General features: G+C 46.0%; 3 protein-coding genes across 10 annotated transcripts in view; 2 read left to right on the plus strand and 1 right to left on the minus strand.

Annotated features, from left to right (window-relative positions):
* Positions 1–49,760: 49,760 nt before the first annotated feature.
* On the plus strand, positions 49,761–119,218 carry LOC121556232 (GDNF family receptor alpha-4-like). Its single transcript, XM_045207417.1, has 10 exons — positions 49,761–50,241; positions 53,837–54,100; positions 56,003–56,284; positions 57,865–57,951; positions 89,714–89,938; positions 91,244–91,361; positions 102,090–102,199; positions 108,679–108,813; positions 116,786–116,973; positions 119,051–119,218. The coding sequence occupies exons 1-10, from the start codon at positions 49,761–49,763 to the stop codon at positions 119,216–119,218; spliced, it is 2,058 nt and encodes a 685-aa protein (XP_045063352.1).
* A 10,396-nt stretch (positions 119,219–129,614) lies between these two features.
* On the plus strand, positions 129,615–135,554 carry LOC123481887 (extensin-2-like). Of its 6 annotated transcripts, none has more exons than XR_006657426.1 (2): positions 129,615–133,582; positions 133,626–135,554. XR_006657426.1 is itself a non-coding variant. In XM_045207511.1 (2 exons), exon 2 carries the CDS (start codon positions 131,842–131,844, stop codon positions 133,072–133,074), a length of 1,233 nt encoding a protein of 410 aa, XP_045063446.1. In that variant the 5' UTR covers positions 129,615–131,573; positions 131,611–131,841; the 3' UTR covers positions 133,075–135,554. The 6 variants fall into 6 exon arrangements, 3 of the variants coding, with proteins under 3 accessions (XP_045063446.1, XP_045063447.1, XP_045063448.1); XR_006657427.1 differs by having other exon boundaries at positions 129,615–133,295; positions 133,329–135,554; XR_006657428.1 differs by having other exon boundaries at positions 129,615–133,157; positions 133,191–135,554.
* Positions 135,555–139,118: 3,564 nt separating this feature from the next.
* LOC121556227 (attractin-like) overlaps positions 139,119–144,179 on the minus strand; it is a 198,781-nt gene continuing 193,720 nt past the window's right edge. For all 3 annotated transcript variants that reach the window (XM_041870125.1, XM_041870126.1, XM_041870124.1), the window contains exons 28-29: positions 143,811–143,925; positions 139,119–139,318 (exon numbers count right to left, since the gene is read on the minus strand). In XM_041870125.1, the coding sequence (XP_041726059.1) occupies positions 139,194–139,318; positions 143,811–143,925 (240 nt within the window). In that variant the 3' untranslated portion in view covers positions 139,119–139,193. The remainder of the gene's footprint in view (positions 139,319–143,810; positions 143,926–144,179) is intronic.

The following is a 144,179-nucleotide window of genomic DNA, read 5'->3' on the forward strand; positions in this document are numbered from 1 at the left end:
CCTCCCTCTAACCCCATCCCTGTATCCCCATCCCTGTAACCCCTCCCCTCTAACCCCTCCCCTGGTAAACCCCTCCCCTGTAACCCCTCCCCTGTAACCCCGTCCCTGTAACCCCATACAAACTCTATTTACTGGGTTGTATCGAGTAGAGTTTACTTGGTTATATCGAGTAGAGTTTACTGGGTTATATCGAGTAGAGTTTACTGGGTTGTATCGAGTAGATACTGGGCTATATCGAGTACAGTTTACTTGGTTATATCGGGTAGATTTTACTGGGTTATATCGAGTAGAGTTTAGGCTTGGGCGGTGTACCGTATACTGGTGTATTTGGAAATAGCCACGGGATGGTTTTTCAATACCGTCAAAACTATTTCTTAGAAGTATTACAATACATTTGCATAATTTATCTCATTCACTTTTGCTTGTAAATCTCCACACTAATCGAAAATTGCATTTGGTAGCTACTAGCTATGCTTGTATAACTTTATGAGCTGGATTTTCCTGTCTTTGCAATTAGTTTATGTCAGTTTTCGCTCATTAGCATTTAGCTTACAGTGTCTGTGTGATTTCGCTATTACTTGTGCAATTTTCTTTTGCATTTCAGTAATAGATGCCCAATGGGCTTTTTTTGTGTGCGTTTTTAGCGCCCCCTTGTGAGCTATTCCGTTAATACCGGAAATCCCGGAATGGTAGAAGATGATGGTATGAAAATCTGGATAACGCCAAAGCCTAGTAGAGTTTACTGGGTTCTATTGAGTAGAGTTTACTGGGTTCTATTGAATATACTTTACTGGGTTCTATTGAATAGAGTTTACTGGGTTCTATTGAAAAGAGTTTACTGGGTTCTATTGAGTAAAGTTTACTGGGTTCTATTGAGTAGAGTTTACTGGGTTATATTGAGTATAGTTTACTGGGTTCTATTGAATAGAGTTTACTGGGTTCTATTGAGTATAGTTTACTGGGTTCTATTGAATAGAGTTTACTGGGTTCTATTGAATAGAGTTTACTGGGTTCTATTGAGTAGAGTTTACTGGGTTCTATTGAGTAGAGTTTACTGGGTTCTATTGAGTAGACAGTAACCCCTGCATCATCAGCCTCTGTCATGACCATAACCTGTCTCAGCAGTGACTTTGTATGAGAAAGGAGAGGAGAGAGAGTTTGGGAGTGGGACGGAGGTCAAATGAGAGCCAGGCGGTCGATTTAAAAGAGAGGAGAGGGTGATTGACAGGAGGATGAGGAGAGAGAAGGAGAAGAGATGAGAGAGGAGAGAGGAAAGAAAGGAGATGAGAGCAGGAGAGCAGGAAGAGGAGAGAGGAGAGGAGAAGAGAGGAGAGGAGAGCAGGAAGAGGAGAGAAGAGAGAGGAGAGGAGAGAGCAGAGAGGAGAGCAGGAAGAGGAGAGAAGAGAGAGGAGAGGAGAGAGCAGAGAGGAGAGCAGGAAGAGGAGAGAAGAGAGAGGAGAGGAGAGAGGAGAGGAGGATAGAGGAGAGGAGAGCAGAGAGGAGAGCAGGAAGAGGAGAGAGGAGAGGAGAGAGGAGAGGAGAGAGGAGGAGAGAGGAGAGGAGAAGAGAGGAGAGGAGAGCAGGAAGAGGAGAGAAGAGAGAGGAGAGGAGAAGAGAGAGCAGAGAGGAGAGCAGGAAGAGGAGAGAAGAGAGAGGAGAGGGGAGAGGAGGATAGAGGAGAGGAGAGGAGAGGAGAGGAGAGGAGAGGAGAGGAGAGGAGAGGAGAGGAGAGGAGAGGAGAGGAGAGGAGAGGAGAGAGGAGAGGAGAGCAGGGAGAGGAGAGAGGAGAGGAGAAGAGAGAGCAGAGAGGAGAGCAGGAAGAGGAGAGAAGAGAGAGGAGAGGGGAGAGGAGGAGAGAGGAGAGGAGAGCAGGGAGAGGAGAGAGGAGAGCAGGAAGAGGAGAGAGGAGAGGAGAAGAGAGAGCAGAGAGGAGAGCAGGAAGAGGAGAGAAGAGAGGGGAGAGGAGGAGAGAGGAGAGGAGAGCAGGGAGAGGAGAGAGGAGAGCAGGAAGAGGAGAGAGGAGAGTGGAGAGAGGAGAGGAGAGGAGAGGAGAGGAGAAGGGAGAGGGAGAGGAGGGGCAGAGCAGGGAGGAGAGAGAGGAGAGCAGAGAGTAGGAGAGAGGAGGGAGAGGAGGAGAGGAGAGAGGAGAGGAGGAGAAGAGAGAGGAGAGGAGAGGGGAGAGGAGCGAGGAGAGGAGAGGAGAGGAGGACAGGACAGAGGAGAGGAGAGGAGGACAGGAGAGGAGAGAGGAGAGGAGGACAGGAGAGGAGAGAGGAGAGGAGGACAGGAGAGAAGGAAGAGGAGAGGGAGAGGAGAGGAGAGGAGAGGAGAGGAGAGGAGAGGAGAGAGGAGAGGAGAGGTGTGACACTCTGGCTCTATGGACTTTTATTTTGAGCCAGGGTTGTTATTTTTCTGTTGGGTGTATTTCTATGTTTGCTTTTCTGTTGGGTTGGTTTCTATGTTTGGTCATTGACTCCCAATCGGAGGTAACGAGTGTCAGCTGTCGGCTCGTTATCTCTGATTGGGAGCCATATTTAAACTGTTGTGTTTCACTGTGTGTTGGTGGGTTTTTGTTCCGTGTTCAGTCGTGTACTGTTGGACTTCACGTTTCGTCAGTGTTTATTGTTTTGGTTAGTGTACTTTATCTTAATAAAGTCATGTTCACTCAACGCGCTGCGCTTTGGTCTACTCATTCGTCAGACGACCGTGACAGAAAAACCCACCATAAAAGGACCAAGCAGCGTGTCCAGGAGCAAAGAGACTGGACATGGGAGGAGGCGCCTGGTAAGGAGATCGAGAGGCTGGCGATGGCCCAGGTGGGCAAATCGTGGTCCTGGGAGGACATGCTCGGGGGCAAGGGACCTTGGGGGAAGATCAAGGCCCTGGCGAGAGAGGAGCAATGGCGTCAGCAGGGTCATCGTTGGAAGGACGAGAGGCAACCCCAAAAAGTTTTTTGGGGGGCACATGGCTAGCGGCTGGGCAGCAGGAGGCTGCCACAGGGAGACGTGGAGAGAAGGCTATCGGATTACGGGAGCCATTGGCGAGTAGAGGAAGGGAAGTTGTTGCTGCACGGCGTGAGAGACTGATGTGTGTTACCAGTCCGGTCCGGCCCGTTCCTGATCCCCAGTTAAAGCCAGTGGTGTGTGTTCCCAGTACGGACCGGCCTGTTCCTACTCCACGCATCAAGCCCACGGTGTGCGTCGCCAGTCCAGCCCGGCCTGTTCCTGCTCCACGCACAGAACCTACGGTGTGCGTCGCCAGCCCAGCCCGGCCTGTTCCTGCTCCACGCACAGAACCTACGGTGTGCGTCGCCAGCCCAGCCCGGCCTGTTCCTGCTCCACGCACAGAACCTAAGGTGTGCGTCGCCAGCCCAGCCCGGCCTGTTCCTGCTCCACGCACAGAACCTACGGTGTGCGTCGCCAGCCCAGCCCGGCCTGTTCCTGCTCCACGCACAGAACCTACGGTGTGCGTCGCCAGCCCAGCCCGGCCGGTTCCTGCTCCACGCACCAGGGATATGGTGCGCTTCGCCAGCCCGGCCCGGCCTGTTCCGGCCACTCGCACCAGGGATACGGTGCGCGTCGCCAGCCCAGCCCGGCCTGTTCCTGCTCCACGCACCAGGGATATGGTGCGCTTCGCCAGCCCGGCCCGGCCTGTTCCGGCCACTCGCACCAGGGATACGGTGCGCGTCGCCAGCCCAGCCCGGCCTGTTCCTGCTCCACGCACCAGGGATACGGTGCGCTTCGCCAGCCCGGCCCGGCCTGTTCCGGCCACTCGCACCAGGGATACGGTGCGCGTCGCCAGCCCAGCCCGGCCTGTTCCTGCTCCACGCACCATAAAAAGCCCTGAGATGCGTGTCCTCAGCCTGGGAACACCAGTTCCGGCACCACGCATCAGGCCTACGGTGCGTCCCCAGGGCCCAGCATGCCCTGTTCCTTCTCCCCGCACTAGCCCTGAGATGCGTGTCCTCAGCCCGGTACCTCCAGTTCCGGCACTACGCGCCAGGCCTAAGGTGCGCCTCAGACGGCCAGAGTCTGCCGTCTGCCCAACGGCGCCTGAACTGCCCGTCTGCCCAACGGCGCCTGAACTGCCCGTCTGCCCAACGGCGCCTGAACTGCCCGTCTGCCCAACGGCGCCTGAACTGCCCGTCTGCCCGACGGCACCTGGACTGCCCGTCTGCCCAACGGCGCCTGAACTGCCCGTCTGCCCAACGGCGCTTGAACTGCCCGTCTGCCCAACGGCACTAAAGCCGCCCGTCTGTACTGAACCTGCAAAGCCGCCCGTCTGCCATGAGCCTTCAGAGCCGTCCGCCAGACCCGGAGCCGCTAGAGCCTTCCGCCAGACAGGAGCCGCTAGAGCCTTCCGCCAGACAGGATCAGCCAGAGCCTTCCGCCAGACAGGATCAGCCAGAGCCTTCCGCCAGACAGGATCAGCCAGAGCCTTCCGCCAGACAGGATCAGCCAGAGCCTTCCGCCAGACAGGATCAGCCAGAGCCTTCCGCCAGACAGGATCAGCCAGATCCGTCAGCCAGCCATGAGCAGCCAGATCCGTCAGCCAGCCATGAGCAGCCAGATCCGTCAGCCAGCCATGAGCCGTCCAGCCAGGATCCGCCAGAGCCGTCCAGCCAGGATCCGCCAGAGCCGTTCAGCCAGGATCCGCCAGGGCCGTCCAGCCCGGATCCGCCAGAGCCGTCCAGCCCGGATCCGCCAGCCAGCCAGGATCCGCCAGAGCCAGCCAGCCAGGATCCGCCATTCAGTCCGGAGCTGCCCCGTAGCCCGGTGCTGCCCCTTAGCCCGGTGCTGCCCCTTATCCTGGTGCTGCCCCTTATCCTGGTGCTGTCCCTTATCCTGGTGCTGCCCCTTAGTCCGGTGCTGCCCCTTAGTCCGGTGCTGCCCCTGAGTCCGGTGATGCCTCTTAGTCCAGTGCTGCCCCTTAATCCTGTGGGGTTTAGTTGGGGGGTGGTCATGTGGAGGAGGTTACACAAGCGGGTAGTGACTATGGTGGGGTGGGGACCACGACCAGTGCCTGAGCCGCCACCATAGACAGACGCCCACCCAGACCCTCCCCTAGACTGTTTGCTGGTGCGCCCGGAGTTCGCACCTTTAGGGGGGTACTGTGACACTCTGGCTCTATGGACTTTTATTTTGAGCCAGGGTTGTTATTTTTCTGTTGGGTGTATTTCTATGTTTGCTTTTCTGTTGGGTTGGTTTCTATGTTTGGTCATTGACTCCCAATCGGAGGTAACGAGTGTCAGCTGTCGGCTCGTTATCTCTGATTGGGAGCCATATTTAAACTGTTGTGTTTCACTGTGTGTTGGTGGGTTTTTGTTCCGTGTTCAGTCGTGTACTGTTGGACTTCACGTTTCGTCAGTGTTTATTGTTTTGGTTAGTGTACTTTATCTTAATAAAGTCATGTTCACTCAACGCGCTGCGCTTTGGTCTACTCATTCGTCAGACGACCGTGACAAGAGGAGAGATGAGAGAGGAGAGGAGAGGAGAGGAGAGGAGAGGAGTGAGGAGAGCAGGAAGAGGAGAGGAGAGGAGAGGAGAGCATGAAGAGGAGAGAGGAGAGGAGAGGAGAGATGAGAGAGGAGAGGAGAGGAGAGGAGAGGAGAGGAGAGGAGGAACAGGAGAGCAGGAAGAGGAGAGAGGGAAGAGGAGAGAGGAAAGAGGAGAGAGGAGAGGAGGGAGAGGAGAGGAGAGAGGATTAACACGGGCTCTGTAAAAATCTGGGAAACAATGCTTGGTATTCATAGCTGACTTTGAAAAGGCTTTTGATAATAATAATAATAATAATAATATGCCATTTAGCAGACGCTTTTATCCAAAGCGACTTACAGTCATGCGTGCATACATTTTTTTTGTGTATGGGTGGTCCCGGGGATCGAACCCACTACCTTGGCGTTACAAGCGCCGTGCTCTACCAGCTGAGCTACAGAGGACCACGCTAAAGTGCGAATGGAATTCATATATAAATGTCTGGAATATTTCAATTTTGGAGAATCTCTTAAAGAAATGTATAGTAACCCTACAGTGCCTTGCAAAGGTATTCATCCCCCTTGGCGTTTTTCCTTTTTTGTTGCATTACAACCTGTCATTTAAATTGATTTTTATTTGGATTTCATGTAATGAACATACACAAAATAGTCCAAATTGGTGAAGTGAAATGAAAAAAATAACTTGTTTAAAAAAACTATAAAAAATTAATAACTGAAAAGTGGTGCGTGCATATGTATTCACCCCCTTCGCTATGAAGCCCCTAAATATGATCTGGTGCAACCAATTACCTTCAGAAGTCACATAATTAGTTAAATAAAGTCCACCTGTGTGCAATCTAAGTGTCACATGATCTGTCACATGATCTCAGTATATTACACCTGTTCTGAAAGGCCCCAGAGTCTGCAACACCACTAAGCAAGGCGCACCACCAAGCAAAAGGCACCATGAAGACCAAGGAGCTCTCCAAACAGGTCAAGGACAAATATGTGGAGAAGTAGAGATCAGGGTTGGGTTATTAAAAAATATCTGAAACTTTGAACATCCCACGGAGCCCCATTATATCCATTATTAAAAAATTGAAAGAATATGGCACCACAACAAACCTGCCAAGAGAGGGACGCCCAACAAAACTCACGGACCAGGCAAGGAGGGCATTAATCAGAGAGGCAACAAAGAGACCAAAGATAACCCTGAAGGAGCTGCAAAGCTCCACAGCGGAGATTGGAGTATCTGTCCATAGGACCACTTTAAGCCGTACACTCCACAGAGCTGGGCTTTAAGGAAGAGTGGCCAGAAAAAAGCCATTGCTTCAAGAAAAAAATAAGCAAACACGTTTGGTGTTCGCCAAAAGGCATGTGGGAGACTCCCCAAACATATGGAAGAAGGAACTCTGGTCAGATGATACTAAAATTGAGCTTTTTGGCCATCAAGGAAAACGCTATGTCTGGCGCAAACCCAACACCTCTCATCACCCCGAGAACACCATCCCCACAGTGAAGCATGGTGGTGGCAGCATCATGCTGTGGGGATGTTTTTCATCGGCAGGGACTGGGAAGCTGGTCAGAATTGAAGGAATGATGGATGGCGCTAAATACAGGGAAATTCTTGAGGGAAACCTGTTTCAGTCAAAGCCCAGAACTCAATCCAATTGAGAATCTGTGGTATGACATAAAGATTGCTGTACACCAGCGGAACCCATCCAACTTGAAGGAGCTGGAGCAGTTTTGCCTTGTGGCTAGATTTGCCAAGCTTATAGAGACATACCCCAAAATACTTGCAGCTGTAATTGCTGCAAAAGGTGGCTCTACAAAGTATTGACTATATAATGCATCCAGCTGTAACTGGTGACTATATAATATATCCAGCTGTAACTAGTGACTATATAATACATCCAGCTGTAACTAGTGACTATATAATACATCCAGCTGTAACTAAAGACTATATAATACATCCAGCTGTAACTAGTGACTATATAATACATCCAGCTGTAACTAGTGACTATATAATACATCCAGCTGTAACTAGTGACTATATAATACATCCAGCTGTAACTGGTGACTATATAATACATCCAGCTGTAACTAAAGACTATATAATACATCCAGCTGTAACTAGTGACTATATAATACATCCAGCTGTAACTAGTGACTATATAATACATCCAGCTGTAACTAGTGACTATATAATACATCCAGCTGTAATTAGTGACTATATAATATATCCAGCTGTAACTAGTGACTATATAATACATCCAGCTGTAACTGGTGACTATATAATACATCCAGCTGTAACTGGTGACTATATAATACATCCAGCTGTAACTAGTGACTATATAATACATCCACAGCTGTAACTAGTGACTATATAATACATCCAGCTGTAACTAGTGACTATATAATACATCCAGCTGTAACTAGTGACTATATAATACATCCACAGCTGTAACTAGTGGGTATAGAATATGTCCAGCTGTAACTAGTTACTATATAGTACATCCAGCTGTAACTAGTGACTATATAATACATCCAGCTGTAACTAGTGACTATATAATACATACAGCTGTAACTGGTGACTATATAATACATCCAGCTGTAACTGGTGACTATATAATACATCCAGCTTTAACTGGTGACTATATAATACATCCAGCTGTAACTAGTGACTATATAATACATCCAGCTTTAACTGGTGACTATATAATACATCCAGCTGTAACTAGTGACTATATAATACATCCAGCTGTAACTAGTGACTATATAATACGTCCAGCTGTAACTGGTGACTATATAATACATCCAGCTGTAACTAGTGACTATATAATACATCCAGCTGTAACTAGTGACTATATAATACATCCAGCTGTAACTGGTGACTCGATAATACATCCAGCTGTAACTAGTGACTATATAATACATCCAGCTGTAAGTAGTGACTATATAATACATCCAGCTGTAACTAGTGACTATATAATACATCCAGCTGTGACTAGTGACTATATAATACATCCAGCTGTAAGTAGTGACTATATAATACATCCAGCTGTAACTGGTGACTATATAATACATCCAGCTGTAACTAGTGACTATATAATATATCCAGCTGTAACTAGTGACTATATATACATCCAGCTGTAACTGGTGACTATATAATACATCCAGCTGTAACTGGTGACTATATAATACATCCAGCTGTAACTAGTGACTATATAATACATCCACAGCTGTAACTAGTGACTATATAATACATCCAGCTGTAACTAGTGACTATATAATACATCCAGCTGTAACTAGTGACTATATAATACATCCACAGCTGTAACTAGTGGGTATAGAATATGTCCAGCTGTAACTAGTTACTATATAGTACATCCAGCTGTAACTAGTGACTATATAATACATCCAGCTGTAACTAGTGACTATATAATACATACAGCTGTAACTGGTGACTATATAATACATCCAGCTGTAACTGGTGACTATATAATACATCCAGCTTTAACTGGTGACTATATAATACATCCAGCTGTAACTAGTGACTATATAATACATCCAGCTGTAAGTAGTGACTATATAATACATCCAGCTGTAACTTGTGACTATATAATACATCCACAGCTGTAACTAGTGACTATATAATACATCCACAACTGTAACTAGTGACTATATAATACATCCAGCTTTAACTGGTGACTATATAATACATCCAGCTGTAACTAGTGACTATATAATACATCCAGCTGTAACTAGTGACTATATAATACGTCCAGCTGTAACTGGTGACTATATAATACATCCAGCTGTAACTAGTGACTATATAATACATCCAGCTGTAACTAGTGACTATATAATACATCCAGCTGTAACTGGTGACTCGATAATACATCCAGCTGTAACTAGTGACTATATAATACATCCAGCTGTAACTGTTGACTATATAATACATCCAGCTGTAACTAGTGACTATATAATACATCCAGCTGTAACTAGGGAGTATATAATACATCCACCTGTAACTGGTGACTATATAATACGTCCAGCTGTAACTAGTGACTATATAATACATCCACAGCTGTAACTGGTGACTATATAATACATCCACAGCTGTAACTAGTGACTATAATACATCCAGCTGTAACTAGTGACTATATAATACATCCAGCTGTAACTAGTGACTATATAATACATCCAGCTGTAATTAGTGACTATATAATACATCCAGCTGTAACTAGTGACTATATAATACATCCAGCTGTAACTAGTGACTATATAATACATCCAGCTGTAACTGGTGACTATATAATACATCCAGCTGTAACTGGTGACTATATAATACATCCAGCTGTAACTGGTGACTATATAATACATCCAGCTGTAACTGGTGACTATATAATACATTCAGCTGTAACTAGTGACTATATAATACATCCACAGCTGTAACTAGTGACTATATACAGTGGGGAAAAAAAGTATTTAGTCAGCCACCAATTGTGCAGGTTCTCCCACTTAAAAAGATGAGAGAGGCCTGTAATTTTCATCATAGGTACACGTCAACTATGACAGACAAAATGAGCATTTTTTTTCCAGAAAATCACATTGTAGGATTTTTTATGAATTTATTTGCAAATTATGGTGGAAAATAAGTATTTGGTCAATAACAAAAGTTTCTCAATACTTTGTTATATACCCTTTGTTGGCAATGACACAGGTCAAACGTTTTCTGTAAGTCTTCACAAGGTTTTCACACACTGTTGCTGGTATTTTGGCCCATTCCTCCATGCAGATCTCCTCTAGAGCAGTGATGTTTTGGGGCTGTCGCTGGGCAACACAGACTTTCAACTCCCTCCAAAGATTTTCTATGGGGTTGAGATCTGGAGACTCCAGGACCTTGAAATGCTTCTTACGAAGCCACTCCTTCATTGCCCGGGCGGTGTGTTTGGGATCATTGTCATGCTGAAAGACCCAGCCACGTTTCATCTTCAATGCCCTTGCTGATGGAAGGAGGTTTTCACTCAAAATCTCACGATACATGGCCCCATTCATTCTTTCCTTTACACGGATCAGTCGTCCTGGTCCCTTTGCAGAAAAACAGCCCCAAAGTATGATGTTTTCACTCCCATGCTTCACAGTAGGTATGGTGTTCTTTGGATGCAACTCAGCATTCTTTGTCCTCCAAACACGACGAGTTGAGTTTTTACCAAAAAGTTATATTTTGGTTTCATCTGACCATATGACATTCTCCAAATCCTCTTCTGGATCATCCAAATGCACTGTAGCAAACTTCAGACGGGCCTGGACATGTACTGTCTTAAGCAGGGGGACACGTCTGGCACTGCAGGATTTGAGTCCCTGGCGGCGTAGTGTGTTACTGATGGTAGGCTTTGTTACTTTGGTCCCAGCTCTCTGCAGGTCATTCACTAGGTCCCCCCGTGTGGTTCTGGGATTTTTGCTCACCGTTCTTGTGATCATTTTGACCCCACGGGGTGAGATCTTGCGTGGAGCCCCAGATCGAGGGAGATTATCAGTGGTCTTGTATGTCTTCCATTTCCTAATAATTGCTCCCACAGTTGATTTCTTCAAACCAAGCTGCTTACCTATTGCAGATTCAGTCTTCCCATCCTGGTGCAGGTCTACAATTTTGTTTCTGGTGTCCTTTGACAGCTCTTTGGTCTTGGCCATAGTGGAGTTTGGAGTGTGACTGTTTGAGGTTGTGGACAGGTGTCTTTTATACTGATAACAAGTTCAAACAGGTGCCATTAATACAGGTAACAAGTGGAGGACAGAGGAGCCTTTAAAGAAGAAGTTACAGGTCTGTGAGAGCCAGAAATCTTGCTTGTTTGTAGGTGACCAAATACTTATTTTCCACCATAATTTGCAAATAAATTCATAAAAAATCCTACAATGTGATTTTCTGGATTTTCTTTTCTCAATTTGTCTGTCATAGTTGACGTGTACCTATGATGAAAATTACAGGCCTCTCTCATCTTTTTAAGTGGGAGAACTTGCACAATTGGTGGCTGACTAAATACTTTTTTTCCCCACTGTAATACATCCAGCTGTAACTAGTGACTATATAATACATCCAGCTGTAACTAGTGACTATATAATACATCCACAGCTGTAACTAGTGGGTATAGAATACGTCCAGCTGTAACTAGTTACTATATAGTACATCCAGCTGTAACTAGTGACTATATAATACATCCAGCTGTAACTAGTGACTATATAATACATCCAGCTGTAACTGGTGACTATATAATACATCCAGCTGTAACTGGTGACTATATAATACATCCAGCTGTAACTAGTGACTATATAATACATCCAGCTGTAAGTAGTGACTATATAATACATCCAGCTGTAACTGGTGACTATATAATACATCCAGCTTTAACTGGTGACTATATAATACATCCAGCTGTAACTAGTGACTATATAATACATCCAGCTGTAACTAGTGACTATATAATACATCCAGCTGTAAGTAGTGACTATATAATACATCCAGCTGTAACTTGTGACTATATAATACATCCACAGCTGTAACTAGTGACTATATAATACATCCACAACTGTAACTAGTGACTATATAATACATCCAGCTTTAACTGGTGACTATATAATACATCCAGCTGTAACTAGTGACTATATAATACATCCAGCTGTAACTAGTGACTATATAATACGTCCAGCTGTAACTGGTGACTATATAATACATCCAGCTGTAACTAGTGACTATATAATACATCCAGCTGTAACTAGTGACTATATAATACATCCAGCTGTAACTGGTGACTCGATAATACATCCAGCTGTAACTAGTGACTATATAATACATCCAGCTGTAACTGTTGACTATATAATACATCCAGCTGTAACTAGTGACTATATAATACATCCAGCTGTAACTAGTGACTATATAATACATCCAGCTGTAACTGGTGACTATATAATACATCCAGCTGTAACTAAAGACTATATAATACATCCACAGCTGTAACTGGTGACTATATAATACATCCAGCTGTAACTGGTGACTATATAATACATCCAGCTGTAACTAGTGACTATATAATACATCCACAGCTGTAACTAGTGACTATATAATACATCCAGCTGTAACTAGTGACTATATAATACATCCAGCTGTAACTAGTGACTATATAATACATCCACAGCTGTAACTAGTGGGTATAGAATATGTCCAGCTGTAACTAGTTAATATATAGTACATCCAGCTGTAACTAGTGACTATATAATACATCCAGCTGTAACTAGTGACTATATAATACATATAGCTGTAACTGGTGACTATATAATACATCCAGCTGTAACTGGTGACTATATAATACATCCAGCTTTAACTGGTGACTATATAATACATCCAGCTGTAACTAGTGACTATATAATACATCCAGCTGTAAGTAGTGACTATATAATACATCCAGCTGTAACTTGTGACTATATAATACATCCACAGCTGTAACTAGTGACTATATAATACATCCACAACTGTAACTAGTGACTATATAATACATCCAGCTTTAACTGGTGACTATATAATACATCCAGCTGTAACTAGTGACTATATAATACATCCAGCTGTAACTAGTGACTATATAATACGTCCAGCTGTAACTGGTGACTATATAATACATCCAGCTGTAACTAGTGACTATATAATACATCCAGCTGTAACTAGTGACTATATAATACATCCAGCTGTAACTGGTGACTCGATAATACATCCAGCTGTAACTAGTGACTATATAATACATCCAGCTGTAACTGTTGACTATATAATACATCCAGCTGTAACTAGTGACTATATAATACATCCAGCTGTAACTAGGGAGTATATAATACATCCACCTGTAACTGGTGACTATATAATACGTCCAGCTGTAACTAGTGACTATATAATACATCCACAGCTGTAACTGGTGACTATATAATACATCCACAGCTGTAACTAGTGACTATAATACATCCAGCTGTAACTAGTGACTATATAATACATCCAGCTGTAACTAGTGACTATATAATACATCCAGCTGTAACTAGTGACTATATAATACATCCAGCTGTAACTAGTGACTATATAATACATCCAGCTGTAACTAGTGACTATATAATACATCCTGCTGTAACTAGTGACTATATAATACATCCAGCTGTAACTGGTGACTATATAATACATCCAGCTGTAACTGGTGACTATATAATACATCCAGCTGTAACTAGTGACTATATAATACATCCACAGCTGTAACTAGTGACTATATAATACATCCAGCTGTAACTAGTGACTATATAATAAATCCAGCTGTAATTAGTGACTATATAATACATCCACAGCTGTAACTAGTGGGTATAGAATACGTCCAGCTGTAACTAGTTACTATATAGTACATCCAGCTGTAACTAGTGACTATATAATACATCCAGCTGTGACTAGTGACTATATAATACATCCAGCTGTAAGTAGTGACTATATAATACATCCAGCTGTAACTGGTGACTATATAATACATCCAGCTGTGACTGGTGACTATATAATACATCCAGCTGTAACTAGTGACTATATAATACATCCAGCTGTAAGTAGTGACTATATAATACATCCAGCTGTAACTGGTGACTATATAATACATCCAGCTTTAACTGGTGACTATATAATACATCCAGCTGTAACTAGTGACTATATAATACATCCAGCTGTAACTAGTGACTATATAATACATCCAGCTGTAAGTAGTGACTATATAATACATCCAGCTGTAACTTGTGACTATATAATACATCCACAGCTGTAACTAGTGACTATATAATACATCCACAACTGTAACTAGTGACTATATAATACATCCAGCTTTAACTGGTGACTATATAATACATCCAGCTGTAACTAGTGACTATATAATACATCCAGCTGTAACTAGTGACTATATAATACGTCCAGCTGTAACTGGTGACTATATAATACATCCAGCTGTAACTAGTGACTATATAATACATCCAGCTGTAACTAGTGACTATATAATACATCCAGCTGTAACTGGTGACTCGATAATACATCCAGCTGTAACTAGTGACTATATAATACATCCAGCTGTAACTAGTGACTATATAATACATCCAGCTGTAACTAGTGACTATATAATACATCCAGCTGTGACTAGTGACTATATAATACATCCAGCTGTAAGTAGTGACTATATAATACATCCAGCTGTAACTGGTGACTATATAATACATCCAGCTGTAACTAGTGACTATATAATATATCCAGCTGTAACTAGTGACTATATAATACATCCAGCTGTAACTGGTGACTATATAATACATCCAGCTGTAACTGGTGACTATATAATACATCCAGCTGTAACTAGTGACTATATAATACATCCACAGCTGTAACTAGTGACTATATAATACATCCAGCTGTAACTAGTGACTATATAATACATCCAGCTGTAACTAGTGACTATATAATACATCCACAGCTGTAACTAGTGGGTATAGAATATGCTGAAGACATCCAGCTGTAACTAGTGACTATATAATACATCCAGCTGTAACTAGTGACTATATAATACATACAGCTGTAACTGGTGACTATATAATACATCCAGCTGTAAGTAGTGACTATATAATACATCCAGCTTTAACTGGTGACTATATAATACATCCAGCTGTAACTAGTGACTATATAATACATCCAGCTGTAAGTAGTGACTATATAATACATCCAGCTGTAACTTGTGACTATATAATACATCCACAGCTGTAACTAGTGACTATATAATACATCCACAACTGTAACTAGTGACTATATAATACATCCAGCTTTAACTGGTGACTATATAATACATCCAGCTGTAACTAGTGACTATATAATACATCCAGCTGTAACTAGTGACTATATAATACATCCACAGCTGTAACTAGTGGGTATAGAATACGTCCAGCTGTAACTAGTTACTATATAGTACATCCAGCTGTAACTAGTGACTATATAATACATCCAGCTGTGACTAGTGACTATATAATACATCCAGCTGTAAGTAGTGACTATATAATACATCCAGCTGTAACTGGTGACTATATAATACATCCAGCTGTGACTGGTGACTATATAATACATCCAGCTGTAACTAGTGACTATATAATACATCCAGCTGTAAGTAGTGACTATATAATACATCCAGCTGTAACTGGTGACTATATAATACATCCAGCTTTAACTGGTGACTATATAATACATCCAGCTGTAACTAGTGACTATATAATACATCCAGCTGTAACTAGTGACTATATAATACATCCAGCTGTAAGTAGTGACTATATAATACATCCAGCTGTAACTTGTGACTATATAATACATCCACAGCTGTAACTAGTGACTATATAATACATCCACAACTGTAACTAGTGACTATATAATACATCCAGCTTTAACTGGTGACTATATAATACATCCAGCTGTAACTAGTGACTATATAATACATCCAGCTGTAACTAGTGACTATATAATACGTCCAGCTGTAACTGGTGACTATATAATACATCCAGCTGTAACTAGTGACTATATAATACATCCAGCTGTAACTAGTGACTATATAATACATCCAGCTGTAACTGGTGACTCGATAATACATCCAGCTGTAACTAGTGACTATATAATACATCCAGCTGTAAGTAGTGACTATATAATACATCCAGCTGTAACTAGTGACTATATAATACATCCAGCTGTGACTAGTGACTATATAATACATCCAGCTGTAAGTAGTGACTATATAATACATCCAGCTGTAACTGGTGACTATATAATACATCCAGCTGTAACTAGTGACTATATAATATATCCAGCTGTAACTAGTGACTATATAATACATCCAGCTGTAACTGGTGACTATATAATACATCCAGCTGTAACTGGTGACTATATAATACATCCAGCTGTAACTAGTGACTATATAATACATCCACAGCTGTAACTAGTGACTATATAATACATCCAGCTGTAACTAGTGACTATATAATACATCCAGCTGTAACTAGTGACTATATAATACATCCACAGCTGTAACTAGTGGGTATAGAATATGTCCAGCTGTAACTAGTTACTATATAGTACATCCAGCTGTAACTAGTGACTATATAATACATCCAGCTGTAACTAGTGACTATATAATACATACAGCTGTAACTGGTGACTATAGTAATACATCCAGCTGTAACTGGTGACTATATAATACATCCAGCTTTAACTGGTGACTATATAATACATCCAGCTGTAACTAGTGACTATATAATACATCCAGCTGTAAGTAGTGACTATATAATACATCCAGCTGTAACTTGTGACTATATAATACATCCACAGCTGTAACTAGTGACTATATAATACATCCACAACTGTAACTAGTGACTATATAATACATCCAGCTTTAACTGGTGACTATATAATACATCCAGCTGTAACTAGTGACTATATAATACATCCAGCTGTAACTAGTGACTATATAATACGTCCAGCTGTAACTGGTGACTATATAATACATCCAGCTGTAACTAGTGACTATATAATACATCCAGCTGTAACTAGTGACTATATAATACATCCAGCTGTAACTGGTGACTCGATAATACATCCAGCTGTAACTAGTGACTATATAATACATCCAGCTGTAACTGTTGACTATATAATACATCCAGCTGTAACTAGTGACTATATAATACATCCAGCTGTAACTAGGGAGTATATAATACATCCACCTGTAACTGGTGACTATATAATACGTCCAGCTGTAACTAGTGACTATATAATACATCCACAGCTGTAACTGGTGACTATATAATACATCCACAGCTGTAACTAGTGACTATAATACATCCAGCTGTAACTAGTGACTATATAATACATCCAGCTGTAACTAGTGACTATATAATACATCCAGCTGTAACTAGTGACTATATAATACATCCAGCTGTAACTAGTGACTATATAATACATCCAGCTGTAACTGGTGACTATATAATACATCCAGCTGTAACTGGTGACTATATAATACATCCAGCTGTAACTGGTGACTATATAATACATCCAGCTGTAACTGGTGACTATATAATACATACAGCTGTAACTAGTGACTATATAATACATCCACAGCTGTAACTAGTGACTATATACAGTGGGGAAAAAAAGTATTTAGTCAGCCACCAATTGTGCAGGTTCTCCCACTTAAAAAGATGAGAGGCCTGTAATTTTCATCATAGGTACACGTCAACTATGACAGACAAAATGAGCATTTTTTTCCAGAAAATCACATTGTAGGATTTTTTATGAATTTATTTGCAAATTATGGTGGAAAATAAGTATTTGGTCAATAACAAAGTTTCTCAATACTTTGTTATATACCCTTTGTTGGCAATGACACAGGTCAAACGTTTTCTGTAAGTCTTCACAAGGTTTTCACACACTGTTGCTGGTATTTTGGCCCATTCCTCCATGCAGATCTCCTCTAGAGCAGTGATGTTTTGGGGCTGTCGCTGGGCAAACACAGACTTTCAACTCCCTCCAAAGATTTTCTATGGGGTTGAGATCTGGAGACTCCAGGACCTTGAAATGCTTCTTACGAAGCCACTCCTTCATTGCCCGGGCGGTGTGTTTGGGATCATTGTCATGCTGAAAGACCCAGCCACGTTTCATCTTCAATGCCCTTGCTGATGGAAGGAGGTTTTCACTCAAAATCTCACGATACATGGCCCCATTCATTCTTTCCTTTACACGGATCAGTCGTCCTGGTCCCTTTGCAGAAAAACAGCCCCAAAGTATGATGTTTTCACTCCCATGCTTCACAGTAGGTATGGTGTTCTTTGGATGCAACTCAGCATTCTTTGTCCTCCAAACACGACGAGTTGAGTTTTTACCAAAAAGTTATATTTTGGTTTCATCTGACCATATGACATTCTCCCAATCCTCTTCTGGATCATCCAAATGCACTGTAGCAAACTTCAGACGGGCCTGGACATGTACTGTCTTAAGCAGGGGGACACGTCTGGCACTGCAGGATTTGAGTCCCTGGCGGCGTAGTGTGTTACTGATGGTAGGCTTTGTTACTTTAGTCCCAGCTCTCTGCAGGTCATTCACTAGGTCCCCCCCGTGTGGTTCTGGGATTTTTGCTCACCGTTCTTGTGATCATTTTGACCCCACGGGGTGAGATCTTGCGTGGAGCCCCAGATCGAGGGAGATTATCAGTGGTCTTGTATGTCTTCCATTTCCTAATAATTGCTCCCACAGTTGATTTCTTCAAACCAAGCTGCTTACCTATTGCAGATTCAGTCTTCCCATCCTGGTGCAGGTCTACAATTTTGTTTCTGGTGTCCTTTGACAGCTCTTTGGTCTTGGCCATAGTGGAGTTTGGAGTGTGACTGTTTGAGGTTGTGGACAGGTGTCTTTTATACTGATAACAAGTTCAAACAGGTGCCATTAATACAGGTAACAAGTGGAGGACAGAGGAGCCTATTAAAGAAGAAGTTACAGGTCTGTGAGAGCCAGAAATCTTGCTTGTTTGTAGGTGACCAAATACTTATTTTCCACCATAATTTGCAAATAAATTCATAAAAAATCCTACAATGTGATTTTCTGGATTTTCTTTTCTCAATTTGTCTGTCATAGTTGACGTGTACCTATGATGAAAATTACAGGCCTCTCTCATCTTTTTTAAGTGGGAGAACTTGCACAATTGGTGGCTGACTAAATACTTTTTTTCCCCACTGTAATACATCCAGCTGTAACTAGTGACTATATAATACATCCAGCTGTAACTAGTGACTATATAATACATCCACAGCTGTAACTAGTGGGTATAGAATACGTCCAGCTGTAACTAGTTACTATATAGTACATCCAGCTGTAACTAGTGACTATATAATACATCCAGCTGTAACTGGTGACTATATAATACATCCAGCTGTAACTGGTGACTATATAATACATCCAGCTGTAACTAGTGACTATATAATACATCCAGCTGTAAGTAGTGACTATATAATACATCCAGCTGTAACTGGTGACTATATAATACATCCAGCTTTAACTGGTGACTATATAATACATCCAGCTGTAACTAGTGACTATATAATACATCCAGCTGTAACTAGTGACTATATAATACATCCAGCTGTAAGTAGTGACTATATAATACATCCAGCTGTAACTTGTGACTATATAATACATCCACAGCTGTAACTAGTGACTATATAATACATCCACAACTGTAACTAGTGACTATATAATACATCCAGCTTTAACTGGTGACTATATAATACATCCAGCTGTAACTAGTGACTATATAATACATCCAGCTGTAACTAGTGACTATATAATACGTCCAGCTGTAACTGGTGACTATATAATACATCCAGCTGTAACTAGTGACTATATAATACATCCAGCTGTAACTAGTGACTATATAATACATCCAGCTGTAACTGGTGACTCGATAATACATCCAGCTGTAACTAGTGACTATATAATACATCCAGCTGTAACCTTTGACTATATAATACATCCAGCTGTAACTAGTGACTATATAATACATCCAGCTGTAACTAGTGACTATATAATGCATCCAGCTGTAACTGGTGACTATATAATACATCCAGCTGTAACTAAAGACTATATAATACATCCACAGCTGTAACTGGTGACTATATAATACATCCAGCTGTAACTAGGGAGTATATAATACATCCAGCTGTAACTAGGGAGTATATAATACATCCAGCTGTAACTAGTGACTATATAATACATCCAGCTGTAACTAGTGACTATATAATACATCCAGCTGTAACTAGTGACTATATAATACATCCACCTGTAACTGGTGACTATATAATACATCCACAGCTGTAACTAGTGACTATATAATACATCCAGCTGTAACTGGTGACTATATAATACATCCAGCTGTAACTAGTGACTATATAATACATCCACCTGTAACTGGTGACTATATAATACATCCAGCTGTAACTAGTGACTATATAATACATCCAGCTGTAACTAGTGACTATATAATACATCCAGCTGTAACTAGTGACTATATAATACATCCAGCTGTAACTAGTGACTATATAATACATCCAGCTGTAACTTGTGACTATATAATACATCCAGCTGTAACTAGTGACTATATAATACATCCAGCTGTAACTGGTGACTATATAATACATCCAGCTGTAACTAGTGACTATATAATACATCCAGCTGTAACTAGTGACTATATAATACATCCAGCTGTAACTAGTGACTATATAATACATCCAGCTGTAACTGGTGACTATATAATACGTCCAGCTGTAACTAGGGAGTATATAATACATCCAGCTGTAACTAGTGACTATATAATACATCCAGCTGTAACTGGTGACTATATAATACGTCCAGCTGTAACTAGGGAGTATATAATACATCCAGCTGTAACTAGTGACTATATAATACATCCAGCTGTAACTAGTGACTATATAATACATCCAGCTGTAACTAGTGACTATATAATACATCCAGCTGTAACTAGTGACTATATAATACATCCACAGCTGTAACTAGTGACTATATAATACATCCAGCTGTAACTAGTGACTATATAATACATCCAGCTGTAACTAGTGACTATATAATACATCCAGCTGTAACTAGTGACTATATAATACATCCAGCTGTAACTAGTGACTATATAATACATCCAGCTGTAACTAGTGACTATATAATACATCCACAGCTGTAACTAGTGACTATATAATACATCCAGCTGTAACTAGTGACTATATAATACATCCAGCTGTAACTAGTGACTATATAATACATCCAGCTGTAACTAGTGACTATATAATACATCCAGCTGTAACTAGTGACTATATAATACATCCAGCTGTAACTAGTGACTATATAATACATCCAGCTGTAACTAGTGACTATATAATACATCCAGCTGTAACTAGTGACTATATAATACATCCAGCTGTAACTAGTGACTATATAATACATCCACAGCTGTAACTAGTGACTATATAATACATACAGCTGTAACTAGTGACTATATAATACGTCCAGCTGTAACTAGGGAGTATATAATACATCCAGCTGTAACTAGTGACTATATAATACATCCAGCTGTAACTGGTGACTATATAATACGTCCAGCTGTAACTAGGGAGTATATAATACATCCAGCTGTAACTGGTGACTATATAATACATCCAGCTGTAACTAGGGAGTATATAATACATCCAGCTGTAACTAGTGACTATATAATACATCCAGCTGTAACTGGTGACTATATAATACGTCCAGCTGTAACTAGGGAGTATATAATACATCCAGCTGTAACTAGGGAGTATATAGTACATCCAGCTGTAACTGGTGACTATATAATACATCCAGCTGTAACTGGTGACTATATAATACATCCAGCTGTAACTGGTGACTATATAATACATCCAGCTGTAACTAGGGAGTATATAATACATCCACCTGTAACTGGTGACTATATAATACGTCCAGCTGTAACTAGTGACTATATAATACATCCACAGCTGTAACTAGTGACTATATAATACATCCAGCTGTAACTGGTGACTATATAATACATCCAGCTGTAACTAGGGAGTATATAATACATCCACAGCTGTAACTAGTGACTATATAATACATCCAGCTGTAACTGGTGACTATATAATACATCCAGCTGTAACTAGGGAGTATATAATACATCCACCTGTAACTAGTGACTATATAATACATCCAGCTGTAACTAGTGACTATATAATACATCCACAGCTGTAACTGGTGACTCGATAATACGTCCAGCTGTAACTGGTGACTATATAATACATCCAGCTGTAACTGGTGACTATATAATACATCCACAGCTGTAACTAGTGACTATATAATACATCCAGCTGTAACTGGTGACTCGATAATACGTCCAGCTGTAACTGGTGACTATATAATACATCCAGCTGTAACTAGTGACTATATAATACATCCAGCTGTAACTAGGGAGTATATAATACATCCACCTGTAACTGGTGACTATATAATACATCCAGCTGTAACTAGTGACTATATAATACATCCACCTGTAACTGGTGACTATATAATACGTCCAGCTGTAACTAGTGACTATATAATACATCCACAGCTGTAACTAGTGACTATATAATACATCCAGCTGTAACTAGTGACTATATAATACATCCAGCTGTAACTGGTGACTATATAATACATCCAGCTGTAACTGGTGACTATATAATACATCCAGCTGTAACTAGTGACTATATAATACATCCACAGCTGTAACTAGTGACTATATAATACATCCACAGCTGTAACTGGTGACTATATAATACATCCACAGCTGTAACTAGTGACTATAATACATCCAGCTGTAACTAGTGACTATATAATACATCCAGCTGTAACTGGTGACTATATAATACATCCACAGCTGTAACTAGTGACTATAATACATCCAGCTGTAACTAGTGACTATAATACATCCAGCTGTAACTAGGGACTATATAATACATCCAGCTGTAACTGGTGACTATATAATACATCCAGCTGTAACTAGTGACTATATAATACATCCAGCTGTAATCAGTGACTATATAATACATCCAGCTTTAACTGGTGACTATATAATACATCCAGCTGTAACTGGTGACTATATAATACATCCAACTTTAACTGGTGACTATATAATACATCCAGCTGTAACTAGTGACTATATAATACATCCAGCTGTAACTAGTGACTATATAATACATCCAGCTGTAACTGGTGACTATATAATATATCCAGCTGTAACTAGTGAGTATATAATACATCCAGCTGTAACTGGTGACTATATAATATATCCAGCTGTAACTAGTGAGTATATAATACATCCAGCTGTAACTGGTGACTATATAATACGTCCAGCTGTAACTAGTGACTATATAATACATCCAGCTGTAACTGGTGACTATATAATATATCCAGCTGTAACTAGTGACTATATAATACATCCAGCTGTAACTGGTGACTATATAATACATCCAGCTGTAACTAGTGACTATATAATACATCCAGCTGTAACTAGTGACTATATAATACATCCAGCTGTAACTGGTGACTATATAATATATCCAGCTGTAACTAGTGAGTATATAATACATCCAGCTGTAACTGGTGACTATATAATACGTCCAGCTGTAACTAGTGACTATATAATACATCCAGCTTTAACTGGTGACTATATAATATATCCAGCTGTAACTAGTGACTATATAATATATCCAGCTGTAACTAGTGAGTATATAATACATCCAGCTGTAACTGGTGACTATATAATACGTCCAGCTGTAACTAGTGACTATATAATACATCCAGCTTTAACTGGTGACTATATAATATATCCAGCTGTAACTAGTGAGTATATAATACATCCAGCTGTAACTAGGGAGTATATAATACATCCAGCTGTAACTAGTGGGTATATAATACATCCAGCTGTAACTAGTGACTATATAATACATCCAGCTGTAACTGGTGACTATATAATACATCCAGCTGTAACTGGTGACTATATAATACATCCAGCTGTAACTGGTGACTATATAATACATCCAGCTGTAACTAGGGAGTATATAATACATCCAGCTGTAACTGGTGACTATATAATACATCCAGCTGTAACTAGTGACTATATAATACATCCAGCTGTAACTAGGGAGTATATAATACATCCAGCTGTAACTAGTGACTATATAATACATCCAGCTGTAACTAGTGACTATATAATACATCCAGCTGTAACTGTTGACTATATAATACATCCAGCTGTAACTAGTGACTATATAATACATCCAGCTGTAACTAGTGACTATATAATACATCCAGCTGTAACTAGTGACTATATAATACATCCAGCTGTAACTAGTGACTATATAATACATCCAGCTGTAACTGGTGACTATATAATACATCCAGCTGTAACTAGGGAGTATATAATACATCCAGCTGTAACTAGTGACTATATAATACATCCAGCTGTAACTAGTGACTATATAATACATCCAGCTGTAACTGGTGACTATATAATACATCCAGCTGTAACTAGTGACTATATAATACATCCAGCTGTAACTAGTGACTATATAATACATCCAGCTGTAACTAGTGACATATAATACATCCAGCTGTAACTGGTGACTATATAATACATCCAGCTGTAACTAGTGACTATATAATACATCCAGCTGTAACTGTTGACTATATAATACATCCAGCTGTAACTAGTGACTATATAATACATCCAGCTGTAACTGGTGACTATATAATACATCCAGCTGTAACTAGTGACTATATAATACATCCAGCTGTAACTAGTGACTATATAATACATCCAGCTGTAACTAGTGACTATATAATACATCCAGCTGTAACTAGTGACTATATAATACATCCAGCTGTAACTAGTGACTATATAATACATCCAGCTGTAACTGGTGACTATATAATACATCCAGCTGTAACTAGGGAGTATATAATACATCCACCTGTAACTGGTGACTCAATAATACATCCAGCTGTAACTAGTGACTATATAATACATCCAGCTGTAACTGTTGACTATATAATACATCCAGCTGTAACTAGTGACTATATAATACATCCAGCTGTAACTAGTGACTATATAATACATCCAGCTGTAACTAGTGACTATATAATACATCCAGCTGTAACTGGTGACTATATAATACATCCAGCTGTAACTAGGGAGTATATAATACATCCAGCTGTAACTAGTGACTATATAATACATCCAGCTGTAACTAGTGACTATATAATACATCCAGCTGTAACTAGTGACTATATAATACATCCAGCTGTAACTGGTGACTATATAATACATCCAGCTGTAACTAGGAGTATATAATACATCCAGCTGTAACTAGTGACCATATAATACATCCAGCTGTAACTAGTGACTATATAATACATCCAGCTGTAACTAGTGACTATATAATACATCCAGCTGTAATCTGGTGACTATATAATACATCCAGCTGTAACTAGGAGTATATAATACATCCAGCTGTAACTGAGTGACTATATAATACATCCAGCTGTAACTAGTGACTATATAATACGTCCAGCTGTAACTAGTGACTATATAATACATCCAGCTGTAACTAGGAGTATATAATACATCCAGCTGTAACTAGTGACTATATAATACATCCAGCTGTAACTGGTGACTATATAATACGTCCAGCTGTAACTAGGAGTATATAATACATCCAGCTGTAACTAGAGGAGGTATATAATACATCCAGCTGTAACTAGTGACTATATAATACATCCAGCTGTAACTAGTGACTATATAATACATCCAGCTGTAACTAGTGGGTATATAATACATCCAGCTGTAACTAGTGACTATATAATACATCCAGCTGTAACTAGTGACTATATAATACATCCAGCTGTAACTGGTGACTATATAATACATCCAGCTGTAACTAGTGACTATATAATACATCCAGCTGTAACTGGTGACTATATAATACATCCAGCTGTAATTAGTGACTATATAATACATCCAGCTGTAAGTAGTGACTATATAATACATCCAGCTGTAACTAGTGACTATATAATACATCCAGCTGTAACTAGGGAGTATATAATACATCCAGCTGTAACTAGTGACTATATAATACATCCAGCTGTAACTAGTGACTATATAATACATCCAGCTGTAACTAGTGACTATATAGTACATCCAGCTGTAACTAGTGACTATATAATACATCCAGCTGTAACTAGTGACTATATAATACATCCAGCTGTAACTAGTGACTATAATACATCCAGCTGTAACTGGTGACTATATAATACATCCAGCTGTAACTAGGGAGTATATAATACATCCAGCTGTAACTAGTGACTATATAATACATCCAGCTGTAACTAGTGACTATATAATACATCCAGCTGTAACTGGTGACTATATAATACATCCACAGCTGTAACTAGTGACTATATAATACATCCAGCTGTAACTGGTGACTATATAATACATCCAGCTGTAACTAGTGACTATATAATACATCCACAGCTGTAACTAGTGACTATATAATACATCCACAGCTGTAACTAGTGACTATATAATACATCCAGCTGTAACTGGTGACTATATAATACATCCAGCTTTAACTGGTGACTATATAATACATCCACAGCTGTAACTAGTGACTATATAATACATCCACAGCTGTAACTAGTGACTATATAATACATCCAGCTGTAACTAGTGACTATATAGTACATCCAGCTGTAACTAGTGACTATATAATACATCCAGCTGTAACTAGTGACTATATAATACATCCAGCTGTAACTAGTGACTATAATACATCCAGCTGTAACTGGTGACTATATAATACATCCAGCTGTAACTAGGGAGTATATAATACATCCACAGCTGTAACTAGTGACTATATAATACATCCAGCTGTAACTGGTGACTATATAATACATCCACAGCTGTAACTAGTGACTATATAATACATCCACAGCTGTAACTAGTGACTATATAATACATCCAGCTGTAACTGGTGACTATATAATACATCCAGCTTTAACTGGTGACTATATAATACATCCACAGCTGTAACTAGTGACTATATAATACATCCACAGCTGTAACTAGTGACTATATAATACATCCAGCTGTAACTGGTGACTATATAATACATCCAGCTGTAACTAGGGAGTATATAATACATCCACCTGTAACTGGTGACTATATAATACGTCCAGCTGTAACTAGTGACTATATAATACATCCACAGCTGTAACTGGTGACTATATAATACATCCACAGCTGTAACTAGTGACTATAATACATCCAGCTGTAACTAGTGACTATATAATACATCCAGCTGTAACTGGTGACTATATAATACATCCACAGCTGTAACTAGTGACTATAATACATCCAGCTGTAACTAGTGACTATAATACATCCAGCTGTAACTAGGGACTATATAATACATCCAGCTGTAACTAGTGACTATATAATACATCCAGCTGTAACTAGTGACTATATAATACATCCAGCTGTAACTGGTGACTATAATACATCCAGCTGTAACTGGTGACTATATAATACATCCAGCTGTAACTGGTGACTCGATAATACATCCAGCTGTAACTGGTGACTATATAATACATCCAGCTGTAACTAGTGACTATATAATACATCCAGCTGTAATCAGTGACTATATAATACATCCAGCTTTAACTGGTGACTATATAATACATCCAGCTGTAACTGGTGACTATATAATATATCCAGCTGTAACTAGTGAGTATATAATACATCCAGCTGTAACTAGTGACTATATAATACATACAGCTGTATTCAGTGACTATATAATACATCCAGCTTTAACTGGTGACTATATAATACATCCAGCTGTAACTGGTGACTATATAATATATCCAGCTGTAACTAGTGAGTATATAATACATCCAGCTGTAACTAGTGACTATATAATACATACAGCTGTAATCAGTGACTATATAATACATCCAGCTTTAACTGGTGACTATATAATACATCCAGCTGTAACTGGTGACTATATAATATATCCAGCTGTAACTGGTGACTATATAATACATCCAGCTGTAACTAGTGACTATATAATACATCCAGCTGTAACTAGTGACTATATAATACATCCACCTGTAACTGGTGACTATATAATACGTCCAGCTGTAACTAGTGACTATATAATACATCCACCTGTAACTAGGGAGTATATAATACATCCACCTGTAACTAGTGACTATAATACATTCAGCTGTAACTAGGGAGTATATAATACATCCACCTGTAACTAGTGACTATATAATACATCCACCTGTAACTGGTGACTATATAATACGTCCAGCTGTAACTAGTGACTATATAATACATCCACAGCTGTAACTGGTGACTATATAATACATCCACAGCTGTAACTAGTGACTATAATACATCCAGCTGTAACTAGTGACTATATAATACATCCAGCTGTAACTGGTGACTATATAATACATCCACAGCTGTAACTAGTGACTATAATACATCCAGCTGTAACTAGTGACTATAATACATCCAGCTGTAACTAGGGACTATAATACATCCAGCTGTAACTGGTGACTATATAATACATCCAGCTGTAACTGGTGACTATATAATACATCCAGCTGTAACTGGTGACTATATAATACATCCAGCTGTAACTGGTGACTATATAATACATCCAGCTGTAACTGGTGACTCGATAATACATCCAGCTGTAACTGGTGACTATAATACATCCAGCTGTAACTGGTGACTATATAATACATCCAGCTGTAACTGGTGACTCGATAATATATCCAGCTGTAACTGGTGACTATATAATACATCCAGCTGTAACTAGTGACTATATAATACATCCAGCTGTAATCAGTGACTATATAATACATCCAGCTTTAACTGGTGACTATATAATACATCCAGCTGTAACTGGTGACTATATAATATATCCAGCTGTAACTAGTGACTATATAATACATCCAGCTGTAACTAGTGACTATATAATACATCCAGCTGTAACTAGTGACTATATAATACATCCAGCTGTAATCAGTGACTATATAATACATCCAGCTTCAACTGGTGACTATATAATACATCCAGCTGTAACTGGTGACTATATAATATATCCAGCTGTAACTAGTGACTATATAATACATCCAGCTGTAACTAGTGACTATATAATACATCCAGCTGTAATCAGTGATTATATACTACATCCAACTAGTTACTATACTGGTCCTCTGGTAGAGCATGGCGCTTGTAACGCCAAGGTAGTGAGTTCGATCCCCGGGACCACCTTTACGTAAAAATGTATGCACGCATGACTGTAAGTCGCTTTGGATGAAAGCGTCTGCTAAATGGCATATTATTATTATTATATTATTATACTGAGCAACAATATACAGTGGGGAAAAAAAGTATTTAGTCAGCCACCAATTGTGCAAGTTCTCCCACTTAAAAAGATGAGAGAGGCCTGTAATTTTCATCATAGGTACACGTCAACTATGACAGACAAATTGAGAAAAAAATTCCAGAAAATCACATTGTAGGATTTTTAATGAATTTATTTGCAAATTATGGTGGAAAATAAGTATTTGGTCACCTACAAACAAGCAAGATTTCTGGCTCACACAGACCTGTAACTTCTTCTTTAAGAGGCTCCTCTGTCCTCCACTCGTTACCTGTATTAATGGCACCTGTTTGAACTTGTTATCAGTATAAAAGACACCTGTCCACAACCTCAAACAGTCTCACTCCAAACTCCACTATGGCCAAGACCAAAGAGCTGTCAAAGGACACCAGAAACAAAATTGTAGACCTGCATCAGGCTGGGAAGACTGAATCTGCAATAGGTAAGCAGCTTGGTTTGAAGAAATCAACTGTGGGAGCAATTATTAGGAAACGGAAGACATACAAGACCACAGATAATCTCCCTCGATCTGGGGCTCCACGCAAGATCTCACCCCGTGGGGTCAAAATGATCACAAGAACGGTGAGCAAAAATCCCAGAACCACACGGGGGACCTAGTGGAATGACCTGCAGAGAGCTGGGACCAAAGTAACAAAGCCTACCATCAGTAACACACTACGCCGCCAGGGACTCAAATCCTTCAGTGCCAGACGTGTCCCCCTGCTTAAGCCAGTACATGTCCAGGCCCGTCTGAAGTTTGCTAGAGTGCATTTGGATGATCCAGAAGAGGATTGGGAGAATGTCAGATGGTCAGATGAAACCAAAATATAACTTTTTGGTAAAAACTCAACTCGTCGTGTTTGGAGGACAAAGAATGCTGAGTTGCATCCAAAGAACACCATACCTACTGTAAAGCATGGGGGTGGAAACATCATGCTTTGGGGCTGTTTTTCTGCAAAGGGACCAGGACGACTGATCCGTGTAAAGGAAAGAATGTATGGGGCCATGTATCGTGAGATTTTGAGTGAAAACCTCCTTCCATCAGCAAGGGCATTGAAGATGAAACGTGGCTGGGTCTTTCAGCATGACAATGATCCCAAACACACCGCCCGGGCAACGAAGGAGTGGCTTCGTAAGAAGCATTTCAAGGTCTTGGAGTGGCCTAGCCAGTCTCCAGATCTCAACCCCATAGAAAATCTTTGGAGGGAGTTGAAAGTCCGTGTTGCCCAGCGACAGCCCCAAAACATCACTGCTCTAGAGGAGATCTGCATGGAGGAATGGGCCAAAATACCAGCAACAGTGTGTGAAAACCTTGTGAAGACTTACAGAAAACGTTTGACCTGTGTCATTGCCAACAAAGGGTATATAACAAAGTATTGAGAAACTTTGTTTTTGACCAAATACTTATTTTCCACCATAATTTGCAAATAAATTCATAAAAAATCCTACAATGTGATTTTCTGGATTTTTTTCTCATTTTGTCTGTCATAGTTGACGTGTACCTATGATGAAAATTACAGGCCTCTCTCATCTTTTTAAGTGGGAGAACTTGCACAATTGGTGGCTGACTAAATACTTTTTTCCCCACTGTATATGCAACATGTAAAGTGTTGTTCCCATGTTTCATGAGCTATATATGAATAAAAGATCCCAGAAATGTTCCATACACATAAAAATATTATTTATCTCAAATTTTGTGCACAAATTTGTTTACATCCCTCTTAGTGAGCATTTCTCCTAAAATGTGCAGTTTTGTCACACAATCTAATGACAAGATGTCTCAAGTTTTGAGGGAGCATGCAGTTGTCCACCAGAGCTGTTGCCAGAGAATGTAATGTTCATTTCTCTACCATAGTCCGCCTCCAACGTTGTTTTAGAGAATTTGGCAGTACGTGCAACCGGCCTCACAACCCCAGACCACGTGTAACCACGGTAACCACGCCAACCCAGGACCTCCACATCACAACCCCAGACCACGTGTAACCACGGTAACCACGCCAACCCAGGACCTCCACATCACAACCCCAGACCACGTGTAACCACGCCAGCCCAGGGCCTCCACATCCGGCTTCACAACCCCAGACCACGTGTAACCACGCCAGCCCAGGACCTCCCCAGACCACGTGTAACCACGCCAACCCAGGACCTCCACATCACAACCCCAGACCACGTGTAACCACGCCAACCCAGGACCTCCACATCCGGCTTCTTCACGTGTATGGCGTCATGTGGTTGAGCGGTTTTCTGATGTCAACGTTGTGAACAGACTGCCCCATGGTGGTGGTGGGGTTATGGTATGGGCAGGCATTTTAATGTAGGGCTGGAATGGAACCACGCCAACCCAGGACCTCCACATCCGGCTTCTTCACGTGTATGGTGTCATGTGGTTGAGCGGTTTTCTGATGTCAACGTTGTGAACAGACTGCCCCGTGGTGGTGGTGGGGTTAGGGTATGGGCAGGCATTTTAATGTAGTCAGCTGGGTGGGGCAAAAGGTTTGATAGTTCCATTCCAGCCTATCTGTGGTTTGTTTTGGAGTCCTTTGGTTTTGGTAAAGGATTTATCTCCCCAAGCAGTTGTGCAGACGGGAAATATTCTGTCCAAGCCTCTCTGTTTCCATTGTTCCTCAGAACAAGGATGTCCGTTATCACCAACGTTTATTCCCTGTCTTTGGAGTCCCTTGCTCAAACGATCAGATTGGACCAACTTATTTCACTAATCAACATTAAAGATACGATGACACTTTATTGTATTTCTCAGACATCTTCATTTCACTTCCACAGATTCTGAAATGATTTACTATTTTCGGTTCATTTGCTGGATATAAAATAATCTGGGAAAAATCTATACTGGTGCCCTAAATAGCCCTGCTAAACTGCTGACTCTGCCTGCTGACAGACTTTATTTTAATTGGGCATATGCATACCCACCACATTTTCACAAGTTTGTAGAAAGAACTATGACAAACTAGAAGAGGAGATCACCATTGATTTGCAGAGATCTCTTAAAAGCTCATTACAAGGTAGGATTGGCTATAGTAAAAAGGTATGTACTCCCATACCTCCTCTGCCAAAATACTTTGAGGAATTAAAATTCGATATGATACCCTTACGCGATTAAAGGGAACAGGAGGTTTGTCTGATGTATGGTCCGATCCTATTGTAGCTTCATAGAGAGGTATAGAGGAAGCACGTGTTGCTCCACATAGACTCACAGATCTAGTTTTTGTCCGGCATCAAGTTAAAAACAACATTTAAAAAAATGTGGTTCAATTATTTCCAACTCACTACAAGTATGGTACTACGCTGAGAAACATATACGGCAGTGACAAACAATCTCAATTTAATCCATTTTAAATTCAGGCTGTAACACACGAAATGTGGAAAAACTCAAGGGTTGTGAATACTTTCTGAGGCACTGTAGTTCCAGTCTTACCAAATGTACTAGTCATGGGGACTGGATTATTTTTCTCAACTCATCAACACCCAACTAAACTGATTTTCACGATGCATTCAACAGAATCAGATGAATAATCTCTCCTGTAGAATGATGTTGATGTTAATAACATGTGAGAAACGGACTAGTCAATAAATCAATACTGTGTACGTAAATATTATGTCCAAAATGACACCCTATTCCCCTCACAGGAGGTTGGTGGTGCCTTAATTGGGGAGGACGAGCACGTGGTAATGGATGGAGGGGTTTCCATGGTGATGCCGTTCCATTTGCGCCGTTCCAGCCATTATTATGAGCCGTCCTCCCCTCAGCAGCCTCCACTGGACTCCCTTAATAGTGCGCTACTTTTAACCAGAACCCAGTGGGTCCATTTGGGTCTGATGCCATGGTGATGCTCCATGTGTTCTAATCTCCTGTTCATTCTGATATTGAGAATATCTCTTCTAATAAACCAATCTATAATATAATCCACATCTATAATGACAGATAAAGCCTGCTCCTCTCCTCCTATCACTCCCCATGAGAATAGACCATGGAGATGACCATGATAACAGACATTTGACATTTTAGTCATTTAGCAGACGCTCTTATCCAGAGCGACTTACAGTTAGTGAGTGCATACATTTTTCATACTGGCCCCCTGTGGGAATCGAACCCACAACCCTGGCGTTGCAAGCGCCATGCTCTACCAACTGAGCTACAGGAGGCCACACAGACCATGGAGATGACCATGATAACAGACCATGGTGATGACCATCAGAACAGACCATGGTGATGACTATCAGAACAGACCATGGTGATGACTATCAGAACAGACCATGGAGATGACTATCAGAACAGACCATGGTGATGACCATCAGAACAGACCATGGTGATGACCATCAGAACAGACCATGGAGATGACTATCAGAACAGACCATGGTGATGACCATCAGAACAGACCATGGAGATGACTATCAGAACAGACCATGGTGATGACCATCAGAACAGACCATGGTGATGACCATCAGAACAGACCATGGTGATGACTATCAGAACAGACCATGGTGATGACCATCAGAACAGACCATGGTGATGACTATCAGAACAGACCATGGTGATGACCATCAGAACAGACCATGGTGATGACTATCAGAACAGACCATGGAGATGACTATCAGAACAGACCATGGTGATGACCATCAGAACAGACCATGGTGATGACTATCAGAACAGACCATGGTGATGACCATCAGAACAGACCATGGTGATGACTATCAGAACAGACCATGGTGATGACCATCAGAACAGACCATGGTGATGACTATCAGAACAGACCATGGTGATGACCATGATAACAGACCATGGTGATGACTATCAGAACAGACCATGGTGATGACTATCAGAACAGACCATGGTGATGACCATCAGAACAGACCATGGTGATGACCATCAGAACAGACCATGGTGATGACCATCAGAACAGACCATGGTGATGACTATCAGAACAGACCATGGTGATGACCATCAGAACAGACCATGGTGATGACCATCAGAACAGACCATGGTGATGACCATCAGAACAGACCATGGTGATGACCATCAGAACAGACCATGGTGATGACTATCAGAACAGACCATGGTGATGACCATCAGAACAGACCATGGTGATGACCATCAGAACAGACCATGGAGAAAGCTCAGTGTGACAACATCAAAACTCTAGATCTATTTATATCATTAAAACAATGCCACTAATTAGTGATGTGTACACAATCAGTCATTTAGTATTTTATGTATTGAAGAGAAGCAGCAGCTACTCTTCCTGAAGTCCACACGTAGAGAACGATAGAGGTCTCTAGTAGCAGAAAGGCAGCATTACCATGGGCAGCGGCGTTAAGGGCTTCCACCATTTCAATGTAGTCAACTGGGTGGGACTTCCAACTTCATTGGCTGATCGCTCCTGGTGACCCTGTTGGAGTCATGTCCAACCGGGTCATCGGGAGGGATCAGCCAATCGTGAAGAATAAAATGGACTACTATTTTTATAATATTTAATATATAATTTTATAATAATATTTATAATTTTATAATAATATTTATAATTTGAAGTATTCACTTAAAAATGGAGATTGCCTCAATGGCGCTGCCCGTGCGTTTACAGATGCCATAATGGGAACTATGTAAACTATATAGGAATGCTTTCTCAATCATTCTTTATGTTTCACACAAAACATAAAACATGACATAATGCAGAACATCAACAGACAATTACAGCTCCAGGACAGAACTACACACATATAGAATAAGAACACTAGAACCATAAAGGTTCTACTGACACAACACTGAGAGAAACAGAGACCCATTACTCCTACATCCAAATACATTCATATATTCCATTTCCATTCAGTAGCATCTATCAGTTACATTTTAGTCATTTAGCAGACGTTCTTATCCAGAGCGACTTACAGTTAGTGAATGCATACATGTATTTTTATTTATTAAATTTTTTCATACTGGCCCCCCGTGGGAAATGAACCCACATCCCTGCCGGCCATACCATCCCCTACCCTGGACGAAGCTGGACCAATTGTGCGTCGCCCATGGGTCTCCCGGTCGTGGCCGGCTGCGACAGAGCCTGGACTCGAACCAGGATCTCTAGTGGCACAGCTAGCACTGCGATGCATTGCCTTAGACCACTGCGCCACTCGGGAGTCAATCATCAGTACATATACAAGTTATTTATGTCAGATAGGGGAGAGGTGTTGTGTTGTGAGGTGGTGTTTTATTAGTTTTTAAAGCTCATTTTGCTGTTTGAGATGGAAGGGAGTTCCATGTGATCATAATAATACTGTGTGTTGCCTTGAATTCGTTCTGAATTTGGAGACTGTGAAAAGTCCCCTGGTCTAAGTATGTCTGTCAGAGCTATATGTAAGTTGATTATACAGAATTTGGAATTTAACACATTCATATTTTTCACAAAAACAAGAACTGATGCAGTCAATCTCTCCTCTACTTTGAGCCAGGAGAGACTGACATGCATACTGTTTACATTAGTCCTCTGTGTACATTGAAGGGCAAGACGTGCTCCTCTGTTCTGGGCCAGCTGCAGCACTTCTTTTCAGCACCATATCACAACCTTATAGTGTGGAATTATATATTTCACTGCACTGCCCCTTTAATAATGTACGCCAGAGGTCATATAACATTTTGAAAGGTCTCTGAAAAGTTAGCATACGCTCTTTTTTTTCACTTGTCATATGTCACGTGTCTGCAGAGAGCAGAGAGCTGTCTTTCTCCTGTGAATTGGCCTCCCCCATCTCCACCCACCCACCCTCCCTCCATCCCTCCTATCTGAGCTATTCTCCACCCTCCCTCCTATATGAGCTATTCTCCACCCTCCCTCCCTCCTATCTGAGCTATTCTCCACCCTCCCTCCCTCCTATCTGAGCTATTCTCCACCCTCCTCCCTCCTATCTGAGCTATTCTCCACCCTCCCTCCCTCCTATCTGAGCTATTCTCCACCCTCCCTCCTATCTGAGCTACTCTCCACCCTCCCTCCCTCCTATCTGAGCTATTCTCCACCCTCCCTCCCTCCTATCTGAGCTATTCTCCACCCTCCCTCCTATCTGAGCTATTCTCCACCCTCCCTCCTATCTGAGCTACTCTCCACCCTCCCTCCCTCCTATCTGAGCTATTCTCCACCTCCCTCCCTCCTATCTGAGCTATTTCTCCACCCTCCCTCCCTCCTATCTGAGCTATTCTCCACCCTCCTCCCTCCTATCTGAGCTATTCTCCACCCTCCTCCCTCCTATCTGAGCTATTCTCCACCCTCCTCCCTCCTATCTGAGCTATTCTCCACCCTCCCTCCCTCCTATCTGAGCTATTCTCCACCCTCCCTCCTATCTGAGCTACTCTCCACCCTCCCTCCCTCCTATCTGAGCTATTCTCCACCCTCCCTCCCTCCTATCTGAGCTATTCTCCACCCTCCCTCCTATCTGAGCTATTCTCACCCTCCTCTCCTATCTGAGCTATTCTCCACCCTCCCTCCCTCCTATCTGAGCTATTCTCCACCCTCCCTCCTATCTGAGCTATTCTCCACCCTCCCTCCCTCCTATCTGAGCTACTCTCCACCCTCCCTCCTATCTGAGCTATTCTCCACCCTCCCTCCCTCCTATCTGAGCTACTCTCCACCCTCCTCCCTCCTATCTGAGCTATTCTCCACCCTCCCTCCCTCCTATCTGAGCTATTCTCCACCCTCCCTCCCTCCTATCTGAGCTACTCTCCACCCTCCCTCCTCCTATCTGAGCTATTCTCCACCCTCCCTCCCTCCTATCTGAGCTATTCTCCACCCTCCCTCCCTCCTATCTGAGCTATTCTCCACTCCCTCCCTCCTATCTGAGCTATTCTCCACCCTCCCTCCCTCCTATCTGAGCTATTCTCCACCCTCCCTCCTATCTGAGCTACTCTCCACCCTCCCTCCCTCCTATCTGAGCTATTCTCCACCCTCCCTCCTATCTGAGCTATTCTCCACCCTCCCTCCCTCCTATCTGAGCTATTCTCCACCCCTCCCTCCTATCTGAGCTATTCTCCACCCTCCCTCCTATCTGAGCTACTCTCCACCCTCCCTCCCTCCTATCTGAGCTATTCTCCACCCTCCCTCCTATCTGAGCTATTCTCCACCCTCCCTCCTATCTGAGCTACTTCTCCACCCTCCCTCTCCTATCTGAGCTATTCTCCACCCTCCTCCCTCCTATCTGAGCTATTCTCCACCCTCCCTCCCTCCTATCTGAGCTATTCTCCACCCCCCTCCCTCCTATCTGAGCTATTCTCCACCCTCCCTCCTATCTGAGCTATTCTCCACCCTCCCTCCCTCCTATCTGAGCTACTCTCCACCCCTCCCTCCTATCTGAGCTATTCTCCACCCTCCCTCCTATCTGAGCTATTCTCCACCCTCCCTCCCTCCTATCTGAGCTATTCTCCACCCTCCCTCCCTCCTATCTGAGCTACTCTCCACCCTCCCTCCCTCCTATCTGAGCTATTCTCCACCCTCCCTCCTATCTGAGCTATTCTCCACCTCCCTCCCTCCTATCTGAGCTACTCTCCACCCTCCCTCCCTCCTATCTGAGCTATTCTCCACCCTCCTCCCTCCTATCTGAGCTATTCTCCACCCTCCCTCCCTCCTATCTGAGCTATTCTCCACCCTCCCTCCTATCTGAGCTACTCTCCACCCTCCCTCCCTCCTATCTGAGCTATTCTCCACCCTCCCTCCCTCCTATCTGAGCTATTCTCCACCCTCCCTCCTATCTGAGCTATTCTCCACCTCCTCCTCCTATCTGAGCTATTCTCCACCCTCCCTCCTATCTGAGCTATTCTCCACCCTCCCTCCCTCCTATCTGAGCTACTCTCCACCCTCCCTCCTATCTGAGCTATTCTCCACCCTCCCTCCCTCCTATCTGAGCTATTCTCCACCCTCCCTCCCTCCTATCTGAGCTATTCTCCACCCTCCCTCCTATCTGAGCTATTCTCCACCCTCCCTCCTATCTGAGCTATTCTCCACCCTCCCTCCTCCTATCTGAGCTATTCTCCACCCTCCCTCCCTCCTATCTGAGCTATTCTCCACCCTCCTCCCTCCTATCTGAGCTATTCTCCACCCTCCTCCCTCCTATCTGAGCTATTCTCCACCCTCCCTCCCTCCTATCTGAGCTATTCTCCACCCTCCCTCCCTCCTATCTGAGCTATTCTCCACCCTCCCTCCTATCTGAGCTATTCTCCACCCTCCCTCCTATCTGAGCTATTCTCCACCCTCCCTCCCTCCTATCTGAGCTATTCTCCACCCTCCCTCCCTCCTATCTGAGCTATTCTCCACCCTCCCTCCTATCTGAGCTATTCTCCACCCTCCCTCCTATCTGAGCTATTCTCCACCCTCCTCCCTCCTATCTGAGCTATTCTCCACCCTCCCTCCCTCCTATCTGAGCTATTCTCCACCCTCCCTCCCTCCTATCTGAGCTATTCTCCACCCTCCCTCCCTCCTATCTGAGCTATTCTCCACCTCCCTCCCTCCTATCTGAGCTATTCTCCACCCTCCCTCCCTCCTATCTGAGCTATTCTCCACCCTCCTCTCCTATCTGAGCTACTCTCCACCCTCCCTCCCTCCTATCTGAGCTATTCTCCACCCTCCCTCCCTCCTATCTGAGCTATTCTCCACCCTCCTCCCTCCTATCTGAGGCTATTCTCCACCCTCCCTCCCTCTATCTGAGCTATTCTCCACCTCCCTCCCTCCTATCTGAGCTTTCTCCACCCCCCTCCCTCCTATCTGAGCTATTCTCCACCCTCCCTCCCTCCTATCTGAGCTATTCTCCACCCTCCTCCCTCCTATCTGAGCTATTCTCCACCCCTCCCTCCTATCTGAGCTATTCTCCACCCCTCCCTCCTATCTGAGCTATTCTCCACCCTCCCTCCTCCTATCTGAGCTATTCTCCACCCTCCCTCCTATCTGAGCTATTCTCCACCCTCCCTCCCTTCCTATCTGGCTACTCTCACCCTCCCTCCCTCCTATCTGAGCTACTCTCCACCCTCTCCTCCTATCTGAGCTATTCTCCACCCTCCTCCTCCTATCTGAGCTATTCTCCACTCCTCCCTCCTATCTGAGCTACTTCTCCACCCTCCCTCTCTATCTGAGCTATTCTCCACCCTCCCTCCTATCTGAGCTATTCTCCACCCTCCTCCCTCCTATCTGAGCTATTCTCCACCCTCCCTCCCTATCTGAGCTATTCTCACCCTCCCTCCCTCCTATCTGAGCTATTCTCCACCTCCCTCCTATCTGAGCTATTCTCCACCCTCCCTCCCTCCTATCTGAGCTTATTCTCCACCCTCCTCCCTCCTATCTGAGCTATTCTCCACCCTCCCTCCCTCCTATCTGAGCTATTCTCCACCCTCCTCCTATCTGAGCTACTCTCCACCCTCCCTCCCTCCTATCTGAGCTATTCTCCACCCTCCCTCCCTCCTATCTGAGCTATTCTCCACCCTCCCTCTCCTATCTGAGCTATTCTCCACCCTCCCTCTCTATCTGAGCTATTCTCCACCCTCCCTCCTATCTGAGCTATTCTCCACCCCTCCCTCCTATCTGAGCTTCTCTCCACCCTCCCCCTCCTATCTGAGCGATTCTCCACCCTCCCTCCTATCTGAGCTACTTCTCCACCCCCTCCCTCCTATCTGAGCTATTCTCCACCCTCCCTCCTATCCAGGCTATCTCTCCACCCTCCTCCCTCCTATCTGAGCTATTCTCCACCCTCCCTCCTATCTGAGCTATTCTCCACCTCCTCCCTCCTATCTGAGCTATTCTCCACCCTCCCTCCTATCTGAGCTATTCTCCACCTCCCTCCCTCCTATCTGAGCTACTCTCACCTCCCTCCTATCTGAGCTATTTCTCCACCCTCCCTCCTATCTGAGCTATTCTCCACCCTCCCTCCTATCTGAGCTATTCTCCACCCTCCCTCCTATCTGAGCTATTCTCCTCCCTCCCTCCTATCTGAGCTATTCTCCACCCTCCCTCCTATCTGAGCTATTCTCCACTCCCTCCCTCCTATCTGAGCTACTCTCCACCCTCCCTCCCTCTATCTGAGCTACTCTCACCCTCCCTCCTATCTGAGCTACTTCTCCACCCTCCTCCCTCCTATCTGAACTATTCTCCACCCCCCCTCCCTCCTATCTGAGCTATTCTCCACCCTCCCTCCCTCCTATCTGAGCTATTCTCCACCTCCCTCCCTCCTATCTGAGCTACTCTCCACCCTCCCTCCCTCCTATCTGAGCTACTCTCCCACCCTCCTCCTATCTGAGCTATTCTCACCCTCCTCTATCTGAGCTACTCTCACCTCCCTCCTATCTGAGCTATTCTCCACCCTCCTCCTCCTATCTGAGCTATTCTCCACCCTCCCTCCTATCTGAGGCTATTCTCCCACCCTCCCTCCTATCTGAGCTATTCTCCTCCCTCCCTCCTATCTGAGCTATTCTCCACCCCTCCCTCCTATCTGAGCTATTCTCCACCCTCCCTCCCTCCTATCTGAGCTACTCTCCACCCTCCCTCCCTCCTATCTGAGCTACTCTCCACCCTCCCTCCCTCCTATCTGAGCTATTCTCCACCCTCCCTCCCTCCTATCTGAGCTACTCTCACCCTCCTCCTATCTGAGCTATTCTCCACCTCCCTCCTATCTGAGCTACTCTCCACCCTCCCTCCTATCTGAGCTATTCTCCACCTCCCTCCTATCTGGCTATTCTCCACCTCCTCCCTCCTATCTGAGCTATTCTCCACCCTCCTCCCTCCTATCTGAGCTATTCCTCCACCCTCCTCCTCCTATCTGAGCTATTCTCCACCCCTCCCTCTCCTATCTGAGCTACTCTCCACCCTCCCTCCTATCTGAGTCTATTCTCCACCCTCCTCCTATCTGAGCTATTCTCCACCCTCCCTCCTTCTATCTGAGCTATTCTCCACCTCCCCTCCTATCTGAGCTACTCCTCCACCCTCCTCCTCCTATCTGAGCTATTCTCACCCTCCCTCCCTCCTATCTGAGCTATTCTCCACCCTCCTCCCTCCTATCTGAGCTATTCTCCACCCTCCCTCCTATCTGAGCTATTCTCCACCCTCCCTCCTATCTGAGCTATTTCTCCACCCTCCCTCCCTCCTATCTGAGCTACTCTCCACCCTCCCTCCCTCCTATCTGAGCTACTCTCACCCCCTCCTCCTATCTGAGCTACTCCTCCTTCTGCTCACCCTCCCCCCTCCTATCTGAGCTATTCTCACCCTCCCTCCTATCTGAGTATTCTCCACCCTCCCTCCTATCTGAGCTATTCTCCACCCTCCCTCCCTCCTATCTGAGCTATTCTCCACCCTCCCTCCTATCTGAGCTACTTCTCCACCCTCCTCCTCCTATCTGAGCTATTCTCCACCCTCCTTCCTCCTATCTGAGCTATTCTCACCCTCTCCCTCCTATCTGAGCTATTCTCACCTCCTCCCTCCTATCTGAGCTACTCTCCACCCTCCCTCCTATCTGAGCTATTCTCCACCCTCCCTCCTATCTGAGCTATTCTCCACCCTCCCCTCCTATCTGAGCTATTCTCCACCCTCCTCCTATCTGAGCTCTCTCCCTCCCTCTATCTGGCACTATCTCATTTCACCCTCCCTCCTATCTGAGCTATTCTCCACCCTCCCTCCTATCTGAGCTATTCTCCACCCCTCCCTCCTATCTGAGCTACTCTCCACCCTCCCTCCTCCTATCTGAGCTACTCTCCACCCTCCCTCCCTCCTATCTGAGCTATTCTCCACCTCCCTCCCTCCTATCTGAGCTATTCTCCACCTCCCCCTCCTATCTGAGCTATTCTCCACCCTCCCTCCCTCCTATCTGAGCTATTCTCCACCCTCCCTCTCTATCTGAGCTATTCTCCACCTCCTCCCTCCTATCTGAGCTATTCTCCACCCTCCCTCCCTCCTATCTGAGCTATTCTCCACCCTCCCTCCTATCTGAGCTACTCTCCACCCTCCTCCCTCCTATCAGAGCTACTCTCACCCTCCCTCCTATCTGAGCTATCTCTCACCTCCCTCCCTCCTATCTGAGCTACTCTCCACCCTCCCTCCCTCCTATCTGAGCTATTCTCCACCCTCCCTCCTATCTGAGCTTTCTCCACCTCCCTCCTCCTATCTGAGCTACTCTCCACCTCCCTCCCTCCTATCTGAGTCTTATTCCTCCACCCTCTCCTCCCTCCTATCTGAGCTATTCTCCACCCTCCCTCCTATCTGAGCTTCTCTCACCTCCCTCCCTCCTATCTGAGCTGTTCTCCACCCTCCTCCTATCTGAGCTATTCTCTCACCCTCCCTCCCTCCTATCTGAGCTATTCTCCACCCTCCCTCCTATCTGAGCTATTCTCACCTCCTCCCTCCTATCTGAGCTACTTCTCCCACCCTCCCTCCTATCTGAGCTTGTTCTCCACCCTCCTCCTCCTATCTGAGCTACTCTCACCTCCCTCCCTCCTATCTGAGCTACTTCTCCACTCCCTCCTCCTATCTGAGCTATTCTCCACCCTCCCTCCTATCTGACTCACCCTCCCTCCTATCTGAGCTGTTCTCACCCTCCCTCCTATCTGAGCTATTCTCACCCTCCCTCCTATCTGAGGCTATTCTCCACCCTCCCTCCTATCTGAGCTATTCTCACCCTCCCTCCTATCTGAGCTATTCTCCACCCTCCCTCCTATCTGAGCTATTCTCCACCCTCCCTCCCTCCTATCTGAGCTACTCTCCACCTCCTCCTCCTATCTGAGCTACTCTCACCCCTCCCTCCTATCTGAGCTATTCTCCACCCTCCTCCTATCTGAGCTATTCTCCACCCCTCCCTCCTATCTGAGCTTTTCTCCACCCTCCCTCCTATCTGAGCTATTCTCCACCCTCCCTTCTCCATCCTCCTATCTGAGCTATTCTCCACCCTCCTCCTCCTATCTGAGCTATTCTCCACCCTCCCTCCTATCTGAGCTATTCTCCACCCCTCCCTCCTATCTGAGCTATCTCTCCACCCTCCCTCCTATCTGAGCTATTCTCACCCTCCCTCCTATCTGAGCTATTCTCCACCTCCCTCCTATCTGAGCTATTCTCCACCCTCCCTCCTATCTGAGCTACTCTCCACCCTCCCTCCCTCCTATCTGAGCTATTCTCCACCCTCCTCCCTCCTATCTGGCTATTCTCCCCTCCCTCCTATCTGAGCTATTCTCCACCCTCCCTCCTATCTGAGCTATTCTCACTCCTCCCTCCTATCTGAGCTATTCTCCACCCTCCCTCCTATCTGAGCTATTCTCCACCCTCCCTCCTATCTGAGCTATCTCTCCACCTCCCTCCTATCTGAGCTATTCTCACCCTCCTCCTATCTGAGCTATTCTCACCCTCCCTCCCTCCTATCTGAGCTATTCTCACCCTCCTCTCCTATCTGAGCTATTCTCCACTCTCCTCCTATCTGAGCTATTCTCCACCCTCCCTCCCTCCTATCTGAGCTATTCTCCACCCTCCCTCCTCCTATCTGAGCTATTCTCCACCCTCCCTCCCTCCTATCTGAGCTATTCTCCACTCCCTCCCTCCTATCTGAGCTATTCTCCACCCCTCCCTCCTATCTGAGCTACTCTCCACCCTCCTCCCTCCTATCTGAGCTATTCTTCCCTCCCTCCCTCCTATCTGAGCTACTCTCCACCCTCCCTCCCTCCTATCTGAGCTATTCTCCACCCTCCCTCCTATCTGAGCTATTCTCACCACTCCTCCTCCTATCTGAGCTATTCTCACTCCCCTCCTATCTGAGCTATTCTCCACCCTCCTCCCTCCTATCTGAGCTATTCTCCACCCTCCCTCCTATCTGAGCTATTCTCCACCCTCCCTCCTATCTGAGCTAGTCTCACCCTCCCTCCTATCTGAGCCTACTCTCCACCCTCCCTCCCTCCTATCTGAGCTACTCTCCACCCTCCCTCCCTCCTATCTGAGCTATTCTCACCTCCCTCCCTCCTATCTGAGCTATTCTCCACCCTCCCTCCTATCTGAGCTATTCTACTCTCTCCCTCCCTCCTCCTATCTGAGCTATTCTCACCCTCCCTCCTATCTGAGCTATTCTCCACCTCCTCCCTCCTATCTGAGCTATTCTCCACCCTCCCTCCTATCTGAGCTATTCTCCACTCCTCCCTCCTATCTGAGCTATTCTCCACCTCCCTCCTATCTGAGCTACTCTCCACCCTCCTCCCTCCTATCTGAGCTATTCTCCACCTCCTCCCTCCTATCTGAGCTATTCTCCTCCCTCCCTCCTATCTGAGCTTTCTCACCTCCCTCCTATCTGAGCTACTCTCCACCCTCCCTCCCTCCTATCTGAGGCTATTCTCCACCCTCCCTCCTATCTGAGCTATTCTCACCCTCCCTCTATCGACCCTCCTCCCTCCCTCCTATCTCGAGCTATTCTCTCACCCTCCCTCCTATCTGAGCTATTCTCACCCTCCTCCTATCTGAGCTATTCTCTCCACCTCCCTCCCTCCTATCTGGTATTCTCACCTCCCTCCTATCTGAGCTATTCTCCACCCTCCCTCCCTCCTATCTGAGCTATTCTCACCCTCCCTCCTTCAGCTCCTCACCTTCCCTCCTATCTGAGCTATTCTCCACCCTCCCTCCTATCTGAGCTACTCTCACCCCTCCCTCCTATCTGAGCTATTCTCACCCCCTCCCTCCTATCTGAGCTACTCTCCACCCTCCCTCCTATCTGGGCTACTCTCCACCCTCCCTCCCTCCTATCTGAGCTTTTCTCTCACCCTCCCTCCTATCTGAGCTATTCTCCACCCTCCCTCCCTCCTATCTGAGCTACTCTCCACCCTCCCTCCCTCCTATCTGAGCTACTCTCCACCCTCCCTCCCTCCTATCTGAGCTATTCTCCACCCTCCTCCCTCCTATCTGAGCTTTCTCCACCCTCCCTCCCTCCTATCTGAGCTATTCTCCACCCTCCCTCCTATCTGGGCTACTCTCCACCCTCCCCTCCTATCTGAGCTATTCTCACCCTCCCTCCTATCTGTCTCTCCACCCTCCCTCCTATCTGAGCTATTCTCCACCCTCCCTCCTATCTGAGCTATTCTCCACCCTCCCCTCCTATCTGAGCTACTCTCCACCTCTCCTCCTATCTGAGCTATTCTCCACCCTCCCTCCTATCTGAGCTATTCTCCACCCTCCCTCCCTCTATCTGAGCTATTCTCCACCCCTCCCTCCTATCTGAGCTATTCTCCACCCTCCCTCCCTCCTATCTGAGCTACTCTCCACCCCCTCCCTCCTATCTGAGCTACTCTCCACCCTCCCTCCTATCTGAGCTATTCTCCACCCTCCCTCCCTCCTATCTGAGCTACTCTCCACCCTCCCTCCTATCTGAGCTATTCTCCACCCTCCCTCCTATCTGAGGCTATTCTCCACCCTCCCTCCTATCTGAGCTATTCTCCACCCTCCCTCCTATCTGAGCTACTCTCCACCTCCCTCCCTCCTATCTGAGCTACTCTCCACCCTCCCTCCCCCTATCTGAGCTATTCTCCACCCTCCCTCCTATCTGAGCTATTCTCCACCCTCCCTCCCTCCTATAGGCTACTCTCCACCCCTCCTATCTGAGCTATTCTCCACCCTCCCTCCTCCTATCTGAGCTACTCTCACCCTCCTCCCTCCTATCTGAGCTATTCTCCACCCTCCCTCCCTCCTATCTGAGCTATTCTCCACCCTCCCTCCTATCTGAGCTACTCTCACCTCCCTCCCTCCTATCTGAGCTGCTCTCACCCTCCCTCCTATCTGAGCTATTCTCCACCCTCCCTCCTATCTGAGCTATTCTCCACCCCTCCCTCCTATCTGAGCTATTCTCCACCCTCCTCCCTCCTATCTGAGCTACTCTCCACCCTCCCTCCCTCCTATCTGAGCTATTCTCCACCCTCCCTCCTATCTGAGCTACTCTCCACCCTCCCTCCCTCCTATCTGAGCTATTCTCCACCCTCCCTCCTATCTGAGCTATTCTCCACCCTCCCTCCCTCCTATCTGAGCTATTCTCCACCCTCCCTCCTATCTGAGCTATTCTCCACCCTCCCTCCTATCTGAGCTACTCTCCACCCTCCCTCCCTCCTATCTGAGCTATTCTCCACCCTCCCTCCTATCTGAGCTATTCTCCACCCTCCCTCCCTCTATCTGAGCTATTCTCCACCCTCCCTCCTCCTATCTGAGCTATTCTTCACTCCCTCCCTCCTATCTGAGCTATTCTCCACCCTCCCTCCTATCTGAGCTACTCTCCACCCTCCCTCCTATCTGAGCTATTCTCCACCCTCCCTCCCTCCTATCTGAGCTATTCTCCACCCTCCTCCCTCCTATCTGAGCTACTCTCCCCCCTCCTCCCTCCTATCTGAGCTACTCTCCACCCTCCCTCCTATCTGAGCTATTCTCCACCCTCCCTCCCTCCTATCTGAGCTACTCTCCACCCTCCCTCCCTCCTATCTGAGCTACTCTCCACCCTCCCTCCCTCCTATCTGAGCTATTCTCCACCCTCCCTCCTATCTGAGCTATTCTCCACCCTCCCCCTCCTATCTGAGCTATTCTCCACCCTCCCTCCCTCCTATCTGAGCTACTCTCCACCCTCCCTCCCTCCTATCTGAGCTATTCTCCACCCTCCCTCCCTCCTATCTGAGCTATTCTCCACCCTCCCTCCCTCCTATCTGAGCTATTCTCCACCCTCCCTCCTCCTATCTGAGCTATTCTCACCTCCCTCCCTCCTATCTGAGCTATTCTCCACCCCCTCCCTCCTATCTGAGCTACTCTCCACCCTCCCTCCTATCTGAGCTATTCTCCACCTCCTCCCTCCTATCTGAGCTATTCTCCACCCTCCCTCCCTCCTATCTGAGCTATTCTCCACCCTCCCTCCTATCTGAGCTACTCTCCACCCTCCCTCCCTCTATCTGAGCTACTCTCCACCCTCCCTCCTATCTGAGCTATTCTCCACCCTCCCTCCCTCCTATCTGAGCTACTCTCCACCCTCCCTCCCTCCTATCTGAGCTACTCTCCACCCTCCCTCCTATCTGAGCTATTCTCCACCCTCCCTCCTATCTGAGCTACTCTCCACCCTCCCTCCTATCTGAGCTATTCTCCACCCTCCTCCCTCCTATCTGAGCTTATTCACCCTCCCTCCTATCTGAGCTATTCTCCACCCTCCCCTCCTATCTGAGCTACTCTCCACCCTCCTCCCTCCTATCTGAGCTATTCTCCACCCTCCCTCCTATCTGAGCTATTCTCCACCCTCCCTCCTATCTGAGCTATTCTCCACCCTCCCTCCCTCCTATCTGAGCTATTCTCCACCCTCCCTCCTATCTGAGCTACTCTCCACCCTCCCTCCTATCTGAGCTACTCTCCACCCTCCCTCCCTCCTATCTGAGCTACTCTCCACCCTCCCTCCCTCCTATCTGAGCTACTCTCCACCCTCCTCCTATCTGAGCTATTCTCCACCCTCCTCCTCCTATCTGAGCTACTCTCCACCCTCCTCTCCTATCTGAGCTATTTCTCCACCCTCCCTATCCCTCCCTCCTATCTGAGCTATTCTCACCTCCCTCCCTCCTATCTGAGCTATTCTCCACCCCTCCCTCCTATCTGAGCTATTCTCCACCCTCCCTCCCTCCTATCTGAGCTATTCTCCACCCTCCCTCCTCCTATCTGAGCTTTTCTCACCCTCCCTCCCTCCTATCTGAGCTATTCTCCACCTCCCTCCTATCTGAGCTACTCTCACCCTCCCTCCTATCTGAGCTATTCTCCACCCTCCTCCCTCCTATCTGAGCTACTCTCCACCCTCCCTCCTATCTGAGCTATTCTCCACCCTCCCTCCTATCTGAGCTATTCTCCACCCTCCCTCCTATCTGAGCTATTCTCCACCCTCCCTCCTATCTGAGCTATTCTCCACCCTCCCTCCCTCCTATCTGAGCTATTCTCACCCTCCTCCTCCTATCTGAGCTACTCCACCCTCCTCCCTCCTATCTGAGCTATTCTCCACCCTCCCTCCCTCCTATCTGAGCTATTCTCCACCCTCCCTCCTCCTATCTGAGCTATTCTCCACCCTCCTCCTATCTGAGCTATTCTCCACCCTCCCTCCCTCCTATCTGAGCTATTCTCCACCCTCCCTCCTATCTGAGTTATTCTCCACCCTCCCTCCCTCCTATCTGAGCTATTCTCCTCCCTCCCTCCTATCTGAGATATTCTCCACCCTCCCTCCTATCTGAGCTATTCTCCACCCTCCCTCCTATCTGAGCTATTCTCCACCCTCCCTCCCTCCTATCTGAGCTACTCTCCACCCTCCCTCCCTCCTATCTGAGCTATTCTCCACCCTCCCTCCCTCCTATCTGAGCTATTCTCCACCCTCCCTCCCTCCTATCTGAGCTATTCTCCACCCTCCCTCCCTCCTATCTGAGCTATTCTCCACCCTCCCTCCCTCCTATCTTTCTATTCTCCACCCTCCCTCCTATCTGAGCTACTCTCCACCCTCCCTCCCTCCTATCTGAGCTATTCTCCACCCTCCCTCCTATCGGAGCTATTCTCCACCCTCCCTCCTATCTGAGCTATTCTCCACCCTCCCTCCTATCTGAGCTATTCTCCACCCTCCCTCCCTCCTATCTGAGCTATTCTCCACCCTCCCTCCCTCCTATCTGAGCTATTCTCCACCCTCCCTCCTATCTGAGCTATTCTCCACCCTCCCTCCCTCCTATCTGAGCTATTCTCCACCCTCCCTCCTATCTGAGATATTCTCCACCCTCCCTCCTATCTGAGCTATTCTCCACCCTCCCTCCTATCTGAGCTATTCTCCTCCCTCCCTCCTATCTGAGCTATTCTCCACCCTCCCTCCCTCCTATCTGAGCTACTCTCCACCCTATTCTCCAATCTGAGCTACTCTCCACCTGCCTGCCCTGCAGGTTAGCTGCTCTGGGGAGGAGGAGAGATGTCACACAGGTGAAACGCTAGGCTGCTGCTGCCTGGCTGACTTTAGCCTCTATCTGGGGATGCGTCCCAATTGGCACCCTATACCCTATATAGAGCCCTATGGGCCCTGGTCAACAGTAGTGTACTATATAGGGACTAGGGTGCCATTTGGGATTCAATAGGCTCTATCTGTCTCTCTGCTGCCGGGCTCTGCCTAATACATCTCTATAAAAGAGGGGAGTCAATGGGGAGTCATGGGGGAGTCAGGGGGGAGTCAGGGGGGAGTCGGGGGAGACAGGGGAGTCAGGGAGGAGTCAGGGGGGAGTCAGGAGGAGTCAGGGGAGAGTCAGGAGGAGTCGGGGGGAGTGGGGGAGTCGGGGAGTCGGGAGGAGTCAGGGAGGAGTCGGGGGGAGTCAGGAGGAGTCAGGGGGAGTCAGGGGGAGTCGGGGAGACAGGAGGAGTCGGGAGGTCGGGGGGAGTCAGGAGGAGTCAGGGGGAGTCAGGAGGGAGTCAGGAGGAGTCAGGGGGGAGTCAGGAGGAGTCAGGGGGGAGTCGGGAGGGTCGGGGGAGTCGGGGGAGTCAGGGGGAGTCAGGGGAGTCGGGGAGTCGGGGAGACAGGAGGAGTCAGGGGGAGTCGGGAGGAGTCGGGGGAGTCTGGAGGAGTCGGGGGGAGTCGGGAGGAGTCGGGGGAGTCAGGGAGGAGTCAGGGGGAGTCAGGGGAGTCGGGGGAGTCGGGTGGGAAGTCAATGGGGGAAGTCAATGGGGAATCAGGGGGGAGTCGGGAGGAGTCAGGACAGCAGAGGCTATGTTCTGGGCTATTGCTCCTCTGGATCGGGGGGTGTAGGGTTTGTTTGTGTGTCTGTTTATGTGTGGACACGGGAAGAGAGAGAGAGAGAGAGAGAGAGAGAGAGAGAGAGGAGAGAGGGAGAGAGAGAGAGGAAGAGAGAGAGAGAGAGGAAGAGAGAGAGAGAGAGAGAGGGAGAGAGAGAGAGAGGAAGAGAGAGAGAGAGAGAGAGGAAGAGAGAGAGAGAGAGAGAGGGAGAGAGAGAGAGAGAGAGAGAGAATGACTCCCCTAAACTCTCCTGAGGTCATGTGGCGTGCACCAGAGGGAGGGAGGGGGAGAGAGAGGGAGTATACTGAAATGTTTTTGACAGAAGGTGTTGTTTATGCCAGAGCTTAGTGATTCTCCACAGAGACAGAGAGACAAGGCTCAGAACAACATCATGATGGAGAAATCCTTTAGGACAGCTCTGTGTTGTATTGTGAAGGAAAAGACTGTGGTAGTATAGAAATACACTTCACACGTCACGTATTACGTTATTGGGATTCGCAAATCCACAGCCATAACCAGTTGGGTCATGCTGTATCACTGTATTGGACTGGGGGTAAGGTAGTTGACAGAGGAACAGAACACCAGAACACTTGTCTTTTCACATTAATGTGAACTCCATCTCCATCCTCTCACAGAACCTCTTACTCTTCAGTCGTGGTCAAAAGTTTTGAGAATGACACAAATATTAATTTTCACAAAGTCTGCTGCCTCAGTTTTTATGATGGCAATTTGCATATACTCCAGAATGTCATGAAGAGTGTTCAGATGAATTGCAATTAATTGCAAAGTCCCCCAAAAACATTTCCACTGCATTTCAGCCCTGCCACAAAAGGACCAGCTGACATCATGTCAGTGATTCTCTCGTTAACACAGGTGAGAGTGTTGACGAGGACAAGGCTGGAGATCACTCTGTCATGCTGATTGAGTTAGAATAACAGACTGGAAGCTTTAAAAGGAAGGTGGTGCTTGAAATCATTGTTCTTCCTCTGTTAACCATGGTTACATGCAAGGAAACACGTGCCGTCATCATTGCTTTGCACAAAAAGGGCTTCACAGGCAAGGATATTGCTGCTAGTAAGATAGCACCTAAATCAACCATTTATCAGATCATCAAGAACTTCAAGGAGAGAGGTTCAATTGTTGTGAAGAAGGCTTCAGGGCGTCCAGCAAGCGACAGGACCGTCTCCTAAAGTTGATTCAGCTGCGGGATCGGGGCACCACCAGTGCAGAGCTTGCTCAGGAATGGCAGCAGGCAGGTGTGATTGCATCTGCACGCACAGTGAGGTGAAGACTTTTGGAGGATGGCCTGGTGTCAAGAAGGGCAGCGAGGAAGCAAGCCACTTCTCTCCAGGAAAAACATCAGGGACAGACTGATATTCTGCAAAAGGTACAGGGATTGGACTGCTGAGGACTGGGGTAAAGTCATTTTCTCTGATGAATCCCCTTTCCGATTGTTTGGGGCATCCGGAAAAAAGCTTGTCCGGAGAAGACAAGGTGAGCGCTACCATCAGTCCTGTGTCATGCCAACAGTAAAGCATCCTGAGACCATTCATGTGTGGGGTTGCTTCTCAGCCAAGGGAGTGGGCTCACTCACAATTTTGCCTAAGAACACAGCCATGAATAAAGAATGGTACAAACACATCCTCCGAGACCAACTTCTTGGTGACAAACAATGCCTTTTCCAGCATGGTGGAGCACCTTGCCATAAGGCAAAAGTGATAACTAAGTGGCTCGGGGAACAAAACATCGACATTTTGGGTCCATGGCCAGGAAACTCCCCAGACCTTAATCCCATTGAGAACTTGTGGTCAATCCTCAAGAGGCGGGTGGACAAACAAAACCCCACAAATTCTGACAAACTCCAAGCATTGATTATGCAAGAATGGGCTGCCATCAGTCAGGATGTGGCCCAGAAGTTAATTGACAGCATGCCAGGGCGGATTGCAGAGGTCTTGGAAAAGAAGGGTCAACACTGCAAATATTGACTCTTTGCATAAACTTAATGTAATTGTCAATAAAAACCTTTGACACTTATGGAATGCTTGTAATTATACTTCAGTATACCATAGTAAAACATCTGACAAAAATATCTAAAAACACTGAAGCAGCAAACTTTGTGAAGGCCAATACTTGTGTCATTCTCAACTTTTGACCACGACTGTACATACACTCAGTACTCAGTTTTTAGTTTAGCTTTTAATTTGGAAAATACAAATTAAATATTATTATTAAATGTTATTTTATTTGGGTTCCTATTTATTGAAATATTGGGACGAGTTAAAACACTATGTTTTGTTGGCAGGAAAGTCAACAATTCTAATAGGTAAGTAATATGTAATACTATGTTAATTTCATAATAATTTTTTTCATTGATCCACAGCAGTGTTCATTAACATTCAACAATAACTATGACGGAAAATAGTTGTCAACAAACAATTTTTCCTGAGTAAAATTATGACGATAACGAGACGAGATGCCCTGGAGAGAAAAAAAATGTTCGACGCAAATGTGGAGACAAGAATTCCACGTGAGACTAATGCATGCAATCCTCTTATTGGCAGAATTGACATCTCTCAGTTGCGCGGTCTGATTGAGCTGATCTGCCCAGCTCTCCCAGATAGCTCCCAGGCAGTCTCTTCAGTCACTCGTCAATCTTCTGAACTGATGTGAAACCAGGAGTGGAGACACTGGTCCTCACCGACCATTGGAACCTGGAGTACATACGGACAGTGAGGAGGCTGAATCCGCACCAAGCAAGGTCGACCCTTTTCTTCACAAGGTTCGACTTCACGCTGACCTATCGCCCCAGGTTAAAAGAACACCAAGGCCGATGCTCTGTCCCGCCTTTACGATTCGGGAGAGGGTCCTGTTCAGAATGCACCTATAATCCCATCCTCCCGAGTCGTAGCTCCTGTGGTCTGGGACGTAGATGTGGACATTCGCCAGGCTCTGGAGAGGGAGCCCGCACCCACTAACTGTCCTCCCGAGCGCATCTACGTTCCCATGGGGATAAGGGATCGGCTGCTGACCTGGGCACACACATCCAGGTATTACTCACACTACCCAATCCATCTTTGAGAAGTACTGGTGGCCCACCTTGGCACAGGACGTCACTCCTCTGACGGTTTCACCACCATTTTGGTGGTTGTGGATAGATTTTCAAAATCCTGTCGTTTAATCTGGTCTCCCTACTGCTCTCCAGGTCGTTGAGGCACTGGTCCAGCAGGTCTTCCGGCATTATGGCCTTCCGGGGCTCTGACCGTGGCCCCCAATTCACATCACGGGTATGGAGAGCCTTTATGGAGAAGCTCGGGGTCACGGTCAGCCTCACTTCCGGGTATAGGCCTCAGTCCAACGGGCAGGTGGAGAGGATGAACCAGGAGCTGGGGAGGTTCCTGAGGAGTCACTGCCAGGACCGGCAGGGGTAGTGGGTTCGATTCCTTCCATGGGCGGAGTACACCCAGAACTCGCTCCTCCACTGGGTTGACCCCCTTCCAGGGGGTCCTGCGATTGATGAATGGTTCAGGCGCGCAGAAGAAGTGTGGAGCGATGCTCACGTGAGACTCCATCGCGCCGCCCACCGTCAAAAGGAGCAGGCAGAGACCCCTGTGTACCACCCTGGGGATCGTGTCTGGCTTTCTACCACGAACCTCCCACTCCGCCTGCCCTGCCAGAAGCTGAGCCCCCGGTTTATGGGACCGTTCAAGGTTCTCCGGAGGGTCAACGAGGTGACGTATAGTTTACAGCTTCCCATTGACTACCGTATCTCACCTTCTTTTCATGTCTCCCTTCTCATGCCGGTGGTTCCTGGTCCCCTGGCTGATACTGTCCCCCACGACACCCCTCCATCCCCCCTGGACATCGAGGGGGGCCCGGCCTATGCCGTCAGATCTCTACTGGACTCCCGACGGCTTGGCTCTCTCATCCCTTCCAGGCTTCTGGCAGGGAGGGTGGACAATGAGCCTGTCATAGCGGATGTAAGCAATGTCCCCACGCGCTCTGGCAGCTTTCTGGAATAAGTTATTTCCTCTTCTGGTGCACAGCTTCAGGATAGTCCTCGTTGAGGAAGATATACGTTCCTCTCAAGTTCTTAGCTCTTTCCAGAACAGCTACCTTGTCCTTGAACCACTATCGGCCTGGGCCTGTCACCTGGGCCGGTGGGTTTTCCAGTCCTGTGGGCGCACTCCACCTGAACCTTCCTGTGGTCCATCTTCAATTTCTCAGAGATCATTTCCCTCACTTTGTCCTCAGACTCCGTCCAGGTCTCAGGTGGAGAGTCTGCAATTCCGTCCACAACCATGTTGTTCCAGCTTGATTGTCCATCGAGACTGATTTATTAATTATGTCACTTGTTAAATCCACTTTAATCAGTGTGGAGGAGACAATTGAGAAGGATTGTGTGTGTGTGTGCCAATAAAGAGGCTGAATGGGCAAGACATAAAATGTAAGTGCCTTTGAACGGGGTATGGTAGTAGGTGCCAGGTGCACTGGTTGGTGTCAAGAACTGTAACGCTGCTGGGTTTTTCATGTTCAACAGTTTCCCGTGTATCAAGAATGGTCCACCACCTAAAGGACATCCAGCCAACTTGACACAACTGTGGGAAGCAATGAAGTAAACATGGCCATCATAGAGCTGTCTATACAGAGTACTACTGGAAACAAACATATACACAACTGGTTGTTGGACATTCACCACTATCTACAGACTGTCTGTCTGTCAGAGACATGCAGGACGATTATTCACCTCCGCTAGATAAACAGAGAGAGAGCACTGAAGGGTGGAACTAATGTGATTGACAAGGCAAATTATTTCTCATAATTTATTTTAACTGTGTTTCTTTGAACTGTCTGTCTGTGCTCTGTGTAAGGGGTGTTTTACTCTGCTCTGCTCTGTGTTTAACTGACCTGTTCCTGACCCCTGCTGTTACACTGACCTGTTCCTGACCTGTTCCTGACCTGTTCCTGACCCCTGCTTTAATACTGACCTGTTCCTGACCTGTTCCTGACCTGTTCCTGACCCCTGCTGTTACACTGACCTGTTCCTGACCTGTTCCTGACCCCTACTGTTACACTGACCTGTTCCTGACCTGTTCCTGACCTGTTCCTGACCTGTTCCTGACCTGTTCCTGACCCCTGCTTTAATACTGACCTGTTCCTGACCCCTGCTTTTATACTGACCTGTTCCTGACCTGTTCCTGACCCCTGCTCTTATACTGTAATCTAAAAGATGACATATCATCAACTAGTCCTAACCCTAACCCCTGACCCTAACCCTAACCCCTGACCTCTAATCATAACCCCTGACCTCTAATCATAACCCCTGACCTCTAACCCTAACCCCTGACCTCTAACCCTAACCCCTGACCTCTAACCCTAACCCCTGACCTCTAATCATAACCCCTGACCTCTAATCATAACCCCTGACCTCTAACCCTAACCCCTGACCTCTAACCCTAACCCCTGACCTCTAATCATAACCCCTGACCTCTAATCATAACCCCTGACCTCTGACCTCTAACCCCTGACCTCTAACCCTAACCCCTGACCTCTAACCCTAACCCCTGACCTCTGACCTCTAACCCTAACCCCTGACCTCTAACCCTAACCCCTGACCTCTAACCCTAACCCCTGACCTCTAACCCCTACTGTTTCTCTTTTCCCCAGGGCTCCCCCTCTCTGTGTCTGCAGGGAGGGACAGAGACTGTCTACAGGCTGGTGACACCTGCTCCAGTGATGATGCGTGCAGCCCTCGTCTGCGGACGCTGAGACAGTGTGTGGCGGGGGACGGCAGTGTGAAGCTGGGACCTGGGGCCAGGAACCAGTGTGAGAATGCAGTCACGGCACTGCTCTCCTCCCCGCTCCACGGCTGCCAGTGTAAACGAGGCATGAAGAGAGAGAAGAACTGCCTCAGTATCTATTGGAGCCTGCACCAGTCTGTCCTGCATGGTGAGACTATAACACCCAGCCCTAATCTATAGCACCAGTCTGTCCTGCATGGTGAGACTATAACACCCAGCCCTAATCTATAGTACCAGTCTGTCCTGCATGGTGAGACTATAACACCCAGCCCTAATCTATAGTACCAGTCTGTAACCCTAACCCTAATCTATAGTACCAGTCTGTCCTGCATGGTGAGACCATAACACCCAGCCCTAATCTATAGTACCAGTCTGTCCTGCATGGTGAGACTATAACACCCAGCCCTAATCTATAGTACCAGTCTGTCCTGCATGGTGAGACTATAACACCCAGCCCTAATCTATAGCACCAGTCTGTCCTGCATGGTGAGACTATAACACCCAGCCCTAATCTATAGTACCAGTCTGTCCTGCATGGTGAGACTATAACACCCAGCCCTAATCTATAGCACCAGTCTGTCCTGCATGGTGAGACTATAACACCCAGCCCTAATCTATAGTACCAGTCTGTCCTGCATGGTGAGACTATAACACCCAGCCCTAATCTATAGTACCAGTCTGTCCTGCATGGTGAGACTATAACACCCAGCCCTAATCTATAGCACCAGTCTGTCCTGCATGGTGAGACTATAACACCCAGCCCTAATCTATAGTACCAGTCTGTCCTGCATGGTGAGACTATAACACCCAGCCCTAATCTATAGTACCAGTCTGTCCTGCATGGTGAGGATGGGGGGGCTAGAAGGCTAGAAGAGGGACATATAGAGGTTAGGGTTAGGGGCAGTGGATAGAGTGGGACAGAGAGAGGTTAGGGACAGTGAATAGAGAGAGGGACAGAGAGAGGTTAGGGACAGTGAATAGAGAGAGGGACAGAGAGAGGTTAGGGTTAGAGACAGGGTCATCTTTGGTCTCTTTGTTGCCTCTCTGATTAATGCCCTCCTTGCCTGGTCCATGAGTTTTGGTGGGCGTCCCTCTCTTGACAGGTTTGTTGTGGTGCCATATTCTTTCCATTTTTTTTAAATGATGGATATAATGGTGCTCCGTGGGATGTTCAAAGTTTTGGATATTTTTTTATAACCCAACCCTGATCTGTACTTCTCCACAACTTTGTCCCTGACCTGTTTGGAGAGCTCCTTGGTCTTCATGGTGCCGCTTGCTTGGTGGTGCTCCTTGCTTAGTGGTGTTGCAGACTCTGGGGCCTTTCAGAACAGGTGTAATATACTGAGATCATGTGATACTTAGATTGCACACAGGTGGACTTTATTTAACTAATTATGTGACTTCTGAAGGTAATTGGTTGCACCAGATCTTATTTAGGGGCTTCATAGCGAAGGGGGTGAATACATATGCACGCACCACTTTTCAGTTATTTATTTTTTTGAATTTTTTGAAACAAGTTATTTTTTTCATTTCACTTCACCAATTTGGACTATTTTGTGTATGTCCATTACATGAAATCCAAATAAAAATCAATTTAAATGACAGGTTGTAATGCAACAATATAGGGAAAACGCCAAGGGGGATGAATACTTTTGCAAGGTACTTTACTTCAATTACTAAACATTTATTGGGTGATTCCTGAAAACGTTCACGTGTGTCTGTCTGCAGGGCAAAGTCTGGTGGAGAGTTACCCATACGAACCAGAGGAGAGGGGCTTCGACTACGTACACCTGGCCTACATGGCTGCAGGTGAGTGTCTACCCTGAGATACCTGCCCCCTAGAGGGGGGGCTGTCTATTAAAACAACATGTATCTGGGTTTTAGAGGGGGGGCTGTCTATTAAAACAACCTGTATCTGGGTTTTAGAGGGGGGCTGTCTATTAAAACAACCTGTATCTGGGTTTTAGAGGGGGGCTGTCTATTAAAACAACCTGTATCTGGGTTTTAGAGGGGGGCTGTCTATTAAAACAATCTGTATCTGGGTTTTAGAGGGGGCTGTCTATTAAAACAACCTGTATCTGGGTTTTAGAGGGGGGCTGTCTATTAAAACAACATGTATCTGGGTTTTAGAGGGGGGCTGTCTATTAAAACAACCTGTATCTGGGTTTTAGAGGGGGGCTGTCTATTAAAACAACCTGTATCTGGGTTTTAGAGGGGGGGCTGTCTATTAAAACAACATGTATCTGGGTTTTAGAGGGGGGCTGTCTATTAAAACAACCTGTATCTGGGTTTTAGGGGGGCTGTCTATTAAAACAACCTGTATCTGGGTTTTAGAGGGGGGGCTGTCTATTAAAACAACCTGTATCTGGGTTTTAGAGGGGGGGCTGTCTATTAAAACAACCTGTATCTGGGTTTTAGAGGGGGGGCTGTCTATTAAAACAACCTGTATCTGGGTTTTAGAGGGTGGGGGCTGTCTATTAAAACAACCTGTATCTGGGTTTTAGAGGGGGCTGTCTATTAAAACAACCTGTATCTGGGTTTTAGAGGGGGCTGTCTATTAAAACAACCTGTATCTGGGTTTTAGAGGGGGGCTGTCTATTAAAACAACCTGTATCTGGGTTTTAGAGGGGGGCTGTCTATTAAAACAACCTGTATCTGGGTTTTAGAGGGGGGCTGTCTATTAAAACAACCTGTATCTGGGTTTTAGAGGGGGGCTGTCTATTAAAACAACCTGTATCTGGGTTTTAGAGGGGGCTGTCTATTAAAACAACCTGTATCTGGGTTTTAGAGGGGGCTGTCTATTAAAACAACCTGTATCTGGGTTTTAGAGGGGGGCTGTCTATTAAAACAACCTGTATCTGGGTTTTAGAGGGGGCTGTCTATTAAAACAACCTGTATCTGGGTTTTAGAGGGGGGCTGTCTATTAAAACAACCTGTATCTGGGTTTTAGAGGGGGGCTGTCTATTAAAACAACCTGTATCTGGGTTTTAGAGGGGGCTGTCTATTAAAACAACCTGTATCTGGGTTTTTAGAGGGGGGCTGTCTATTAAAACAACCTGTATCTGGGTTTTAGAGGGGGGCTGTCTATTAAAACAACCTGTATCTGGGTTTTAGAGGGGGGCTGTCTATTAAAACAACCTGTATCTGGGTTTTAGAGGGGGGCTGTCTATTAAAACAACCTGTATCTGGGTTTTAGAGGGGGCTGTCTATTAAAACAACCTGTATCTGGGTTTTAGAGGGGGGCTGTCTATTAAAACAACCTGTATCTGGGTTTTAGAGGGGGGCTGTCTATTAAAACAACCTGTATCTGGGTTTTAGAGGGGGGCTGTCTATTAAAACAACCTGTATCTGGGTTTTAGAGGGGGGCTGTCTATTAAAACAACCTGTATCTGGGTTTTAGAGGGGGGGCTGTCTATTAAAACAACCTGTATCTGGGTTTTAGAGGGGGGCTGTCTATTAAAACAACCTGTATCTGGGTTTTAGAGGGGGGGCTGTCTATTAAAACAACCTGTATCTGGGTTTTAGAGGGGGGCTGTCTATTAAAACAACCTGTATCTGGGTTTTAGAGGGGGGCTGTCTATTAAAACAACCTGTATCTGGGTTTTAGAGGGGGCTGTCTATTAAAACAACCTGTATCTGGGTTTTAGAGGGGGGGCTGTCTATTAAAACAACCTGTATCTGGGTTTTAGAGGGGGGGCTGTCTATTAAAACAACATGTATCTGGGTTTTAGAGGGGGGCTGTCTATTAAAACAACTGTATCTGGGTTTTAGAGGGGGGCTGTCTATTAAAACAACCTGTATCTGGGTTTTAGATGGGGGGCTGTCTATTAAAACAACCTGTATCTGGGTTTTAGAGGGGGGCTGTCTATTAAAACAACCTGTATCTGGGTTTTAGAGGGGGGCTGTCTATTAAAACAACCTGTATCTGGGTTTTTAGAGGGGGGCTGTCTATTAAAACAACCTGTATCTGGGTTTTTAGAGGGGGGGCTGTCTATTAAAACAACCTGTATCTGGGTTTTAGAGGGGGGCTGTCTATTAAAACAACCTGTATCTGGGTTTTAGAGGGGGGGCTGTCTATTAAAACAACCTGTATCTGGGTGAGGGGGCTGTCTATTAAAACAACATGTATCTGGGTTTTAGAGGGGGGCTGTCTATTAAAAACAACCTGTATCTGGGTTTTAGAGGGGGGCTGTCTATTAAAACAACCTGTATCTGGGTTTTAGAGGGGGGGGGGCTGTCTATTAAAACAACATGTATCTGGGTTTTAGAGGGGGGGCTGTCTATTAAAACAACATGTATCTGGGTTTTAGAGGGGGGGCTGTCTATTAAAACAACCTGTATCTGGGTTTTAGAGGGGGCTGTCTATTAAAACAACATGTATCTGGGTTTTAGAGGGGGGGCTGTCTATTAAAACAACCTGTATCTGGGTTTTAGAGGGGGGGCTGTCTATTAAAACAACCTGTATCTGGGTTTTAGAGGGGGGGTCTGTCTATTAAAACAACATGTATCTGGGTTTTAGAGGGGGGGGCTGTCTATTAAAACAACCTGTATCTGGGTTTTAGAGGGGGCTGTCTATTAAAACAACCTGTATCTGGGTTTTAGAGGGGGGCTGTCTATTAAAACAACCTGTATCTGGGTTTTAGAGGGGGGCTGTCTATTAAAACAACCTGTATCTGGGTTTTAGAGGGGGCTGTCTATTAAAACAACCTGTATCTGGGTTTTAGAGGGGGGGCTGTCTATTAAAACAACCTGTATCTGGGTTTTAGAGGGGGGCTGTCTATTAAAACAACCTGTATCTGGGTTTTAGAGGGGGGGCTGTCTATTAAAACAACCTGTATCTGGGTTTTAGAGGGGGGCTGTCTATTAAAACAACCTGTATCTGGGTTTTAGAGGGGGGCTGTCTATTAAAACAACCTGTATCTGGGTTTTAGAGGGGGGCTGTCTATTAAAACAACCTGTATCTGGGTTTTAGAGGGGGGCTGTCTATTAAAACAACCTGTATCTGGGTTTTAGAGGGGGGCTGTCTATTAAAACAACCTGTATCTGGGTTTTAGAGGGGGGCTGTCTATTAAAACAACCTGTATCTGGGTTTTAGAGGGGGGCTGTCTATTAAAACAACCTGTATCTGGGTTTTAGAGGGGGGGCTGTCTATTAAAACAACCTGTATCTGGGTTTTAGAGGGGGGGCTGTCTATTAAAACAACCTGTATCTGGGTTTTAGAGGGGGGGCTGTCTATTAAAACAACATGTATCTGGGTTTTAGAGGGGGGCTGTCTATTAAAACAACCTGTATCTGGGTTTTAGAGGGGGGGGCTGTCTATTAAAACAACCTGTATCTGGGTTTTAGAGGGGGGGCTGTCTATTAAAACAACATGTATCTGGGTTTTAGAGGGGGGGGCTGTCTATTAAAACAACATGTATCTGGGTTTTAGAGGGGGCTGTCTATTAAAACAACATGTATCTGGGTTTTAGAGGGGGGCTGTCTATTAAAACAACCTGTATCTGGGTTTTAGAGGGGGGCTGTCTATTAAAACAACCTGTATCTGGGTTTTAGAGGGGGGGCTGTCTATTAAAACAACCTGTATCTGGGTTTTAGAGGGGGGCTGTCTATTAAAACAACCTGTATCTGGGTTTTAGAGGGGGGCTGTCTATTAAAACAACCTGTATCTGGGTTTTAGAGGGGGGCTGTCTATTAAAACAACCTGTATCTGGGTTTTAGAGGGGGCTGTCTATTAAAACAACCTGTATCTGGGTTTTAGAGGGGGCTGTCTATTAAAACAACCTGTATCTGGGTTTTAGAGGGGGGGTCTGTCTATTAAAACAACATGTATCTGGGTTTTAGAGGGGGGGGCTGTCTATTAAAACAACCTGTATCTGGGTTTTAGAGGGGGGCTGTCTATTAAAACAACCTGTATCTGGGTTTTAGAGGGGGCTGTCTATTAAAACAACCTGTATCTGGGTTTTAGAGGGGGGGCTGTCTATTAAAACAACCTGTATCTGGGTTTTAGAGGGGGGCTGTCTATTAAAACAACATGTATCTGGGTTTTAGAGGGGGGCTGTCTATTAAAACAACCTGTATCTGGGTTTTAGAGGGGGGGGCTGTCTATTAAAACAACCTGTATCTGGGTTTTAGAGGGGGGCTGTCTATTAAAACAACATGTATCTGGGTTTTAGAGGGGGGCTGTCTATTAAAACAACCTGTATCTGGGTTTTAGAGGGGGCTGTCTATTAAAACAACCTGTATCTGGGTTTTAGAGGGGGGCTGTCTATTAAAACAACCTGTATCTGGGTTTTAGAGGGGGGCTGTCTATTAAAACAACCTGTATCTAGGTGTTGGGGGCTGTCTATTAAAACAACCTGTATCTGGGTTTTAGAGGGGGGGCTGTCTATTAAAACAACCTGTATCTGGGTTTTAGAGGGGGGGGGCTGTCTATTAAAACAACCTGTATCTGGGTTTTAGAGGGGGGCTGTCTATTAAAACAACCTGTATCTGGGTTTTAGAGGGGGTCTGTCTATTAAAACAACATGTATCTGGGTTTTAGAGGGGGGGCTGTCTATTAAAACAACCTGTATCTGGGTTTTAGAAGGGGGGGGGCTGTCTATTAAATCATCATGTATCTGGGTTTTAGAGGGGGGCTGTCTATTAAAACAACCTGTATCTGGGTTTTAGAGGGGGCTGTCTATTAAAACAACATGTATCTGGGTTTTAGAGGGGGCTGTCTATTAAAACAACCTGTATCTGGGTTTTAGAGGGGGGCTGTCTATTAAAACAACCTGTATCTGGGTTTTAGAGGGGGGGCTGTCTATCAAAACAACCTGTATCTGGGTTTTAGAGGGGGGGCTGTCTATTAAAACAACATGTATCTGGGTTTTAGAGGGGGGGCTGTCTATTAAAACAACCTGTATCTGGGTTTTAGAGGGGGCTGTCTATTAAAACAACCTGTATCTGGGTTTTAGAGGGGGCTGTCTATCAAAACAACCTGTATCTGGGTTTTTAGAGGGGGGCTGTCTATTAAAACAACCTGTATCTGGGTTTTAGAGGGGGGCTGTCTATCAAAACAACCTGTATCTGGGTTTTAGAGGGGGGCTGTCTATTAAAACAACCTGTATCTGGGTTTTAGAGGGGGGGCTGTCTATTAAAACAACCTGTATCTGGGTTTTAGAGGGGGGCTGTCTATTAAAACAACCTGTATCTGGGTTTTAGAGGGGGCTGTCTATTAAAACAACCTGTATCTGGGTTTTAGAGGGGGGGCTGTCTATCAAAACAACATGTATCTGGGTTTTAGAGGGGGGGCTGTCTATTAAAACAACATGTATCTGGGTTTTAGAGGGGGGGGCTGTCTATTAAAACAACCTGTATCTGGGTTTTAGAGGGGGGGGCTGTCTATTAAAACAACCTGTATCTGGGTTTTAGAGGGGGGGCTGTCTATTAAAACAACCTGTATCTGGGTTTTAGAGGGGGGCTGTCTATTAAAACAACCTGTATCTGGGTTTTAGAGGGGGGGTCTGTCTATTAAAACAACATGTATCTGGGTTTTAGAGGGGGGGGCTGTCTATTAAAACTACCTGTATCTGGGTTTTAGAAGGGGGGGGGCTGTCTATTAAATCATCATGTATCTGGGTTTTAGAGGGGGGGCTGTCTATTAAAACAACCTGTATCTGGGTTTTAGAGGGGGGCTGTCTATTAAAACAACATGTATCTGGGTTTTAGAGGGGGGCTGTCTATTAAAACAACCTGTATCTGGGTTTTAGAGGGGGGCTGTCTATTAAAACAACCTGTATCTGGGTTTTAGAGGGGGGGCTGTCTATTAAAACAACCTGTATCTGGGTTTTAGAGGGGGGGCTGTCTATTAAAACAACCTGTATCTGGGTTTTAGAGGGGGGCTGTCTATTAAAACAACCTGTATCTGGGTTTTAGAGGGGGGGGCTGTCTATTAAAACAACCTGTATCTGGGTTTTAGAGGGGGGGCTGTCTATCAAAACAACATGTATCTGGGTTTTAGAGGGGGGGGCTGTCTATTAAAACAACATGTATCTGGGTTTTAGAGGGGGGGCTGTCTATTAAAACAACCTGTATCTGGGTTTTAGAGGGGGGGACTGTCTATTAAAACAACCTGTATCTGGGTTTTAGAGGGGGGGCTGTCTATTAAAACAACCTGTATCTGGGTTTTAGAGGGGGCTGTCTATTAAAACAACCTGTATCTGGGTTTTAGAGGGGGGGCTGTCTATCAAAACAACATGTATCTGGGTTTTAGAGGGGGGCTGTCTATTAAAACAACCTGTATCTGGGTTTTAGAGGGGGGCTGTCTATCAAAACAACCTGTATCTGGGTTTTAGAGGGGGGCTGTCTATTAAAACAACCTGTATCTGGGTTTTAGAGGGGGGGCTGTCTATTAAAACAACCTGTATCTGGGTTTTAGAGGGGGGCTGTCTATTAAAACAACCTGTATCTGGGTTTTAGAGGGGGGCTGTCTATTAAAACAACCTGTATCTGGGTTTTAGAGGGGGCTGTCTATCAAAACAACATGTATCTGGGTTTTAGAGGGGGGCTGTCTATTAAAACAACATGTATCTGGGTTTTAGAGGGGGGCTGTCTATTAAAACAACCTGTATCTGGGTTTTAGAGGGGGACTGTCTATTAAAACAACCTGTATCTGGGTTTTAGAGGGGGGCTGTCTATTAAAACAACCTGTATCTGGGTTTTAGAGGGGGGCTGTCTATTAAAACAACCTGTATCTGGGTTTTAGAGGGGGGCTGTCTATTAAAACAACCTGTATCTGGGTTTTAGAGGGGGGCTGTCTATTAAAACAACCTGTATCGGGGTTTTAGAGGGGGGCTGTCTATTAAAACAACCTGTATCTGGGTTTTAGAGGGGGGCTGTCTATTAAAACAACCTGTATCTGGGTTTTAGAGGGGGGGCTGTCTATTAAAACAACCTGTATCTGGGTTTTAGAGGGGGGCTGTCTATTAAAACAGCCTGTATCTGGGTTTTAGAGGGGGGCTGTCTATTAAAACAACCTGTATCTGGGTTTTAGAGGGGGCTGTCTATTAAAACAACCTGTATCTGGGTTTTAGAGGGGCTGTCTATTAAAACAACCTGTATCTGGGTTTTAGAGGGGGCTGTCTATTAAAACAACCTGTATCTGGGTTTTAGAGGGGGGCTGTCTATTAAAACAACCTGTATCTGGGTTTTAGAGGGGGGCTGTCTATTAAAACAACCTGTATCTGGGTTTTAGAGGGGGGCTGTCTATTAAAACAACCTGTATCTGGGTTTTAGAGGGGGGCTGTCTATTAAAACAACCTGTATCTGGGTTTTAGAGGGGGGCTGTCTATTAAAACAACATGTATCTGGGTTTTAGAGGGGGGCTGTCTATTAAAACAACCTGTATCTGGGTTTTAGAGGGGGGCTGTCTATTAAAACAACCTGTATCTGGGTTTTAGAGGGGGGCTGTCTATTAAAACAACCTGTATCTGGGTTTTAGAGGGGGCTGTCTATTAAAACAACCTGTATCTGGGTTTTAGAGGGGGGGCTGTCTATTAAAACAACCTGTATCTGGGTTTTAGAGGGGGGGCTGTCTATTAAAACAACCTGTATCTGGGTTTTAGAGGGGGGCTGTCTATTAAAACAACCTGTATCTGGGTTTTAGAGGGGGGCTGTCTATTAAAACAACCTGTATCTGGGTTTTAGAGGGGGGCTGTCTATTAAAACAACCTGTATCTGGGTTTTAGAGGGGGGCTGTCTATTAAAACAACCTGTATCTGGGTTTTAGAGGGGGCTGTCTATTAAAACAACCTGTATCTGGGTTTTAGAGGGGGGCTGTCTATTAAAACAACCTGTATCTGGGTTTTAGAGGGGGGCTGTCTATTAAAACAACCTGTATCTGGGTTTTAGAGGGGGGCTGTCTATTAAAACAACCTGTATCTGGGTTTTAGAGGGGGGCTGTCTATTAAAACAACCTGTATCTGGGTTTTAGAGGGGGGCTGTCTATTAAAACAACCTGTATCTGGGTTTTTAGAGGGGGCTAGGGGGTTGTCTATTAAAACAACCTGTATCTGGGTTTTAGAAGGGGGGGCTGTCTATTAAAACAACATGTATCTGGGTTTTAGAGGGGGGGCTGTCTATTAAAACAACATGTATCTGGGTTTTAGAGGGGGCTGTCTATTAAAACAACCTGTATCTGGGTTTTAGAGGGGGCTGTCTATTAAAACAACATGTATCTGGGTTTTAGAGGGGGGCTGTCTATTAAAACAACCTGTATCTGGGTTTTAGAGGGGGGGCTGTCTATTAAAACAACCTGTATCTGGGTTTTAGAGGGGGGCTGTCTATTAAAACAACCTGTATCTGGGTTTTAGAGGGGGGGCTGTCTATTAAAACAACCTGTATCTGGGTTTTAGAGGGGGGGGCTGTCTATTAAAACAACCTGTATCTGGGTTTTAGAGGGGGGGCTGTCTATTAAAACAACCTGTATCTGGGTTTTAGAGGGGGCTGTCTATTAAAACAACCTGTATCTGGGTTTTAGAGGGGGGGCTGTCTATTAAAACAACCTGTATCTGGGTTTTAGAGGGGGCTGTCTATTAAAACAACCTGTATCTGGGTTTTAGAGGGGGCTGTCTATTAAAACAACCTGTATCTGGGTTTTAGAGGGGGGCTGTCTATTAAAACAACCTGTATCTGGGTTTTAGAGGGGGCTGTCTGTTAAAACAACCTGTATCTGGGTTTTAGAGGGGGGGGCTGTCTATTAAAACAACCTGTATCTGGGTTTTAGAGGGGGGCTGTCTATTAAAACAACCTGTATCTGGGTTTTAGAGGGGGGGCTGTCTATTAAAACAACCTGTATCTGGGTTTTTAGAGGGGGGGCTGTCTATTAAAACAACCTGTATCTGGGTTTTAGAGGGGGCTGTCTATTAAAACAACCTGTATCTGGGTTTTAGAGGGGGGCTGTCTATTAAAACAACATGTATCTGGGTTTTAGAGGGGGGCTGTCTATTAAAACAACCTGTATCTGGGTTTTAGAGGGGGGCTGTCTATTAAAACAACATGTATCTGGGTTTTAGAGGGGGGGCTGTCTATTAAAACAACCTGTATCTGGGTTTTAGAGGGGGGCTGTCTATTAAAACAACCTGTATCTGGGTTTTAGAGGGGGGCTGTCTATTAAAACAACCTGTATCTGGGTTTTAGAGGGGGGCTGTCTATTAAAACAACCTGTATCTGGGTTTTAGAGGGGGCTGTCTATTAAAACAACCTGTATCTGGGTTTTAGAGGGGGGCTGTCTATTAAAACAACCTGTATCTGGGTTTTAGAGGGGGGCTGTCTATTAAAACAACATGTATCTGGGTTTTAGAGGGGGGCTGTCTATTAAAACAACCTGTATCTGGGTTTTAGAGGGGGGCTGTCTATTAAAACAACCTGTATCTGGGTTTTAGAGGGGGGCTGTCTATTAAAACAACCTGTATCTGGGTTTTAGAGGGGGGCTGTCTATTAAAACAACCTGTATCTGGGTTTTAGAGGGGGGCTGTCTATTAAAACAACCTGTATCTGGGTTTTAGAGGGGGGCTGTCTATTAAAACAACCTGTATCTGGGTTTTAGAGGGGGGGCTGTCTATCAAAACAACCTGTATCTGGGTTTTAGAGGGGGGGCTGTCTATTAAAACAACCTGTATCTGGGTTTTAGAGGGGGCTGTCTATCAAAACAACCTGTATCTGGGTTTTAGAGGGGGCTGTCTATTAAAACAACCTGTATCTGGGTTTTAGAGGGGGGGCTGTCTATTAAAACAACCTGTATCTGGGTTTTAGAGGGGGGCTGTCTATTAAAACAACCTGTATCTGGGTTTTAGAGGGGGGCTGTCTATTAAAACAACCTGTATCTGGGTTTTAGAGGGGGGGCTGTCTATCAAAACAACATGTATCTGGGTTTTAGAGGGGGGCTGTCTATTAAAACAACATGTATCTGGGTTTTAGAGGGGGGCTGTCTATTAAAACAACCTGTATCTGGGTTTTAGAGGGGGGCTGTCTATTAAAACAACCTGTATCTGGGTTTTAGAGGGGGGCTGTCTATTAAAACAACCTGTATCTGGGTTTTAGAGGGGGGCTGTCTATTAAAACAACCTGTATCTGGGTTTTAGAGGGGGGCTGTCTATTAAAACAACCTGTATCTGGGTTTTAGAGGGGGGCTGTCTATTAAAACAACCTGTATCTGGGTTTTAGAGGGGGGCTGTCTATTAAAACAACCTGTATCTGGGTTTTAGAGGGGGGCTGTCTATTAAAACAACCTGTATCTGGGTTTTAGAGGGGGGCTGTCTATTAAAACAACCTGTATCTGGGTTTTAGAGGGGGGCTGTCTATTAAAACAACCTGTATCTGGGTTTTAGAGGGGGGCTGTCTATTAAAACAACCTGTATCTGGGTTTTAGAGGGGAGAGGGGGCTGTCTATTAAAACAACCTGTATCTGGGTTTTAGAGGGGGGCTGTCTATTAAAACAACCTGTATCTGGGTTTTAGAGGGGGGCTGTCTATTAAAACAACCTGTATCTGGGTTTTAGAGGGGGGCTGTCTATTAAAACAACCTGTATCTGGGTTTTAGAGGGGGGGCTGTCTATTAAAACAACCTGTATCTGGGTTTTAGAGGGGGGGCTGTCTATTAAAACAACCTGTATCTGGGTTTTAGAGGGGGGCTGTCTATTAAAACAACATGTATCTGGGTTTTAGAGGGGGGCTGTCTATTAAAACAACCTGTATCTGGGTTTTAGAGGGGGGCTGTCTATTAAAACAACCTGTATCTGGGTTTTAGAGGGGGGCTGTCTATTAAAACAACCTGTATCTGGGTTTTAGAGGGGGGCTGTCTATTAAAACAACCTGTATCTGGGTTTTAGAGGGGGCTGTCTATTAAAACAACCTGTATCTGGGTTTTAGAGGGGGGCTGTCTATTAAAACAACCTGTATCTGGGTTTTAGAGGGGGGCTGTCTATTAAAACAACCTGTATCTGGGTTTTAGAGGGGGGCTGTCTATTAAAACAACCTGTATCTGGGTTTTAGAGGGGGGCTGTCTATTAAAACAACATGTATCTGTGTTTTAAAGGGGGGGCTGTCTATTAAAACAACCTGTATCTGGGTTTTAGAGGGGGGCTGTCTATTAAAACAACCTGTATCTGGGTTTTAGAGGGGGGCTGTCTATTAAAACAACATGTATCTGGGTTTTAGAGTGGGGGCTGTCTATTAAAACAACCTGTATCTGGGTTTTAGAGGGGGGGCTGTCTATTAAAACAACCTGTATCTGGGTTTTAGAGGGGGGCTGTCTATTAAAACAACCTGTATCTGGGTTTTAGAGGGGGGCTGTCTATTAAAACAACCTGTATCTGGGTTTTTAGAGGGGGGGCTGTCTATTAAAACAACCTGTATCTGGGTTTTAGAGGGGGCTGTCTATTAAAACAACCTGTATCTGGGTTTTAGAGGGGGGCTGTCTATTAAAACAACCTGTATCTGGGTTTTAGAGGGGGGCTGTCTATTAAAACAACCTGTATCTGTGTTTTAGAGGGGGGCTGTCTATTAAAACAACCTGTATCTGGGTTTTAGAGGGGGCTGTCTATTAAAACAACCTGTATCTGGGTTTTAGAGGGGGGCTGTCTATTAAAACAACCTGTATCTGGGTTTTAGAGGGGGTCTGTCTATTAAAACAACATGTATCTGGGTTTTAGAGGGGGGGCTGTCTATTAAAACAACCTGTATCTGGGTTTTAGAAGGGGGGCTGTCTATTAAAACAACATGTATCTGGGTTTTAGAGGGGGGCTGTCTATTAAAACAACCTGTATCTGGGTTTTAGAGGGGGGCTGTCTATTAAAACAACCTGTATCTGGGTTTTAGAGGGCTGTCTATTAAAACAACCTGTATCTGGGTTTTAGAGGGGGGCTGTCTATTAAAACAACATGTATCTGGGTTTTAGAGGGGGCTGTCTATTAAAACAACCTGTATCTGGGTTTTAGAGGGGGGCTGTCTATTAAAACAACCTGTATCTGGGTTTTAGAGGGGGGCTGTCTATTAAAACAACCTGTATCTGGGTTTTAGAGGGGGGCTGTCTATTAAAACAACCTGTATCTGGGTTTTAGAGGGGGGCTGTCTATTAAAACAACCTGTATCTGGGTTTTAGAGGGGGGCTGTCTATTAAAACAACCTGTATCTGGGTTTTAGAGGGGGGCTGTCTATTAAAACAACCTGTATCTGGGTTTTAGGGGGGGGGGGCTGTCTATTAAAACAACCTGTATCTGGGTTTTAGAGGGGGGGCTGTCTGTTAAAACAACCTGTATCTGGGTTTTAGAGGGGGGGCTGTCTGTTAAAACAACCTGTATCTGGGTTTTAGAGGGGGCTGTCTATTAAAACAACCTGTATCTGGGTTTTAGAGGGGGGCTGTCTATTAAAACAACCTGTATCTGGGTTTTAGAGGGGGGCTGTCTATTAAAACAACCTGTATCTGGGTTTTAGAGGGGGCTGTCTATTAAAACAACCTGTATCTGGGTTTTAGAGGGGGGCTGTCTATTAAAACAACCTGTATCTGGGTTTTAGAGGGGGGCTGTCTATTAAAACAACCTGTATCTGGGTTTTAGAGGGGGGGGCTGTCTATTAAAACAACATGTATCTGGGTTTTAGAGGGGGGCTGTCTATTAAAACAACCTGTATCTGGGTTTTAGAGGGGGCTGTCTATTAAAACAACCTGTATCTGGGTTTTAGAGGGGGAGGCTGTCTATTAAAACAACCTGTATCTGGGTTTTAGAGGGGGGGCTGTCTATTAAAACAACATGTATCTGGGTTTTAGAGGGGGGCTGTCTATTAAAACAACCTGTATCTGGGTTTTAGAGGGGGGCTGTCTATTAAAACAACCTGTATCTGGGTTTTAGAGGGGGGCTGTCTATTAAAACAACCTGTATCTGGGTTTTTAGAGGGGGGCTGTCTATTAAAACAACCTGTATCTGGGTTTTAGAGGGGGGCTGTCTATTAAAACAACATGTATCTGGGTTTTAGAGGGGGGCTGTCTATTAAAACAACCTGTATCTGGGTTTTAGAGGGGGGCTGTCTATTAAAACAACCTGTATCTGGGTTTTAGAGGGGGGCTGTCTATTAAAACAACCTGTATCTGGGTTTTAGAGGGGGGCTGTCTATTAAAACAACCTGTATCTGGGTTTTTAGAGGGGGGCTGTCTATTAAAACAACCTGTATCTGGGTTTTAGAGGGGGGCTGTCTATTAAAACAACCTGTATCTGGGTTTTAGAGGGGGCTGTCTATTAAAACAACCTGTATCTGGGTTTTAGAGGGGGGCTGTCTATTAAAACAACCTGTATCTGGGTTTTAGAGGGGGCTGTCTATTAAAACAACCTGTATCTGGGTTTTAGAGGGGGGCTGTCTATTAAAACAACATGTATCTGGGTTTTAGAGGGGGGCTGTCTATTAAAACAACCTGTATCTGGGTTTTAGAGGGGGGGCTGTCTATTAAAACAACATGTATCTGGGTTTTAGAGGGGGGCTGTCTATTAAAACAACCTGTATCTGGGTTTTAGAGGGGGGCTGTCTATTAAAACAACCTGTATCTGGGTTTTAGAGGGGGCTGTCTATTAAAACAACCTGTATCTGGGTTTTAGAGGGGGGGCTGTCTATTAAAACAACCTGTATCTGGGTTTTAGAGGGGGGGCTGTCTATTAAAACAACATGTATCTGGGTTTTAGAGGGGGGGCTGTCTATTAAAACAACCTGTATCTGGGTTTTAGAGGGGGGGCTGTCTATTAAAACAACCTGTATCTGGGTTTTAGAGGGGGGCTGTCTATTAAAACAACCTGTATCTGGGTTTTAGAGGGGGGCTGTCTATTAAAACAACCTGTATCTGGGTTTTAGAGGGGGGCTGTCTATTAAAACAACATGTATCTGGGTTTTAGAGGGGGGCTGTCTATTAAAACAACCTGTATCTGGGTTTTAGAGGGGGGCTGTCTATTAAAACAACCTGTATCTGGGTTTTAGAGGGGGGCTGTCTATTAAAACAACCTGTATCTGGGTTTTAGAGGGGGCTGTCTATTAAAACAACATGTATCTGGGTTTTAGAGGGGGGGCTGTCTATTAAAACAACCTGTATCTGGGTTTTAGAGGGGGGCTGTCTATTAAAACAACCTGTATCTGGGTTTTGGAAGGGGGCTGTCTATTAAAACAACCTGTATCTGGGTTTTAGAGGGGGCTGTCTATTAAAACAACCTGTATCTGGGTTTTAGAGGGGGCTGTCTATTAAAACAACATGTATCTGGGTTTTAGAGGGGGGCTGTCTATTAAAACAACCTGTATCTGGGTTTTAGAGGGGGGCTGTCTATTAAAACAACCTGTATCTGGGTTTTAGAGGGGGGGCTGTCTATTAAAACAACTTGTATCTAGGTGTTGGGGGGGGGGGGCTGTCTATCAACAACAATTTCTCTGGGTGTTGGAGGGGGCTGTCTATTTATTTATTTTGTATATTAAAAACATACAATCTACTTGTAGTGAAGCCGCTCAACATTTACATCACATTAGTCATCCAACAGACTCCCATCACATTAGTCATCTAACAGACTCCCATCACATTAGTCATCCAACAGACTCCCATCACATTAGTCATCCAACAGACTCCCATCACATTAGTCATCTAACAGACTCCCATCACATTAGTCATCTAACAGACTCCCATCACATTATTCATCCAACAGACTCACATCACATTAGTCATCCAACAGACTCCCATCACATTAGTCATCCAACAGACTCCCATCACATTAGTCATCTAACAGACTCCCATCACATTAGTCATCCAACAGACTCCCATCACATTAGTCATCCAACAGACTCCCATCACATTAGTCATCTAACAGACTCCCATCACATTAGTCATCTAACAGACTCCCATCACATTAGTCATCCAACAGACTCCCATCACATTAGTCATCTAACAGACTCCCATCACATTAGTCATCTAACAGACTCCCATCACATTAGTCATCTAACAGACTCCCATCACATTAGTCATCTAACAGAATCCCATCACATTAGTCATCTAACAGACTCCCATCACATTAGTCATCCAACAGACTCCCATCACATTAGTCATCCAACAGACTCCCATCACATTAGTCATCTAACAGACCCCCATTACATTAGTCATCCAACAGACTCTCATCACATTAGTCATCCAACAGACTCCCATCACATTAGTCATCCAACAGACTCCCATCACATTAGTCATCCAACAGGCTCCCATCACATTAGTCATCCAACAGACTCCCATCACATTAGTCATCCAACAGACTCCAATCACATTAGTCATCCAACAGACTCCCACCACATTAGTCATCTAACAGACTCCCATCTCATTAGTCATCTAACAGACTCCCATCACATTAGTCATCCAACAGACTCCCACCACATTAGTCATCCAACAGACTCCCATCACATTAGTCATCTAACAGACTCCCATCACATTAGTCATCCAACAGACTCCCATCACATTAGTCATCTAACAGACTCCCATCACATTAGTCATCTAACAGACTCCCATCACATTAGTCATCCAACAGACTCCCATCACATTAGTCATCCAACAGACTCCCATCACATTAGTCATCCAACAGACTCCCATCACATTAGTCATCCAACAGACTCCCATCACATTAGTCATCTAACAGACTCCCATCACATTAGTCATTCAACAGACTCCCATCACATTAGTCATCCAACAGACTCTCATCACATTAGTCATCTAACAGACTCCCATCACATTAGTCATCTAACAGACTCCCATCACATTAGTCATCCAACAGACTCCCATCACATTAGTCATCCAACAGACTCCCATCACATTAGTCATCCAACAGACTCCCATCACATTAGTCATCCAACAGACTCCCATCACATTAGTCATCCAACAGACTCCCATCACATTAGTCATCTAACAGACTCCCATCACATTAGTCATCTAACAGACTCCCATCACATTAGTCATCCAACAGACTCCCATCACATTAGTCATCTAACAGACTCCCATCACATTAGTCATCTAACAGACTCCCATCACATTAGTCATCCAATAGACTCCCATCACATTAGTCATCCAACAGACTCCCATCACATTAGTCATCCAACAGACTCCCATCACATTAGTCATCTAACAGATTCCCATCACATTAGTCATCTAACAGACTCCCATCACATTAGTCATCCAACAGACTCCCATCACATTAGTCATCTAACAGACTCCCATCACATTAGTCATCCAACAGACTCCCATCACAATAGTCATCCAACAGACTCCCATCACATTAGTCATCCAACAGACTCCCATCACATTAGTCATCTAACAGACTCCCATCACATTAGTCATCCAACAGACTCCCATCACATTAGTCATCCAACAGACTCCCATCACATTAGTCATCCAACAGACTCCCATCACATTAGTCATCCAACAGACTCCCATCACATTAGTCATCCAACAGACTCCCATCACATTAGTCATCCAACAGACTCCCATCACTTTAGTCATCTAACATCACATTAGTCATCTAACAGACTCCCATCACATTAGTCATCTAACAGACTCCCATCACATGAGTCATCTAACAGACTCCCATCACATTAGTCATCTAACAGACTCCCTTCACATTAGTCATCTAACAGACTCCCATCACATTAGTCATCTAACAGACTCCCATCACATTAGTCATCTAACAGACTCCCATCACATTAGTCATCTAACAGACTCCCATCACATTAGTCATCCAACAGACTCCCATCACATTAGTCATCTAACATACTCCCATCACATTAGTCATCTAACATACTCCCATCACATTAGTCATCCAACAGACTCCCATCACATTAGTCATCCAACAGACCCCCATCACATTAGTCATTCAACAGACTCCCATCACATTAGTCATCCAACAGACTCCCATCACATTAGTCATCCAACAGACTCCCATCACATTAGTCATCCAACAGACTCCCATCACATTAGTCATCTAACAGACTCCCATCACATTAGTCATCTAACAGACTCCCATCACATTAGTCATCTAACAGACTCCCATCACATTAGTCATCTAACAGACTCCAATCACATTAGTCATCTAACAGACTCCCATCACATTAGTCATCCAACAGACTCCCATCACATTAGTCATCCAACAGACTCCCATCACATTAGTCATCCAACAGACTCCCATCACATTAGTCATCTAACAGACTCCAATCACATTAGTCATCTAACAGACTCCCATCACATTAGTCATCTAACAGACTCCCATCACATTAGTCATCCAACAGACTCCCATCACATTAGTCATCCAACAGACTCCCATCACATTAGTCATCCAACAGACTCCCATCACATTAGTCATCCAACAGACTCCCATCACATTAGTCATCTAACAGACTCCCATCACATTAGTCATCCAACAGACTCCCATCACATTAGTCATCTAACAGACTCCCATCACATTAGTCATCTAACAGACTCCCATCACATTAGTCATCCAACAGACTCCCATCACATTAGTCATCTAACAGACTCCCATCACATTAGTCATCCAACAGACTCCCATCAAATTAGTCATCCAACAGACTCCCATCACATTAGTCATCTAACAGACTCCCATCACATTAGTCATCTAACAGACTCCCATCACATTAGTCATCTAACAGACTCCCATCACATTAGTCATCTAACAGACTCCCATCACATTAGTCATCTAACAGACTCCCATCACATTAGTCATCCAACAGACTATCATCACATTAGTCATCTAAGAGACTCCCATCACATTAGTCATCCAACAGACTCCCATCACATTAGTCATCTAACAGACTCCAATCACATTAGTCATCTAACAGACTCCCATCACATTAGTCATCTAACAGACTCCCATCACATTAGTCATCTAACAGACTCCCATCACATTAGTCATCTAACAGACTCCCATCACATTAGTCATCTAACAGACTCCCATCACATTAGTCATCTAACAGACTCCCATCACATTAGTCATCTAACAGACTCCCATCACATTAGTCATCCAACAGACTCCCATCACATTAGTCATCTAACAGACTCCCATCACATTAGTCATCCAACAGACTCCCATCACATTAGTCATCCAACAGACTCCCATCACATTAGTCATCTAACAGACTCCAATCACATTAGTCATCTAACAGACTCCCATCATATTAGTCATCCAACAGACTCCCATCACATTAGTCATCCAACAGACTCCCATCACATTAGTCATCCAACAGACTCCCATCACATTAGTCATCTAACAGACTCCCATCACATTAGTCATCCAACAGACTCCCATCACATTAGTCATCTAACAGACTCCCATCACATTAGTCATCTAACATACTCCCATCACATTAGTCATCTAACAGACTCCCATCACATTAGTCATCTAACAGACTCCCATCACATTAGTCATCTAACAGACTCCCATCACATTAGTCATCTAACAGACTCCCATCACATTAGTCATCCAACAGACTCCCATCACATTAGTCATCTAACAGACTCCCATCACATTAGTCATCCAACAGACTCCCATCACATTAGTCATGTAACAGACTCCCATCACATTAGTCATCTAACAGACTCCCATCACATTAGTCATCCAACAGACTCCCATCACATTAGTCATCTAACAGACTCCCATCACATTAGTCATCTAACATACTCCCATCACATTAGTCATCTAACAGACTCCCATCACATTAGTCATCTAACAGACTCTCATCACATTAGTCATCCAACAGACTCCCATCACATTAGTCATCTAACAGACTCCCATCACATTAGTCATCCAACAGACTCCCATCACATTAGTCATCCAACAGACTCCCATCACATTAGTCATCTAACAGACTCCCATCACATTAGTCATCCAACAGACTCCCATCACATTAGTCATGTAACAGACTCCCATCACATTAGTCATCTAACAGACTCCCATCACATTAGTCATCTAACAGACTCCCATCACATTAGTCATCTAACAGACTCCCATCACATTAGTCATCCAACAGACTCCCATCACATTAGTCATGTAACAGACTCCCATCACATTAGTCATCCAACAGACTCCCATCACATTAGTCATGTAACAGACTCCCATCACATTAGTCATCTAACAGACTCCCATCACATTAGTCATCTAACAGACTCCCATCACATTAGTCATCTAACAGACTCCCATCACATTAGTCATCTAACAGACTCCCATCACATTAGTCATCTAACAGACTCCCATCACATTAGTCATCCAACAGACTCCCACCACATTAGTCATCCAACAGACTCCCATCACATTAGTCATGTAACATACTCCCATCACATTAGTCATGTAACAGACTCCCATCACATTAGTCATCCAACAGACTCCCATCACATTAGTCATCCAACAGACTCCCATCACATTAGTCATGTAACAGACTCCCATCATATTAGTCATCCAACAGACTCCCATCACATTAGTCATCCAACAGACTCCCATCACATTAGTCATCCAACAGACTCCCATCACATTAGTCATCCAACAGACTCCCATCACATTAGTCATCTAACAGAATCCCATCACATTAGTCATCTAACAGACTCCCATCACATTAGTCATCCAACAGACTCCCATCACATTAGTCATCTAACAGACTCCCATCACATTAGTCATCCAACAGACTCCCATCACATTAGTCATCCAACAGACTACCATCACATTAGTCATCTAACAGACTCCCATCACATTAGTCATCTAACAGACTCCCATCACATTAGTCATCCAACAGACTCCCATCACATTAGTCATCTAACAGACTCCCATCACATTAGTCATCTAACAGACTCCCATCACATTAGTCATCCAACAGACTCCCATCACATTAGTCATCTAACAGACTCCCATCACATTAGTCATCCAACAGACTCCCATCACATTAGTCATCCAACAGACTCCCATCACATTAGTCATCCAACAGACTCCCATCACATTAGTCATCTAACAGACTCCCATCACATTAGTCATCCAACAGACTCCCATCACATTAGTCATGTAACAGACTCCCATCACATTAGTCATCTAACAGACTCCCATCACATTAGTCATCCAACAGACTCCCATCACATTAGTCATCTAACAGACTCCCATCACATTAGTCATCTAACAGACTCCCATCACATTAGTCATCTAACATACTCCCATCACATTAGTCATCTAACAGACTCCCATCACATTAGTCATCTAACAGACTCCCATCACATTAGTCATCCAACAGACTCCCATCACATTAGTCATCTAACAGACTCCCATCACATTAGTCATCCAACAGACTCCCATCACATTAGTCATCTAACAGACTCCCATCACATTAGTCATCCAACAGACTCCCATCACATTAGTCATCTAACAGACTCCCATCACATTAGTCATCTAACAGACTCCCATCACATTAGTCATCTAACAGACTCCCATCACATTAGTCATCTAACAGACTCCCATCACATTAGTCATCTAACAGACTCCCATCACATTAGTCATCTAACAGACTCCCATCACATTAGTCATCCAACAGACTCCCATCACATTAGTCATCCAACAGACTCCCATCACATTAGTCATCCAACAGACTCCCATCACATTAGTCATCCAACAGACTCCCACCACATTAGTCATCCAACATACTCCCCATCACATTAGTCATCCAACAGACTCCCATCACATTAGTCATGTAACAGACTCCCATCACATTAGTCATGTAACAGACTCCCATCACATTAGTCATCCAACAGACTCCCATCACATTAGTCATCCAACAGACTCCCATCACATTAGTCATGTAACAGACTCCCATCACATTAGTCATCCAACAGACTCCCATCACATTAGTCATCCAACAGACTCCCATCACATTAGTCATCCAACAGACTCCCATCACATTAGTCATCCAACAGACTCCCATCACATTAGTCATCTAACAGACTCCCATCACATTAGTCATCCAACAGACTCCCATCACATTAGTCATCTAACAGACTCCCATCACATTAGTCATCTAACAGACTCCCATCACATTAGTCATCCAACAGACTCCCATCACATTAGTCATCCAACAGACTCCCATCACATTAGTCATCCAACAGACTCCCATCACATTAGTCATCTAACAGACTCCCATCACATTAGTCATCCAACAGACTCCCATCACATTAGTCATGTAACAGACTCCCATCACATTAGTCATCTAACAGACTCCCATCACATTAGTCATCCAACAGACTCCCATCACATTAGTCATCTAACAGACTCCCATCACATTAGTCATCTAACAGACTCCCATCACATTAGTCATCTAACATACTCCCATCACATTAGTCATCTAACAGACTCCCATCACATTAGTCATCTAACAGACTCCCATCACATTAGTCATCCAACAGACTCCCATCACATTAGTCATCTAACAGACTCCCATCACATTAGTCATCCAACAGACTCCCATCACATTAGTCATCTAACAGACTCCCATCACATTAGTCATCCAACAGACTCCCATCACATTAGTCATCTAACAGACTCCCATCACATTAGTCATCTAACAGACTCCCATCACATTAGTCATCTAACAGACTCCCATCACATTAGTCATCTAACAGACTCCCATCACATTAGTCATCTAACAGACTCCCATCACATTAGTCATCTAACAGACTCCCATCACATTAGTCATCCAACAGACTCCCATCACATTAGTCATCCAACAGACTCCCATCACATTAGTCATCCAACAGACTCCCATCACATTAGTCATCCAACAGACTCCCACCACATTAGTCATCCAACATACTCCCATCACATTAGTCATCCAACAGACTCCCATCACATTAGTCATGTAACAGACTCCCATCACATTAGTCATGTAACAGACTCCCATCACATTAGTCATCCAACAGACTCCCATCACATTAGTCATCCAACAGACTCCCATCACATTAGTCATGTAACAGACTCCCATCACATTAGTCATCCAACAGACTCCCATCACATTAGTCATCCAACAGACTCCCATCACATTAGTCATCCAACAGACTCCCATCACATTAGTCATCCAACAGACTCCCATCACATTAGTCATCTAACAGACTCCCATCACATTAGTCATCCAACAGACTCCCATCACATTAGTCATCTAACAGACTCCCATCACATTAGTCATCTAACAGACTCCCATCACATTAGTCATCCAACAGACTCCCATCACATTAGTCATCTAACAGACTCCCATCACATTAGTCATCTAACAGACTCCCATCCAGAGAGACACACAGAAGTAACCAGGGTCAACGCCCCGCTCGAGGGCACGCCGACAGATCTCCCATAAGTTCAGAAATGGGGACCCGAACCAGCGATCCATCAGCCACCGGCCCAAGCTCCCAACCGCCAGGCCACCAGCCCTCCAAGATCCCCCCAACAGTTCCCCAAGAGCTGCTCCTCAACCATCCGAGAACCCCCCACCCACCCACAGTCCCTGGCGAGAAAAATAAAATAATTCCATCCCCCGTCCCCAAGCCCCCCGTCCCCAAGCCCCCCATCCCCCATCCCCAAGCCCCCCATCCCCAAGCCCCCGTCCCCAAGCCCCCATCCCCCATCCCCAAGCCCTCCATCCCCAAGCCCCCTTCCCCAAGCCCCCCATCCCCAAGCCCCCTTCCCCAAGCCCCCGTCCCCCATCCCCAAGCCCCCGTCCCCAAGCCCCCCATCCCCAAGCCCCCATCCCCAAGCCCCTTCCCCAAGCCCCCATCCCCCATCCCCAAGCCCCCGTCCCCAAGCCCCCCATCCCCCATCCCCCATCCCCAAGCCCCCATCCCCAAGCCCCCTTCCCCAAGCCCCAAGCCCCCCGTCCCCAAGCCCCCCATCCCCAAGCCCCCGTCTCCAAGCCCCCGTCCCCAATGCACCAACAACCAACAAAATGAACAAAAGACAAAAAAAGAGAAAGACGAATGAAAACAGAAAACAAAAGACATCAAGGACAACAAACATCATAACAGCAAGGCCAACTGAATCTGTTTGAGTGCATGTATGGCTCTATTTACATGAGTGTATGTGTGTGTGTGTCCGTGAATGTGCGTGTGTTTGCATTTGAATGAGAGTGTGTGTATATCCATGTGTACAAACACCTGCGCTGCATCAGCTTCAGGCAAACCGGCATTAGCTGTAACAACACTGCCCCTCACTGTCATTCAAACTTACTTTTTGTTATGTTTTATTTTGACTTTATTTTTGACTTTTATCTTTGACTGTCATTCTATACCCTGCCCAGTAACTCCACTCCCACTTGTCTCCAATTCCACATCCCAACCCTCAGCCTCCCTCAGCCCATCCCACCTATCTCTGCATCCCAACCCTCAGCCTCCCTCAGCCCATCCCACCTATCTCTACTGGCCTCCCTCAGCCCATCCCACCTATCTCTGCTGACCACCCTCAGCCCATCCCACCTATCTCTGCTGACCACCCTCAGCCCATCCCACCTATCTCTGCATCCCAACCCTCAGCCTCCCTCAGCCCATCCCACCTATCTCTACTGGCCTCCCTCAGCCCATCCCACCTATCTCTACTGGCCTCCCTCAGCCCATCCCAACCCTCAGCCTCCCTCAGCCCATCCCACCTATCTCTGCTGACCACCCTCAGCCCATCCCACCTATCTCTGCTGACCACCCTCAGCCCATCCCACCTATCTCTGCTGACCACCCTCAGCCCATCCCACCTATCTCTGCTGGCCACCCTCAGCCCATCCCACCTATCTCTGCATCCCAACCCTCTGCCTCCCTCAGCCCATCCCACCTATCTCTGCTGGCCTCCCTCAGCCCATCCCAACCCTCAGCCTCCCTCAGCCCATCCCACCTATCTCTGCTGGCCTCCCTCAGCCCATCCCAACCCTCAGCTTCCCTCAGCCCATCCCACCTATCTCTGCTGGCCTCCCTCAGCCCATCCCAACCCTCAGCTTCCCTCAGCCCATCCCACCTATCTCTGCTGACCACCCTCAGCCCATCCCACCTATCTCTGCTGACCACCCTCAGCCCATCCCACCTATATCTGCTGACCACCCTCAGCCCATCCCACCTATCTCTGCTGGCCACCCTCAGCCCATCCCACCTATCTCTGCATCCCAACCCTCAGCTTCCCTCAGCCCATCCCACCTATCTCTGCTGGCCTCCCTCAGCCCATCCCAACCCTCAGCTTCCCTCAGCCCATCCCACCTATCTCTGCTGACCACCCTCAGCCCATCCCACCTATCTCTGCTGACCACCCTCAGCCCATCCCACCTATATCTGCTGACCACCCTCAGCCCATCCCACCTATCTCTGCTGGCCACCCTCAGCCCATCCCACCTATCTCTGCATCCCAACCCTCAGCCTCCCTCAGCCCATCCCACCTATCTCTGCATCCCAACCCTCAGCCTCCCTCAGCCCATCCCACCTATCTCTGCATCCCAACCCTCAGCCTCCCTCAGCCCATCCCACCTATCTCTGCATCCCAACCCTCAGCCTCCCTCAGCCCATCCCACCTATCTCTGCTGGCCTCCCTCAGCCCATCCCACCTATCTCTGCTGACCACCCTCAGCCCATCCCACCTATCTCTGCTGGCCTCCCTCAGCCCATCCCACCTGTCTCTGCTGGCCTCCCTCAGCCCATCCCACCTATCTCTGCATCCCAACCCTCAGCCTCCCTCAGCCCATCCCACCTATCTCTGCATCCCAACCCTCAGCCTCCCTCAGCCCATCCCACCTATCTCTGCATCCCAACCCTCAGCCTCCCTCAGCCCATCCCACCTATCTCTGCTGGCCTCCCTCAGCCCATCCCAACTCTCAGCTTCCCTCAGCCCATCCCACCTATCTCTGCTGACCACCCTCAGCCCATCCCACCTACAGTGGGGAAAAAAAGTATTTAGTCAGCCACCAATTGTGCAAGTTCTCCCACTTAAAAATATGAGAGAGGCCTGTAATTTTCATCATAGGTACACGTCAACTATGACAGACAAAATGAGAAAAAAAAATCCAGAAAATCACATTGTAGGATTTTTAATGAATTTATTTGCAAATTATGGTGGAAAATAAGTATTTGGTCAATAAACTCAATACTTTGTTATATATCCTTTGTTGGCAATGACACAGGTCAAACGTTTTCTGTAAGTCTTCACAAGGTTTTCACACACTGTTGCTGGTATTTTGGCCCATTCCTCCATGCAGATCTCCTCTAGAGCAGTGATGTTTTGGGGCTGTCGCTGGGCAACACGGACTTTCAACTCTCTCCAAAGATTTTCTATGGGGTTGAGATCTGAAGACTGGCTAGGCCACTCCAGGACCTTGAAATGCTTCTTACGAAGCCACTCCTTCGTTGCCCGGGCGGTGTGTTTGGGATCATTGTCATGCTGAAAGACCCAGCCACGTTTCATCTTCAATGCCCTTGCTGATGGAAGGAGGTTTTCACTCAAAATTTCACGATACATGGCCCCATTCATTCTTTCCTTTACACGGATCAGTCGTCCTGGTCCCTTTGCAGAAAAACAGCCCCAAAGCATGATGTTTCCACCCCCATGCTTCACAGTAGGTATGGTGTTCTTTGGATGCAACTCATCATTCTTTGTCCTCCAAACACGACGAGTTGAGTTTTTACCAAAAAGTTCTATTTTCGTTTCATCTGACCATATGACATTCTCCCAATCCTCTTCTGGATCATCCAAATGCACTCTAGCAAACTTCAGACCGGCCTGGACATGTACTGGCTTAAGCAGGGGGACACGTCTGCACTGCAGGATTTGAGTCCCTGGCGGCGTAGTGTGTTACTGATGGTAGGCTTTGTTACTTTGGTCCCAGCTCTCTGCAGGTCATTCACTAGGTCCCCCCGTGTGGTTCTGGGATTTTTGCTCACCGTTCTTGTGATCATTTTGACCCCACGGGGTGAGATCTTGCGTGGAGCCCCAGATCGAGGGAGATTATCAGTGGTCTTGTATGTCTTCCATTTCCTAATAATTGCTCCCACAGTTGATTTCTTCAAACCAAGCTGCTTATCTATTGCAGATTCAGTCTTCCCAGCCTGGTGCAGGTCTACAATTTTGTTTCTGGTGTCCTTTGACAGCTCTTTGGTCTTGGCCATAGTGGAGTTTGGAGTGTGACTGTTTGAGGTTATGGACAGGTGTCTTTTATACTGATAACATGTTCAAACAGGTGCCATTAATACAGGTAACGAGTGGAGGACAGAGGAGCCTCTTAAAGAAGAAGTTACAGGTCTGTGAGAGCCAGAAATTTTGCTTGTTTGTAGGTGACCAAATACTTATTTTCCACCATAATTTGCAAATAAATTCGTAAAAAATCCTACAATGTGATTTTCTGGAAAAAAAATTCTCAATTTGTCTGTCATAGTTGACGTGTACCTATGATGAAAATTACAGGCCTCTCTCATCTTTTTAAGTGGGAGAACTTGCACAATTGGTGGCTGACTAGATACTTTTTTTCCCCACTGTATCTCTGCTGACCACCCTCAGCCCATCCCACCTATCTCTACTGGCCTCCCTCAGCCCATCCCACCTATCTCTGCTGGCCTCCCTCAGCCCATCCCACCTATCTCTGCATCCCAACCCTCTGCCTCCCTCAGCCCATCCCACCTATCTCTGCTGACCACCCTCAGCCCATCCCACCTATCTCTGCATCCCAACCCTCTGCCTCCCTCAGCCCATCCCACCTATCTCTGCTGACCACCCTCAGCCCATCCCACCTATCTCTGCTGACCACCCTCAGCCCATCCCACCTATCTCTGCTGACCACCCTCAGCCCATCCCACCTATCTCTACTGGCCTCCCTCAGCCCATCCCACCTATCTCTACTGGCCTCCCTCAGCCCATCCCACCTATCTCTGCTGGCCTCCCTCAGCCCATCCCAACCCTCAGCCTCCCTCAGCCCATCCCACCTATCTCTACTGGCCTCCCTCAGCCCATCCCACCTATCTCTGCTGGCCTCCCTCAGCCCATCCCAACCCTCAGCCTCCCTCAGCCCATCCCACCTATCTCTGCTGACCACCCTCAGCCCATCCCACCTATCTCTGCTGACCACCCTCAGCCCATCCCACCTATCTCTGCTGACCACCCTCAGCCCATCCCACCTATCTCTGCTGACCACCCTCAGCCCATCCCACCTATCTCTGCTGGCCACCCTCAGCCCATCCCACCTATCTCTGCATCCCAACCCTCAGCCTCCCTCAGCCCATCCCACCTATCTCTGCATCCCAACCCTCAGCCTCCCTCAGCCCATCCCACCTGTCTCTGCTGGCCTCCCTCAGCCCATCCCAACCCTCAGCCTCCCTCAGCCCATCCCACCCCTCTCTGCTGGCCACCCCTCTTCGGATTTCTACACACCATATATCTTCCAACTATGCTGTGATGTTTAACATACAATTTCAATCTATCTAATCGAATAGAATCCACAGATTACGAGTTTAAGATAAATACTTTTACTAAGAGTATTAGTATATTAGTAATTGGCTGACCCGGTCTCTCCAGATCTCCCAACTATGCTATTTCTACGGTCAATTTTAGATTAATGTTATGCTTTTTCAGCCATTCCTGAACCTGAGACCAGAACCAGGCTACCTGAGGGCGATACCAGAACAAATGGTCTATTGATTCTGTATCATCACAACAAAATCTGCATAGCTGCAATGATTGTATGCCCCAAATATTCAACATTTTGTTGGTGGCAAGAATTCTGTACAATAATTTTAGCTGAAAAGCACGAAGTCTTGAATCTTGCGTCGTTTTATATATCAACTCATACACCCTGTACCATGGAATCGGTACATCAGAAATCTCTTCCCAACTATGTTGCAATCTGTATGGCACAGCTGTCAACATCCTGGTCCTCATATGAAACCGTTATACTTTCCTATTTATGCTATTTTTATTCCTCCGCCAGTTTTGATCCTTTATATTGGGCAGACAGACCAGTTCCCTGCCTCCTCCCTTGATCCTTTATATTGGGCAGACAGACCAGTTCCCTGCCTCCTCCCTTGATCCTTTATATTGGACAGACAGACCAGTTCCCTGCCTCCTCCCTTGATCCTTTATATTGGGCAGACAGACCAGTTCCCTACCTCCTCCCTTGATCCTTTATATTGGGCAGACAGACCAGTTCCCTACCTCCTCCCTTGATCCTTTATACTGGGCAGACAGACCAGTCCCCTACCTCCTCCCTTGATCCTTTATATTGGGCAGACAGACCAGTTCCCTGCCTCCTCCCTTGATCCTTTATATTGGGCAGACAGACCAGTTCCCTACCTCCTCCCTTGATCCTTTATATTGGGCAGACAGACCAGTTCCCTACCTCCTCCCTTGATCCTTTATATTGGGCAGACAGACCAGTTCCCTACCTCCTCCCGCTGCCACCTGCCTCCTCCATTTTGGGGGTAATGCTGTAATCAATTGGTTGGAATCTTGGATTGAGCAGACCTTCCCATACAAATCTGATAACTCCATGAAAGGCATAACTCTACCATTCCAATTTACAATATCATTTAAAAACAAAATACCCTTTTCCAACATCTTTCCCATAAATACAGGTATTTTATCAACCAGCACATTTGAGTTCAGCCATAATATTTGTTGTAATATTTGTTCTATCTTTTCAGGGAGATGACATTGAAATTGTAGCCAGCTCTGCAATGCTTGTTTGAAAAAGAGAGATACTTTTTTAAAAGTTTCATTTTCAATTAATGGAAAATGAGACATGGCAATCAGCACGAAGACAAAACAATGGATGAGCTTTTCTTAGTAATCTACTTGAGAACCATTTAGGGTTTAAGTAAAATTTTGGGATAAGTGAAGCTTTTAGAGAGAGGTTTAGTGCTTTTATATTTAATAATCTCAGCCTACAGTGAGGGAAAAAAGCATTTGATCCCCTGCTGATTTTGTACGTTTGCCCACTGACAAAGACATGATCAGTCTATAATTTTAATGGTAGGTTCATTTGAACAGTGAGAGACAGAATAACAACAACAAAATCCAGAAAAACGCATGTCAATAATATTATAAATTGATTTGCTTTTTAATGAGGGAAATAAGTATTTGACCCCTCTGCAAAACATGACTTAGTACTTGGTGGCAAAACCCTTGTTGGCAATCACAGAGGTCAGACGTTTCTTGTAGTTGGCCACCAGGTTTGCACAAATCTCAGGAGGGATTTTGTCCCACTCCTCTTTGCAGATCTTCTCCAAGTCATTAAGGTTTCGAGGCTGACGATTGGCAACTCGAACATTCAGCTCCCTCCACATATTTTCTATGGGATTAAGGTCTGGAGGCTGGCTAGGCCACTCCAGGACCTTAATGTGCTTCTTCTTGAGCCACTCCTTTGTTGCCTTGGCTGTGTGTTTTGGGTCATTGTCATGCTGGAATACCCATCCACAACCCATTTTCAATGCCCTGGCTGAGGGAAGGAGGTTCTCACCCAAGATTTGACAGTACATGACCCCGTCCATTGTCCCTTTGATGCGGTGAAGTTGTCCTGTCCCCTTAGCAGAAAAACACCCCCAAAGCATAATGTTTCCACCTCCATGTTTGACGGTGGGGATGGTGTTCTTGGGGTCATAGGCAGCATTCCTCCTCCTCCAAACACGGCGAGTTGAGTTGATGCCAAAGAGCTCAATTTTGGTCTCATCTGACCACAACACTTTCACCCAGTTCTCCTCTGAATCATTCAGATGTTCATTGGCAAACTTCAGACGGGCATGTATATGTACTTTCTTGAGCAGGGGGACCTTGCGAGCGCTGCAGGATTTCAGTCCTTCACAGCGTAGTGTGTTACCAATTGTTTTCTTGGTGACTATGGTCCCAGCTGCCTTGAGATCATTGACAAGATCCTCCCGTGTAGTTCTGGGCTGATTCCTCACTGTTCTCATGATCATTGCAACTCCACGAGATGAGATCTTGCATGGAGCCCCAGGCTGAGGGAGATTGACAGTTATTTTGTGTTTCTTCCATTTGCGAATAATCGCACCAACTGTTGTCACCTTCTCACCAAGCTGCTTGGCGATGGTCTTGTAGCCCATTCCAGCCTTGTGTAGGTCTACAATCTTGTCCCTGACATCCTTGGAGAGCTCTTTGGTCTTGGCCATGGTGGAGTGTTTGGAATCGGATTGATTGATTGCTTCTGTGGACAGGTGTCTTTTATACAGGTAACAAACTGAGATTAGGAGCACTCCCTTTAAGTGTGTGCTCCTAATCTCAGCTCGTTACCTGTATAAAAGACACCTGGGAGCCAGAAATCTTTTTGATTGAGAGAGGGTCAAATACTTATTTCCCTCATTAAAATGCAAATCAATTTATAACATTTTTGACATGCGTTTTTCTGGATTTTTTTGTTGTTATTCTGTATCTCACTGTTCAAATAAACCTACCATTAAAATTATAGACTGATCATTTCTTTGTCAGTGGGCAAACGTACAAAATCAGCAGGGGATCAAATACTTTTTTCCCTCACTGTAGCCAAGTTACCGTTTCTCATTGTGTATTTATTATTACTTTTATTATTACATGTTTTACTTTTCTATTATTTCTCTATTGTCTTTCTCTCTGCGTTGTTGATAAGAGCCCGTCAGTCAGCATTTCACTGTTAGCCTGCACCTGTTGTTTACACAGCATTAGATGGGTTAGTCAGGAATCACAGATGGGTTAGTCAGGAATCACAGATGGGTTAGTCAGGAATCACAGATGGGTTAGTCAGGAATCACAGATGGGTTAGTCAGGAATCACAGATGGGTTAGTCAGGAATCACAGATGGGTTAGTCAGGAATCACAGATGGGTTAGTCAGGAATCACAGATGGGTTAGTCAGGAATCACAGATGGGTTAGTCAGGAAGCACAGATGGGTTAGTCAGGAAGCACAGATGGGTTAGTCAGGAATCACAGATGGGTTAGTCAGGAATCACAGATGGGTTAGTCAGGAATCACAGATGGGTTAGTCAGGAATCACAGATGGGTTAGTCAGGAATCACAGATGGGTTAGTCAGGAAGCACAGATGGGTTAGTCAGGAATCACAGATGGGTTAGTCAGGAAGCTAAGACTTCATTTGGAATTAAGAGTGGTGTTGTGAAGGGGCAGAAAGGTGGAGCTGTCTCTCTGTTCGTCATTCACCCTCAATAAACACACACACACACACACACACACACTCAGCTCTGCATTAACCCTCCAAAATGTGATTTTAAACGATGAGGGCTAATTAAACCCAGACAGTGTCCCGACGGAACAGACACATCCAACACCTGATTCATGTTATATTCAATACATACCTACTGCAGATAAGACACATTTTAGATTACTTTTAATTGTACATAGAATTAATCATTTTAATTTCATTTGCAGACGCAGGAGGCTTGTCACGACAGACTCCAATTAGTCTTATTAATCATTGGGTGAAATTGAATATGCCTCAAATTACTGAGAGGATTAAGCACAGAGGTTCCGTTCCAAATTACATCTGCTCCTTGTTTTGTTTCCAATAGATGAGGTCGGCAAAACGACGTTGAACCGTTGCCTAGATGCAGCGAAGGCGTGTAACGTGGACGAGACGTGTCAGAAGCTCCGTACAGAGTATGTTTCCGCCTGCATCCAGCCGTCGGCCCGCTCAGGCCCCTGTAACAGGCCCAGGTGTAACAGGGCTCTCAGGAAGTTCTTCGACCGGGTCCCTCCTGACTACACCCACGAGCTGCTGTTCTGCCCCTGTACAGGTAGTGGGGGCTGCTGTTCTGCCCCTGCATAGGTAGGGGGGGCTGCTGTTCTGCCCCTGTACAGGTAGGGGGGCTGCTGTTCTGCCCCTGTACAGGTAGGGGGGGCTGCTGTTCTGCCCCTGCACAGGTAGGGGGGAGAGAGGGGGGTGGGGGGTACTGTTCTGCCCCTGTACAGGTAGGGAGGAGGGGGGGCTGCTGTTCTGCCCCTGCACAGGTAGGAGGAGGGGGAGAGAGGGGGTGGGGGGTACTGTTCTGCCCCTGTACAGGTAGGAGGAGGGGGGAGAGAGGGGGTGGGGGGTACTGTTCTGCCCCTGTACAGGTAGGAGGAGGGGGGGAGAGGGGGTGGGGGGTACTGTTCTGCCCCTGTACAGGTAGGAGGAGGGGGGAGGGGGGCTACTGTGTGGGTGAGTGTACTGTGTGTGTGTGTAGTGTGTAGTGTGTGGGTGTAGTGTGTGTAGTGTGTGTGTGTGTGGGTGTAGTGTGTGGGTGTGTGGGTGTGTGTGAGTGTGTGTGTGTGGGTGTAGTGTGTGTGTGTGTGAGTGTGTGTGGGTGTAGTGTGTGTAGTGTGTGGGTGTGTGGGTGTAGTGTGAGTGTGTGTGGGTGTGTGTGAGTGTGTGTGGGTGTAGTGTGTGTAGTGTGTGGGTGTAGTGTGTGTGTGTAGTGTGTGTAGTGTGTGGGTGTGTGGGTGTGTGTGAGTGTGTGTGTGTGTGTGTGAGTGTGTGTGGGTGTAGTGTATGGGTGTGTGTGGGTTTAGTGTGTGGGTGTAGTGTGTGTAGTGTGTGGGTGTGTGGGTGTAGTGTGTGTGAGTGTGTGTGGGTGTAGTGTGTGTAGTGTGTGTGTGTGTGGGTGTAGTGTGTGTAGTGTGTGGGTGTAGTGTGTGTAGTGTGTGTGTGTGTGTGTGTAGTGTGTGTGTGTGTGTGGGTGTAGTGTGTGTAGTGTGTGGGTGTAGTGTGAGTGTGTGTGTGTGTGTGTGAGTGTGTGTAGTGTGTGGGTGTGTGGGTGTAGTGTGTGTGTGGGTGTAGTGTGGGTGTAGTGTGTGGGTGTAGTGTGTGTGTGGGTGGGTGTAGTGTGTGTGTAGTGTGTGGGTGTAGTGTGTGTGTGTGTGTGTGTGGGTGTAGTGTGTGTGTAGTGTGTGTGTAGTGTGTGTGTGGGTGTAGTGTGTGTGTGTGTGTGTGTGTGTGGGTGTAGTGTGTGTGTGGGTGTAGTGTGTGTGTGGGTGTAGTGTGGGTGTAGTGTGTGTGTAGTGTGTGTGTAGTGTGTAGTGTGTGAGTGTGTGTAACCCTAACCCAGTCTAACCCTGTCCAGACATGGCGTGTGCTGAGAGACGGAGACAGACCATCATACCAGCCTGCTCCTACGAAGACCAAGACAAACCCAACTGTCTGGCTGCACTGAGCATCTGTATGGCCGACTACGTATGCAGGTAGGGGTGGGGTGGGGGGGTGGCGGGGGTGGCGGGTGGGGCCGACTACGTATGGGGGTGGGGGGGCCGACTACGTATGGGGGGTGGGTGGGGTGGGTGGGTGTATGTGGGGAAGGGGGGTCTGTGGGTGGGTGGGGGAGGGGGGGTCTGTGTGTGGGTGTTGAGGTCAATAGGAGCTTACCTTAGCAGTCCAGAGCTATATACTGTTGGATGGTCCAGTTCAACATATTACTATGGTATACTGTTGGATGGTCCAGTTCAACATATTACTATGGTATACTGTTGGATGGTCCAGTTCAACATATTACTATGGTATACTGTTGGATGGTCCAGTTCAACATATTACTATGGTATACTGTTGGATGGTCCAGTTCAACATATTACTATGGTATACTGTTAGATGGTCCAGTTCAACATATTACTATGGTATACTGTTGGATGGTCCAGTTCAACATATTACTATGGTATACTGTTGGATGTTCAACATATTACTATGGTATACTGTTGGATGGTCCAGTTCAACATATTACTATGGTATACTGTTGGATGGTCCAGTTCAACATATTACTATGGTATACTATTGGATGGTCCAGTTCAACATATTACTATGGTATACTGTTGGATGGTCCAGTTCAACATATTACTATGGTATACTGTTGGATGGTCCAGTTCAACATATTACTATGGTATACTGTTGGATGGTCCAGTTCAACATATTACTATGGTATACTGTTGGATGGTCCAGTTCAACATATTACTATGGTATACTGTTGGATGGTCGAGTTCAACATATTACTATGGTATACTGTTGGATGGTCCAGTTCAACATATTACTATGGTATACTGTTGGATGGTCCAGTTCAACATATTACTATGGTATACTGTTGGATGGTCCAGTTCAACATATTACTATGGTATACTGTTGGATGGTCCAGTTCAACATATTACTATGGTATACTGTTGGATGGTCCAGTTCAACATATTACTATGGTATACTGTTGGATGGTCCAGTTCAACATATTACTATGGTATACTGTTGGATGGTCCAGTTCAACATATTACTATGGTATACTGTTGGATGGTCCAGTTCAACATATTACTATGGTATACTGTTGGATGGTCCAGTTCAACATATTACTATGGTATACTGTTGGATGGTCCAGTTCAACATATTACTATGGTATACTGTTGGATGGTCCAGTTCAACATATTACTATGGTATACTGTTGGATGGTCCAGTTCAACATATTACTATGGTATACTGTTGGATGGTCCAGTTCAACATATTACTATGGTATACTGTTGGATGGTCCAGTTCAACATATTACTATGGTATACTGTTGGATGGTCCAGTTCAACATATTACTATGGTATACTGTTGGATGGTCCAGTTCAACATATTACTATGGTATACTGTTGGATGGTCCAGTTCAACATATTACTATGGTATACTGTTGGATGGTCCAGTTCAACATATTACTATGGTATACTGTTGGATGGTCCAGTTCAACATATTACTATGGTATACTGTTGGATGGTCCAGTTCAACATATTACTATGGTATACTGTTGGATGGTCCAGTTCAACATATTACTATGGTATACTGTTAGATGGTCCAGTTCAACATATTACTATGGTATACTGTTGGATGGTCCAGTTCAACATATTACTATGGTATACTGTTGGATGGTCCAGTTCAACATATTACTATGGTATACTGTTGGATGGTCCAGTTCAACATATTACTATGGTATACTGTTAGATGGTCCAGTTCAACATATTACTATGGTATACTGTTGGATGGTCCAGTTCAACATATTACTATGGTATACTGTTGGATGTTCAACATATTACTATGGTATACTGTTGGATGGTCCAGTTCAACATATTACTATGGTATACTGTTGGATGGTCCAGTTCAACATATTACTATGGTATACTATTGGATGGTCCAGTTCAACATATTACTATGGTATACTGTTGGATGGTCCAGTTCAACATATTACTATGGTATACTGTTGGATGGTCCAGTTCAACATATTACTATGGTATACTGTTGGATGGTCCAGTTCAACATATTACTATGGTATACTGTTGGATGGTCCAGTTCAACATATTACTATGGTATACTGTTGGATGGTCCAGTTCAACATATTACTATGGTATACTGTTGGATGGTCCAGTTCAACATATTACTATGGTATACTGTTGGATGGTCCAGTTCAACATATTACTATGGTATACTGTTGGATGGTCCAGTTCAACATATTACTATGGTATACTGTTGGATGGTCCAGTTCAACATATTACTATGGTATACTGTTGGATGGTCCAGTTCAACATATTACTATGGTATACTGTTGGATGGTCCAGTTCAACATATTACTATGGTATACTGTTGGATGGTCCAGTTCAACATATTACTATGGTATACTGTTGGATGGTCCAGTTCAACATATTACTATGGTATACTGTTGGATGGTCCAGTTCAACATATTACTATGGTATACTGTTGGATGGTCCAGTTCAACATATTACTATGGTATACTGTTGGATGGTCCAGTTCAACATATTACTATGGTATACTGTTGGATGGTCCAGTTCAACATATTACTATGGTATACTGTTGGATGGTCCAGTTCAACATATTACTATGGTATACTGTTGGATGGTCCAGTTCAACATATTACTATGGTATACTGTTGGATGGTCCATTTCAACATATTACTATGGTATACTGTTGGATGGTCCAGTTCAACATATTACTATGGTATACTGTTGGATGGTCCAGTTCAACATATTACTATGGTATACTGTTGGATGGTCCAGTTCAACATATTACTATGGTATACTGTTGGATGGTCCAGTTCAACATATTACTATGGTATACTGTTGGATGGTCCAGTTCAACATATTACTATGGTATACTGTTGGATGGTCCAGTTCAACATATTACTATGGTATACTGTTGGATGGTCCAGTTCAACATATTACTATGGTATACTGTTGGATGGTCCAGTTCAACATATTACTATGGTATACTGTTGGATGGTCCAGTCAACATATTACTATGGTATACTGTTGGATGGTCCAGTTCAACATATTACTATGGTATACTGTTGGATGGTCCAGTTCAACATATTACTATGGTATACTGTTGGATGGTCCAGTTCAACATATTACTATGGTATACTGTTGGATGGTCCAGTTCAACATATTACTATGGTATACTGTTGGATGGTCCAGTTCAACATATTACTATGGTATACTGTTGGATGGTCCAGTTCAACATATTACTATGGTATACTGTTGGATGGTCCAGTTCAACATATTACTATGGTATACTGTTGGATGGTCCAGTTCAACATATTACTATGGTATACTGTTGGATGGTCCAGTTCAACATATTACTATGGTATACTGTTGGATGGTCCAGTTCAACATATTACTATGGTATACTGTTGGATGGTCCAGTTCAACATATTACTATGGTATACTGTTGGATGGTCCAGTTCAACATATTACTATGGTATACTGTTGGATGGTCCAGTTCAACATATTACTATGGTATACTGTTGGATGGTCCAGTTCAACATATTACTATGGTATACTGTTGGATGGTCCAGTTCAACATATTACTATGGTATACTGTTGGATGGTCCAGTTCAACATATTACTATGGTATACTGTTGGATGGTCCAGTTCAACATATTACTATGGTATACTGTTGGATGGTCCAGTTCAACATATTACTATGGTATACTGTTGGATGGTCCAGTTCAACATATTACTATGGTATACTGTTGGATGGTCCAGTTCAACATATTACTATGGTATACTGTTGGATGGTCCAGTTCAACATATTACTATGGTATACTGTTGGATGGTCCAGTTCAACATATTACTATGGTATACTGTTGGATGGTCCAGTTCAACATATTACTATGGTATACTGTTGGATGGTCCAGTTCAACATATTACTATGGTATACTGTTGGATGGTCCAGTTCAACATATTACTATGGTATACTGTTGGATGGTCCAGTTCAACATATTACTATGGTATACTGTTGGATGGTCCAGTTCAACATATTACTATGGTATACTGTTGGATGGTCCAGTTCAACATATTACTATGGTATACTGTTGGATGGTCCAGTTCAACATATTACTATGGTATACTGTTGGATGGTCCAGTTCAACATATTACTATGGTATACTGTTGGATGGTCCAGTTCAACATATTACTATGGTATACTGTTAGATGGTCCAGTTCAACATATTACTATGGTATACTGTTGGATGTTCAACATATTACTATGGTATACTGTTAGATGGTCCAGTTCAACATATTACTATGGTATACTGTTGGATGGTCCAGTTCAACATATTACTATGGTATACTGTTGGATGGTCCAGTTCAACATATTACTATGGTATACTGTTGGATGGTCCAGTTCAACATATTACTATGGTATACTGTTGGATGGTCCAGTTCAACATATTACTATGGTATACTGTTAGATGGTCCAGTTCAACATATTACTATGGTATACTGTTGGATGGTCCAGTTCAACATATTACTATGGTATACTGTTGGATGGTCCAGTTCAACATATTACTATGGTATACTGTTGGATGGTCCAGTTCAACATATTACTATGGTATACTGTTGGATGGTCCAGTTCAACATATTACTATGGTATACTGTTGGATGGTCCAGTTCAACATATTACTATGGTATACTGTTGGATGGTCCAGTTCAACATATTACTATGGTATACTGTTGGATGGTCCAGTTCAACATATTACTATGGTATACTGTTGGATGGTCCAGTTCAACATATTACTATGGTATACTGTTGGATGGTCCAGTTCAACATATTACTATGGTATACTGTTAGATGGTCCAGTTCAACATATTACTATGGTATACTGTTGGATGGTCCAGTTCAACATATTACTATGGTATACTGTTGGATGGTCCAGTTCAACATATTACTATGGTATACTGTTGGATGGTCCAGTTCAACATATTACTATGGTATACTGTTGGATGGTCCAGTTCAACATATTACTATGGTATACTGTTGGATGGTCCAGTTCAACATATTACTATGGTATACTGTTGGATGGTCCAGTTCAACATATTACTATGGTATACTGTTAGATGGTCCAGTTCAACATATTACTATGGTATACTGTTAGATGGTCCAGTTCAACATATTACTATGGTATACTGTTGGATGGTCCAGTTCAACATATTACTATGGTATACTGTTGGATGGTCCAGTTCAACATATTACTATGGTATACTGTTGGATGGTCCAGTTCAACATATTACTATGGTATACTGTTGGATGGTCCAGTTCAACATATTACTATGGTATACTGTTGGATGGTCCAGTTCAACATATTACTATGGTATACTGTTAGATGGTCCAGTTCAACATATTACTATGGTATACTGTTAGATGGTCTAGGGCTGGGCGATATGGCCTAAAAATCATATCTCCATTTTTACTCTCTCTCTCTCTCTCTCTCTCTCTGTCACGATCGTCGTACGGAATAGACCAAGGCGCAGCGTGATGAACGAACATGTTTATTTATCTATAGTGATAAATACTGACAATGAACAAAACAACAAACGACTCGTAACGTCCTAGGTAACATAGACCAACACGGAACAAGAACCCACAAACACAGGGGAGGGCTGGGTGGGCATTCCTCCTCGGCGGCGGTTCTGGCTCCGGGCTTGCCCACCACCCTCCAATAATCCCCCCATAGCGCCCCTGGTCCGGTCTGGCCCCGCTGGCTGGAGCTGAACTGGACGTAGTAGGAGCGGATAGCTTCAGCTCCGTTGTGGAGCAGTTGACCGGTACCTGATTAGGCACCGGTGACCCAGGCACGGGTTGTGCCGGACTGACGATGCGCACCCCTGGCTTGGTGCGTGAGGCAGGAACGGACGGACCGGGCTGACGATGCGCACCCCTGGCGGGTGCGTGGAGCAGCAACGGGCCGGACCGGGCTGACGATACGCACCCCTGGCTTGGTGCGTGGAGCAGGAACGGACCGGACCGGGCTGACGATGCGCACCCCAGGCTTGGTGCGTGGAGCCGGAACGGGCCTCACCGGACTGACGACTCGCACCCCTGGCTTGGTGCGTGGAGCAGCAACGGGCCGGACCGGGCTGACGATGCGCACCCCTGGCTTGGGTGCGTGTAGCCGAACGGGCTTTACCGGGCTGACGACTCGCACCCCTGGCTTGGTGCGTGGAGCAGCAACGGGCTTTACCAGGCTGACGACTCGCACCCCTGGCTTGGTGCGAGTAGCAGGAACGGGCTGGACCAGGCTGACGACTCGCACCCCTGGCTTGGTGCGAGTGGCAGGAACCGGCTGGGCCGGACTGGCGACGCACACCTTAGGCTTGGTGCGAGGGGCAGGAACAGGCCGGGCCGGGCTGGCGACGCACACCGTAGGCTTGGTGCGAGTGGCAGGAACAGGCCGGGCCAGGCTGGCGACGCACACCGTAGGCTTGGTGCGAGGGGCAGGAACAGGCCGGGCCGGGCTGGCGACGCGCACTGTAGATTTGGTGCGAGTGGCAGGAACAGGCCGGACCGGGCTGGCGACGCGCACCGTAGACTTGGTGCGAGTGGCAGGAACAGGCCGGGCCGGGCTGGCGACGCGCACCGTAGACTTGGTGCGAGTGGCAGGAACAGGCCGGGCCGGGCTGGCGACGCACACCGTAGGCTTGGTGCGAGGGGCAGGAACAGGCCGGACCGGGCTGGCGACGCACACCGTAGGCTTGGTGCGAGAGGCAGGAACAGGCCGGGCCGGGCTGGCGACGCGCACCGTAGGCTTGGTGCGAGTAGCAGGTACAGGCCGGGCCGGGCTGGCGACGCGCACCGTACATTTGGTGCGAGGGGCCGTAACAGGCCGGACCGGACTGGTAACACACCCCAGTACCTCTCGCCGTGCCTCTAAACCTTCTTTCCCTACTTTGACCAGTGGCCCCCGTAACCTGGTGGCCTTCTGAATACGCCCCTTTTCTGCCTCCGTCAGCCCCGTCGTCCATGCCCTGTGCCCCCCCCTAAAAAATTTTGGGGGTTGCCTCTCGACCGTCCGACGACGACACTGATCACGCCGTTGCTCCTCTCTCCGTCGCCTCTCTACTGTCTCACTCCATGGCCGGCGATCCATCCCGGCCAGGATTTCCTCCCAGGTCCAGGACCCCTGCCCGTCTAAGATCTGCTCCCACGTCCAGGCCGCCTGCTCCTGGACACGCTGCTTGGTCCTGTGATGGTGGGTTCTTCTGTCACGATCGTCGTACGGAATAGACCAAGGCGCAGCGTGATGAACGAACATGTTTATTTATCTATAGTGATAAATACTGACAATGAACAAAACAACAAACGACTCGTAACGTCCTAGGTAACATAGACCAACACGGAACAAGAACCCACAAACACAAAGGGAAAAACAGACAGTTTAAATATGGCTCCCAATCAGAGACAACCAGCCACAGCTGACACTCGTTGCCTCTGATTGGGAGTCACTCAGGCCAACATAGAAATAAACAAACTAGAACTCCCAACATAGAAATACAACACATAGAATGGACACACCCTGGCTCAACATATAGAGTCCCAGAGCCAGTGTGTGACAGTAAGTCAATAATATAATCCGTTCCACATTGAGTGAGGCGGGTTGCAGGAAAGTATATTTTGTAGAAGGATGACAAGTGTAATAGGGAAATATGTACGAAAAATACAAACAAAATACAAAAAACTGGCTATTTACACGAACACACAACAAAGAACACGACCGCACTGCTACGCCATAAGTATATAGGTTATAGGTTGAGAGCTTTTGTGAAAGAGCACAGTTAGAAAAATATGGAATATAGAAGCAAACCAGATGGACATCATGAAAATGATCGGAGGAAGTTCAGGAGTAAAAACAAACAAAATATAATTATTGTAGAATTTGACTGTGTCCATAAAATGTATATAGTATGTATGGGCTGGAAGTAGAGGCCTGAGCGTTGTTGTTCACTAGTTTACTCCAATTGGGGAAGGGGTGGTGGGGTTGGAAAGTAATGAAGGGAAATATAATTTGACATTATGATGACATTATTAACTGACTGCTAATCTCACTCCAGAGTTAGGGTCTGATAATATTAACTGACTGCTAATCTTACTCCAGGGTTAGGGTCTGATAATATTAACTGACTGCTAATCTCACTCCAGGGTTAGGGTCTGATAATATTAACTGACTGCCAATCTCACTCCAGTCAAACATTATTAACTGACTGGCAATCTTGGATGCCTTCACTAACCACATACATGTACACAAACTCATACACACACACAAACACAGAGAGCTGCTGCTTCACACACATTTACTATGACATGATGGATGGGACAGGGAGACAGGGAGACATCATTAATATGACATGATGGATGGGACAGGGACAGACAGGGAGACATCATTACTATGACATGAAGGATGGGACAGGGAGAGAAGAGGAGGTAGAGAGGAGAAGAGAAGAGGAAGTCTAAATGATGATGATGATGATGATGATGGATGGAAAGAGACAGGAGGTGTAGTGGGGATGAGGTATGGTACTGTATATCATAGCAGATCCATGTTAGTCTAATACCCTTGGTCTAACAGTCATTAGTCTAATACCCTTGGTCTAGCAGTCATTAGTCTAATACCCTTGGTCTAGCAGTCATTAGTCTAATACCCTTGGTCTAGCAGTCATTAGTCTAATACCCTTGGTCTAACAGTCATTAGTCTAATACCCTTGGTCTAGCAGTCATTAGTCTAATACCCTTGGTCTAGCAGTCATTAGTCTAATACCCTTGGTCTAACAGTCATTAGTCTAATACCCTTGGTCTAGCAGTCATTAGTCTAATACCCTTGGTCTAACAGTCATCAGTCTAATACCCTTGGTCTAGCAGTCATTAGTCTAATACCCTTGGTCTAGCAGTCATTAGTCTAATACCCTTGGTCTAACAGTCATTAGTCTAATACCCTTGGTCTAACAGTCATTAGTCTAATACCCTTGGTCTAGCAGTCATTAGTCTAATACCCTTGGTCTAACAGTCATTAGTCTAATACCCTTGGTCTAACAGTCAGTCTAATACCCTTGGTCTAACAGTCATTAGTCTAATACCCTTGGTCTAACAGTCATTAGTCTAATACCCTTGGTCTAGCAGTCATTAGTCTAATACCCTTGGTCTAACAGTCATTAGTCTAATACCCTTGGTCTAGCAGTCATTAGTCTAATACCCTTGGTCTAGCAGTCATTAGTATAATACCCTTGGTCTAGCAGTCATTAGTCTAATACCCTTGGTCTAACAGTCATTAGTCTAATACCCTTGGTCTAGCAGTCATTAGTCTAATACCCTTGGTCTAACAGTCATTAGTCTAATACCCTTGGTCTAGCAGTCAGTCTAATACCCTTGGTCTAGCAGTCATTAGTCTAATACCCTTGGTCTAGCAGTCATTAGTCTAATACCCTTGGTCTAGCAGTCAGTCTAATACCCTTGGTCTAGCAGTCATTAGTCTAATACCCTTGGTCTAGCAGTCATTAGTCTAATACCCTTGGTCTAACAGTCATTAGTCTAATACTCTTGGTCTAGCAGTCATTAGTCTAATACCCTTGGTCTAACAGTCATTAGTCTAATACCCTTGGTCTAACAGTCATTAGTCTAATACCCTTGGTATCCATATTAGTCTAATACCCTTGGTCTAGCAGTCATTAGTCTAATACCCTTGGTCTAGCAGTCATTAGTCTAATACCCTTGGTCTAACAGTCATTAGTCTAATACCCTTGGTCTAGCAGTCATTAGTCTAATACCCTTGGTCTAGCAGTCATTAGTCTAATACCCTTGGTCTAACAGTCATTAGTCTAATACCCTTGGTCTAACAGTCATTAGTCTAATACCCTTGGTCTAACAGTCATTAGTCTAATACCCTTGGTCTAGCAGTCATTAGTCTAATACCCTTGGCCTAGCAGTCATTAGTCTAATACCCTTGGTCTAACAGTCATTAGTCTAATACCCTTGGTCTAGCAGTCATTAGTCTAATACCCTTGGTCTAACAGTCATTAGTCTAATACCCTTGGTCTAGCAGTCATTAGTCTAATACCCTTGGTCTAGCAGTCATTAGTCTAATACCCTTGGTCTAGCAGTCATTAGTCTAATACCCTTGGTCTAGCAGTCATTAGTCTAATACCCTTGGTCTAGCAGTCATTAGTCTAATACCCTTGGTCTAACAGTCATTAGTCTAATACCCTTGGTCTAACAGTCATTAGTCTAATACCCTTGGTCTAGCAGTCATTAGTCTAATACCCTTGGTCTAACAGTCATTAGTCTAATACCCTAGGTCTAACAGTCATTAGTCTAATACCCTTGGTCTAGCAGTCATTAGTATAATACCCTTGGTCTAGCAGTCATTAGTCTAATACCCTTGGTCTAACAGTCATTAGTCTAATACCCTTGGTCTAACAGTCATTAGTCTAATACCCTTGGTCTAGCAGTCATTAGTCTAATACCCTTGGTCTAACAGTCATTAGTCTAATACCCTTGGTCTAACAGTCATTAGTCTAATACCCTTGGTCTAGCAGTCATTAGTCTAATACCCTTGGTCTAGCAGTCATTAGTCTAATACCCTTGGTCTAACAGTCATTAGTCTAATACCCGTGGTCTCTCCCCCCCAGGTCCCGTTGGGCCCAGTTTCAGTATGACTGCCAGCCCTCAGAGCACGTTGCCAGCGGTTGTAAGCAGGACAACTACGCAGTCTGTCTCCTTGCCTACACCGGCCTCATGGGTAAGAACTAACACTTGTATATAGTATGTAATGTATATAGTATGTCATGTATATAGTATGTCATGTATATAGTATGTCATGTATATAGTATGTCATGTATATAGTGGGGAGAACAAATATTTGATACACTGCCGATTTTGCAGGTTTTCCTACTTACAAAGCATGTAGAGGTCTGTAATTTTTATCATAGGTACACTTCATCTGTGAGAGACGGAATCTAAAACAAAAATCCAGAAAATCACATTGTATGATTTTTAAGTAATTCATTTGCATTTTATTGCATGTCATAAGTATTTGATCACCTACCAACCAGTAAGAATTCCGGCTCTCACAGACCTGTTCGTTTTTCTTTAAGAAGCCCTCCTGTTCTCCACTCATTACCTGTATTAACTGCACCTGTTTGAACTCGTTACCTGTATAAAAGAAACCTGTCCACACACTCAATCAAACAGACTCCAACCTCTCCACAATGGCCAAGACCAGAGAGCTGTGTAAGGACATCAGGGATAAAATTGTAGACCTGCACAAGGCTGGGATGGGCTACAGGACAATAGGCAAGCAGCTTGGTGAGAAGGCAACAACTGTTGGCGCAATTATTAGAAAATGGAAGAAGTTCAAGATGACGGTCAATCACCCTCGGTCTGGGTCTCCATGCAAGATCTCACCTCGTGGGGCATCAATGATCATGAGGAAGGTGAGGGATCAGCCCAGAACTACACGGCAGGACCTGGTCAATGACCTGAAGAGAGCTGGGACCACAGTCTCAAAGAAAACCATTAGTAACACACTACGCCGTCATGGATTAAAATCCTGCAGCGCACGCAAGGTCCCCCTGCTCAAGCCAGCGCATGTCCAGGCCCGTCTGAAGTTTGCCAATGACCATCTGGATGATCCAGAGGAGGAAGGGGAGAAGGTCATGTGGTCTGATGAGACAAAAATAGAGCTTTTTGGTCTAAACTCCACTCGCCGTGTTTGGAGGAAGAAGAAGGATGAGTACAACCCCAAGAACACCATCCCAACCGTGAAGCATGGAGGTGGAAACATCATTCTTTGGGGATGCTTTTCTGCACCGTATTGAGGGGAGGATGGATGGGGCCATGTATCGCGAGATCTTGGCCAACAACCTCCTTCCCTCAGTAAGAGCATTGAAGATGGGTCGTGGCTGGGTCTTCCGGCATGACAACGACCCGAAACACACAGCCAGGGCAACTAAGGAGTGGCTCCGTAAGAAGCATCTCAAGGTCCTGGAGTGGCCTAGCCAGTCCAGACCTGAACCCAATAGAACATCTTTGGAGGGAGCTGAAAGTCCGTATTGCCCAGCGACAGCCCCGAAACCTGAAGGATCTGGAGAAGGTCTGTATGGAGGAGTGGGCCAAAATCCCTGCTGTAGTGTGTGCAAACCTGGTCAAGACCTACAGGAAACGTATGATCTCTGTAATTGCAAACAAAGGTTTCTGTACCAAATATTAAGTTCTGCTTTTCTGATGTATCAAATACTTATGTCATGCAATAAAATGCAAATTAATTACTTAAAAATCATACAATGTGATTTTCTGGATTTTTGTTTTAGATTCCGTCTAAAACAAAAAGGAAGGGGAGACAGGGGGAGAAGAGAGAGAGATGAAGGGAGTTGGAGAGAGGGAGAGAGAGAGAGAGAGAGACAGCGAGAGAGAGAGAGAGAGAGAGAGAGAGAGAGAGAGACAGAGTTAAAGAGTTAAAGAGAGAGAGAGACAGAGAGAGAGACAGAGTTATAGAGAGAGAGAGAGAGAGAGAGAGAGAGTTAAAGAGAGAGAGAGACAGAGAGAGAGACAGAGTTATAGAGAGAGAGAGAGAGAGAGAGAGAGAGAGAGAGACAGAGAGAGAGAGAGAGAGAGACAGAGAGAGAGCAGAGTTATATATGAGAGAGAGAGAGAGAGAGAGAGAGAGTTAGAGAGAGAGAGAGAGAGAGAGAGAGTTAGAGAGAGAGAGAGAGAGAGAGACAGAGTTATAGAGGAGAGAGAGAGAGAGAGACAGAGTTAAAGAGAGAGAGAGAGTTAGGAGAGAGAGAGAGAGACAGAGTTAAAGAGAGAGAGAGAGAGACAGCAAGAGAGAGAGAGAGAGAGAGACAGAGAAAGAGAGAGAGAGAGAGAGAGAGAGAGAGAGAGAGAGAGAGAGAGAGAGAGAGAGAGAGAGAGAGAGAGAGAGAGAGAGAGAGAGAGAGAGAGCTCTCACCTTCCATCCCTACTACTCTACTGGTAACTCACGATCTGCCCGTTGGAGAACCCTAACCCTAACCCTGACCCTAACCCTGACCCTAACCCTAACCCTGGCTTAACCCAATGCAGGGTATTCATCAGACCTCAACTGTTAAAAAGAGAGATGGAGAAAGAGACAGAAAAGACATCTCAACTAACAGTAGACAGAGATGCTAGCTGTTGTTAGGTGCTTAAGGGGCCAGAGAGAAATGGAAGGAGGTAAATAGGGCGTTTTTGTGCCTCAAAGTGCAGCAATTTGAAGAAGCTACTAGATAGCTGCAAGGCTCTCAGTCTCCAAACATCTAACAGACAAAACACAACAACAACAACATCTTCCAGGGGTTCGTCCCAAATGGCACCCTATTGGCCCTGGTCTAAATGAGTTCACTATATAGGGGATAGGGTGCTATTTGGGATGCATCCCAGAAAACCAGTCAACCTACAAACAAACAAACACTGTTAGCTAGAGTGTTTCAGCACCCAAACACAGCTCACCTGTCTTCTCCAACTGAAGCTTTAGTCTGAAAACTCAACAAGGCTTTCATCTTCAATCATTAAATATTCCCCATTCATAGTCTGTGGACAACAATACACTCTGGGAATTGTTATTTTGGAACACAACATTTCTTTTTGGTAAGGCTGTTAGTTGTGTGTCAGAGCAGTCCGTCTCAACCAACAAGCTATTCTGAAAAAGTGGAGCGCAACAAGCTTGTCGTCTTGTACCATTAAGATTCCCCATCTGACTGTGTAAAAACATGAATTGTTGCATAGATATATCATCTTTCTCTTCTTCCATCACTCCCTCCCTCTCTCCCTTTCTCCCCTCCTTCCATCCCTCCCTCCCTCACTCTCTCCCCCTCATTCCATCCCTCCCTGCCTCCCTCTCTTCCCCATCTTCCATCCCTCCCTGCCTCCCTCTCTCTCCCTCATTCCATCCCTCCCTGCCTCCCTCTCTTCCCCATCTTCCATCCCTCCCTGCCTCCCTCTCTCTCCCTCCTTCCCTCCCTCCCTGCCTCCCTCTCTCTCCTCCTTCCATCCCTCCCTGCCTCCCTCTCTCTCCCCTCCATCCCTCCCTCCCTGCCTCCCTCTCTCTCCCTCCTTCCATCCCTCCCTGCCTCCCTCTCTCTCTCCCTCCTTCCCTCCCTCCATGCCTCCCTCTCCCCCTCCATCCCTCCCTCCCTGCCTCCCTCTCCCCCCTCCATCCCTCCTCCCTGCCTCCCTCTCCTCCCCTCCTTCCATCCCTCCCTGCCTCCCTCTCTTCCCCATCTTCCATCCCTCCCTGCCTCCCTCTCTTCCCCCTCCTTCCATCCCTCCCTGCCTCCCTCTCTCTCCCCTCCTTCCATCCCTCCCTGCCTCCCTCTCTCTCCCCATCTTCCATCCCTCCCTGCCTCCCTCTCTCTCCCCTCCTTCCATCCCTCCCTGCCTCCCTCTCTCTCCCTCCATCCCTCCCTCCCTGCCTCCCTCTCCCTCCCTGCCTCCCTCTCTCTCCCCTCATTCCATCCCTCCCTGCCTCCCTCTCTTCCCCCATCTTCCATCCCTCCCTGCCTCCCTCTCTTCCCCTCCTTCCCTCCCTCCCTGCCTCCCTCTCTCTCCCCTCCTTCCATCCCTCCCTGCCTCCCTCTCTCTCCCCTCCATCCCTCCCTCCCTGCCTCCCTCTCTCTCCCCTCCTTCCATCCCTCCCTGCCTCCCTCTCTTCCCCCATCTTCCATCCCTCCCTGCCTCCCTCTCTCTCCCCATCTTCCATCCCTCCCTCCCTCCCTCCTTCTCTCTCCCTCCATCCCTCCCTCCCTGCCTCCCTCTCTCTCTCTCTCCCTCCATCCCTCCCTCCCTGCCTCCCTCTCCCCTCCATCCCTCCCTCCCTGCCTCCCTCTCCCCCCTCCTTCCATCCCTCCCTGCCTCCCTCTCCCCCCTCCTTCCCTCCCTCCCTGCCTCCCTCTCTCTCCCTCCATCCCTCCCTCCCTGCCTCCCTCTCCCCCCTCCATCCCTCCCTCCCTGCCTCCCTCTCTCCTCCTTCCATCCCTCCCTGCCTCCCTCTCTTCCCCCTCCTTCCCTCCCTCCCTGCCTCCCTCTCCCCTCCTTCCATCCCTCCCTCCCTCTCTCTCCCCTCCATCCCTCCCTCCCTGCCTCCCTCTCCCCTCCTTCCATCCCTCCCTCCCTCTCTCTCCCCTCCATCCCTCCCTCCCTGCCTCCCTCTCCCCCTCCATCCCTCTCTTCCCCCATCTTCCATCCCTCCCTGCCTCCCTCTCTCTCCCCTCATTCCATCCCCCCTGCCTCCCTCTCTTCCCCATCTTCCATCCCTCCCTGCCTCCCTCTCTCTCCCTCATTCCATCCCTCCCTGCCTCCCTCTCTTCCCCCATCTTCCATCCCTCCCTGCCTCCCTCTCTCTCCCCTCCTTCCCTCCCTCCCTGCCTCCCTCTCTCTCCCCTCCTTCCATCCCTCCCTGCCTCCCTCTCTCTCCCCTCCATCCCTCCCTCCCTCCCTCCTTCCATCCCTCCCTGCCTCCCTCTCTCTCTCTCTCCCCTCCTTCCCTCCCTCCCTGCCTCCCTCTCTCTCCCCTCCTTCCATCCCTCCCTGCCTCCCTCTCTCTCCCCTCCATCCCTCCCTCCCTGCCTCCCTCTCCTCCATCCCTCCCTCCCTGCCTCCCTCTCCCCCTCCATCCCTCCCTCCCTGCCTCCCTCTCCTCCCCTCCTTCCATCCCTCCCTGCCTCCCTCTCTTCCCCCATCTTCCATCCCTCCCTGCCTCCCTCTCTTCCCCCTCCTTCCATCCCTCCCTGCCTCCCTCTCTCTCCCTCCTTCCATCCCTCCCTGCCTCCCTCTTCCCCATCTTCCATCCCTCCTGCCTCCCTCTCTCTCCCCATCTTCCATCCCTCCCTGCCTCCCTCTCTCTCCCCTCCTTCCATCCCTCCCTGCCTCCCTCTCTCTCCCCTCCTTCCCTCCCTCCCTGCCTCCCTCTCCCTCCCTGCCTCCCTCTCTCTCCCCTCATTCCATCCCTCCCTGCCTCCCTCTCTTCCCCCATCTTCCATCCCTCCCTGCCTCCCTCTCTCTCCCTCCTTCCCTCCCTCCCTGCCTCCCTCTCTCTCCCCTCCTTCCATCCCTCCCTGCCTCCCTCTCTCTCCCCTCCATCCCTCCTCCCTGCCTCCCTCTCTCTCCCCTCCTTCCATCCCTCCCTGCCTCCCTCTCTTCCCCATCTTCCCTCCCTCCCTGCCTCCCTCTCTCTCCCCATCTTCCATCCCTCCCTCCCTCCTTCTCTCTCCCCTTCATCCCTCCCTCCCTGCCTCCCTCTCTCTCTCTCTCCCTCCATCCCTCCCTCCCTGCCTCCCTCTCCCCCCTCCATCCCTCCCTCCCTGCCTCCCTCTCCCCCCTCCTTCCATCCCTCCCTGCCTCCCTGTCCCCCCTCCTTCCCTCCCTCCCTGCCTCCCTCTCTCGCCCCTCCATCCCTCCCTCCCTGCCTCCCTCTCCCCCTCCATCCCTCCCTCCCTGCCTCCCTCTCTCCTCCTTCCATCCCTCCCTGCCTCCCTCTCTTCCCCCTCCTTCCCTCCCTCCCTGCCTCCCTCTCCCCTCCTTCCCTCCCTCCCTCCCTCTCTCCCCCCTCCATCCCTCCCTCCCTGCCTCCCTCTCCCCTCCTTCCATCCCTCCCTCCCTCTCTCTCCCCTCCTTCCCTCCCTCCCTGCCTCCCTCTCCCCCTCCATCCCTGCCTCCCTCTCCCCTCCATCCCTCCCTCCCTCCCTCCTCTCTCCCCTCCTTCCATCCCTCCCTGCCTCCCTCTCTCTCCCATCTTCCATCCCTCCCTGCCTCCCTCTCTCTCTCCCCTCCTTCCATCCCTCTCTTCCCCCATCTTCCATCCCTCCCTGCCTCCCTCTCTCTCCCCTCATTCCATCCCCCCCTGCCTCCCTCTCTTCCCCCATCTTCCATCCCTCCCTGCCTCCCTTCCTCTCTCCCCTCCTTCCATCCCTCCCTGCCTCCCTCTCTCTCCCATCTTCCATCCCTCCCTGCCTCCCTCTCTCTCCCCTCCTTCCATCCCTCCCTGCCTCCCTCTCTTCCCCCATCTTCCATCCCTCCCTGCCTCCCTCTCTCTCCCCTCATTCCATCCCTCCCTGCCTCCCTCTCTTCCCCCATCTTCCATCCCTCCCTGCCTCCCTCTCTCCCCTCCTTCCATCCCTCCCTCCCTGCCTCCCTCTCTCTCCCCTCCTTCCATCCTTCCTCTCTTCCCCCATCTTCCACCCCCCCTGCCTTCTCTCTCTCCAGGCACTGCCATCACTCCTAACTACCTGGATAACTCAACGTCTAATGTGGGTCCGTGGTGTTCGTGCTCGGCCTCCGGGAACTACAAGGAGCAGTGCGATGACTTCCTGGAATATTTCCATGACAACGTCTGCCTGAGTGAGTGACAGCGCCATTCAACGTGCACTATAGTAACCGTAGAAACACTGTCAATCAACAGCAACACACTATAGCTGTAGTAACCATAGTAACACTGCCGCCAACACACTGCCGCCACAACACTATCTAATTTGCCTACCATAACACCACTAACACTATGAACAAATGGTTCAGACCCTCGCCATACTGTACAATAAACTGGTGTTGGTTCAGATGCCTGTCTGGCACTGGAGATCCGTCATCAGTTATACCTAAATAACATGGAAGGAAATCATTCATACAAAGAAGATAGAAGAGAGAGTATTTCATTTATAAACTCCTTATAGAGCCAAGCCATTATAGAGACTCACTCAATCATCTCTATAGAGCCATTATAGAGACTCACTCAATCATCTCTATAGAGCCATTATAGAGACTCACTCAATCATCTCTATAGAGCCAAGCCATTATAGACTCACTCAATCATCTCTATAGAGCCAAGCCATTATAGAGACTCACTCAATCATCTCTATAGAGCCAAGCCATAATATAGAACCACTCAATCATCTCTATAGAGCCAAGCCATTATAGAGACTCACTCAATCATCACTATAGAACCAAGCCATTATAGAGACTCACTCAATCATCTCTATAGAGCCAAGCCATTATAGAGACTCACTCAATCATCACTATAGAACCAAGCCATTATAGAGACTCACTCAATCATCTCTATAGAGCCAAGCCATTATAGAGACTTTAGTCAAAACTTTAGTCTCCTCCTCTCTCTCTCTCTCTCTCTCTCTCCATTTCTCTCTCTCCGTCTCTCTCTCTCTCCGTCTCTCGCCATCTGGTACAGTAGAAGTTATGATAAGGATGAACACATTTCTAATGGCGGCGTTCGGTTCTAATGGTTAATGGACCAGTGGTCTGCATCACACTATGACCCTAATGAAAGAAGCATCCAGTGCACTGGGCCCATAGGGCGCAGGTTGAAAGTAGTGCACTAGGGGGGCTTGGTTTCAACATGGCTACGAAAAGACGTCTTCTCCGCTAAGGGTCGATATTTTTAGGCCTTAAACTTTTTCATTTTCCAAAAGAGTACGCACTTTGCACATTTACTGGCTTTAGCAACAATTGGGGAGTGTTTTTGATATGTCTGGGACCCAGAAAAAGCATGGCGGCGGTGCTGAAATTATGACAGAACTCCAGTCAACAGTGACGACATCGCAAGAAACTGTCTCCACCCAAGCACAAACAATCAAGTACTTGGAAACTTCGAAGACTAACATCGACGAATGGCTAACCGAGCTGGAGGCCAAATACAACACGCTGAGAACAGAGAACGTGAATCTTAAGGCTGCATACAAAGGCGTAAAAGCCCACCTTCACAAGGCAGGAGTCAGTTTTGGCCTGATTCACCCGGCTACACTGAGGATGACCTTCCAGGGAGCTTGCCACACGTTTGACGACCCCCAGTCTGCACTCACGTTCTACCAGGATTATGTTCACTCAACGTTAACCTAGCAGACGACGCGTATCCCAAGCCAGTAAAGGCAGCTATAGCTATATAGCCTATTCAGTCCCGGTCTGTGACACGGCAGGGCAGTTAAAAACAGCCAGCTCATCGGCTTTGTTCAGATCTATACGAACCATCAGATTTGCTATTTACACCAGCTTGTGGGTATGAGGAACCTTTGTTTGGACCATAGGCCCTATTATACACCCCAACCCGAGCACTCCGGTCTGCCACCTCAGGTCTCTTGGCCCTCCCACCCCTACTGGAGGGCAGCTCCCCCTCAGCCCAGTCCAAGCTCTTCTCTGTCCTGGCACCCCAATGGTGGAACCAGCTTCCCCTTGAAACTTGGACAGCAGAGTCTCTGTCTAGCTTCCGAAAACATCTTCAAACAGTATCTTAAATAATCCTCCTCCTCACCTCGACCCAAAATAAAATAACACTTAACTAGCACTTGCACTTGACCCCCCCAGCTCTGACTGACAGCTACGGTATTGAGAATTTTTTTTACTTTCTATGCCTGTGAAATATGGTTGTCCCACCTAGCTATCTTAAGATGAACGCACTAACTGTAAGTCACTCTGGATTCAACACCATAGTGCCCTCAAAGCTCTTCACTAAGCTAAGGACCCTGGGACTAAACACCTCCCTCTGCAACTGGATCCTGGACTTCCTGACGGGCCACCCCCAGGTGGTAAGGGTAGGCAACAACACATCTGCCACACTGATCCGCAACACGGGGGCCCCTCAGGGGTGCGTGCTCAGTCCCCTCCTGTACTCCCTGTTCACCCATGACTGCATGGCCAGGCACGACTCCAACACCATCATTAAGTTTGCCGACGAAACAACAGTGGTAGGCCTGATCACCGTCAACGATGAGACAGCCTATAAGGAGGAGGTCCGAGACCTGGCCGTGTGGTGCCAGGATAACAACCTCTCCCTCAACGTGACCAAGACAAAGGAGATGATTGTGGACTACAGGAAAAGGAGGGCAGAGCACGCCCCCATTCTCATCCACAGGGTTGTAGTGGAGCAGGTCGAGAGCTTCAGGTTCCTTGGTGTCCACATCACCAACAAACTATCATGGTCCAAACACACCAAGACAGTCGTGAAGAGGGCACGAAAAAGCCTATTCCCCCTCAGGAGACTGAAAAGATTTGGCATGGGTGCTCAGATCCTCAAAAAGTTATACAGTTGCACCATCGAGAGCATCCTGACTGGTTTTTTAATTTATTTATTTATTTATTTATTTATTTTTTTCAGGGGGAATGGATCAGCTTAATATTGCAGATAGATTGTATCTTCTATCAATGTAATTGTCTGCATCACTTCCAATCCCCCATGTTTATTTTTATTTTTTATATATATATTCCCCTTTATTACTTTTCAACCCCACCATCCTTTCCCTACTTGGAGTAAATTAGTGAACAACAACGCCCAGGCCTCTACTTCCGGTCTATACTTACTATCTACACCTTATGGACAGAGTTAATTTTACAATAATTCTATATATATTGTGATGTCACGAGAGGCTGTGTCCTGGAGGGACGTTACATCCCCCTGAGGTGGCTGCAAACCCAGACAGCTATGGCTCCATCTGCTGGTATGGTCGGGAACTCCACCCCTCTATGGCCAATCTTCCCACGCAGCTGAAACCAATCAGGAGCTGATGAGCTGAAGGTTTGTTGAAGGGAAGAGACACGGTCTCCAAGCTGGGCTCTCTGGAGGACAAGAGTGCTGCACGTCCACTTCCATGAGGAATATAAGGATTTGGAGATACTTACCTTTGGGAAATACTCACCTTTGGATATATGCACCTGTGGAAATACGTGTGGGACATTTGGAAGGACGTTTTGCTGGGTTGGCCACTAGCTGCAACGTGGAATACAGTAAGGCTGGGGAAAAGTTATTTGAGCGAGGGAGAGTTATGATTTTGGATGTGGAAGAGACATCCCTGAACTGTTAACCCTTAAGAGCCACCCGAGAACAGAATTGTGTTATAATTTCGTTAGTTTCCCAAGACCTTTAATAAAATCCTTGTTTTGGTTGAACCTGGTCTCCTTGCACTACTTGAGCAATCCCGCTGAAAGCTGTGTAGCCTCTCGTGACATCACAGATGGTGGAGAATACGGGCAAAGAACGGTCTGGTCTGAAGGGGACCGCTGAGAGGTATCGTTTGTTAAAGCAACAGTTAGACATGAAGACAGAAGAGTTAGATATCCTCCAGGCTAAACTCCAACAGAGCTCCTTCCCTAAGCAACAGGAGGAGCTGGAGAGGCTGCGCAGGACCATCGAGGAGTGTGAGGAGACCCTGCGCAGTAGTAAGGAGGTCCAGAAGAAGGCAGAGGAGAAGTACAAGGTGTTGGAGAACAAGATGAAGAATGCGGAGGCAGAGAGAGAGAAGGAACTGAAAGATGCTCAACAGAAGCTAAACTCTGCTAAAACCAAGGCTGATGCGTTCAGTAAGAAACTCAAGGAGAGACAACAGGAGGCTGAGTCCCTGGTCCTAGAGGTGGAGGAGTTGAAGAGAGAGCAGGCTGGCAAGCACCACGGCAATGCGGACGCCCTCTCCCGGCGTGATGCCTTCTTCGCTGCCTTTACCCCGACGAGGACGTCGGTCCCGAGGAGGGGGATGTGTGATGTCACGAGAGGCTGTGTCCTGGAGGGACGTTACATCCCCCTGAGGTGGCTGCAAACCCAGACAGCTATGGCTCCATCTGCTGGTATGGTCGGGAACTCCACCCCTCTATGGCCAATCTTCCCACGCAGCTGAAACCAATCAGGAGCTGATGAGCTGAAGGTTTGTTGAAGGGAAGAGACACGGTCTCCAAGCTGGGCTCTCTGGAGGACAAGAGTGCTGCACGTCCACTTCCATGAGGAATATAAGGATTTGGAGATACTTACCTTTGGGAAATACTCACCTTTGGATATATGCACCTGTGGAAATACGTGTGGGACATTTGGAAGGACGTTTTGCTGGGTTGGCCACTAGCTGCAACGTGGAATACAGTAAGGCTGGGGAAAAGTTATTTGAGCGAGGGAGAGTTATGATTTTGGATGTGGAAGAGACATCCCTGAACTGTTAACCCTTAAGAGCCACCCGAGAACAGAATTGTGTTATAATTTCGTTAGTTTCCCAAGACCTTTAATAAAATCCTTGTTTTGGTTGAACCTGGTCTCCTTGCACTACTTGAGCAATCCCGCTGAAAGCTGTGTAGCCTCTCGTGACATCACAATATATATATATATATATATATACATATTTTTTTTGCTCCTGAACTTCTTCTACTCTCAACCTCTCCGATCATTTTCATGATGTCCATCCGGTTTGCTTCTAAATGCCATATATTTCTAACTGTGCTCTTTCCCAAAAGCTCCCAACATACAACCTATATACTTATTATGGACACAGTATGCTTACATTATTAGCTATCTTTGTTATTATTTGTTGTTATTTGTTATTAGTCCCATCCTTCAACTCTATTCAATACCTCCCATCTATCTCTTAACACCATCCATCCATCCTGACTGGTTGCATCACCGCCTGGTATGGCAACTGCTCGGCATCCGACCGCAAGGCACTACAGAGGGTAGTGCGTACGGCCCAGTACATCACTGGGGCCAAGCTTCCTGCCATCCAGGACCTCTATACCAGGCGGTGTCAGAGGAAGGCCCTAAAAATGTTCAAAGACTCCAGCCACCCTAGTCATAGACTGTTCTCTCTGCTACCGCACGGCAAGCGGTACCGGAGCGCCAAGTCCAGTTCCAAAAAGCTTCTTAACAGCTTCCACCCCCAAGCCATAAGACTCCTGAACAGCTAACCAAATGGCTACCCAGACTATTTGCATTGCAAAGTAGGCTTACCTGACATAACTATACTGTATAATGATTATTTGTATCAATTGGGTGGTGATTATTAACTCTGTCATGACGTGCTGCAGCAGAAACATTCCTCTCTATAATAATTAAAGGGGAATTATGACTCAGAGCTCATTTTATGTTGTTTTTTTCTAGTATAAAAAATGTATAAAAAATGAAGAAAAAAATCCCAAACCAGGAAACATAAAACAGAGAAAACAGAATTCTGGAAAATCCCAAATATAATTTTAGAGTTGTTTATTAACCATTATTTTACCAGTTAAATTGACAGAAAACACATACAGTTGAAGTCGAAAGTTGACATACACCTTAGTCAAATACATTTTAAACTCAGTTTTTCACAATTCCTGACATTTAATCATAGTAAGAATTCCCTGTCTTAGGTCAGTTAGGATCACCACTTTATTTTAAGAATGTGAAATGTCAGAATAATAGTAGAGAGAATTTTTTATTTCAGCTTTTATTTATTTAATCACATTCCCAGTGGGTCAGAAGTTTACATACACTCAATTAGTATTTGGTAGCATTGCCTTTAAATTGTTTAACTTTGGTCAAACGTTTTGGGTAGCCATCCACAACCTTCCCACAATAAGTTGGGTGAATTTTGGCCCATTCCTCCTGACAGAGCTGGTGTAACTGAATCAGGTTTGAAGGCCTCCTTGCTCGCACACGCTTTTTCAGTTCTGCCCACACATTTTCTATAGGATTGAGGTCAGGGTTTTGTGATGGCCACTCCAATACCTTGACTTTGTTGTCCTTAAGCCATTTTGCCACAACTTTGGAAGTAGGCTTGGGGTCATTGTCCATTTGGAAGACCCATTTGCAACCAAGTTTAACTTCCTGACTGATGTCTTGAGATGTTGCTTCAATATATCCACATAATTTTCCTTCCTCATGATGCCATTTATTTTGTGAAGTGCACCAGTCCATCCTGCAGCAAAGCACCTCCACAGCATGATGCTGCCACCCCCATGCTTCACGGTTGGGATGGTGTTCTTCGGCTTGCAAGCGTCCCCCTTTTTCCTCCAAACATAACGATGGTCAGTATGGCCAAACAGTTCTATTTTTGTTTCATCAGACCAGAGGACATTTCTCCAAAAAGTACGATCTTTGTCCCCATGTGCAGTTGCAAACTGTAGTCTGGCTTTTTTATGGTGGTTTTGGAGCAGTGGCTTCTTCCTTGCTGAGTGGCCTTTCAGGTTATGTCGATATAGGACTTGTTTTACTGTGGATATAGATACTTTTGTACCTGTTTCCTCCAACATCTTCACAAGGTCCTTTGCTGTTGTTCTGGGATTGATTTGCACTTTTCGCACCAAAGTACGTTCATCTCTAGGAGACAGAACGCGTCTCCTTCCTGAGCGGTATGATGGCTGCGTGGTCCCATGGTGTTTATACTTGCGTACTATTGTTTGTACAGATGAACGTGGTACCTTCAGGCGTTTGGAAATTGCTCCCAAGGATGAACCAGACTTGTGGAGGTCTACAATTTTTTCCCCATGATGTCAATTAAAGAGGCACTGAGTTTGAAGGTAGGCCTTGAAATACATCCACAGGTACACCTCCAATTGACTCAAATGATGTCAATTAGCCTATCAGAAGCTTCTAAAGCCATGATATCATTTTCAGGAATTTTCCAAGCTGTTTAAAGGCACAGTCAACTTAGTGTATGTAAACTTCTGACCCACTGGAATTGTGATACAGTGAATTATAAGTGAAATAATCTGTCTGTAAACAATTGTTGGAAAAATTACTTGTGTCATGCACAAAGTAGATGTCCTAACCGACTTGCCAAAACTATAGTTTGTTAACAAGAAATGTGTGGAGTGGTTGAAAAACGAGTTTTAGTGACTCCAACCTCAGGGGATGTTTTAATGACTCCAACCTAAGTGTATTTAAACTTACGACTTCAACTGTATTTTGTACACCAAGGACCGGGGAAGAGTTGCAGGGGAGAGGTGAAGAATGGGCATATTTGAAAGCTATACTAAATGTGTATTTATCCTACTGGACTCTACCTACAGGTGTATTTATCCTACTGGACTCTATCTACAGGTGTATTTATCCTACTGGACTCTACCTACAGGTGTATTTATCCTACTGGACTCTACCTACAGGTGTATTTATCCTACTGGACTCTACCTACAGGTGTATTTATCCTACTGGACTCTACCTACAGGTGTATTTATCCTACTGGACTCTACCTACAGGTGTATTTATCCTACTGGACTCTACCTACAGGTGTATTTATCCTACTGGACTCTACCTACAGGTGTATTTATTCTACTGGACTCTACCTACATGTGTATTTATCCTACTGGACTCTACCTACAGGTGTATTTATCCTACTGGACTCTACCTACATGTGTATTTATCCCACTGTTCTTACCAGGGGAGAGGAGAAGAATGGGCCAATTTGAAAGCTAGACTAAATGAGTAGCTGGCGACATGTTTTAAAAGTAGCTCTCATGTTAGAAAAGGTTGGAGACCCCTGGACGAGAGCTTCCACACACACACACACACACACACACACACACACACACACACACACACACACACACACACGCCCCTCACTTGACTCTACTCTGTCATTCTGAACAGAGAAAGCCATGCTGGCGTTTGGGAACAGGACAGACAAGCAGTCCTCCGCAGGAGCAGCAAACCAACCAGGCATGCCCAGCCCAGCTCTCGCTACCCTCAACAACCACATCCAGCGCCTGGCAACCACAGTCCCTGGCATCACCATGGAAACGGAACTTAATGTCCTGAGAGCACAGATACCCACTCAGGTGAATAGTGCATAGGGTGACATATTTCAAGGCCTACCATTATTATATTATTATAATTATTATTATTACATTTGGAACACAGTCCTAATGTGTGTTTTGAACCTGCTCTAACAGCCATGATGAGGTACCAGGAGAGAGGAGGAGGCTGTTAAACAGGTTTGATGATGAGGTACCAGGAGAGAGGAGGAGGCTGTTAAACAGGTTTGATGATGAGGTACCAGGAGAGAGGAGGAGGCTGTTAAACAGGTTTGATGACGAGGTACCAGGAGAGAGGAGGAGGCTGTTAAACAGGTTTGATGGTGAGGTACCAGGCTTTCCTACAGTAACTAAGTGGGGTAACAGGAAGTCAATTATCAACACTTAATTCTCCTCTCTGCTTCTCTCTACGCTACACTGTGCCCAGCCAGTCTATCTCTGCCTAGTGATTATAGACCAGGTAATGGTCTATCTCTGACTAGTGATTATAGACCAGGTAATGGTCTATCTCTGACTAGTGATTATAGACCAGGTAATGGTCTATCTCTGCCTAGTGATTATAGACCAGGTAATGGTCTATCTCTGACTAGTGATTATAGACCAGGTAATGGTCTATCTCTGCCTAGTGATTATAGACCAGGTAATGGTCTATCTCTGCCTAGTGATTATAGACCAGGTAATGACCAACCAATTGTAGAATAGGATAGTCTCATCAACAAATGCCAAGAACTGCAATTCTGCTGGGTTTTTCACGCTCAACAGTTTCCAATGTGTATCAAGAATGGTCCACCACCCAAAGGACATCCTGCCAACTTGACACAACTGTGGGAAGCATTGGGGTCAACATGGGCCAACATCCCTGTGGAATGCTTTTGACACCTTGTAGAGTCCACGCCCCGATGAATTGAGGCTGTTCTGAGGGTCTGTTTCTGTAGTGAGACAGCTTGATGTACAGTACACCCCCTGGACAGGACACTAGTCTATCTCCTGTTTCTGTAGTGAGGCAGCTTGATGTACAGGACACCCCCTGGACAGGACACTAGTCTATCTCCTGTTTCTGTAGTGAGACAGCTTGATGTACAGTACACCCCCTGGACAGGACACTAGTCTATCTCCTGTTTCTGTAGTGAGACAGCTTGATGTACAGTACACCCCCTGGACAGGACACTAGTCTATCTCCTGTTTCTGTAGTGAGACAGCTTGATGTACAGTACACCCCCTGGACAGGACACTAGTCTATCTCCTGTTTCTGTAGTGAGACAGCTTGATGTACCAGTACACCCCCTGGACAGGACACTAGTCTATCTCCTGTTTCTGTAGTGAGACAGCTTGATGTACCAGTACACCCCCTGGACAGGACACTAGTCTATCTCCTGTTTCTGTAGTGAGACAGCTTGATGTTCCAGTACACCCCCTGGACAGGACACTAGTCTATCTCCTGTTTCTGTAGTGAGACAGCTTGATGTACAGTACACCCCCTGGACAGGACACTAGTCTATCTCCTGTTTCTGTAGTGAGACAGCTTGATGTACCAGTACACCCCCTGGACAGGACACTAGTCTATCTCCTGTTTCTGTAGTGAGACAGCTTGATGTACAGTACACCCCCTGGACAGGACACTAGTCTATCTCCTGTTTCTGTAGTGAGACAGCTTGATGTACAGTACACCCCCTGGACAGGACACTAGTCTATCTCCTGTTTCTGTAGTGAGACAGCTTGATGAACAGTACACCCCCTGGACAGGACACTAGTCTATCTCCTGTTTCTGTAGTGAGACAGCTTGATGAACAGTACACCCCCTGGACAGGACACTAGTCTATCTCCTGTTTCTGTAGTGAGACAGCTTGATGAACAGTACACCCCCTGGACAGGACACTAGTCTATCTCCTGTTTCTGTAGTGAGACAGCTTGATGAACAGTACACTCTCAGGCCATCTTTATTTTGTACTGTAATTGCATTACGTGCAGGAGACAGCCTGTGATGTCAGGACAAATTGCGGAGTAGTGCTGTCTTTTTGTTCAAACAATTCCCTTCTCCCCAGGTGCATGAAATACATTTTAAACTGCTATTTCCTAACAGTGGTTGTGTCTCCCCATGCAGGTGAATGAGAACGATAGACTGTGGGGTGGTGATGGGGAAGACTGGACCCTGCCGTCCCCAGGGCTGGTGGACCATGGAGCCCCTCCCCTCCACCTGTCTGCCCTGGGATGGTCCCTTCCACTGGGCCTCTCCCTGCTGCTGGCTAGCCCCAACCCTGGGGCTCCATAGACTACACTACAGACCGACTGACTTGGGAGTGGAGAGAGAGAGAAACAGGGACAGATAAAGAGAAAGAGAGAGAGAGAAAGAGAGAGAGAGAAAGGGAGAGATGTATGTACAGTGCCTTCTGAAAGTATTCATACCCCTAGACATATTCCACACTTTGTGTTACAGCCTGAATTCAAAAGAAATCTCACCCATCTAGACACAATACCCCATAATGACAACGTGAACCCATGTCAGGATTCACACCCTTGGGTCAAGGCTTTCTGGAAGCCCCTTCTTGGCGGCCATTACAGCTTTGAGTCGTCTTGGGTTTGTCTGTATCAGCTTTGCACGTCTGGATTTTGGGATTTTCTCCCATTTTTCCCTGCAGATTTTCTCAAGCTCTGTTAAATTAGATGGGGAGCGGCGGTGAGCAGCAATCTTCAAGTCTTTCCACAGATTTTCAATGGGATTCAAGTCTGCGCTTTGGCTGGGCCACTCAAGGACTTTCAGATTCTTGTTCTGAAGCCATTCCAGCGTTGCTTGGGGTCATTGTTCTGTTGGAACCTAAATCTTCGCCCCAGTCTAAGGTCGTTTGCACTCTGAAGCAGGACTTGCCTGTATTTGGCTCCATTCATTGTTCCCTCTATCCTTACCAGTCTCCCAGTCCCTGCTGCTGAAAAGCACCCCCATAGCATGATGCTGCCACCACCATGCTTCACGGTAGGGATGGTGTTAGACGGGTGATGAGCTGTGCCTGGTTTTCTCCAGACATAGCGCTTTGCATTCAGGCCAAAGAGGAAATGTTTTATCTCATCAGATCACACAATGTTTCGCCTTATGCTCTCAGTCTTTCACGTGCCTTTTTGCAAACTCCAGACGTGCTGTCATGTGCCTTTTTCACAGGAGTGGTTTCCGTCTGGCCACTCACCCATAAAGCTCAGATTGGTGAAGTGCTGTAGAGACTGTTGTCCTTCTGGCAGGTTCTCCCATCTCAGCCAAGGAACTCTGTAGTTCTGTCAGAGTGGTCATTGGGTTCTTGGTCACCTCCCTGACCAAGGTCCTTCTTGCCCGGTTGATCAGTTTGGTCGGACGGCCAGCCCTAGACAGAGTCTGGGTAGTTCCATATGTTTCCATTTCCCCAATAATGGAGACCACTGTGCTCTTGGAAACGTTCATTATTCTAGAAATTGTATACCTTTCCCCACATATATGCCTCATCACATCATGATATTTGTACGTCTAACTTTCTCACTCATCATTATTCACGATTCATTCAGGACTATCCGTAACCATGGTAGCATCCACATGAATGCAGAAGGGTTTAGAAACATACTGCGTATACCAAACATTATGAACACCTTCCTAATATTGAGTTGCCCCCCCCCCTTTACCTTCCTAATATTGAGTTGCCCCCCTTTACCTTCCTAATATTGAGTTGCCCCCCCTTTACCTTCCTAATATTGAGTTGCCCCCCCCCCCTTTACCTTCCTAATATTGAGTTGCCCCCCCCTTTACCTCCCTAATATTGAGTTGCCCCCCTTTACCTTCCTAATATTGAGTTGCCCCCCCCTTTACCTTCCTAATATTGAGTTGCCCCCCCTTTACCTTCCTAATATTGAGTTGCCCCCCTTTACCTTCCTAATATTGAGTTGCCCCCCCTTTACCTTCCTAATATTGAGTTGCCCCCCCCTTTACCTTCCTAATATTGAGTTGCCCCCCTTTACCTCCCTAATATTGAGTTGCCCCCCCTTACCTTCCTAATATTGAGTTGCCTCCCCCCTTTACCTTCCTAATATTGAGTTGCCCCCCCTTTACCTTCCTAATATTGAGTTGCCCCCCCTTTACCTTCCTAATATTGAGTTGCCCCCCCTTTACCTTCCTAATATTGAGTTGCCCCCCCCCCTTTACCTCCCTAATATTGAGTTGCCCCCCCCCTTTACCTTCCTAATATTGAGTTGCCCCCCCCTTTACCTTCCTAATATTGAGTTGCCCCCCCTTTACCTTCCTAATATTGAGTTGCCCCCCCTTTACCTTCCTAATATTGAGTTGCCCCCCCTTTACCTTCCTAATATTGAGTTGCCCCCCTTTACCTTCCTAATATTGAGTTGTAACCCCCCTTTACCTTCCTAATATTGAGTTGCCCCCCTTTACCTTCCTAATATTGAGTTGCCCCCCCCTTTACCTTCCTAATATTGAGTTGCCCCCCCTTTACCTTCCTAATATTGAGTTGTACCCCCCCTTTACCTTCCTAATATTGAGTTGCCCCCCCTTTACCTTCCTAATATTGAGTTGCAACCCCCCCACCCCCCCTCCCTCCCTCCCCCTTTTGCCCTCAGAACAGCCTCCATTCATCGGGGCATGGACTCTACAAGGTGTCGAAAGCGTTCCACAAGGATGCTGACCCATGTTGACTCCAATGCTTCCCACAGTTGTGTCAAGTTAGCTGGATGTCCTTTCGGTGGTGGACCTTTCTTGATACACACGGGAACCTGTTGAGCGTGAAAAATCCAGCAGCATGGAGTTCTTGACACAAACCGGTGCGCCTGGCACCTACTACCATATCCCGTTCAAAGACACATATCTTTTGTCTTGCCCATTCACCCTCTGAATGGCACACATACACAATCCATGTCTCAATTGTCTCAAGGCTTAAAAATCCTTCTTTAACCTGTCTCCTCCCCTTCATCTACACTGATTGAAGTGGATTTAACAAGTGACATCAATAAGGGATCATAGCTTTCACCTGGATTCACCTGGTCAGTCTGTCATGGAAAGAGCAGGTGTTCCTAATGTTTTGTAAACTCAATGTATTCTATTCTTATTTAAAATAAAAGTGACTCAAAATGTGACACAATACATTATTTACCATTCATTTCTATTGGTCACAAAATAATCTGAAACACAACCAAAACAAACAGCAAATGCATCCAACAAGTTTGTAGAGTCACAACGTTGATGTAGTCATTGTGTTCTGTTAATATGGGACCTGTTAATATGTGTGCTCGGAATGGGACCAAATACTAAACTTTGGACTACTTTAATACACATATACTGTAAGTGAATTTGTCCCAATACCTTTGGTCCCCTAAAATGGGGGGACTAGGTACAAAAAGTGACGATTCACCCAATATGGATGAAAATTACCCTCAAATTAAAGCTGGCAGTCTGCACATATATCATTTCAAATCCAAATTGCTGGAGTACAGAGCCAGAACAACAACAAGACATGGTCCCAATACTTCTGGAGTACAGAGCCAGAACAACAACAAGACACGGTCCCAATACTTCTGGAGTACAGAGCCAGAACAACAACAAGACACGGTCCCAATACTTCTGGAGTACAGAGCCAGAACAACAACAAGACACGGTCCCAATACTTCTGGAGTACAGAGCCAGAACAACAACAAGACACGGTCCCAATACTTCTGGAGTACAGAGCCAGAACAACAACAAGACACGGTCCCAATACTTCTGGAGTACAGAGCCAGAACAACAACAAGACACGGTCCCAATACTTCTGGAGTACAGAGCCAGAACAACAACAAGACACGGTCCCAATACTTCTGGAGTACAGAGCCAGAACAACAACAAGACACGGTCCCAATACTTCTGGAGTACAGAGCCAGAACAACAACAAGACACGGTCCCAATACTTCTGGAGTACAGAGCCAGAACAACAACAAGACACGGTCCCAATACTTCTGGAGTACAGAGCCAGAACAACAACAAGACACGGTCCCAATACTTCTGGAGTACAGAGCCAGAACAACAACAAGACACGGTCCCAATACTTCTGGAGTACAGAGCCAGAACAACAACAAGACATGGTCCCAATACTTCTGGAGTACAGAGCCAGAACAACAACAAGACATAGTCACTGTCCCAATACTTCTGGAGTACAGAGCCAGAACAACAACAAGACACGGTCCCAATACTTCTGGAGTACAGAGCCAGAACAACAACAAGACACGGTCCCAATACTTCTGGAGTACAGAGCCAGAACAACAACAAGACACGGTCCCAATACTTCTGGAGTACAGAGCCAGAACAACAACAAGACACGGTCCCAATACTTCTGGAGTACAGAGCCAGAACAACAACAAGACACGGTCCCAATACTTCTGGAGTACAGAGCCAGAACAACAACAAGACACGGTCCCAATACTTCTGGAGTACAGAGCCAGAACAACAACAAGACACGGTCCCAATACTTCTGGAGTACAGAGCCAGAACAACAACAAGACACGGTCCCAATACTTCTGGAGTACAGAGCCAGAACAACAACAAGACACGGTCCCAATACTTCTGGAGTACAGAGCCAGAACAACAACAAGACACGGTCCCAATACTTCTGGAGTACAGAGCCAGAGCAACAACAAGACACGGTCCCAATACTTCTGGAGTACAGAGCCAGAGCAACAACAAGACACGGTCCCAATACTTCTGGAGTACAGAGCCAGAACAACAACAAGACACGGTCCCAATACTTCTGGAGTACAGAGCCAGAACAACAACAAGACACGGTCCCAATACTTCTGGAGTACAGAGCCAGAACAACAACAAGACACGGTCCCAATACTTCTGGAGCTCACTGTATGTAAATTAGATATTTCTGTATATCATTATCAATACATTTGCAAAAAATGTCTAAAAACATGTTTTCATTTAGTCATTATGGGGTATTGTATGTAAAAAAACAACTTTTATCAATTTTGAATTCAGGCTGTAACACAACAAAATGTGGAATAAGTCAAGGGTATGAATACTTTCTGAAGGCACTGTACATGTGTAAAGAAGAGGATGGTATTTTCTGTCTCCCCTCCTTCCTGCCCCCTTCACAGACTACTCTCATTTCCCTCTCTCTTTTCTATGGAACACTCAGATCAGCTGAACTCTCTGTTTTCTATGGAACACTCAGATCAGCTGAACTCTCTCTTTTCTATGGAACACTCAGATCAGCTGAACTCTCTGTTTTCTATGGAACACTCAGATCAGCTGAACTCTCTGTTTTCTATGGAACACTCAGATCAGCTGAACTCTCTGTTTTCTATGGAACACTCAGATCAGCTGAACTCTCTGTTTTCTACGGAACACTCAGATCAGCTGAACTCTCTGTTTTCTACGGAACACTCAGATCAGCTGAACTCTCTGTTTTCTATGGAACACTCAGATCAGCTGAACTCTCTGTTTTCTATGGAACACTCAGATCAGCTGAACTCTCTGTCAGAATGGACCGACCGAGTTCTAACGGCTCCAGAACATTCAGAACTTTCCTCCATCATGTAATATATTAACGTGAACATTCTGAAGACTCACCTCCTCCAATACCAACTGTCCTGATAGACACAGCAGCACAACATCAGAACAGAGAATTAGCCTGCATCCCAAATGGCACCCTAGGCCCTATGTAGTGCACTAACTTTGACTCTCATCAAAAGGAGTAAACTATATAGGGAATAGGGTGACATTTGGGACATATCCTTAAACTCCGTCTTCAAGCAACTTTCTCCTCTTTTATTTACATCTACCTTTTTACTTCAGTTATGATGTCATAGTTCACTTTGTTACCAGCCACACTAAGTGATGTCATAGTTCACTTTGTTACCAGCCACACTAAGTGATGTCATAGTTCACTTTGTTACCAGCCACACTGAGCACAACTACATAGGATGAGAATGTGTACAACATGCTGTTAATTAACCTTTGACTAAACCGTTTGGTACTGTATAGTAATGTTTAAGTTACAAACATCTGGTAAAGCACATCTCTGTTGTCATGACATCTGGTAAAGCACATCTCTGTTGTCATGACATCTGGTAAAGCACATCTCTGTTGTCATGACATCTGGTAAAGCACATCTCTGTTGTCATGACATCTGGTAAAGCACATCTCTGTTGTCATGACATCTGGTAAAGCACATCTCTGTTGTCATGACATCTGGTAATGCACATCTCTGTTGTCATGTGGGAGTTTCCATATACAGACAGGTCCCTTTCCTTTCAAATCCATTAAGGGAAGTGTACAAGTGCACACTTCGGGAGGGAGGAGAATTAATTGGGACACAGCCAAAGACTAACCATGTCCCATATCAGCCTATCTTTCACTGGGAACTACTTCCCACATGGGGCAAACAGTACATACACTACATGACCAAAAGTATGTGGACACCTGCTCATCGAACATCTCATTCCAAAATCATGGGCATTAATATGAAGTTGTTCCTCCCTTTGCTGCTATAACAGCCTCCACTCTTCTGGGAAGGCTTTCCACTAGATGTTGGAACATTGCTGTGGGGACCTGCTTCCATTCAGCCACTAGAGCATTAGTGAGGTCGGGCACTGATGTTGGGCAATTAGGCCTGGCTCGGAGTTGGCAATCCAATTCATCCCAAAGTTGGTCGATGGGGTTGAGGTCAGGGCTCTGTGCAGGCCAGTCAAGTTCCTCCACACTGATCTCGACAATAGCGTTCTCCTGGAATCCGCCAAACCCAGATTCGTCTGTCGGACTGCCAGATGGTGAAGCGTGATTCATCACTACAGAGAACGCGTTTCCTCTGCTCCAGAGTCCAATGGTGGCGAGCTTTACACCACTCAAGCCGACGCTTGGCATTGCGCATGGTGATCTTAGGCTTGTGTGTGGCTGCTCGGCCATGGAAACCAATTTCATGAAGCTCCCGATGAACAATTATTGTGCTGACGTTGCTTCCAGAGGCAGTTTGGAACTCGGTAATGAGTGTTGTAACCGAGGACAGACGATTTTTAAACGCTTCAGCACTCGGTGGTCCCGTTCTGTGAGCTTGTGTGGCCTACCACTTCGCAGCTGAGCCGTTGTTGCTCCTGGACGTTTCCACTTCACAATAACAGCTCTTACAGTTGACCGGGGCAGCTCTAGCAGGGCAGAAATTTGACGAAATGACTTGTTGGAAAGGTGGCATCCTATGACGGTGCCACGTTGAAAGTCACTGAGCTCTTCAGTAAGGCCATTCTACTGCCAATGTTTGTCTATGGAGATTGCATGGTTGTGTTCTCGATTCTATACACCTGTCAGCAATGGGTGTGGCTGAAAAAGCCGAATCCACTAATTTGAAGGGGTGTCCACATACTTTTGTATATATAGTGCATTCGGAATGTATTCAGACTCCTAGACTTTTTCCACATTTTGTTACATTACAGCCGTATTCTAAAATGTATTACATTTTTTAAAATCCTCAATCTACACACAATACCCCATAATGTCAAAGAGAAAACAGGTTTTTAGAAATGATTGTAAATGTATAAAAATATATATTTTAAAAATACCTTATTTACATAACGATTCAGACCCTTTGCTTTGAGACTCAAAATTGAGCTCAGGTGCATCCTGTTTCCATTGATCATCCTTGAGATGTTTCTACAACTTGATTGGAGTCCACCTGTGGTAAATTCAATTGATTGGACATGATTTGGAAAGGCACACACCTGTCTATATAAGGTTCCACAGTTGACAGTGCATGTCAGAGCAAAAACCAAGCCATGAGGTCGAAGGAATTGTCTGTAGAGCTCCGAGACAGGATTGTGTCGAGGCACAGATCTGGGGAAGGGTACTAAAACAATTCTGCAGCATTGAAGGTCCCCAAGAACACAGTGGCCTCCATCATTCTTAAATGGAAGAAGTTTGGAACCACCAAGACCCTTCCTAGAGCTGGCCGCCCGGCCAAACTGAGCAATCGGGGGGAAGGGCCTTGGTCAGGGAGGTGACCAAGAACCTGATGGTCACTCTGACAACCTGAAGCCCCTCCTCAGTTAAAGGCTCATGAAGCCCGCTTGGAGTTTGCCAAAAGGCACCTAAAGGATTCTGACCATGAGAAACAAGATTATCTGGTCTGATGAAACCAAGATTGAACTCTTTGGCCTGAATCCCAAGCGTCATGCCTGGAGGAAACCTGGCACCATCCCTAAGGTGAATCATGGTGGTGGCAGCATCATGCTGTGGGGATGTGTTTCAGCGGCAGGGACTGGGAGACTAGTCAGGATCGAGGGAAAGATGAACGGAACAAAGTACAGAGATCCTTGATGAAAACCTGCTCCAGAGCGCTCAGGATATCAGACTGGGGCGAAGGTTCACCTTCCAACAGGACAAGGACCCTAAGCACACAGCCAAGACAACACAGGAGTGGCTTCGGGACAAGTCTCTGAATGTCCTTGAGTGGCCCAGCCAGAGCCCGGACTTGAACCCGATCAAACATCTCTGGAGAGACCTGAAAATAGCTGTGCAGCGACGCTCCCCATCCAACCTGACAGAGCTTGAGAGGATCTGCAGAGAAGAATGGGAGAAACTCCCCAAATACAGGTGTGCCAAGCTTGTAGCGTCATACCCAAGAAGACTTGAGGCTGTAATCGCTGCCAAAGGTTCTTCAACAAAGTACTGAGTAAAGGGTCTGAATACTTATGTAAATGTAATGTAAATTTGCATACAACAATTAAAGCAATTTTAGAATAAGGCTGTAACGTAACAAAAATGTGGATAAAGTCAACGGGTCTGAATACTTTCCGAATGCAATTTCCGAGTGTACCTTTCACAGGGAACTACTCCCCACATGGGACAAACAGAACAGTGTTTATTTAAAAAGCCATGTTATCATTTTAAATATTGACTCTAGTGATGAGAGACAGGGGTTTGATGAACTGATGTTATCATGTTATGTTGACTAGTGATGAGAGACAGGGGTTTGATGAACTGATGTTATCATGTTAAATATTGACTCTAGTGATGAGAGACAGGGGTTTGATGAACTGATGTTATCATGTTATGTTGACTAGTGATGAGAGACAGGGGTTTGATGAACTGATGTTATCATGTTAAATATTGACTCTAGTGATGAGAGACAGGGGTTTGATGAACTGATGTTATCATGTTATGTTGACTAGTGATGAGAGACAGGGGTTTGATGAACTGATGTTATCATGTTAAATATTGACTCTAGTGATGAGAGACCGGGGTTTGATGAACTGATCATCAGTGACCCAACCTGAACCTTCCTCATAGCACAGATCAACCCGGTGCTGGGCAGATAGGGTTACAGTGACCCAACCTGAACCTTCCTCAGATCAACCCGGTGCTGGGCTCTGGTACAGATAGGGTTACAAAAATTCAGGTAACTTTCCGAAAATTCCCAGAAATCCTGGTTGGAGGATTTTTGGATTCCCTGCTTATTCCCTTCTGATTCCAACAATCTTCCATCCGGGATTTCTGGAATACCTGGGAATTTTGTGAGACAATACCAGATTTTTGCAACCCTAGTCAAGTAATAATAATAATAATAATAATATGCCATTTAGCAGACGCTTTTATCCAAAGCGACTTACAGTCATGCGTGCATACATTTTTGTGTATGGGTGGTCCCGGGGATCGAACCCACTACCTTGGCGTTACAAGCGCCGTGCTCTACCAGCTGAGCTACAGAGGACCATCTAAAACAGTTGAACCCATCCTGCCCTGTCCTGGAAGCCTCAGTCTCCCATCACTATTTGACCCCAGCACAGTTCTGTTGCCCTGGTCTGTTCTGATTGGTTTGTTATGTGATTAAAAAGGGAGTGAATCAGTCAGGAGGTGTTCTGATGTTCTTCTGCACCGAGACAGAGACAACTGACTAACCTGCTTCCTGTTCCTCTCTCTCATAAAGCGCAGATCTTCCACGGTCCAGATTGAATCTAGACTTAAAATTGGCATGGTATAATTGACTCAACAACAACTAATATACACATTTAGTTTTCTTAGTCAACCTGAAAAAAAAGATACAGTTGAAGTCGAAAGTTTACATACACCTTAGCCAAACACATTTAAACTCACTTTTTCACAATTCCTGACATTTTAATCCTAGTAAAAATTCCCTGTTTTAGGTCAGTTAGGATCACCACTTTATTTTAAGAATGTGAAATGTCAGAATAATAGTAGAGAGAATGATTTATTTCAGCTTTTATTTCTTTCATCACATTCCCAGTGGGTCAGAAGTTTACATACACTCAATTAGTATTTTGTAGCATTGCCTTCACATTGTTTAACTTTGGGCAAACGTTTCAGGTAGCCTTCCACAAGCTTCCCACAATAAGTTGGGTGAATTTTGGCCCATTCCTCCTGACAGAGCTGGTGTAACAGAGTCAGGTTTGTAGACCTCCTTGCTCGCACAAGCCTTTTCAGTTCTGCCCACACATTTTCTATAGGATTGAGGTCAGGGCTTTGTGATGGCCACTCCAATACCGTGACTTTGTTGTCCTTAAGCCATTTTGCCACAACTTTGGAAGTATGCTTGGGGTCATTGTCCATTTGGAAGACCCATTTGAGACCAAGCTTTAACTTCCTGACTGATGTCTTGAGATGTTGCTTCAATATATCCACATAATTTTCCTTCCTCATGATGCCATCTATTTTGTGAAGTGCACCAGTCCCTCCTGCAGCAAAGCACCCCCCCCAGCATGATGCTGCCACCCCCGTAATGAGGTAATGATCTGTCTATTGATCGGCACAGCAATGATAAAACAGGACCATGTTTGAAACACAAGTGGTTCTGAGCTTATGTCAATATTACACAGGTAAGCTAACAGTTACAGAAATCAGGAATGCAGACAGGCTCTATCTATCTGAGCTGCAACACACCTGTTATGTTGGGCACCTGTTATAGGCCAAAAAAGGATGCTATTATGATCAATTTTTTTCAATGGCATGTTTTGCTAAAATAAAGGTTTAAGGAAATAAAGGCAGGCACCACATTACAACAAGACAAAACAGCTCAATCAAGCCTGAGGTGCAAAGCAAAGCTTGCTTTCATAAAAGAAAAAAAAAAAAAGTTGAAAAAGTACCGTAATGGGATAATGTCTTACTGTGGTTTGTGAAGAATCCAATACTTTACCTTGTATGTGGTACAAATCCCATTATTGTGGAAGCAGCTCCTCAAAGAGTATGAATTAGGCTATTTGAGAAGGTTTGAATCCTAAGCAACCTGCCTAAACATAGCATGAAGTACAATGCCAACATAGCTACTGTAGTAGATCAAAGCTGTGTGCTGGAAAACCTTGGTGGAGCATGGGTGGAATAGGCATTGTGGTGCTCATGCGAATTAGCCTTTTTTCTTTCAGCATCAGACCAACTTCTCACTTAAAACACAGCTTTGAAGATAGACAACAACTGGTGAATTTGACCATTTAATTATAAAACATTTGTTATTATTTTATTTACATTTGTAAATTACAAGATCATCAGTTAGCTAGTAATCCTCAGTTTCAACATAGTTTAATCACTTTTCTAGTTGAGCGTTTTGATCTGCTTAACATCTGCCGTCTTACATACAAAATATCACATTACTGTTACTCGCATTTTAAAAGCATCAGGAGTTTGATTTTCAAAACCAATCAAGATATTTATAATTCACAATACTTTGTCATTATTTAAATAAATAAAAATGCATCGCTGCTAAATTATACATATTAACAAACTATTTCCTCAAGTATCTACAATGAGAGAGAGAGAAGAGAGAGAGAGAGGAATAGAGGAAGAGAGAGCGAGGAAGAGAGAGAGGAGAAAGAGGAAGAGTGAGAGAGGAGAGATCAAACAGAAAAGTCTGAGGAATTTGAGGCTTGGAGACCATAATAATAATGTTGGACACCAGGGTATGTATGTTTCAGGGGGTTGTTGTGTATCTCTGTTAACTGAGACTAGTTCCTTTGGGTTTGTGTGATGGCACGAGCTGACAGGGGCCACCCCAGGTAGAGGAAAGGGTACAGGGGACTGGTGCCACCCCAGGTTGAGGAAAGGGTACAGGGGACTGGTGCCACCCCAGGTAGAGGAAAGGGTACAGGGGACTGGTGCCACCCCAGGTTGAGGAAAGGGTACAGGGGACTGGTGCCACCCCAGGTAGAGGAAAGGGTACAGGGGACTGGTGCCACCCCAGGTAGAGGAAAGGGTACAGGGGACTGGTGCCACCCCAGGTAGAGGAAAGGGTACAGGGGACTGGTGCCACCCCAGGTTGAGGAAAGGGTACAGGGGACTGGTGCCACCCCAGGTAGAGGAAAGGGTACAGGGGACTGGTGCCACCCCAGGTAGAGGAAAGGGTACAGGGGACTGGTGCCACCCCAGGTAGAGGAAAGGGTACAGGGGACTGGTGCCACCCCAGGTAGAGGAAAGGGTACAGGGGACTGGTGCCACCCCAGGTAGAGGAAAGGGTACAGGGGACTGGTGCCACCCCAGGTAGAGGAAAGGGTACAGGGGACTGGTGCCACCCCAGGTAGAGGAAAGGGTACAGGGGACTGGTGCCACCCCAGGTAGAGGAAAGGGTACAGGGAGTGGTTGAACATGCTGGACCCCCTGCCTGCTTCTCTATCTGTAGAGTGATTTACTGTATGAGGTCACAGAGACACTCATCCCATAATAGAGGTCTACAGGTCACAGAGACACTCATCCCATAATAGAGGTCTACAGGTCACAGAGACACTCATCCCATAATAGTGGTTGCCTTTGACAACAGCCTCTCTTGCCATAGGCCTACACTCATTTACAGAGAACATTATTTCCTCCCTTTGTGTGAATATTACTAAATGTAATAAAATCTATCTGGCCCCCAGCATGTCTGCCCTATCTGGCCCCCAGCATGTCTGCCCTATCTGGCCCCCAGCATGTCTGCCCTATCTGGCCCCCAGCATGTCTGCCCTATCTGGCCCCCAGCATGTCTGCCCTATCTGGCCCCCAGCATGTCTGCCCTATCTGGCCCCCAGCATGTCTGCCCTATCTGGCCCCCAGCATGTCTGCCCTATCTGGCCCCCAGCATGTCTGCCCTATCTGGCCCCCCAGCATGTCTGCCCTATCTGGCCCCCAGCATGTCTGCCCTATCTGGCCCCCAGCATGTCTGCCCTATCTGGCCCCCAGCATGTCTTCCCTATCTGGCCCCCAGCATGTCTGCCCTATCTGGCCCCCAGCATGTCTGCCCTATCTGGCCCCCAGCATGTCTGCCCTATCTGGCCCCCAGCATGTCTGCCCTATCTGGCCCCCAGCATGTCTGCCCTATCTGGCCCCCAGCATGTCTGCCCTATCTGGCCCCCAGCATGTCTGCCCCAGCGAGATATAGATGGAGAGCAGCTGCTGCTGTGAAGACGGGAGGAGAAGAGAGGAAGCTTACACTGCCTTCACAATACACGGGTCAAATCCCTCCCCAAGCCCTACCAATACACGGGTCAAATCCCTCCCCAAGCCCTACCAATACACGGGTCAAATCTCTCCCCAAGCCCTACCAATACACGGGTCAAATCTCTCCCCAAGCCCTACCAATACACGGGTCAAATCTCTCCCCAAGCCCTACCAATACACGGGTCAAATCTCTCCCCAAGCCCTACCAATACACGGGTCAAATCTCTCCCCAAGCCCTACCAATACACGGGTCAAATCTCTCCCCAAGCCCTACCAATACACGGATCAAATCTCTCCCCAAGCCCTACCAATACACGGGTCAAATCTCTCCCCAAGCCCTACCAATACACGGGTCAAATCTCTCCCCAAGCCCTACCAATACACGGGTCAAATCTCTCCCCAAGCCCCTACCAATACACGGGTCAAATCTCTCCCCAAGCCCTACCAATACACGGATCAAATCTCTCCCCAAGCCCTACCAATACACGGGTCAAATCTCTCCCCAAGCCCTACCAATACACGGGTCAAATCCCTCCCCAAGCCCTACCAATACACGGGTCAAATCTCTCCCCAAGCCCTACCAATACACGGGTCAAATCCCTCCCCAAGCCCTACCAATACACGGGTCAAATCTCTCCCCAAGCCCTACCAATACACGGGTCAAATCCCTCTCCAAGCCCTACCAATACACGGGTCAAATCCCTCCCCAAGCCCTACCAATTTAATGCCCCATAGATAGTCCTTCAGAAGTTCAGCCCGGTGGGTTGGAGCCTGTTAGTTACTAGGTTGAAGCTACCCAAGAACAGAGGTTAAGGTTAAGATAAGATACCCAAGAACAGAGGTTAAGGTTAAGATAAGATACCCAAGAACAGAGGTTAAGGTTAAGATAAGATACCCAAGAACAGAGGTTAAGGTTAAGATAAGATACCCAAGAACAGAGGTTAAGGTTAAGATAAGATACCCAAGAACAGAGGTTAAGGTTAAGATAAGATACCCAGGTTGAGGACAAGAGGATTCTAAACAATGAGACCAGCCATGTGAAAATGATGGGAACGTTTAGGAGGGTTGGAGGCTACCGGCTCTCAGAGGAGACTACACAGGAAGGTGTTTTCTTGTTTGAGGGTCTCAGAGGAGACTACACAGGAAGGTGTTTTCTTGTTTGAGGGTCTCAGAGGAGACTACACAGGAAGGTGTTTTCTTGTTTGAGGCTCTCAGAGGAGACTACACAGGAAGGTGTTTTCTTGTTTGAGGCTCTCAGAGGAGACTACACAGGAAGGTGTTTTCTTGTTATAACTGTGTTATAACAGTCTCTTTGTCAGCTTCCTCAGACAGGAGATCTCTGTCAGGAAACAGAGTGTTATTATCTGTTAGGAGAGAGAGACACATGGAGGAGACTATAAACCACACAGCCTGACTATGGCTATATGAGGACTTACAGGCAGAGAGCTGCGGGTATTGAGGTGTGTTTGGGACATCAACAGAGGGGAAAACTGAGCGCCTGTACAGGAATGAACCAGCCCAGCGTAGAGTGGCTTTAACATGCAGGGTTGTGGTTGGTAGCTCCTGCTGAAACGACACAATCTGACTGGGGCTTTCCAGCCTAACAGAGGAGGCTGGAGTAGTCAGGACGTCAACAGAACAAACACAAGAGGGGAAGAAAACATGAACTAGCCTGGTCCCAGATCTGTTTGGCATGTCAAGGACCATAGACAGCATAAACCGATCTGGGGCTGAATAAATCCCAGCCTATAGACCCTGCTCCAAAGGTAGTGCGTTACATAGCCCATGATGTGTCTGTTCTCTCCTACAGCTCTGTCTGTATGTGATGCTGCATTTAAAGGGACGGTAGCATAAACGTAACCGCATGTAACATATGGATCGACATTAGTTTACGCATCAAAAGTCCCAATAAAAAGTTACACCTCATTTTTTCTATTATTGGAGTTATTATATAAAACTGATCAGAATGCCCAAGTCATGTCAGAAAATGTTTTTCCCGGGTGTGATGTAATATGGAGGACACAGCAAGCCAGCCTATTGCCGATAACGTAAACTCCAACATAATTTAACTTCAAATGTATAACTTCAATTTAAACCAAATTGTTTGCACTCATGACTACTGGTTTCAATTGAATTTTCTGCCAACTTATAAGCAAATACTATGAATTTATTGTTACAAATCAACTTGCAAGGTTGCTAACTAACTAGCCTGCTAACGTTAGCCATACCAGCCTGCTAATGTTACATTAGCACTGAATGAGTCAGTCAGTTGCTATCAACACCTAGCTTACATGAAAATAAACCAAAGTTCTGGAAATACATAACGCCAACTAACCAGCTATCAAAGAATGTTAGCTATATGCAGTTATCTTAGCAAGCTAGCCAGCCAGCTAACGTGAACTATTTAGCCAACTAGCTATTAGCCTAGCCAGCCTAGCCAACTAGCTATTAGCCTAACCAGCCTAGCCAACTAGCTATTAGCCTAGCCAACCACCACGACTATGGTCGGCAAGCTGGAACCCAATTACTGGAGACCAGCCAGAACACAACATAACTAAAACATAACCGCAGATCAAAAGCGCAGAGAGAGATTTACAGATTGATGGCTGGGGCCCATCCGATGGTAACAGTCGAGGAAAATCCAAAAGCTATAGCGAGAACAATCCAAAAGAGATAGATTCCGGATGTAAGTCAGCTAGCATGCTAGCACTAAGCCAAGGTGGAAAAAGTTACCAAACTCCCATAGCCTACTACACAGAGAACATGCCGAGAAGTTGACAAAAGTAAAAAGGAGAACAGACGAGGTTCTACACAATTAGAGCAGGTAGGATTTTCTCTTTCGTTTTGAGTCCACGGCAAGAAGGCACCAGAGACTGCAATTCTAATGGTCTCTCACTAGATAACACAGCCACAAAGTCTGTGATGAGCATGAGCTTGCTACTGAGCTCGCATACAAACTCTGTAGCACAGAGTAGATCCTCCATATGACGTTGAGAAATAGTGCAATGTGGGTAGTTCCGAAGATATACGGAAATAAGTTGATAAATATGTAATAACCCAAAAACATAAAACGATGTTTATACTTCCAGGGAAACCAGATGGTGACTACAATTAAGTTACGAAGTCTTTAACCACACTTGAAACCCTACCTCTTTAAGGAATACCTGGAATAGTCTAACAGTAATCCTTCTACCCCCCCCCTCCCCCAGTGGTGGTTGTCCCACTGGCTATCCTAAGTTGAATGCACCAATTTGTATGTCGCTCTGGATAAGAGCGTCTGCTAAATGACTTAAATGTTAAATATTGTTACTGTGGTGAGTCAAATCTCATGCTTCCTACTTTTTAACTTGTGCATTTAACAGAAGGAGTCAGTAGCGGCTGCATGGTACATAGTATTGTGACGTTCTGTATAGGAGACTATCTTGACCTCAATATGATGGTTATATCTCTGTTCTATACAGCAGTCCTCTCTCTGTTCTACACAGCAGTCCTCTCTCTGTTCTATCCAGCAGTCCTCTCTCTGTTCTACACAGCAGTCCTCTCTCTGTTCTACACAGCAGTCCTCTCTCTGTTCTACACAGCAGTCCTCTCTCTGTTCTATACAGCAGTCCTCTCTCTGTTCTACACAGCAGTCCTCTCTCTGTTCTACACAGCAGTCCTCTCTCTGTTCTACAGAGCAGTCCTCTCTCTGTTCTATACAGCAGTCCTCTCTCTGTTCTACACAGCAGTCCTCTCTCTGTTCTACACAGCAGTCCTCTCTCTGTTCTATCCAGCAGTCCTCTCTCTGTTCTACACAGCAGTCCTCTCTCTGTTCTACACAGCAGTCCTCTCTCTGTTCTACACAGCAGTCCTCTCTCTGTTCTACACAGCAGTCCTCTCTCTGTTCTATACAGCAGTCCTCTCTCTGTTCTACACAGCAGTCCTCTCTCTGTTCTACACAGCAGTCCTCTCTCTGTTCTATACAGCAGTCCTCTCTCTGTTCTACACAGCAGTCCTCTCTGTTCTATCCAGCAGTCCTCTCTCTGTTCTACACAGCAGTCATCTCTCTGTTCTACACAGCAGTCCTCTCTCTGTTCTACACAGCAGTCCTCTCTCTGTTCTACACAGCAGTCCTCTCTCTGTTCTACACAGCAGTCCTCTCTCTGTTCTACACAGCAGTCCTCTCTCTGTTCTACACAGCAGTCCTCTCTCTGTTCTACACAGCAGTCCTCTCTCTGTTCTACCCAGCAGTCCTCTCTCTGTTCTACACAGCAGTCCTCTCTCTGTTCTACACAGCAGTCCTCTCTCTGTTCTACACAGCAGTCCTCTCTCTGTTCTACACAGCAGTCCTCTCTCTGTTCTACACAGCAGTCCGATCTCTGTTCTACACAGCAGTCCTCTCTGTTCTACACAGCAGTCCTCTCTCTGTTCTACACAGCAGTCCTCTCTCTGTTCTACACAGCAGTCCTCTCTCTGTTCTACACAGCAGTCCTCTCTCTGTTCTATACAGCAGTCCTCTCTGTTCTATCCAGCAGTCCTCTCTCTGTTCTATCCAGCAGTCCTCTCTCTGTTCTATACAGCAGTCCTCTCTCTGTTCTATACAGCAGTCCTCTCTCTGTTCTACACAGCAGTCCTCTCTCTGTTCTATACAGCAGTCCTCTCTGTTCTATCCAGCAGTCCTCTCTCTGTTCTATACAGCAGTCCTCTCTCTGTTCTACACAGCAGTCCTCTCTCTGTTCTATCCAGCAGTCCTCTCTCTGTTCTACACAGCAGTCCTCTCTCTGTTCTATACAGCAGTCCTCTCTGTTCTATCCAGCAGTCCTCTCTCTGTTCTATCCAGCAGTCCTCTCTCTGTTCTATACAGCAGTCCTCTCTCTGTTCTATACAGCAGTCCTCTCTCTGTTCTACACAGCAGTCCTCTCTCTGTTCTACACAGCAGTCCGATCTCCAGCTCTGTGCCACACCCCGATCTGCCATTCAACAGGGAGCTTCATGCATTGAGAACACAGAAACAGAAATTAACCTCCATGGATTTGTGAGTTAACAACTAGAGTTTCGAACCCCTTCAGACCCTCAGCTAGCTAGCTAACACTCTCTATGCAGATATCCAGTTAACCCACCCTGCCAATCACTGTGTGTGTTGGCTTTTATTGAGACTGGGAGAGGAGATCTGGAGAACTGGGTCCAGTCCAGCATTGTGGCCCAGATGACATGATGGTAGTTATCCTGGGTCCTGTCCAGCATAGTGGACCAGATGACATGATGGTAGTTACAGTATACTGGGTCAGACACATGGAAGCAGAGGAGAGGAGAGGAGAGGAGAGGAGAGGAGAGGAGAGGAGAGAGAAACAGAACAGAGAGACATAAATTATTAGGAATGTCAGGGACCTTAGATTGGGATCTCTCTCTCCAAGACACCAGCCCTGATACAGCTAACCACCACACACCCACACTAACTGATAGTCCAAACAGTCAGGCTGGGGACTAACTGATAGTCCAAACAGTCAGGCTGGGGACTAACTGATAGTCCAAACAGTCAGGCTGGGGACTAACTGATAGTCCAAACAGTCAGGCTGGGGACTAACTGATAGTCCAAACAGTCAGGCTGGGGACTAACTGATAGTCCAAACAGTCAGGCTGGGGACTAACTGATAGTCCAAACAGTCAGGCTGGGGACTAACTGATAGTCCAAACAGTCAGGCTGGGGACTAACTGATAGTCCAAACAGTCAGGCTGGGGACTAACTGATAGTCCAAACAGTCAGGCTGGGGACTAACTGATAGTCCAAACAGTCAGGCTGGGGACTAACTGATAGTCCAAACAGTCAGGCTGGGGACTAACTGATAGTCCAAACAGTCAGGCTGGGGACTAACTGGTAGTCCAAACAGTCAGGCTGGGGACTAACTGATAGTCCAAACAGTCAGGCTGGGGACTAACTGATAGTCCAAACAGTCAGGCTGGGGACTAACTGATAGTCCAAACAGTCAGGCTGGGGACTAACTGGTAGTCCAAACAGTCAGGCTGGGGACTAACTGATAGTCCAAACAGTCAGGCTGGGGACTAACTGATAGTCCAAACAGTCAGGCTGGGGACTAACTGATAGTCCAAACAGTCAGGCTGGGGACTAACTGATAGTCCAAACAGTCAGGCTGGGGACTAACTGATAGTCCAAACAGTCAGGCTGGGGACTAACTGATAGTCCAAACAGTCAGGCTGGGGACTAACTGATAGTCCAAACAGTCAGGCTGGGGACTAACTGATAGTCCAAACAGTCAGGCTGGGGACTAACTGGTAGTCCAAACAGTCAGGCTGGGGACTAACTGATATAACTGGTGAGGTGTAGAAACAAACTGTATTAGCTTGTTGTTCATCTGTTAGTAGAACGCAGACAGACAGACAGACAGCATACCAAGCAGAATGCCTGGTAGTCTAGCAGACAGACAGACAGCATACCAAGCAGAATGACTGGTAGTCTAGCAGACAGTCTAGCAGACAGACAGACAGACAGCATACCAAGCAGAATGACTGGTAGTTTAGCAGACAGTCTAGCAGACAGACAGACAGACAGCATACCAAGCAGAATGCCTGGTAGTTTAGCAGACAGTGATAAAGCAGTGCTTCTCCTCCTCTAATCTGGACTAATGTATTTTCTTTCTTTCTCTCCCCCAAAGCTCCAAATGTCTCAGCCAGGTGTGTTTCCCCCCGCAGGGTGTAACAGTCCATCAGACGTCCCTCTCCCACACCCCTCCTCCTCCCCCAGGAAACCCCCTCCCTCCCTCCCTTCCTCCAGTCCGGGGCTGTAGTCTCTGGGGCGGGGAGAGGGGTTAGGGTGGAGCAGGGCGGGGTCCAGGGGCAGGGGGTGTGGTCAGATACAGGTGGATGGCTGTGCAGAGGCTTGTTGCTTCCTGTTCCTCAGACCACCTGACTTCTCCTTGTAACCAAGACACATCTGCTGAGACACATCCACCAGGGCCGAGGCCACCGTTAGCCCTACACAGAGACAGGAAGTGATGTATTAGTAACAGGAAGTTATGTATTAGTGTAAAGATGTCATGTCATAGTGTTGTGTGACCCAGGTTAGAGTTGGTCGATAAGTGGCTTGGTGCCACAGAGTCTGCATTCCTTATGTCAAAGGAGATTACTGATGCTGATCTTAGAATCATTGATGGACAGGATATAGTGATTTGGGGTAAAGGATAATAACATCAAAGAAGGTAATGCCCACCGATGGGTACCAGATGTTTGTGAAGAAACGTGTAACAGACGGTATTATAAGCTGAGAGGATCTTCTTTGTTCAAGCGAGTTCAGAATGTCCAGAGGCAGGGCTATGTCTTCTGTTATAACGAACCATGGTACATATTCAATATCTTATATGAACTCCCCATCAAAAGTTTCTAAGTATATCCTTACATTCTTAATGACTTGATACCCTAGAAACTCATCCTAACAATTAGTTTGTCACTAAACAATATGGGCCTTAGCATACAGTGGTGAATTCTGTCCTTGAAACATTTAATTAAAGGAGTCTAGAATTCCATTCATTCCTATGGAGGACAGCTCCTACTGGGGGGTACCAATATGGCCGCTACTGGGGGGTACCAACATGGCCGCTACTGGGGGGTACCAATATGGCCGCTACTGGGGGGTACCAATATGGCCGCTACTGGGGGGCACCAATATGGCCGCTACTGGGGGGTACCAACATGGCCGCTACTGGGGGGTACCAATATGGCCGCTACTGGGGGGTACCAACATGGCCGCTACTGGGGGGTACCAATATGGCCGCTACTGGGGGGTACCAATATGGCCGCCCGGTGGCTCCAAAGCCTCTCACTGGCCAATACATAGCATCAGCAATCCAGGGTTTATATACGTCATTGGACACAGCGCTTTATTCCACTGGTCCTATTTTCAGCTAACAGTTTTTATTAAAAAGAGTGTTTAGATAACCATACTGGGTCTATTAACATAACACAGTTATACGTCAGTGTGTGTGTTCAGAATTAAAGCATTTTAATAAGGTCCAGATGTTAATCACAGCTACAGTGGGGGAAAAAAGTATTTAGTCAGCCACCAATTGTGCAAGTTCTCCCACTTAAAAAGATGAGAGAGGCCTGTAATTTTCATCATAGGTACACGTCAACTATGACAGACAAAATGAGAAAAAAAATCCAGAAAATCACATTGTAGGATTTTTAATGAATTTATTTGCAAATTATGGTGGAAAATAAGTATTTGGTCAATAACAAAAGTTTCTCAATACTTTGTTTTATACCCTTTGTTGGCAATGACACAGGTCAAACGTTTTCTGTAAGTCTTCACAAGGTTTTCACACACTGTTGCTGGTATTTTGGCCCATTCCTCCATGCAGATCTCCTCTAGAGCAGTGATGTTTTGGGGCTGTCGCTGGGCAACACGGACTTTCAACTCCCTCCAAAGATTTTCTATGGGGTTGAGATCTGGAGACTGGCTAGGCCACTCCAGGACCTTGAAATGATTCTTACGAAGCCACTCCTTCGTTGCCCGGGCGGTGTGTTTGGGATCATTGTCATGCTGAAAGACCCAGCCACGTTTCATCTTCAATGCCCTTGCTGATGGAAGGAGGTTTTCACTCAAAATCTCACGATACAGGGCCCCATTCATTCTTTCCTTTACACGGATCAGTCGTCCTGGTCCCTTTGCAGAAAAACAGCCCCAAAGCATGATGTTTCCACCCCCATGCTTCACAGTAGGTATGGTGGGGACACGTCTGGCACTGCAGGATTTGAGTCCCTGGCGGCGTAGTGTGTTACTGATGGTAGGCTTTGTTACTTTGGTCCCAGCTCTCTGCAGGTCATTCACTAGGTCCCCCCGTGTGGTTCTGGGATTTTTGCTCACCGTTCTTGTGATCATTTTGACCCCACGGGGTGAGATCTTGCGTGGAGCCCCAGATCGAGGGAGATTATCAGTGGTCTTGTATGTCTTCCATTTTCCTAATAATTGCTCCCACAGTTGATTTCTTCAAACCAAGCTGCTTACCTATTGCAGATTCAGTCTTCCCAGCCTGGTGCAGGTCTACAATTGTGTTTCTGGTGTCCTTTGACAGCTCTTTGGTCTTGGCCATAGTGGAGTTTGGAGTGTGACTGTTTGAGGTTGTGGACAGGTGTCTTTTATACTGATAACAAGTTCAAACAGGTGCCATTAATACAGGTAACGAGTGGAGGACAGGGGAGCCTCTTAAAGAAGAAGTTACAGGTCTGTGAGAGCAAGAAATCTTGCTTGTTTGTAGGTGACCAAATACTTATTTTCCACCATAATTTGCAAATAAATTCATTAAAAATCCTACAATGTGATTTTCTGGATTTTTTCTCTCTCAATTTGTCTGTCATAGTTGACGTGTACCTATGATGAAAATTACAGGACTCTCTCATCTTTTTAAGTGGGAAAACTTGCACAATTGGTGGCTGACTAATTACTTTTTTTCCCCACTGTAATCTGAAATCCTCCTACACACCAACTACCACAGCAGGAGCTAAAGTCCTAACAGATGAATAGTTGGAGGCTGAAGGAGGTTTGTGACCGCAGGGCTGTTGATGGTCAGAACATGATGAAAGATGACTTGCTGTGTAAAGGGCAGAAACAGAACCCCGGGAAGGGGGAGATGAGGGGGAGATGAGGGGGAGATGAGGGGGGAGATGAGGGGGAGATGAGGGGGCCGCCTCTGGGAGCTCCAGATGGAAGGTTTTGTTATGACAGAGAGACAATTTAATTAATAAGACTGGGAGAGAGGGGGAGGGACCCAGAGATGGGGGAGAGAGAGAGGGATAAGGAGAGAGAGAAGGGGGAGAGGGAGAGAGAGAGAGAGGGGAGAGGGAGAGAGAAAGAGGGGGGAGAGGGAGAGAGAAATGGGAGAGTGATAGAGAGAGAGGGGGGAGAGTGATAGAGAGAGAAGGGAAGAGGGATAGAGAGAGAGAAGGGGGAGATGGATAGAGAGAGAGAGAGAGAGAGAGAGAGAGAGAGAGGGTGGAGAGGGATAGAGAGAGAAGGGGGAGATGGATAGAGAGAGAGAGAGGGGGAGAGGGATGGAGAGAGATCGAGAGAGGGGGGAGAGGGATAGAGAGAGAGAGGGGGAGAGAGAGGAGAGGGATAGCGCAAGAGAAGGGGGAGATGGATAGAGAGAGGGGGGAGAGGGATAGAGAGAGAGGGGGGAGAGGGATAGAGAGAGAGAAGGGGGAGCGGGGGAGACGGATAGAGAGAGAGAAGGGGGAGAGGGGGAGAGGGATGAGAGAGAGAGAAGGGGGAGAGGGGGGAGAGGGATAGAGAGAGAGAAGGGGGAGAGGGAGAAAGATGGGAGAGAGAGAGAGAGATATGGGAGAGAGAGAGAGATGGGGGAGTGATAGAGAGAGGGGGAGAGTGAGAGAGAGAGAAGGGAAGAGGGATAGAGAGAGAGAAGGGGGAGATGGATAGAGAGAGGGGGAGGAGAGAGAGAGAGAGAGAGGGGGGAGAGGGATAGAGAGAGGGGGGAGAGGGTTAGAGAGAGAGGGTGGAGAGGGAGAGAGAGAGAGAGAGAGGGGAGAGAGAAGGGGGGAGAGAGAAGGGGCAGAGGGAGAGAGAGAGAAGGGGGAGAGAGAAGGGGGAGAGGGAGAGAGAGAGAAGGGGAGAGAGAAGGGGGAGAGGGGGAGAGAGAGAAGGGGGAGAGGGGGAGAGAGAGAAGGAGGATGGGGAGAGAGAGAAGGGGAGAGAGGGATGGGGAGAGGGGGGAGAGAGAGAAGGGAGAGGGGGAGAGAGAGAAGGGGGAGAGGGATAGAGAGAGGGGGGAGAAGGAGAGGGGGAGAGAGAGAAGGGGGAGAGGGGAGAGAGAGAAGGGGGAGAGGGTTAGAGAGAGAAGGGGAGAGGGATAGAGAGAGAGAGGGAGGGGGAGAGAGAGGGGGAGAAGGATAGAGAGAGAGAATGGGGAGAGGGATAGAGAGAGAGAGAAGGGAGAGGGATAGAGAGAGAGAGAGGGGGAGGGGGAGAGAGAGAAGGGGGGGGGGAGAGAGAGGGGGGAGAAGGATGGAGGGGGGCGAGGGATAGAGAGAGTGGGAGCTGGCTAGAGGGAGGGGACAGGGAGAGGGGGAGTGGGCTGAAGAGAGATAGAGAGGGGGACAGGGAGAGAGAGAGAGAGGGGGGAGAAGGATAGAGAGAGAGGGGGGAGAAGGATAGAGAGAGAGAGAGGGGGAGAGAGATAGAGAGTGGGGGAGAGGGAGAGAGAGAGAGGGGGAGAGGGAGAGAGAGAGAGGGGGAGAGGGAGAGAGAGAGAGAGAGGGGGAGAGGGGGAGAGAGAGAGAGAGAGGGGGGAGAGGGATAGAGAGAGAGGGGGGAGGGAAAGAGAGAGAGAGGGGAGAGAAGGATATAGAGAGAGGGGGGAGAGGGAGAGAGAGATAGGGGGAAGAGGGAGAGAGATAGAGGGGGAGAGATAGGGGGAAGAGGGAGAGAGAGAGAGGTGTCATCCCTCTATCTTACCAGACTGACCGGGCGGGGGGATGCCCCCGGTGCCTCTGGGTAAACGGACGAAGATGGAGAGGACAGCAGCCTTGTTCCCAAAACACGGCTCCAGGGCGATGGGCTTGGGGACCATCTGGAGAGGAGAGAGAGACATCAGGTAAGGCGTCATAGATACAATATGTGTTGTACTTCTCTGTGTCATATCAACAGTCCTGCTGGGCATGACAAGGAGTTGGCAAGAGAGCAGAAACACACTGCCACTCAGGATAACCAGTTCACTGGAGGGTACTATGGTGTTGAATGCTGACCTATAGTCAATGAACAGCATTCTCACATAGGTATTCCTCTTGTCCAGATGGGATAGGGCAGTGTGCAGTGTGATGGCGA

The sequence above is a fragment of the Coregonus clupeaformis genome, chromosome 25 (assembly GCF_020615455.1).
Source record: "Coregonus clupeaformis isolate EN_2021a chromosome 25, ASM2061545v1, whole genome shotgun sequence".
Classification (NCBI taxonomy): Eukaryota; Metazoa; Chordata; class Actinopteri; order Salmoniformes; family Salmonidae; genus Coregonus; species Coregonus clupeaformis.

Bases quoted from the DNA above. Each gene is read 5' to 3' on its own strand.
- LOC121556232 (XM_045207417.1), top strand. From the start codon at position 49,761: ATGGGGGAGTCAGGGGGGAGTCAGGGGGGAGTCGGGGGAGACAGGGGA. The intron at 50,242-53,836 runs GTGGGAAGTCAA...ACCCCCTTCCAG, and splicing joins AGGGGAGTCGGGGGAGTCGG to GGGGTCCTGCGATTGATGAA. The intron at 91,362-102,089 runs GTAGGGGTGGGG...TCTCCCCCCCAG, and splicing joins ATGGCCGACTACGTATGCAG to GTCCCGTTGGGCCCAGTTTC.
- LOC123481887 (XM_045207511.1), top strand. From the start codon at position 131,842: ATGTCTGCCCTATCTGGCCCCCAGCATGTCTGCCCTATCTGGCCCCCA.